The 118,347-nt window shown below is 39.4% G+C and overlaps 2 protein-coding genes, 1 long non-coding RNA gene and 1 pseudogene across 13 annotated transcripts; 2 read left to right on the top strand and 2 right to left on the bottom strand.

The window, feature by feature from the left end:
* Positions 1-4,628: 4,628 nt before the first annotated feature.
* Positions 4,629-9,467, bottom strand: LOC122911591 (annotated as a pseudogene).
* Positions 9,468-9,767: 300 nt separating this feature from the next.
* LOC122911592 lies at positions 9,768-29,949 on the top strand. Of its 2 annotated transcripts, none has more exons than XR_006385491.1 (3): positions 9,768-10,071; positions 10,926-10,986; positions 28,846-29,949. It is a non-coding gene; the product is annotated as an uncharacterized LOC122911592 (long non-coding RNA). The 2 variants fall into 2 exon arrangements; XR_006385492.1 differs by lacking the exon at positions 28,846-29,949 and adding an exon at positions 13,101-13,135.
* Positions 29,950-41,010: 11,061 nt separating this feature from the next.
* ZNF567 (zinc finger protein 567) lies at positions 41,011-63,292 on the bottom strand. 9 transcript variants are annotated; one of them, XM_044256412.1, is made up of 7 exons: positions 63,228-63,273; positions 62,640-62,697; positions 61,550-61,880; positions 59,312-59,385; positions 46,964-47,090; positions 46,620-46,706; positions 41,011-42,930 (listed from the first exon to the last, which is right to left on the bottom strand). In XM_044256412.1, exons 4-7 carry the CDS (start codon positions 59,318-59,320, stop codon positions 41,210-41,212), a joined length of 1,944 nt encoding a protein of 647 aa, XP_044112347.1. In that variant the 5' UTR covers positions 59,321-59,385; positions 61,550-61,880; positions 62,640-62,697; positions 63,228-63,273; the 3' UTR covers positions 41,011-41,209. The 9 variants fall into 9 exon arrangements, with proteins under 9 accessions (XP_044112347.1, XP_044112348.1, XP_044112354.1 ...); XM_044256413.1 differs by lacking the exon at positions 63,228-63,273 and adding an exon at positions 62,903-63,176; XM_044256419.1 differs by lacking the exons at positions 61,550-61,880; positions 63,228-63,273 and adding an exon at positions 63,195-63,215.
* A 152-nt stretch (positions 63,293-63,444) lies between these two features.
* On the top strand, positions 63,445-104,476 carry ZNF461 (zinc finger protein 461). Of its 2 annotated transcripts, none has more exons than XM_044256507.1 (6): positions 63,445-63,491; positions 78,091-78,261; positions 79,274-79,359; positions 87,034-87,160; positions 88,019-88,114; positions 102,409-104,476. In XM_044256507.1, exons 3-6 carry the CDS (start codon positions 79,351-79,353, stop codon positions 103,797-103,799), a joined length of 1,623 nt encoding a protein of 540 aa, XP_044112442.1. In that variant the 5' UTR covers positions 63,445-63,491; positions 78,091-78,261; positions 79,274-79,350; the 3' UTR covers positions 103,800-104,476. The 2 variants fall into 2 exon arrangements, with proteins under 2 accessions (XP_044112442.1, XP_044112441.1); XM_044256506.1 differs by having other exon boundaries at positions 63,454-63,491; positions 78,055-78,261.
* The last annotated feature ends 13,871 nt before the right edge of the window (positions 104,477-118,347 follow it).

A 118,347-nucleotide genomic window follows, 5' to 3' on the forward strand; every position in this document is an offset into this window, starting at 1 on the left:
ATAATTTTAGCAGGCAATATATCCAGTTAGGTTCAGACTGAATATTTTGCTTAACTTTCTGTGGGTCATGGATTCGATATCAGTTCAATTTTCGAAGGCTTTACTATGCTGCTTTGGGCATTGCCCATACATATGCCACCCTGAGGTTAGTCAAGGGCTTGGTGTCATGGTTTATATTACAGCTCACTTCTCAGAGCCTTTATTATGCTTCTCTGAGTCTGTTCCATTCATGTACAGCTTGAGGGTGAGTATGGGTCTTGGGCCAGTTCATTCACAGGGTCAGGGGATCCCCTTCTCTAGGTCTCTCATCCAGGATTTTCCCCTGACCTATGGCTGCCAGGGGCCACTTTTTGCCAGTCCTCAGGTTAGAAAGAGTGGGTTTCTGTGGTTGTCCCCTCTCCCCCAAGCTGTCACACAACTCACCCTGTGGTGAGATGTCACAAGTAGAGAAGGAAAAAAAAAAAAATAACATATCCCCTTTGGACCCCATGGGCCTCTTTTCTTGGTTCTGCTGATGGCCACTGTAGTGACCCTCTAGCCTCAGGACTGGTCTTGGTGCAAAGTCAGTAGGAAAGAAAGAAGAAAAGAGAAAAAAGGGGAAATTTTACCCCACTCCCATTCAGAAGCCTCTTTTTCTAGTCTTCTAAACGAAAGGATTTCGTTTGTAGCTTTTGGTATGTTCTGGGACGTGCCCTCCTTCCAGGCAAAGCCAGGAGATGAGGAAGAAAAATACTCCAGGTTGGGGCGCCTGGGTGGCTCAGTGGGTTAAGCCGCTGCCTTCCGCTCAGGTCATGATCTCAGGGTCCTGGGATCGAGTCCCATATCAGGCTCTCTGCTCGGTGGGGAGCCTGCTTCCTCCTCTCTCTCTCTGCCTGCCTCTCTGCCTACTTGTAATCTCTCTCTGTTGAATAAATAAATAAAAAATCTTTAAAAAAAAAAAAAAAGAAAAATACTCCAGGTAGCATACCTCAGTACTGTTCATTCTTCCAGTTTTTATCTCCCCCCACCCCCGTCCCAAGATTGTTTACATTTCTGAGTCCTTGGATGGTTGCCTTTTGTATCTGGTCCAGTGTTAAATAGTTATTAATGTAGTTATTAGATACTCTAACGGTTTTATCTCATGTTGGTTAGTAGTGGAAGTCAGCCATCACTGATGCTTTGATATTGTCTAATTACATGCCTTAGAATGGATCTTTTTCATTCACTGGTGCTTGGTACTCCATGGACTTTCCTCTTATTGACTCATCATGTCTGTCAATTTTAGGATATTTTCTAGTATTGATCATTTTCACTATTTTATTTCCCATTTCCTCTTCTCAAATTCCTGTTATCCTGTTCAGTGGCTAGAAAACTTGTGAAATTCTAATTCTCTTATTTGACTTTTGTTTTCTTTCCTTTTCCTTTCTTTCTTCCTTCCATTTTCCTTCCTTCCTTTCTTTTTCTTTCTTTCTTTTTTTTTTTTTTAAGATTTTATTTTTAAGTTATCTCTACACCCAGCTTGGGGCTCAAACTCAGTCCTGAGATCCAGTCCCATGCTCCACCTGCTGAGCCAGCCAGGTGCCTGTTTTATTTCTTCGGATTTTCTGACCCACACTTTGAAAAGGAGCCTTCCTCATTGCCCCCTACAGCTGTAATGTATCAATATTTATGAAGAGTCATAGGGTCTGTTGCTAAGCGTCCCATACTCTGAATCCCTTCGGCGTGTGCCTCCCTTCACTTCCCATGATCACAGCCTCCCTTTAGAGCTGCACGGTTTTTCCCCTCCCTGGGACTACCTCACGTCTTCGCAGCGCACTGATTCGCTACTAGGAGGCGTGAAATGATCCCAGCCGAGGGAATAGGCTCGGTTCTGGGGTGGAGGGGCCGGTTCTGCGCAGGGACAACCACAGCGAGCTGGCAGGTGCCACAGAGAGGCGCTCTGGCCAGTCGGGCGAGGCTGGCTCCACTCACGATTACATTTCATAGGGTCCACCGCGCCTCTAGGTGACATCTAGCTCTGGCCTACATTTCCTGGAACCTTCTCCTCCTGGAGGCTACCACCTGCCCCAGTTCGTGCTTTGACTACATCTCTGGTGCCCAGAGTGAGTGAACTCAGGATCTCCTGAGGCCCCGCAGTTTAGGGCAACTCCAGTCACCGGGCCAGAATCTACCAACCAGCTTGGCGCGGTCCGCGGCTTTCCGGGGTCTGAGCAGCACGACCGCTGTGCCCGAGGCTACTCTCTGTCCCAGTACCCTCGTCTAGGACCCAGGCTGCGGTGGTCGCATGTCAGTCAGTAGTTTCGTTCCTTCTGTTTGAAGTAGGTGAAATGAACGCATGCACGAGAGACGGTCGGTTGGTGAGGGAGCGGGGAGCCCCGGGGGTGACGTGCGCGCGCTCACGCAGTGGTGGTGGGGGGCACTGGCGGGCTGTGTGACTCTTGCATGATTGTGACTGCAGGATTATGCGTGTAACCGTTTGTAACAACGCGGACTGTGAGTCTCTTCTCTATATTATTGACTGTGTATTGGGGGGGTTGTCTTTGTATTGTCCAGCTAGTGAGAGAGTAGTGGGTATGTGATTGTGATCGAATGTGACTACGTGTGACCATTTGTGTCATTTATTCTGGTAAGGATTTGGAGGTGAAGGGCGGTGGAGATGGTATGAACATATTTCCATACTTGGGGCTTTTTTTTTTTTTTTTTAAGATTTTGAAGTAATCTTTCTACACGTACGCCACGAATGTGGGATTTGAACTTACAACCCCAAGTCCAAGAGTGGCATGCTGCACTGACCCAGCCAGGTGCCCCATTTTTAGAAAAAGATTTTATTTTTATAGGGACGCATGGGTGAGTGTCTGCCTTAAGCCTCTGCCTTATGCTCAAGTTGTGATCCCAGAGTCCTGGGAACCAGCCTGGCAAAGAGCTTTCTGCTCAGCGGGAAGCCTGCTTCTTCCTCTCCCACTCCCCTGCTTGTATTCCCTCTCTCATTTACTCTCTCTGTCAAATAAACAAAGTCTTAAAAAAAAAAAGATTTCATTTTTATAAATTTCCATAATTGTGTCTCTGAGATATGTATTGGTTGGATTATGACAGTGCATAGTGCTTCTGTGGATCTTTGACAATGTGTGCCCTGTTTATGTGGCTGTATGTCGCCATTTGTGTTACTGAATGGGTTGAGATTTGGCTGGGAATGGACTGGGATATTTCTAATGATGGGTTTGTGACTGTGTGGTGGTGCTTTTGGGTTTCTGTGAGGGTGACTGAGTGTGGTTATCCTGTGTCACAATGTAAGAATTTGGCTGGGAGGCAAGTGGGTGTGGGAAGTTTGTCTTTGTTTCAGTGTTTCTGGGATATCTGTTGGCTGTGCAATGGTGTTTTGGGGGTATTTTGAAGACCATGAAGGAAGTTTTCAGCATTTGACCATGGGAATGTAACTGGCAGGGGATGGGTGCAGTTTCTTATTTCTGTGTTTCTGGGATTGGTATTAGTGCCAATCTCCTGTTTTTCTACCAGACTTGTCCCCTTGCTTCTCAACAGTGCCTCTGTACCCTCTTGTGAGCAGGACCCATATAATATTCTCTTGGCATCTCCAGTCTCTATCATATTAGGAGCTGACACAGATTGGGCATTATGTGAGTGATGTGCATCCTGAGGCTAACTGTGAATATTAGAGTTTCTAGAAGCTTCTGTGGGGTCTGTACTGCCCCTCTGCCCTCCCACCTTATTGTGACAGGAGAGCTTCATAGAAATCACCCCCAAGGAAGAACATGAGCCCAGAGTAGTTTTCAGGTGAAGCGTCTCTAAGCTCCAAACAAGGTCATGGAATGAAACTTACAGTTGGAGGTTTCCACCAGTTTAATTCTGGAATAGGAGGAGGAGATCCCCTACATCCTCTGAATTGTCCTACCTTGGACCACCTTGTAGAGGAATTTGGCTCTTCTCTAATCCTGGGAGGGCCTGCTTGCCCAGACTGCCTCTGTGGGTCTGTGACAAGTGGGGAAGGATTGAAGCTGTGATTTTTCTGGGTCAGTCTGGGTTATAAGCAGGGATCCATATTTCATGATTCCTTCACCTATTTCTGCCCATTTCCAGGAAAGGTCCCCAGAGGACAAGGAAAGAAATGGTGATCTATAAACTATGAGGTTAGTGGCTGTTTTCTTTCCTGAAAGTGCCGTCTTATTTTTCAGAGCATGAGAGTGTTCTCCTTTTCTTGAGAGTTTTTTTTTTTAAGATTTAATTTATTTGAGAGAGAGAGAAAGAGAGAGAGAGAATGAATGAGCAGGGAGGAGGGGCAGAGGGAGAGAGAAAAGGAAGCAGACTCCCTGCTGAGTGGGGAACCTGACACGGGGCTTGATCCCAGGACCTGGAGATCATGACCTCAGGTGAAAGCAGATGCTTAACTGACTGAGCCACCTGCGTGACCCCTCCTGAGAATTTTTTATTTATTTATTTATTTATTTATTTATTTATTTGACAGAGAGAGAGAGATCACAAGTAGGCAGAGAGGCAGGCAGAGATGAGGGGGGAAGCAGGCTCCCTGCTGAGCAGAAAGCCCAATGCGGGGCTCAATCCCAGGACCCTGAGATCATGACCTGAGCCGAAGGCAGAGGCTTAACCCACTGAGCCACCCAGGCGCCCTGAGAGGAGGATTTTCCACATTTATTACATTCAAAGGGTTTGTTTGTCTCCTGTATGAATGTTGTGATGTTTAATGAGATATTGCTTCTGGCTAAAGGCTGTTCCACATTCATTACATTTAAAAGGTTTTTCTCCAGTATGAATTTTCTCATGCTTTGTGAGATTTGATTTGCTGCTGTAGGTTTTCCCACGTTCTTTACATGTATAGGATTTTCTCCAGTATGCATTTTCTGGTGTTTAATGAGGCTTGACTTCTGAATAAAAGCTTTCTCACAGTAATTACATCCAAATGGCTTCTCACTAGTATGAATTTTCTGATGGGTAATGAGATTTTCTTTCTGATTGAAGGATTTTCCACATTCATTACATTTGTAGGATTTCGCTCCAGAGTGAGCAGTGTGGTGAGGCATTCCTTCTGACTGAGGTCTTTTTCACATTCATTACATTCAAAGGGTTTCTCTTCCATATGGATTTTCTCATGGTCAGTGATATTTGGTTTGTGGCTAAAGGCTTCCCCACATTTCTCTCCACAGTGTATTCTCAAGTATTTGATAAGCTTTGTGAATCCCTGTTAATACAGATTTCAGTTAGTAGGGGTTACTGCAAAATAAGATGAGTTATAATTCACTTATAATATTCATATCATTTCTTTATTACATGGATTCCTTTATAATATGTTAAGTCTAAATTAAGCTTTCAACTCTAAAATAAATAGATAAAAAATTTTAAGAGAAAAAAAGAAAGAAAAGCAGATTGCAAGGAAAGGCACCAAACTGAAATCAGGGGGATTAATTTTTTTTTTTTTTGAGAGAGAATGCATGTGAGTGGTGGGAGGGGTAGGCAGAGGAAGAGAGGCAGAGAAAGAGAATCTTTTTTTTTTTTTAAGATTTTATTTATTTGAGAGAGAAGTTGAGAGAGAGAACACAAGCAGGGGTCAGGATAGAGGGAGAGGGAGATGCAGACTCTCCACTGAGCAGGAAGCCCAAGCAGGACTCGATCCCAGAACCCTGAGATCATGACCTCAGCCATCCAGATGCTGGGAAGAGAGAGAATCTTAAGCAGGCTCCACACTGAGCCAACTGTGGAGCTCTACCTCATGACCCTCAGATCGTGACCTGAGCCGAAATCAAGAGTTGGACCTTTAACTGACTGAGCCACCCTGGCACCCCAAATCAGGGGGATTAAATAAATGGTGGGTCCTCATTATTGTTGGACTTCCAAAATTCTGGTATTTAAGAGATGAGAAGACTCTTCTTTGGAGAAATGGAATTGCCCAGGAGAAAATCTGTAATACTAACATTTTGAGACTGACAAAGAAATATCTGAATTCTTGACCAATAGTTCTATAATGAAGATGAAAGGACAGCTATTAATCTGTAAATAAGGGAAAATCTAATATGTTAATGTAAGCCTAGTGATAGGAAAGACAAATGAAAACAATGGAAAAAAGAATTTCCAAGGAAATGGATACATTAAGGAACAGCAAAAAGACATAAAAACAAAAACAACCCACCAAAACCCCCAATACCAAAGAGAGATAAGATATTATATTAGGGAAACAAATAACAGGTACTATAAAAACTGCTCTTTTTAAAAAAGTTTATTCTTTTTTTATTTTATTTTTAAAAAATATTTTATTTATTTATTTGACAGAGATCACAAGTAGGCAGAGAAGCAGGCAGAGAGAGGAAGGGAAGCAGGCTCCCTGCTGAGCAGAGAGCCCAAAGCAGGGCTTGATCTCAGGACGGCAGGGTCATGACCTGAGCCTAAGGCAGAGGCCCCAACCCACTGAGCCACCCAGGCGCCCCGACACCTATTCTTTAAAAAAAAAAAAATATTTATTTGACAGAGAGAGCACAAGCAGGGGGAGCAGTAGAGGGAGAGGGAGAAGCAGGCTCTCTGCTGAGTAGGGAGCCTGATGCAGGGCTTGATTCCAGGACCCTGGAAGCATGATGTGAGCTAATGGCAGATGCTTAACTGAATAAGCCACCAAGGTGCCCCTAAAAACTGCTCTTGAAATAAAAAGATAACTATTATTAAAAATTGTTTTTAAAAATTTTATTTATCCATTTGACAGAGATCACAAGTAGGCAGAGAGGCAGGCAGAGAGAGAGGAGGAAGCAGACTCCCCGCTGAGCAGAGAGCCCAATGTGGGGCTCGATCCCAGGACCCTGGGATCATGATCTGAGCTGAAGGCAGAGGCTTTAACCCACTGAGCCACCCAGGCGCCCTTATTATTAAAATTTTAATAGTAGATATGGGAAATAGTGTTGTGGAAATCACTCAGTTGTAGGAAAAAGAAATTTTAAAAGGGTAATAAAAGATGAAAAAGATAACATAAAATTAGGGATTTCAATATCCAGATAAAAGGAGTTAAAGAGAGAGAGGAGCAAACTGAATGGAGGAAACTTTCAGAGAACAAATATAAACTGTTTATATGATTCTTCAAAATAAAGAGGTCCCTGTACAATTCACAAAGAGACCCATGCCAAAGTACACCTTTGTGAAATTTCAGAAAACTAGGTACGTAGAGATCTTAAGTGCTTCCAAAGAGAAAGAAAAACAGAACACAAACTGTCAGCATACTTTAAGATAAAAAACCATAAACTTTGTATAATTCTCTCAGAATTCTAAGGGCAAACAATGCCTAATCTAAAATGTCAAGTCTATTTGGGCTATCATCCAAAAGTGGTAGAATAAAGACCTTTTAGACTTATAAGGACTCAAAATTTTTACTCCATATTAACCTTTTTCAAGGTGGTAAGGGAAAGATTAAACCAAGAATAAAAGAAGACACCGCTCCAGAAACCAGTAATCCAGCATAAAAAAGAGGTAAAGGTCTGCCAACTACAGGTGGGCCTCTCAGTTGGCAACCCCAGGGTAAGCTCTGCCCACCAGTGCACCCACAGTAGTTAATCCAGGTTTTAGGGTGGCTGATGGCCAGCCCCATCCACTAGCATGGTGGCAGTTGCTAGGGGCAGCCACAACAGAGGGGCACAGGCAGCCCACATAGGGCACACCTCTGGACACCTGGTTCTGGTAACCAGGGGGGGACTGTACTACTGGAAAAGAAAAATAAATAAATAAAAAAGAGGTGAAGGAAATTTGTAGGATGACCACGTGTTGGTTATTAACCTATTGTTTTTCAGCTCCACATTGAACCTTTTATAGGCTTCTCTAATGCTGGGACTGGGAGTCTGAAAACCGCATTTCTCAAACTCCTTTGCCAGTCGGTTTCCTTTTTTTTTTTTCTTAATTCACTGATAAATGCTACAAATTCAATAACTCTGCAGTGGAGAAAGTCATGGACCCTATTTAAACTAAGTAATAAAAATTAAGATTGGGGCACCTGGGTGGCTCAGTGGGTTAAGCCTCTGTCTTCAGCTTGGGTCACGATCCTGGGATCCTGGGGTCGAGCCCCGTATCAGGCTCTCTGGTTGGCAGGCAGCCTGCTTTCCCGTCTCTCTCTCTGCCTGCCTCTCTGCCTACTTGTGATCTCTGTCTGTCAAATAAATAAAATCTTTAAAAAAATTAGCATTGCAGGTAATGGAATATATTGACGTTGTGTGTCTCCGGATAGGATAAACTGGTAATAGCATAGCATCACTTGTATGGGTTATTTCCCAGAATGTATAAACGATGAGGAGCACCTGGGTGGCTCAGTCGGCTGTGTGGGGGACTCGATTTCAGATGAGGTCATGATGTCATGGGTCCTGAGACTGAGACCTGTGGTGCTCAGTGGGGAGTTCTGCTTGAGATTCTCTCTCTCCCTCTCCCTCTGCCCCTCCCTCCACACACTTGCAGGCTCTTTGTCTCCCTCAAAAAATAAACAAATCTTTTAAAAATATATATAAATGATGAGAAAACATCAGGTAAACCCAAATTGAAGAACATTATACAAAATAACTAACCTGTACTCTGAAAAGGTTAGGATTGTCAACAGGTGGAATAAACAGAAAACAAATAGGTGGTAGATTTAAACCTAAATATTTTAGCAGTTTCATTAAACGTACATAAGTAAGTATGTTTCTAAACTTGAGAATCTTGACTGATAAAATCAAACATCTCTTAACAATTATTTGGCAACCTTCTTTCTTGCTTTAAAAGCATGTTAAATTAGTATTTTATTTTATTTTATTATTTTTTTAGTATTTTTTTTCCAATTTATTTATTTTCAAAAAAACAGTATTCATTATTTTTTCACCACACCTAGTGCTCCATGCAATCCGTGCCCTCTATAATACCCACCACCTGGTACCCCAACCTCCCACCCCCCTAAATTAGTATTTTAATCCATACTAAACATTTTATTTTATTTTTAATATTTTATTTATAGATGGGAGAGAATGAGAGAGAAAGAGAGAGAGCATGAGAGGGGAGAAGGTCAGAGGGAAAAGCAGACTCCTTGCTGAGCAGGGAGCCCAATGTGGGACTCTATCCTGGGAAGTCCAGGATTATGACCTGAGCTAGAGGCAGTCGCTTAACCAACTGAGCCACCCAGGCGCAATAAAAACATGTCTATTTTAACCTAAAAACTCATTTTATGTTTCTCCTGTCAACCTTCAAAGAAAACTGATGCTCCAAAAAGATGCCTTCTTACCATTTTACGGATGAGGCTTAGTGGTTGTTAATTGGTGATACGCAGATACAATCCTGCTCTCCCAGATAGGTGTCCTGTGCTCACATGTACACAACACCCAGTCACCTCTGCCGTCACAACGCAGCATCTCCGGACTCGCCTTTGCCCGGCCGCCTTCTGCACCTGAGCGCGTCCCTCGGGCGCGTCCCCACGTCTCCCTGCTAGCCCGTGATTCCTTTCCCTGTCGTCGCCTCCAAATGGTCTAGAAAGAGAGCACCAAGTCCCACCTTCACTCACCCTCAGCGCTAAGCGACCGAGGTTTGCGGTCACCGACAAAGATGAGATGTCAGCCCTTTGCGTGCAGAGGGCGTACCAGCTCCTCCAGATACCGATCCCGCGCGGCAGCCGCTCGGACTCCGGTGGCCGGGACCAGGTGTCCGTTCTCATACTAGTCTGAGCGTCTGCTTTTCCGGCCAGGACTACATTTCCCACAGACGCTGCGGCTCGAGGCGGCGTCGCTTCTAAACCGGCGTCTTGTCCCGTGCCTACGGCGGCGCTGGAGCCGCCAGGGTCCAGGCGCCTGGAGGCTTGGCGGTTGCATCCAGCCGACCGGATCCGCGTACCAGCCGCTCCGCGTCGGGTCTGGCGGTTCTGTTTGGCGCGGAGAAGCTGTACGAGCCCAGTGTGCACGCTGAGAGGAGTCCCGAGGCCTGCTGCCCGCTTGACGCTACCTTCCTCAGGATTTCGGCCGCTTTGCGGGATGGCGGAACCGTTGGCTTCCCCAAGTTAGTAGCTGCGGGGCGTTTGGAGTTCGGGGCAACTTAACCTGTTCGGGCCAGAACGGAACTAGGGAAGGACTAGGGTGAGGAGTTCAGGTAGGAGCATTTCGTGTCCGGAGCGGACTGAAGAGAGAGAGAGAGAGAGAGAGAGAGAGAGTGTGTGTGTGTGTGTCAGAGAGAGAGAGAAAGAGAGGGGAAGGAGGGAAAATGGAGGGGGAGAGAGGTTATTTTGTGATTGTTACTGAGTGTCGTCGTGGTGTGTGATTGTGATTGTATGTGGTGATAACTCTGGGTGATGGAGTAGGGTGCTTGGGACTGTGCATCTTCCCAGAATGGGTATGTGATTGTTATTGCATGACTGCACCGTCGTGCACAGGGACGTAGAGGACCGGTGATTGTGCATTTGGGACTGTGTCCGGCGGTAGGGGTGTGTGTGGGATTTTGGGAGCATGTGCGGCGCCGTGTGTGTGTGGAGGGGTCTGTGACTATGTGGTGTTAGGTGTCTGTGGCTGTGCAGGTGTGAGTAGTGTGACCCCCTTGGGGGGTGTTTGTGTGTGTGTGAGAGAGAGAGAGATTGTGATTGTCTGGCTTTGGGGAAGGGGTTTGTGGGTGTGGAAAGGCTGTGTGATTCTGACTTTGTGTGTCCCCTAGGTGTGTATGTGGGATTATATGTAAGTGAGTGACCTGGTACAGAACCATGTTTGCACATGAGGTGGAGGGTTTTGTAAATGTGCAGGTGTGACTCACCACTCTATCCAGGAGACATCTGTGAGTTCATGATAGATTCTGATCCTTTCCTGTAACTACCTTAGGCTGGACTCTAGTCTTCCCTGACTTTTCTTTGTATGTCTGTGGTGACAGTGAGGGACTGGAGGAAGTGTGTGTTCCAACCTGGTACTGGAATTCCGAGAAAACCCAGTGTCTCATCAATTTCTTCTTTCTTTCTACAGTTTCTGTTGCTAAGAGGAAGACTAAAGAATGATTATTGAACAGCCAGAGGCCACGATCAAGGTGCTTTGAGGTTTTTTTCTTTCTTCCCTGAAATAGTTCTCGTTTCTCAGAGCATAATTTTTTCCCTCTTCTGAGAGTTCCTGACTACCAAAAGCCCATTCAACAAACCAATTGTATATGGGGCCTTGGAGTTAGAGCCAAATACTCAGTTTTTAAATCTATCTCCTCCCTCTTAGTATTAATTTGGCAGTTTCTTCTATGTGCCAGATCTCTACTAAGATCTCTGCTGGTCTAGTCAGGTAAATACAAGAGCCTTTTCATAAAAGAATTGTTGGAAACAAGATTGCCTTGTATGTAACATCACATACCACAGTCCTGGTATTGAAAGCCATGCAATTTATGGGATGGTATTGGCTAGTCTCAGTCCAAGTACGTTATAAGATCTTTCACTTTGGCAGTATTTTTGAGGTATAAATGAGATTGGGGGCTTTATCAATGACTTCTGTACCAATAAGACCAGGATTTACCAGGTAATCTGTGAGTAAACACTTGGACCAGTTTCCAGGTCTGTTTTGAATTAAAGGCTCAAATGGTTCTATTTGGCGGTACTCAACCTGGAATCCATGTCCATCCTTGACTTCTAAAGGGAGAGATACTATGACACTAAGGATTACAAAAAAGATAGATCCAGAACCACCACCTTAGGGCAATCTTTAAGATAATAATAACCAAAATGAGTTTAATAAATAAGGAAATTTTAAGTAATTCCCACTATAAGGGGAGTTTTATGCAGTTAATGGAAACTGTGAGATGGAGCATACGTATTTTCAACATTGTGAACTAACACCTATGCCCAGGTGAGAGGGCAGTTCAGATGTTGGAAGCCTTTGCATATAAAAGTTCAGCTGATCCACATCTACGCCACAGTTTTCTCATTTGATTTGTAGAGTAACCTATTAACTGGTCTCTACTTCCTCTTTTGCCTTTTTTTTTTTCAATTTATTTATTTTCAGAAAAACATTATTCATTATTTTTTCACCACACCCAGTGCTCCATGCAAGCCGTGCCCTCTATAATACCCACCACCTGGTACCCCAACCTCCCACCCCCCCACCACTTCAAACCCCTCAGATTGTTTTTCAGAGTCCATAGTCTCTCATGGTTCACCTCCCCTTCCAATTTACCCAAATTCCCTTCTCCTCTCTAATGCCCCTTGTCCTCCATGCTATTTGTTATGCTCCACAAATAAGTGAAACCATATGATAATTGACTCTCTCTGCTTGACTTTTTTCACTCAGCATAATCTCTTCCAGTCCCGTCCATGTTGCTACAAAAGTTGGGTATTCATCCTTTCTGATGGAGGCATAATACTCCATAGTGTATATGGACCACATCTTCCTTATCCATTCATCCGTTGAAGGGCATCTTGGTTCTTTCCATAGTTTGGCGACCGTGGCCATTGCTGCTATAAACATTGGGGTACAGATGGCCCTTCTTTTCACGACATCTGTGTCTTTGGGGTAAATATCCAGGAGTGCAATTGCAGGGTCATAGAGAAGTTCTATTTTTAATTTCTTTTTTTTTTTTAAAGATTTTATTTATTTATGTGACAGAGAGAGATCACAAGTAGGCAGAGAGGCAGGCAGAGAGAGAGAGGAGGAAGCAGGCTCCCTGCTGAGCAGAGAGCCTGATGCGGGACTCGATCCCAAGACCCTGAGATCATGACCTGAGCCGAAAGCAGCGGCTTAACCCACTGAGCCACCCAGATGCCCCTATTTTTAATTTCTTGAGGAATCTCCACACTGTTCTCCAAAGAGGCTGCACCAACTTGCATTCCCACCAACAGTGTAAGAGGGTTCCCCTTTCTCCACATCCTCTCCAACACATGTTGTTTCCTGTTTTGTTAATTTTGGCCATTCTAACTGGTGTAAGGTGAAATCTCAATGTGGTTTTAATTTGAATCTCCCTGAGGGCTAATGATGATGAACATTTTTTCTTGTGTCTGATAGCCATTTGTATGTCTTGATTGGAGAAGTGTCTGTTCATATCTTCTGCCCATTTTTTGATGTGTTTGCCTGTTTTGTGTGTGTTGAGTTTGAGGAGTTCATTATAGATCCTGGATATCAACCTTTTGTCTGTAATGTCATTTGCAAATATCTTCTCCCATTCCGTAGGTTGCCTCTTTGTTTTTTTTGACTGTTTCCTTTGCTGTGCAGAAGCTTTTGATTTTGATGAAGGGATTCATCCCTGGACTACAAGGATGGTTCAACATTCGCAAATCAATCAATGTGATACAACAAATTAATATGAGAAGAGAGAAGAACCACATGGTCCTCTCAATTGATGCAGAAAAAGCATTTGACAAAATCCAACATCCGTTCCTGATTAAAACGCTTCAAAGTATAGGGATAGAGGGAACATTCCTGAACCTCATCAAATCTATCTATGAAAGACCCACAGCAAATATCATCCTCAATGGGAAAAAGCTTGCAGCCTTCCCATTGAGATCAGGAACAAGACAAGGATGCCCACTCTCACCACTCTTGTTCAACATAGTATTAGAAGTCCTAGCAACAGCAATCAGACAACAGAGAGAAATAAAAGGTATCCAAATTGGTAATGAAGAAGTCAAACTCTCTTTCTTCACAGATGACATGATTCTTTATATGGAAAACCCAAAAGACTCCACCCCCAAACTACTAGAACTCATACAGCAATTCAGCAACGTGGCAGGATACAAAGTCAATGTGCAGAAATCAGTGGCTTTCTTATACACTAACAATGAAAATACAGAAAGGGAAATTAGAGAATCGATTCCATTTACTATAGCACCAAGAACCATAAGATACCTGGGAATAAACCTAACCAAAGAGGTAAAGGATCTTTACTCGAGGAACTACAGAACACTCATGAAAGAAATTGAAGAAGACACAAATAGATGGAAGACCACACCATGCTCTTGGATCGGAAGAATAAACATTGTTAAAATGTCTATATTGCCTAGAGCAATCTATACTTTTAATGCCATTCCGATCAAAATTCCACTGGCATTCTTCAAAGAGCTGGAGCAAATAATCCTAAAATTTGTATGGAATCAGAAGAGACCCCGAATCGCTAAAGGAATGTTGAAAAACAAAAATAAAGCTGGGGGCATCACGTTACCTGATTTCAAGCTTTATTACAAAGCTGTGATCACCAAGACAGCATGGTACTGGCATAAAAACAGACACATAGACCAGTGGAACAGAGTAGAGAGCCCAGATATGGACCCTCAACTCTATGGTCAATTAATCTTCGACAAAACAGGAAAAAATATACAGTGGAAAAAAGACAGTCTCTTCAATAAATAGTGCTGGGAAAACTGGACAGCTATATGTAGAAGAATGAAACTCGACCATTCTCTTACACCGTACACAAAGATAAACTCAAAATGGATAAAAGACCTCAAAGTGAGATAGGAATCCATCAGAATCCTAGAGGAGAACATAGGCAGTAATCTCTTTGATACCAGCCACAGCAACTTCTTTCAAGATATGTCTCCAAAGGCAAAGGAAACAAAAGCAAAAATAAACTTTTGGGACTTCATCAAAATCAAAAGCCTCTTTTGCCTTTCTAAAATTACTTCTTAACACAATAGCCAGGGTCATTCTTCCAAAATGTACGTCAGATTATGTCACTTCTTAACTTAAAGCTTTCTGTGGTTTCCCATTTCAGAATAAAAACCAAAGTCTCTATGGTTGTTTTTATAGCCCTGTGTGATCTGGCTCTCTGTTAACCTGACTTTATCTTCTCTAAATATTTTTAATAACTTAATTCTGACCCATCTGTGTATGAGTTTGCTGATACCCCTGCTTGGAATTTTCTTACTCCTGGCATTACTTACTCCTTCACTTTCTTCAAGACTTAACTCAGATGTTACCAAATTGGAAAAGTTGTCCTTGACCACCTTGTATAGAATAGCACCTCATCCAATGCACTTCTTATCACCCTTCTCCTAATCAGTTTTTCTCCATAGCTCTTATCATTTTTTTTTTAAGATTTTTATTTATTTATTTATTTGACAGAGAGAGATTACAAGTAGGCAGAGAGGCAGGCAGAGAGAGAGGAGGAAGCAGGCTCCCTGCCGAGCAGAGAGCCCGATGCGGGACTCGATCCCAGGACCCTGAGATCATGACCTGAGCCGAAGGCAGCGGCTTAACCCACTGAGCCACCCAGGCGCCCCGCTCTTATCATTTTTTACTGAGACATAATTGACCTATAACATTAGTTTCGGGTGTACAACATAATTCAATATATGTATATTTTGTGAAATGATCTCATAAGTCTAGTTAACATTCATCACCACACAGTTTTTTTGTTTTTTTGTTTGTTTGTTTGTTTGTTTGTTTGTTAGATTTTATTTGGGGCACCTGGGTGGCTCAGTGGGTTAAGCCTCTGCCTTCAGGCTAGGGTCATGATCTCAGGGTCCTCAGATCAAGCTCTGCATTGGGCTCTCTGCTCAGCGGGGAGCCTGCTTCCCCCGCCCCACTCTCTGCTTGCCTCTCTGCCTACCTGTGGTCTCTCTCTCTCTGTCAAATAAATAAATCTTTTTTTAAAAAAGATTTTATTTATTTATTTGACAGAGACCACAAGTAGGCAGAGTGACAGGCAGAGAGAGAGGGGATGCAGGCTCCCTGCTGAGGAGAGATCCCGATGCGGAACTCAATCCCAGGACCCTGGGATCATGACCCGAGAAGAAGGCAGAGGCTTTAACCCACTGAGCCACCCAGGTGTCCCAATAAATAAAATCTTAAAAAAAAAAAAAGATTTGGGGCACCTGGGTGGCTCAGTGGGTTGAGCCTCTGCCTTCAGCTCGGGTCATGATCTCAGGGTCCTGGGATCGAGCCCCGCATTGGGCTCTCTGCTCAGCCGGGAGCCTCTTCCCCCTCTCTCTCTGCCTGCCTCTTTGCCTGCTTGTGATCTCTCTCTCTCTCTCTCTGTCAAATAAATAAATAAAATATTTTTAAAAAAGATTTTATTTATTTGCTGGAGAGAGAGAGTGAGAGAGAGAGCACAAGCAGGGGAGTGGCAGGCAGAGGGAGAAGTAGGCTCCCAACTGAGCAGGGAACCTGATGTAGGACTTGATCCCAGGAGCCTGGGATCATGACCTGAGGTGAAGGCAGAGGCTTAACTGACTGAGCCACCCAGGCATCCCCATCACCACACACAGCTAATAAATTTTTTTCTCGTGATGAGAATTTTTAAGATCTACTCTTAGCAACTTTCAAATACTGTGTACAATGAAATTATTAACTATATTCAACATGCTATACATTACTTCCCTAGGAGTTATTAATTTTATAACTGGAAGTTTGTACCTTTTGAGCACTCTCACCCATTTTGCCTTCCCAGCTTCCCACATCTGGAAAATACCAATCTATTCTCATATCTCGAGTTCAGTTTTTTAATTTTTTTAAGATTTCCACATATAAGTGAGATTATGCAGTCTCTTTTTATGTCTCACTTATTCCATTTAGCCCTCAGTGTCCATCCATGTTGTTGCAAATGTCAGGGTGTCCTTCATGTCTTAAAAAAAAAATAATTCCATGGGGCACCTGGGTGTCTCAGTGGTTAAAGCCTCTGCCTTTGGCTCAGGTCATGATTCCAGGGTCCTGGGATCAAGCTCTGCATTGGGCTCTCTGCTCCCCAGGGAGCCTGCTTCCTCCTCTCTCTCTCTGCCTGCCTCTCTGCCTACTTGTGATCTCAAGTCTGTCAAATAAATAAAAAAAGTCTTAAAAAAATAATTCCAGTATAATTAACATTTGGTGTTATTTAGTTTCAGGTGTACAATATAGTGATTCATCAATTCTCTACATTATTCGTGATCATCAAGATAAGTGTGTTCTTGGGATGCCTGGGTGGCTCAGTTGCTTAAGCTCAGGTCATGATCCCAGAGTCCTGTGATAGGTACCATATCAGGCTCCTTGCTGAGCAGGGAGCCTGCTTCTCCCTCTGCCTTCCTCTCCCCACTGCTTTTGCACACGCTTTCTCTCTCTAATAAATAAATAAAATCCTAAAAAAAAAAAAAAGATAAGTATGTTCTTAATCCCTTTCAACTATTTCACCCAACCCTTCACCCACCTCCCCTGTGGTAACCATCTGTTCTTTGTAGTTAAGAATCTGTTTTTTGGGTTGTCCCTTTTGTTTGTTTGTTTTGTTTCTTAAATTTCACATATGAGTGAAATCATAATGGTATTTGTCATTCTCTGACTGACCTTTTCACTTAGCTTTATACCCTCTAGATCTTTCCATGTTGTTGGAAATGGCAAAATTTCATTCTTTTTTTATGGCTGAGTAATATTTCAGTGTGTGTGTGTGTCTTCTTTATCAGTGGACATTTCCATAATTTGGCTATTGTAAATAATGCTGCAGTAAACATAGGGGTGCATATATCTTTTTGAATTAGTGTTCTTTGAGTAAATACCCAGTAGTGGAATTACTAAGTCATATGGTAATTCTATTTCTGATTTTTCTTTTTAAAGATTTTATTCATTTATTTGACAGAGAGAGACAGCAAGAGAGGGAACATAAGGAGGGGGAGTGAGAGAGGGAGAAGCAGGCTTCCTGCCAAACAGGGAGCCCGATGTGGGTGTTGATCCCAGGACCCTGAGATCATGACCTGAGCTGAAGGCAGATGCTTAACAACTGAGCCATGCAGGCGCCCTTCTATTTCTTTTTTTTTTTTTCATTCCATATATGAAGTGCCATATATCTAATTTTTTAAAAAGATTTATTTATTTATGAGAGAGAGAGAACATGAGCAGAGGGAGGAATAGAGGGAGAGACTCTCCAGGAGACTCCCCGCTGAGGGTTAGAGTCCCACGCAGGGCTCAATCTCATGACCCTGAGATCATGACCTGAGCCAAAAATCAAGAGTTGGATGCCCACCCAACTGAATGACCCAGGAGCCTCTCTATTTCTAATTTTTTGAGGAACCTTCATACCGTTTTCCACCGTGACTGCACCCAGTGTGCCTTCCAACCAGTAGTGCATGAGTTCCTTTGTCTCCACATCCTCACCAAAACTTGCTATTTCTTGTGTTTTTCATTTTAGCCATTCTGATAGGTGTGAGATGATATCTCATTGTGGTTTTGAGCATCTTCATGTTCTTTTGGCCATCTATATGTGTCTTCTTTGGAGAAATGTGTGTTCATGTCTTCCGCCTTTTTAAAAATTGGATTATTTGTTTTCTGGGTGTGAGTTTTATCAGTTCTTTATATATTTTGAATACTAACCCTTTATCAGATATGTCATTTGCAAATATCTTCTTCCATTTGTTGGGTTGTCTTTTAGTTTCATTGTTTCCTTTGCTGTGTAGAAGTTTTTACTTTGTTATAATAAATTACTATTTTTAAGATTTTATTTTATCTTTTTAAAAAGGTCTTATTTATTTATTTGAGAGAGAGACAGAAAGACAGAGTGAGAGAGCATGAGAGGGGAGGTCAGAAGAAGAAGCAGACTCCCCATGGAGCTAGGAGCCTAATGTGGGATTCCAGCCCAGGACTCCAGGATCATGACCTGAGCTGAAGGCAGTCGCTTAACCAACTGAGCCACCCAGACACCCCAAGACTTTATTTTTAAGCGATTTCTACACCCAGTTTGGAGCCCAGACTCACAACCCTGAGATCAAGAGCCACATTTTCCACTGACTGAGCCAGCCAGGTGCCCAGTCACAATACATTATTCTTGCCTCTGTTTCCCTTGCCTCAGGAGACCTATCTAGAAAAATGTTGCTATGGGCAATGTCAGAGAAATTATGACCTGTGTTCTCTTTTAGGATTTTTGTGGTTTCAGGCTCACATTTAGGTCTTCAATCTATTTTGAATTTATTTTTGTGTGTGGTATAAGAAAGTGGCCCAATTTCATTCTGTTGCATATAGCTGTGCAGTTTTCCCAATACCATTTGTTGAGGAAACTTTTTCCTGTTATATATTCTTGCCTCCTTTATCAAAGATTAATTGGCCATATAATTGTGGGTTTGTTTCTGGGTTCTCTGTTCTGTTCTATTGATCTGTCCGTGTTTCTGTTCTTAGGTCAGTGCCATATTCTTTTGATTACTACGACTTTGTAGGATATCTTGAAATCTGAGATTGTAATTCCTGCAATTTTGTTCTTTTTCAAGATTGCTTTGGCTATTTGGTGGTTTTGTTTGTTTGTTTGTTTGTGGTTCCATACACGTGGATTTTAGGATTATTCTAGTTCTGTGAGGAATGCTCTTGGTATTTTGATCACAATTGTGTTAAATCTGTAGATTGCTTTGGGTAGTATAGACATATTAATCATATTTGTACTTCCAATCCATGAACATGGATTCCAGTTTTCCATTTCTATCCTTCCATTTCCATTTTTCTATTTGTTTGTGTCATCTTCAGTTTCTTTTATCAGTGTTTTATAGTTTTCACAGTATACATCTTTTACCTCCTTGGTTAAGCTTATTCCTAAGTATTTATTATTTTTGGTACAATTATAAATGGGACCATTTTAAAAATTTCTCTTTCTGCTGCTTCACTATTACTGTATGGAAATACAATAGATTTCTGTACTTTGATTTTGTGTCCTGTCACTTTACTGAATTCCTGGATTAGTTCCAGCAGTTTTTTGGTGGAGTCTTCCAGGTTTTCTATGTATATATATATATTATCACATCATCTGCAAATAGTGAAAGATTTACTTCTTACCAATTTTTTAAATTTCTTTTTTGTTGTCTGATTGCTGTGGCTAGGACTTCCAGTACTATGTTTAAGAAAAATGTTGAGAGTGGACATCCTTATCTTGTTCCTGATCTTAGGGAAAAAGTTTTCAGTTTTTTCACTGTTGAGTATGACGTTAGTTGTGGGTTACTCATATTTGGCCTTTATTATGTTGAGGTATATTCCCCCTAAACCTACTTTGTTGAGGGTTTGTATCATGAATGAATGTTGTACTTTGTCAAATGCTTTTTTTTTTTTAAGATTTTATTTATTTATTTGACAGACAGAGATCACAAGTAGGCAGAGAGGCAGGCAGAGAGAGATGAAGGGAAGCAAGCTTCCTGCTGAGCAGAGAGCCTGATGTGGGGCTCGATCCCAGGACCCTGGGATCATGACCTGAGCTGAAGGCAGGGACTTTAACCCACTGAGCCACCCAGGCGCCCCTGTCAAATGCTTTTTATCTGTTGAAATGATCATAGGGTTTTTTTTTTTTTTAAAGATTTTATTTATTTATTTCACAGAGAGAGATCACAAGTAGATGGAGAGGCAGGCAGAGAGAGAGAGGGGAAGCAGGCTCCCTGCTGAGCAGAGAGCCCGATGCGGGACTCGATCCCAGGACCCTGAGATCACGACCTGAGCCGAAGGCAGCGGCTTAACCCACTGAGCCACCCAGGCGCCCCTGATCATAGGGTTTTTATCCTTCTCTTGTTGAATATAAATATTGAACCACCCTTGCATCCCAGGATTAGATCCCACTTGATAGTGGTAAATGATTCTTTTTAATGTATTGTTGGATTCAGTTTGCTAACATTTTTTTTTTTAGATTTTATTTATTTATTTGTCAGAGAGAGAGAGAGAGCAAGCACAGGCAGGCAGAGTGGCAACAGAGGCAGAGGGAGAAGCAGGCTCCCTGCTTAGCAAGGAGCCCAATGTGGGACTCGATCCCAGGACCCTGGGATGGATCATGACCCGAGCCGAAGGCAGCCGCTTAACCGACTGAGCCACCCAGGCGTCCTGGGTTTGCTAACATTTTATTAAGGGTTTTTGCCACTATGTTCATCAGAGATATTGGCCTATAGTTCCTTTATTTTGTAGTGTCTTTTTATTTATTTATTTATTTATTTATTTGACAGAGAGAGATCACAAGTAGGCAGAGAGGCAGACAGAGAGAGAGAAGGAAGCAGGCCTCCCGCTGAGCGGAGAGCCCGATGCGGGACTCTATCCCAGGACCCTGAGATCACGACCTGAGCCGAAGGCAGCAGCTTAACCCACTGAGCCACCCAGGTGCCCCTATTTTGTAGTGTCTTTATCTGGTTTTGGTATCAGGGTAATACTGGCTTCAAGAATGAATTTGGAAGCTTTACTTCCTGTTCTATTTTTTAGAATAGTTTGAGAATAGGTATTAATTCTTCTTTAAATGTTTGGTAGAATTTACCCGTGAAACTGTCTGGTCCCGCACTTTTGTTTGTTGGGAGTTCTTTTATAACTGATTTCAATTTCATTGTAGTAATTGATCTAGCCAAATTTTTTATTTCTTCCTGATTCAATTTTGGGAGGTTATGTATTTTTAAGAATGTGTCCATTTTCCAATTTGCTGACATATAATTTTTCATAATATTCTCTTTTAATCTTTCATTTATGTAGTATCAGTTATTTCTCCTCTTTCAATTCTAATTTTATTTGAATCCTCTTTTTTTAAAAAAATTCATGACTCAGGCTAAAGGTTTATCAATTTTGTTGGTATTTTTAGTGAACCAGGGTGATCTGTTGCTTTTTAAATTTTCTGTTTTGTTTATTTCTGGTCTAATCTGAGTAATATTCCTGTGTGTGTGTGTGTGTACACTACATCTTTCTTTTTGGTGTTTTTTTAAAAAAAGATTTATTTATTTATTTGTCAGAGAGAGAGAGAGTGAGAGTGTGTGTGTTGGGGGGCACACAAGAGGGAGCAGACTCCCCACTGAACCCAATGTGGGATTCCATCCCAGGACTCTGGGATCATGATCTGAGCTGAAGGCAGATGCCTAACCAACTGAGCCACCCAGGAGTCTCACACTACATCTTTCCAAGAAGACATCCAGGTGGGTTGTAGACACATTTAAAAGATGCTCAACATCATTATTAGGGAAATACAGGGCAGACAACATAATACTCATCTTCTTTATCCATCAGTCTATGGACATTTGGGCTGTCTCCATAGTTTGTTGATGATAATGCTGCTGTGAACATTAGTTTGACTTCCTCTTTGCTAATTTGTATACTTTTTATTTTTATTGTCTGATTGCTGGCTAAGACTTCCAGTACTGTGTTAAATAACAATAATGAGAGTAGACATCCTTGTCTTGTTCCCAACCATAGGGGAAAGGCTTTCATTTTTTTTCCCCCATTGAGGATGATATTAACTGTGTGTCTTTCATTTATGGCCTTTATGATGTTGAGGTATGTTACACCTATCCCTACTTGAGGGTTTTCATCAAGAATGGATGCTATAGGGGGATCTGGGTGACTCAGTGAGTTAAAGCCTCTGTCTTCAGCCCAGGTCATGATCCCAGGGTCCTGGGATCAAGCCCTGCATTGGGCTCCCTGCTCTGTGGGGAGCCTGCTTCCTCCTCTCTCTCTGCCTGCCTCTCTGCCTATTTGTGATCTCTGTCTGTCAAATAAATAAATTTTAAAAAAAAGAATGGATGCTACATTTTGTCAAATGCTTTTTTTGCATCTATTGACAGGATTGTATGGTTCTTATCTTTTTATTAATGTGGTATGTCACATTGATTGATTTGCAAATATTGAACCACCCCTGTAGCCCCAGAATAAATCCCACTTGATTGTGGTGAATAATTGTTTTAATGTTCTGTTGGATTCAGCTTCCTAGTATTTTATTGAGAATTTTTGCATCAAATTCATTAGGGATACTGGCCTGTAATTCTCCTTTTTAGAGGGGTCTTTGTCTGGTTTTGGGATCAAGATAATGGTGGCTTCATAGAATGAGTTTGGAAGTCTTCTTTCCATTTCTATCTTTTGGAACAGTTTGAGAAGAATAGATATTAACTCTTCTTTAAATGTTTGGTAGAATTCTCCAGGGAAACCATTAGGCGCTGGGCTTTTGTTTCTTGGGAGTTTTTTTTTTTTTAAGATTTTATTTATTTATTTGACAGAGAGAGATCACAAGTAGGCAGAGAGGCAGGCAGAGGGGGAGGGGGAAGCAGGCCCCCTGCTAAACAGAGAGCCCAATGTGGGGCTTGATCCCATGACCCTGAAATCATGACCGGAGGTGAAGGCAGAGGCTTAACCCACTAAGCCACCCAGGTGCCCCTTGGGAGATTTTTGATTACTGTTTGAATTTCTTTCCTGGTTTGGGGTCTGTTGAAATTTCATGTCGCCCTATGGTTCTGAATTTTTTCTAAGAACTTTCTTATTTATTTTTGCATTTTTATTTAATACACCTGATTAAATTGGGGCACCTGAGTGGCTCAGTTGGTTAAGTGTCTGCCTTCAGCTTAGATCATGATCTCAGAGTACTGGGATCCATCCCCGAAGCAGGGAGTCTGCTTATCCCTCTCCTTCTGCCCCTCCCCCAGCTCGTGCTCTATCTCTCAAATAAATAAAATCTTAAAAAATAAATAAAGGGGGCGTCTAGCTGGCTCAGATGTTTGAAAGTCTGCCTTTGGCTCAGGTCATGATCTCAGGGTCCTGGGATTAAGTCCCACACTGGGCTCCATGCTCAGCAGTGAGTCTGTTTCTTCCTAACCCTCTGCCCCCCCCACCTGCTTGTTGTGCTCCCTCTCAAATAAATAAAATCTTAAAAAAATAATATAAAGAACATGTGAGACAACTTCATTCCTGCGTTGCATCAGGAAATTAATGCTGCAATACTCTAGAATTAATAGCTGTAAATATGGGGCACCTGGGTGACTCAGTGGGTTCGAGCCCCACATCGGGCTTTCTGCTCAGCAGGGAGCCTGCTTCCTCTCCTCTCTCTCTCTGCCTGCCTCTCTGCCTACTTGTGATCTGCTGTCAAATAAATAAAAATAAAATCTTTAAAATAAATAAATAAAATCTTGGGAAAAAATAAAATAAAATAGCTGTAAATATATAATGAGAATATAGCTTATTGCTGAGAAAGTAGAAAAAGGTATGATGCAGTTTGCATTTAAGTCCAAATAACAGGTATTCTGTAATCTACACTTCTTCTTTATTAGAAATTATCAAAAGGGTAACAGGAGGAAAACTGCCCATTAAACTTCCCCATCTTGTCATTATGAAAACTTATAAACACAGAAAAGTTGAAAAGGATAATGAACATGCATTTACCATCCAACCCCCACCCAGTTTAAAAGCTAACAGTTTGTAATATTTGCTTTATCTTCCTATAATTTTCTACATAATCATAATCACACCTTCTAAAATATGTCAAATGATGCCTGTTCAAATTTTTCCAGTTGTCCCAAGACTGACTTTATTTATTTATTTTTAAAGATTTTGTTTATTTATTTCACAGAGAGAGATCACAAGCAGACAGAGAGGCAGGCAGAGAGAGAGAGAGAGGGAAGCAGGCTCCCTGCCGAGCAGAGAGCCCGATGCGGGACTCGATCCCAGGACCCTGAGATCATGACCTGAGCCGAAGGCAGCAGCTTAACCCACTGAGCCACCCAGGCACCCCAAGACTGACTTTAATAGCTATTTTTCTTTTTATCTAGAATCAAGTCTAAGTTTATAAATTACATTTAGTTGATATGTCTCTTTTAGTCTAATTTGGTTCTCTGCCTTTATTCCTTTTTTCCATGATGCTGGGTTTTTCTTCTTAGAGTCCATGTTTAGAGTTGTCTTGTAGAGTGTTCCATATTTTGGATTGTTGCGCTTGTTTCCTAATGTTGTCATTTAACTTATTCTGCCATCTATATTAGAAATTAAGTGTAGAGGGGCGCCTGGATGGCTCAGTGGGTTAAAGCCCCTGCCTTTAGCTCAGGTCATGGTCCTGGGGTCCTGGGATCAAGCCCCGCATTGGGCTCTCTGCTCTGTGGGGAGCCTGCTTTCTCCTTCTCTCTCTGCCTGACTCTGCCTGCTTGTGATCTCTGTCTTTCAAATTAAAAAATATATATATGAAAATTTTAAAAAAATTAATTGTAGAGAAAAGATTGAGTTTGGGCTAAATAATTTTGCAAGACTATTTCATAAATATGTTAAATATTTTGTATTGTCATATATTAAGAGGCACATATTGATACCATGAGGCTAAATTTGATCATATGGTTAAGGTGATGACTGTCAAATTGTGTGTGTAGTTTTTTTTTTTTTTTGTTTTGTTTTTTAAATTTTTTTAAAATAGATTTTATTTATTTATTTGACAGAGAGATCACAAGTAGGCAGAGAGAGAGAGAGGAAGCAGGCTCCCCACGGAGCGGAGAGCCCGATATGGGGCTCGATCCCAGGACCCTGAGATCATGACCTGAGCCGAAGGCAGAGGCTTAACCCACTGAGCCACCCAGGCGCCCCTGTAGTTTTTTTTTTTAAAGATTTTATTTACTGGCGCACCTGGCTGGCTAAGTTGTTAAGCATCTGCCTTCGGCTCAGGTCATGATCCCAGATCCTGGGATCGAGCATCTGCATCTTTTTTTTTTTTTTTAAAAGATTTTATTTATTTATTTGACAGATTTTTTTTAAAAAAGATTTTTATATGGACTCTGAAAAACAATCTGAGGGGTTTGAAGTGGCGGGGGAGTGGAAGGTTGGGGTACCAGGTGATGGGTATTATAGAGGGCACGGCTTGCATGGGGCACTGGGTGTGGTGAAAAAATAATGAATACTGTTTTTCTGAAAATAAATAAATTGGAAAAAAAATTTTTTTAAATTTATTTGACAGAGAGAGACACAGTGAGAGAGGAAACACAAGTAGTGGGAGTGGAAGAGAGAGAAGCAGGCTTCCTGCTGAGCAGGGAGCCTGATGGGAACTCAGGCTAATTTTTAATCCTTACAATTAGAAAGTAATCTGTGAAGTAATTCTAACCCCCTCTTGGAAATTTACATTTTGTTTGATTCAAAGGGAATACCAGAGTTGAAATAGGATAGCATTCAGATGTGAGTGATAGTGTTGCTATATATCGAAACCTGCAGGAGGTGATCAAAGTCGTTTTCGGAAAGTCATCTTGTGGGAAGTTAGTACTCTTTAATAAATGCAGGAAATGAGAATTTAGGGCCAGAATTTTGATTTGCTTAACAGTCACTCCCTAGCAATTGATTATTGCCCCACATGATTACTCTTATAATCCTAGTTTTTTTTTTTAAAGATTTTATTTTTTTATTGGATAGACAGAGATCACAAGTAGGCAGAGAGGCAGGCAGAAAGAGAGGAAGGGAAGCAGGCTTCCTGCTGAGCAGATAGCCCGATGCGGGGCTCGATCCCAGTACCCTGGGATCATGACCTGAGCCGAAGGCAGAGGCTTTAACCCACTGAACCACCCAGGCGCCCCTAATCCTAGTTTTAATACAGTGTCTTTCACAGAGTGGAGAGTTCATAAGTTGTCAAAGCAGTCCAAGCTTAAGAATCTAGGAAAGGAACAGATTACACTAAATCCAGCAGAAGGAAACCTTTCATACAGTTAGAAGTTAATGGAGAAAGAATGAAACATCTATTTTCTGTGGAAAAAACACTGATCTAAACTAGACTTACAGATTTGATCAATGTAAAGATGAGAAATACAACAGCTTTAATAAGGTGGGATACATATATTTATGGAGAGTTTTAAAATAGCATGGTAATACTATGTATATAAAATATTTTTTTCAAATTGACAAAGTAGAAATTGGCCTGGTGGGAAAATGAAAATTTGGCTCAAAATCTCTCTTTAAAAAAAAACTTAAATAGGAGCTCTTGGGTGGCTCAGTGGATTAAAGCTTATGCTTTAATAATGCGATGGGTCTTGGGCTCAGGGTCCTGAGATCCACAGTAAAGTATGTCACAATAAAGAGAATCAAATGAATTTTTTAGCTTCCCAGTGCATATAAAAGTTATATTTACAGTACACTGTAGTATGTTAAATGTGTGATAGCATTGTGTAAGCAAATATACATACCTTAATGAACACCTTATTACTAAAAAATGCTAATCATCATCTGAGCTTTCAGTGAGTCATAATCACTAATGACAGATCACTACAACAAATATAATAATAATGAAAATTTTGATATATTGTAAGAATTACCAAAGTATAACACAGAGACACAAAGTGAGCAAATACTGTTGGAAAAATTTTTGCCACAAACTTTTGATTTGTAAAGAATGCCTGATCTGGGGCACCTGGGTGGCTCGGTCAGTTAAGCGGCTGCCTTCAGCTCAGGTCATAATCCCAGCGTTATGGGATCTAGTCCCACATAGGACTCCCTGCTCAGCAGAGAGCCTGCTTCTCCTTCTCCCTCTGCCTGCTGCTCTGCCTACTTGTGCTCTCTATCTCTGTCAAATAAATAAATAAAATCTTAAAAAAAAAAAAGAATGCCTGATCAGCAAAGCTCAATAAAATGAGGTATGCCTGTAATCCCACAAAAAGGATAAACTTCTGAAACCTTTGCTGAGGCAGACCGTTGAAAACCGTTGAATAAAACCGTTGAAAATCAAAGGAAAAAAAAGTCTCGAGAGCTTTTAATGGAATACTGATACATTACATATAGGAGAACAATAACTTTAATAACACAGTTTATCATCAGAAAAACAGCATGCTATTGGTAGGTGGAACAACATTTTTAAAGTACTTTAAGGAAACCCCTGTCGATCTCATATTCTTTTTAGTGAAAATATTCAGGGTCATGAGATAGAGCCCTGCACTCTTGGGCTCCACCTTGGCTATGCAGCTTGTTCAAAATTTTCTCTCCCTCTCCTTCTGTGCCTCCCATACCTGCCCCCCAACCTCCTCACTCCCCATTTTTCTTTTCTCTCTTAAATAAATAAAATCTTAAAAATAAATAAATAAAAGTTTCCACACAGAAAAATAAATAAAATGAGAAGTTGACCAATAGACTTGAGAAAACATTTGTAAACCATCTACATGGATAAGGAATTAATATCTAAAATATAAGGAACTCATACAACTCAATAGCAGATAACCTCAAACAGCAAAAATCTCAATAGTAAAAAATAGGCAAAGGACTTGACTAAATACCTTTCCAAAGAAGACATACAAATAGCCAGCATGTACATGAAAAGGTGCTCAACATCACTAATCATCAGGAAAATGCAAATTAAAATCAGTATTAGATATCACCACATACCTGTTAGAAAAGTATTATCAGAGAGGCAAGACTTAACAGTGTTGGTGATGACATGGAACAGAGGGATCCCTTGTACATCATTGGTGGGAATGTAAATTGGTATAGCTACTATGGAAAACAATATAGAAATGCATCAGAAAAGTAAAAATAGTATTATATGATCCAGCAATTCCATTTCTGGGTATATATCCAAAGGAAATAATATAAAGATCTCAAAGAGATCTGCACTGCCACGTTCACTGCGGCAGTAGTAACAATAGCCAAGATACAGAAAAAATCTAAGTAGACATCTGTAGATGAATATATTAAGAAGATGTGGTATATGTATACACTTGTAAATACAATGGAGTGGTATTCAGCCATGAGAAAAGAATTTCTGCCATTTTTGGCAACATGGATGGACCCTGAGTGCATTATGCAAGTGAAATAAGTCAGAGAAAGAAAAATACTGTATGATCTCACTTATATGTAGAATTGAAAAATGCCAAACTCAGAGTGAGAATGGTGGTTGCCAGGGGTTTAGGGATGGGAAAAGTGGGGAGATATTCATCAAAAGGTACAAATTTCTAGATATAAGATGAATAAGTTTTGGGAAGCTAATGTAAGCATGACTACAGTTAATACTGAATTATATTATTGATATTTGCTAAGGAAGTAGATTGTTTTCACCACACCCCTAAAAATGTAATTATATGGAATGATGGAGGTGTCAATTAACCCTCTGTGGTAATCATTTCATATATATATATATCAAATAATCGCATTGTATACCTTATCCAATGTTATATGTCAGTTATACCTTGGTAAAGGTGGATATATATATATATATATATGTAAAATAAATGCACAAAGCAAAAATTGATAAACTGAAAGAAGTAAATAAATCTACAGTTAATGTGGAGGATTTTAACATTTATCTCTTACCTATTGATAGATCAACAGACAAGAGATCAAGGTACAGAAGTCTTCAATGCCATCTAAACAACATCTGTAGATTGACAGCAGAGTATGTATTCTTTACAGTTGCATGTGGAATATTCACCATGATAAACAATATTCTGGATAAACTAAATCTTCATAAATGTAAAAGAACTAAAATGCCAAGAATTTTCCTTACCAGAATTGAATTAAATTAGAAAAAAGTAACAAAGATATTTAGCAAGTCCACAAATACTTAAAAATTAAACAACTGACATGTAATCAAACTGACATGAGTCAAACAGGAAGTCTCAAATGAAATTGGAGGATATTTTCAACTGAACAAAAGTGGAAATACAGGATACTTATTAATTTATAAGATATAGCCACAGCAGTACCAAGAGGGAAATTCTTTTTTTTTTTTTTTTTTAAGATTGTATTAATTTGTTAGAGAGAGCCAGAGAGGCACAAACGGGGAGTGGTAGGCAGAGGGAGAAGCCAGTTCCTGGCTGAGCGAGGTGCCTGACACGGGACTTGATCCCGGGGTCCTGGGATCATAACCTAAGTGAAGGCAGACACTTAATGGACTGGGCTGCCCAGGCATCTCCCAAGAGGGAAATTTTTAGCAACCAAATGGGTTGGTATCAGAGTAAGTGTAATATGGTCAAGATCTTCACCACCACCCAGGCTAACCAGGCCACACTCTTTTCTATGGTGAATATAGAGGGCAAATGAGCAGTAAAGAGATATTCCTACCTCTCCCAGCCAGTTAGGTATAAAAAGGAGGCTGGTAGGGTGCCAGAACTACCACTCACACATAATAGGAGGACTCCTTCATCCCCCTGTCAGTGGAGACTGAATCTCTCACCTGCACAAGATGGCACACCCCCTTCCCATGTGAGTGGAGTCAGAGAATGCCAGCTTAAACAAGGTTTAAATATGATTTAAATCTTAACACAAAATGTTCACACTTTAACTAAAAATCCATCATGATACCAAAAACCAGGAAAATCTCAAAATGAGTGAAAAAAAGATATTCAAAAGAGTATCAAGATGACAGAGATGTTAGAATTGTCTCATAAATACCTCAAACTTCATAAAAATGCCTGAAACAAATATACCTGAAACAAAAGAAAAAACAAATCTCAGAAAAGAAATGTGAAGTCCAGAAAAGAAAACAGAAGATGTAAAAAAGAAACAAAGGAAAATTAACTGAAAAGTATGATAATGGAAATAAACTTAATAGATGTGCTAACAGAATAAATGGAGAAGACATAGAAAGGAATCAGAACAACAGAAATTACCCAATATGAACAACAGAAAATAGACTGAAAAAAGAGTCAAAGAAAACTCAGGAACTTGTGAGACTAATACAAGATCTAACATTCCTAACATTGAAGTCCTGGAAGGAAAAAATATGGATTGAAAAAGTACTCAAAGAAATAATGACTGAAAATTCCCCCAATTTTGCAAAGACTATAAATAGATTCAAGATACTGAGTAACAAGATTCCTCTCCAACCCCCACCCCCAGTCAATATCATGTTATATCACAGTCAAACTTCTGAAAACTAAGGACTAAATAAAAATCTTGAAAGAAAGAGAAACACCACCTTACATTTGGAGGGGGAAATCCAAACAAAACAGATTTCTCATAAGAAACGATAGAGGCCAGAAGAAGTGGTACATTTTAAAGCAGTGAAGGAATGAATTCCAAATTCCAAATTCCAAATCCTCTATCCAGCAAAAACAAAATCAAATACAAAAAACCCCAAACAGAAAAATATATACCTATATCTATGTATCTATTTATCTCATTCAAGCATAAAGGGAACCAGTATCATCAGTCATTAGGAAAACACAAATCAAAACCACAATGAGATAACCACTTTATAACCACTGAAATGGCTATAATTAAAAAAAAAAAGAAAATAATAATCAATGGCAAGGATGTGGAGAAACCCTTAAATGGTGAAGCTGTAGAAAACATGGCAGTTCCTCCAAAAAATTAAATATATAATTATCATACAGTACAACAATTACAAATGAATTTAAAGTAGGGATTAGAACAGATAGGTTGTTTTTTAAGATTTTATTTATTTATTTGACAGAGATCACAAGTAAGCAGAGAGGCAGGCAGAGAGAGAGGAGGAAGCAGGCTCCCTGTGGAGCAGAGAGCCTGACCCAGGGCTTGATCCCAGGACCCTGGGATCATGACCTGAGTCGAAGGCAGAGGCTTTAATCCACTGAGCCACCCAGGCGCCCCTAGAACAGATTCTTTTATGTCAATGTTCATGGCAGCAGCATTCATAATAGCTAAAAGGTAGAAGCAACCCAGTGTCAATTATTGGATGAATGGAAAAATAAAATGTGGTATATACATACAATGGATGTGTTATTTGACCTTTAGTAGGAATTAAGTTCTGACACATGCAACATGGATGAAGGTCGGAAATACTGTGCTAGGTGAAAGAAGCCAGACACAAATGGACAAATATATGATTCCATGATATGAGGTACCTGGAACAGTTAAGTTCATAGAGAAAGAAGGTAGAATAGTAGTTACCACTGGCTGGGAGGAAATGGTAATAGGGAGTTAACGTTTGATGGATACCAAGTTTCAGTTAGGGATGCTGAAATATTGGAGATGAATAGCGGTGATGGTGGCAAAACATATGAATATATTTAATGCCACTGAATTGTACACTTAAAAATTGTTAAAGTGGTAAATCTTACATTAAGTATATTTTGCCACAATTTAAAAAATATGCTGTCACCAAGAAACACACTTCAGATATAAAGATACAGGAAAGTTGAAAGTAATAGAACAGAAAGGGTATATCATGCAAACATTAATCAAAGAAAACCAGGAGTGGCCTATCTTAAAAATATACTTCTAAATAATCCATGGGTCAAAGAGGAAGTCTCAAAAACATGTTGAACTGATTATGGTTTGGGAACCTAATTTTGGAAATAAATGCTACATATATAAATGGTATTTGGTTAAAACCAAGATTTATTTTAGTGAATGATAACCAAAGATACTTACTTGAATTTTAAAAATGAGATGTTAGTGAAAATGGTATTTTCATCAGAAAGAATACTCTCTATTGATAAATAAGTGAACCATATGCAATTGTAAAATACTGCTTTGGTATTTAATTTTTCTAAGTAAGAAAATTTGAAATTATTCATAGAAAAAAGACATTGAAATGAATGAAAATAAAACTGAATGAAAATTAAGAAAACAATGTATCAAAATTTGTAGGAGGCAGATGAAGCAGGATGAAAGGGAAATTCATAGCACTAAGTGCATATATTAGTAAAGAGGAAAATTCTCAAATTGTTAATTTAACTTCCCAAAACAGGACCTAGAATAGAAAATAATGGAAAATAAACAGAAGAAAGAACAAATCAGGGTAAGAACAGAAATCAATGAAATTGAAAACACAGAGGCACTTGGGTACCTCAGTGGGTTTAAGCCTCTGCCTTCACCTCAGGTCATGATTTCAGGGTCATGCGAACAAGCCCTGCATCGGGCTCTCTGATCAGCAGAGAGCCTGCTTCCCTCTCTCTTTCTCTGCCTGCCTCTCTGCCTACTTGTGATCACCCTCTCTGTCAAATAAATAAATAAATAATCTTAAAAAAAAAAAGAAGAAGAAAGAAAACTCACTTAAAAAAAAAGGGGGGGGCGGGCACCTGTGTGGCTCAGTCATTAAGTGTCTGCCTTCGGCTCACGTCATGATCCCAGGGTCCTGGGATCAAGCCCCGCACTGGGCTCCCAGCTCTGCAGGAAGCCTGTTTCTCCCTCTCACCTCCACCTGCTTGTGTTCTCTCTGTCAAATAAATAAATAAAATCATATATATATATATATATATAAGGTGTCTTCAAAAAAAAATAGGAAAAATCACTGAGTTAAGAGCTGGTTCTTTGGGAAGATCAATAAAATTGACAAACTTCTAGAAAAAACACCACCACCAAAAAACCAAAAAGACACAGATTACCAATACCCATGTGAAAAAGCAGATATCACTACATTGCAGACATCGAAAGGATAAGAGAATACTGATTAACAATTCTACACATAAATATGACAACTTAGATGAAATGAACTTGAATCACAAAACTACCACAATGTACCCAATATGAAATAATGTGAATGGCCAAAATACTTTCAAGGAAATTTAATCTGTAATCTATAACACATTCACCAAAAAGAAACCTCCAGGGTCAGATAATTTCATTTGAGAATTTTGCCAAATGTTTTGCCAAATGTTTAAAGAGCACAATCTCTTCGGTATTACCTTGATGCTGAAGGCACAGACAGTATAAAAGAAAAAATACAGGGACGCCTGGGTGGCGCAGTTGGTTGGATGACTGCCTTCGGCTCAGGGCGTGATCCTGGAGTCCCGGGATCGAGTCCCACATCGGGCTCCCAGCTCCATGGGGAGTCTGCTTCGCTCTCTGACCTTCTCCCCTCTCATGCTCTCTCTCACTGTCTCTCTCTCTCAAATAAATAAATAAAATCTTTAAAAAAAAAAAAGAAAAAATACACAGTCCGCTATACATTATGAATATAGACACAAAAAATCCTTAAACATTAACAAAGAGAATTCAATATTATGTAAGAAGAATTTTACATGACCAAATGGTGTTTACTCCAGGGATTCAATGCTGGTTCAATAATTTGAAAATCAGTTAAGGTAATCTACCATTTCAAAAAACTAAAGAAGGAAAAAAAAATCACAAACATTTGACCAAATTCAACTCTGGTTCATGGTAAAAACTCAGAAAAACAGGAATAGAGGGAAACGTCTTCAAACTGATAAAAAGTATCTACAGAAAAAATTACAGCTAGTATTATACTTAAAGGTGTAATAGTAAATCCTTTTGCTTGAAGATCAGGAAGCAAGAATTTCTCCTTTCACTATTCTTGACATAATCCTTAAATTCTTGTGTATGCAATAGGGGAAAGAAAGGCAATAAAAGGCCTATATAAGAAATAAAACTGTCCTGGGACGCCTGGGTGGCTCAGTTGGTTGGACGACTGCCTCCGGCTCAGGGCGTGATCCTGGAGTCCTGGGATCGAGTCCCACATCAGGCTCCCAGCTCCATGGGGAGTCTGCTTCGCTCTCTGACCTTCTCCTCGCTCATGCTCTCTCTCACTGTCTCTCTCTCTCAAATAAATAAATAAAAAATCTTTAAAAAAAAAAAAAAGAAATAAAACTGTCCTGTTTACGGATAACATAATTATCCATGTAGAAAAATTCAATTAGTCTTTAATTTCTAGAACTAAAAACTGAGTTCAGAAAGTCATAAAGTAGAAGACAAACATAGAAAAATCAGTTGTATTTCTATATGTTGGCAATGGACACTAAAATTAAAAAAATACATAGTACTCATTGTCACTCAAAAATACATAGTAATGTAACACAAAACATATATAGGACTTTTATTGCTGAAAACTATACAACGATGATGAAAGAAATAGAAGATCAAAATATATATACACAATGTGTTCATGGGTTGAAAGATAGTAAAGATGTTAATTTACTCCAAACTGATATAGAGGTTTAAATGCAATTCCTATCCAAATCCAGCAAGATTTTTTTTGTAAATGTATTATTGCTGGTGTAACAAATGGCTTAAAACACAAATTTATTATTTTATAGTTTTATATGTTTTTATATGTTAGAAGTCCAGCATGGGTCTCACTGGGCTAAAAGCAAGGTGTGGGCAGGCTGCACTCATTTATGGCCTTTTAGAAGCTCACGTAGGACCCTCTATCTTCTCTATTCTCCTCCTCTTTTTTCTGGTTCTTCTTATTCTTGTTATTTCCAGCTTTTTCTAGAGGCTGCCTGCCTGCATTCTTTGGTGCATTGCCCTCTTGGTCTCCATCGTCCAAGCGGGCAACAACAGATAGAGTCCTTCTCAAAATGCAGCACTCTGACTTCCTCTTCTGTCTTTTCCATCTTTAAAAAGACCTTTGTGATTATATCATGCCCATGTGAATAATCCAGAATAATTTACTTAAAGACAGGTGGTTAGCAACCTGATTCCATCTGCAATCCCTTGCTATATAACCTAGAAATTCATAAGTTCCAGGGATTAAGAAAGATGTGGGTATATTCGTGAGGCCATTACTTTGTCCATTTGGTAAATATAAACCAGATTATTCTTTTTTTTTTAAAGATCAGATTATTCTAAAATTTAAATGAAAAGACATATGAGCTGGAATATATAGAGTCATTTTGATAAAGAATAACAAAGTGGGAGGAATCACTGAACCCAATATCAAGATTTATAGTATACAATAATAAAAGCAGTGTGGTATTAGCAGAAACTGGCCCTTGGATCAATGAGACAAAGAGCCAGAATTAGATTCACATAAACATGCGCAACTGATTTCTGAGGTATAAAACAAATTCAGTGAAGGAAAGACCGCTTTTTCTTTTTTTTTTTCTTTTTTTTTTGAAAGACCGCTTTTTCAACAAACAGTGCTAGAGCAATTGGACACTACAGGCAAACAAAAACAAACAAAAAATCCTCTACCTCAGTATTATACATTATAACTCAATAGAAATATCTCAATCATATCATATTTGATACAATCATATAACAACTCAAAATGTGTAACATAAAACTATAAAACCTGTGGGAAAAAAACAAAGGAAAAATTGGGGGGATTTAGAGCTAGGTAAAGCGGTCTTAGAGTTGATACCAAAAGCATGATTCATAAAAGAGAAATCTGATAAATTATTAGATCTAATCAAAATTAAAATCTTGGTCTGCAAAAGGCTTTGTTAAGAGGATGGAAAGACAACCTACCGACTAGAGGAAAATCTCTCCAAATCACATATCTTGCTAAGGACTGATATCTAATATATATAAAGAACGCTCAGTATTTAACAGCAACCCTCCCCAACACACACATAACCCAATTAGAAAACAGACAAAAGATATAAACAGACATTCCACCAAAGTAATTATATGGATGGTCAATAAACACATAAGAAAATCAATGGTTCCAAGAAAGTTCAAAACCCAGCAGAGCAAATTCCGTTAGTTTTTAAGGCCTGACAGTAATCCCTTGTGTTCTGAGACTCTACCCTCCAGGGTGGTCTCTGCCCTCAAAGTCCATGGCTCCAAGGTCATTCTTCCTTTTTTACGGTAAGGGTAATGCATGTTTATAGTTGAGTGTCTCTATCAGCCCATTTCCTGCCTGTAGAATTTTGAAAACCTGACAGCCTTGTTATTTCATCCTGTCTCTGTTTTTGTCAGTCTAAGCTAGCAGTGTTTCTGCTGATAAAAAATTTGGAAAGACCTTGTGGGTTGTGGGTCTTCTTTATTTATCAAAGGAATCCGCACAATTAGGAGGCAGGACAAACTGCCCACGCTCAAGAAAACCAACTAACCAACCAACCAAACAAAAAAACCTCCAAAACATCACTGTTGGGAAACCATCTCTATTCATTTCTGAGATGGTTGATTGGATCCATGAGTCACATACCTAATCTCTTCAGCTAAAGTTGTTCAGGGGTGCCTGGGTGGCTCAGTCAGTTAAGCAGCTGCCTTCAGCTCAGGTCATGATCCCAGGGTTCTGGGATTGAGCCCCCACATCAGGCTCCTTTTCAGCAGGGAGCCTGCTTCGGCTTCTCCCGTGCCTGCCACCCCCCCGCTTGTGCTTGCTGTCTCGCTTGCTTGCTTCCTCTGTCAAATAAATAAATAAATAAATAAATAGATAGATAGATAGATAGATAAATAGATAAATAAATAAATAAAATCTTTAAAAAAGTTGTTCAGGCACACCGTCTCTCCAGAGCTTTCTCCAGTTAATCCCCTAATTTCGGCATCCTTTGCAGTTTGGATAGGCTGAGAATTCCCCTAAATAATCAGACTTCGTTTCCTTTCTGCATACTAGTTCCTTTCTCTATTTCTCTTTTTTCTTTCACATTCTACTATAAGCAGCAAGAATACATCAGGCCTAACCTTCAACATTTTCCTTGGAAATTTTCTCAGCCAAGTATTCAAATTTATCACTTCCAAATTTGCCTTTCACAAAACTATAAAACACAATTCAGCCAAGTTTTTTTTTTTAAAGATTTTATTTATTTTACAGAGAGAGAGAGAGAGAGATCATAAGTAGGCAGAGAGGCAGGCAGAGAGGCAGGCAGATAGAGAAGGGGAAGCAGGCTCCCTGCTGAGCAGGGAGTTCGATGCAGGGGCTCGATCCCAGGACCCTGAGATCATGACCTGAGCCAAAGGCAGCAGCTTAACCCACTGAGCCACCTAGGCACCCCGTCAGCCAAAATTTTTTACTATATAATATGAATCATCTTTCCACCAGTTTCCAGTAATAGTTTTCTCATTTTCTTTTGAGCCATTTTAGTGTTTCTATTGAGGAATAGAAACACTTACATGTTAATATTTGTAGTAACAGTCTACTCATGAAGATATATGTATCCGTTAAGAAAATAGCTTTCTCAATCTTGCTCTTTTCTTTCTGAGCCTATACCTTACCATCCCTAAGCCTAACAGTCTGTTTAAGGCAATAGAGGTTTTTTTAATCATGTGGCTTAAAATTCTCCCAGCCTTTACCCATTGCCGAAATTCACTTTCACATTTTTAGGTGTTTGTTTTAGCAGAGCCCCATTTCCTGGTACCAAAATATGTTAATGTCCTGGAGCTACTATAAAAATCACAAATTTGGTTAAAACACCAAGAAATTGTATATTTATAAAGTGGCATACTTATAAAATTAAATTGAATGGACTTGATTTTTTTTTTAGATTTTATTTATTTATTTGACAGACAGAAATCACAAGTAGGCGGAGAAGCAGGCAGAGAGAGAGGAGGAAGCAGACTTCCTGCTGAGCAAAGAGCCTGATGCGGGGCTCGATCCCAGGACCCTGGGATCATGACCTGAGCGGAAGGCAGAGGCTTTAACCCACTGAGCCACCCAGGCGCCCCGAATGGACTTGATTTTAAATGGAAAAGTTAAAAATTATAAATTTAAAAAGAGAAAAATCATACAGAAAACTTGGCATCTGCCACTTCATTAAATTTTTGCAAAGACATTTTAAGTAGGGTAACTTTTTATGACCAAACATTTGCATAGTATCTTTTTTGCTCCTTCTCTCCTTAGCCAACACAAGATATTTACATCCTAGGGATTTGCATGAAGAGGGCTTACTATAGGATTAGGAGTAAGGGAAATGCAAAATGTGAAATATAGTTTTAGGATATTTGCTGTTTGTCCTAGGATGCCAAAGGAGTCTGGGACTGGCCTACCTGTTTTTAAAGTTTCCATGACAATGAATACAGTAGTAATGTGTCTCTCTCTTCTAATAACACTCCATTCCATCCCCTTCTATAAGTGATACATATTTTGATGGGTATAGTAACTATGATAGGAGAGTAGAAATTGGGGAAGATCTTGGGAAATAGCTAAAAGCGTAAATATGTAGAGATTCCCAATGATTACTATACAAATACTTTTGACTTGTTTGTGTAACTTCCTATACTGGAAATTCTCTTAGGTAGGAAAGCAGCGTCGTCATCTGTTCAAACAGAGTTCAAAACACTGTCCATTAGTACACAAGATTTTCTAGTACTGCATACACAAGACCTATTAAAACAGGAATATTATGTACCATGTATAGCAAGAAAATAAGTATATGCATATAATGCTCTACTGCAAACAAAACATGGCTATTTCAGGACATAATTAGTAAACCAAGAGGCAGAATAGTACATGTAGGAATGCTAGATAATTTTTTTTTTAAAAGATTTTATTTATTTATTTGAGAAAGAGAGAGACAGTGAGAGAGAGCATGAGCGAGGAGAAGGTCAGAGAGCGAAGCAGACTCCCCATGGAGCTGGGAGCCCGATGTGGGACTCGATCCCGGGACTCCAGGATCACGCCCTGAGCCGAAGGCAGTCGTCCAACCAACTGCGCCACCCAGGCGTCCCAGGAATGCTAGATAATTTTTATTTTTTATGACAGCCACAGAAATGCATAGCAGAAAAGAAACAAATGAGAGTAGAATATCCAAGAGAAAGTGACTCACACATTCCCAACATCTTTGGTCGGTTGAGGGTAGACCAGATTCAGTTATACCGTACCTCCCCAATCACTACATACCCAAGAAAAAGGATAGGCTTATATCCTTAATTGTTAGCATATAACAGTATTTATTCACATACAAATATAGATTTATTCAAATGAAACATTAGATTCTTGTATTTATGAATATAGATCCTATTACTTACCTTTTTATTCTAGTATGTTCAAACTGCCCACCCTAAAAAAAAAAAAACCAAAAAAACCCCCACCCAAAACCTTAAAAAAATCCCAAATCCCTCCAAGTATAAATAGCTACTAGTAAAGGCTAAATTCCACAGTGTTCTGTCTGGCCAGACAAGGCATTATATTTTTTATGATCCTTTCAAGTCTGAATTTGTATCATGTCTGATTTCCCTTATTACCCACTTTTTTTTTCTCTCAAATTATCTTGTTCAGCATGTTTCCATTTATTATCCACTGGCAACTGGTGCTCAACTGGGGGACAGGGGAAGCTTATTTAGATCTCCACTGCATTTTATTATACACAGTAACAATGTATACAGTAAGTATGTTATAACCAGGGGCCTTCAGTAACACTGTTCAAGGTGCTGTTGAACTTACTATTTTCACAGACAGGATGCTCTAGATGTTACTGTTTTAGCAGACTTCCAATTCTCAAACATCACAATCTCTCCAGTGATTTTTTTAAAAAAAGATTTTATTTATTTGAGAGAGAGAGTGCGAGAGCAACAGAGACCACAAGTGGGGAGGAGAGGGAGAAGCAGGCTCCCTGCTGAGCAGGGAACCCAATTGGGGCCTCCATCCTAAGACCTTGGGATCATGAGCTGAGCCAAAGGCAGAGGCTTAACCAACTGAGCCACTCAGGTGCCCCTCCAGGGATTTTGAGGATTTCAGATACCCACATTTCCTGAGATCAAGGTATAAAGGCTTACTTATATATCTATTTCATAGTTCTGTCTAAGTGACTCACTCTCCCAAATTTTACTCATCTATGTCACTTCTTAACTTCCCTTTCTCTGGTATGAATTCTTTGATGTTGAATAAGGTGTAAGTTATGGCTAAAAATTATCCCTATAATAATGACAACTATAGGATTCTCTCCAATACGAATTCTCTGGTTTTGTGTAAGGTTTAAGCCACAGCTAAATAGTCTTTTTAAATTTATTACACTCATATATTCATGATTAACAGTCTTAAAATTAAAACATATGGATTTTTAAAAATAATTCTCTAGTTGGATGACTGCTAAAGACCTTTTCCACATTGCTTACAATCAGAGCTGTTACTCTCCAAGTGAATCATCTCATAGTAAGAAAGGTCTGAGATATTTGGCAGTTATCTACCATAGCTGAAAAAACTTGCATACACCCTTGGTCTGAGTAATTCATCTTAATATAAGATTAACAGAAATATACACACAAATGAATATTTATAGCACTTAAGCAACATTTTTATTACAACACAAAATTATAAAAAATACAAATATCCATCAAAAGGATAAATAGTGGTATATTGTAAGGTGGAAGAGTAAACAGAATGAAAATGAACACACTACTGCCACATGCAATAATGTATGAATCTAAAAAATGTTGAGTGAAACAAGACACAAAAAAATTCATGATACATGATTAAAAAAATACATAAAGTTTAAAGACATGCAAAGACTACTTTATGATATTTTAAGCCAGGTACATGGTGATCTTTGGGGAAGTAACAACTGTTTTTTATTCCAGAGCATAAGGAGAAATATATTTCATATTTTCCTTCTTTTATAGAAACTGACATTATGACCATTTTGTATCTTGGTCTTCATGTATTATGTAAGTACTTTTTAATTTTTATTTATTTATTTTTTAAAGATTTTATTTGTTTATTTGGCAGACAGAGATCACAAATAGGCAGAGAGGCAGGCAGAGAGAGAGGAGGAAGCAGGCCTCCGGCTGAGCAGAGAGCCCAATGCGGGGCTCGATCCCAGGACCTGGGATCATGACCTGAGCCGAAGGCAGAGGCTTCAACACACCGAGCCACTCAGGCGCCCCTGTAAGTACTTTTTTAAAAAAATAAACTGAGTCAACAGAACTTGAAAACTTAAAATTCAGCTTCATTTCTGATAGAATTTAATAACAAATGATCATACCCATTATATATGCTAGAAACAGTAGTTATGTAGTTGGTACTTAAACTATTATTACATTTGTGATTAAAATTACCTTTTTAAAATGTTTTAACATGCTGTTTTTTAAACTAAAGTTTTACAATAACTTGGGAAGGCTTTACAAAGAAGTCACATCATTTATTGCATTTCTATGTTGTCTCCCTTGTGAGTTCTCTGATGCACAATGAGGTTTCTCTTGTAACTGAAGGACTTACCACACTCATTACAAATATAGGGTTTTTCCCCTGTGTGAGTTCTCTGATGTACAATGAGATTTGTCTTCTGGCGGAAGCACTTCCCACATTCATTACATTTATATGGTTTCTCTCCTGTATGAGTTCTTTGATGGTGAATGAGATATGACTTCCTGCTAAAGGCTTTCCCACACTGAGGGCATTCATAAGATTTCTGTCCTGTATGTATTTTCTGATGTACAGTCAGAGTTGCTTTCTGGCGAAAGGACTTCCCACATTCATTACAAATATAGGGTTTCTCCCCTGTATGAATTCTCTGATGTAGATTCAGATTTGTCTTCTGACTGAAGGACTTCCCACATTCATTACATTCATATGGTTTCTCTCCAGTGTGAGTTCTGTGATGATCAATGAGGTATGACTTCATTCTAAAGGCCTTCCCACAGTGAGGACATTCATAGGATTTTTCCCCTGTATGTGTTCTCTGATGTGCCACAAGGGTTGTCTTCTGGCGGAAGGACTTCCCACACTCATTACAAATATAGGGTTTCTCCTCATTATGAGTCTTCTCATGAAGAGCGAGGGTTGTCTTCTGGGAGAAAGATTTTCCACATTCATTACATATATAGGGCTTTTCCCCTGTGTGAGTCCTCTGATGTACAGTAAGGTTTGCCTTCTGATGAAAGGATTTCCCACATTCTTTACAAATATAGGGTTTCTCTCCTGTATGGATTCTCTGATGTAAAGAGAGTGTTGTCTTCTGGCGGAAGGACTTCCCACAGTCATTACACTCATACGGTTTCTCTCCTGTATGAGTTCTCTGATGACGAATGAGGTGGGACTTCAATCTGAAGGCATTCCTACACTGTGGACATTCATATGATTTCTCCCCTGTATGTGTTCTCTGATGATCAGTGAGGGCTGTCTTTAGGCGAAAAGACTTTCCGCATTCGTTACAAACAAAGGGTTTTTCTCCTGTGTGAGTTCTCTGATGGTCAATGAGATAAGACTTCCTTCTAAATGAATTTCCACATTGATGACACTGATAGGGTTTTTCCTCTGTGTGAATTCCCTGATGCAGAATCAATACTGACTTCCTGCAGAAGGACTTCCCACATTCAGTGCATGTATGTTTTTTTTCAATATTGGTTGCTCTTCTCCTTTTATTATATTCAGATGGGTTTTCCCTTCTGTAAGTTCTATTATGCATAATTAATCCTCCCTTTTTAAGGAAGGCTTTCTCACAGTCATTATATCCAAATGACTGTGCTGGAGTTTCCACCTTATGGTACTGCATAAGTACTTCATTATGATTAACAGCCCTGCCACATTGATTATGGGATCTGACTCCAGGTTGAGCTGTCTCTGCTTTAGTATTAAGGAGTGATTTCCCATATCCATGATACTCACTAAGTCTTTTTCTTGCAGGACTTAGATTACTGATGATTAATTCTGAAACATTTTTAAAAATTTTTCCATGAGTGTCATATTCAGGAGGTAGATTTTTTGAATTAATAGGGTTTTTGCTTAAAGTAAATGTCTTTTCATATGCGTTACTGTTTTCCTTAATCAGTTTTTTGTGGTTGATGAATACAACTGATCTAGAAAACTTATCTTGGTGTTCCTTGAATTTCACTAAAAAGTCTTCCTCTTTCCAATTTTCTTCTACAAAAGAAAATAGTTAATAACAATTTGCAAATCTTCACATTTTTGCTATGGAAAGATCTAGCATATGAGATCAAGAAAGACCCCACAACAAAGTACTTTTGGAAAAAGACACAAAACCTAAATAAAAACTCTGCCTCAGTGTGGAAAAAAAATTAAAAATTAAACAATGTACATTAGTAACTTTTGCACTCTCAGTGAGTACAAAGTCCAATGCAGGGTTTGATCTCAGGACCTTGAGATCATAACCTGAGCCAAAATCAAGAGTCAGACTCTCAACCAACTGAGCCACCCAGGTGACCCTAGAAAGACAATCTTACAGCCTAGGCTCTTATCCTCTATATAGCTGGGAATCATTTTCTCTTAGAAGAGCTGAGAAAATAATTCCAATAGGAACTATAAAACTGATTAGGGGTATATTTACTGGCATATTCATATTGCTATTATCCTTTTAGGATGGTTTAATAACAAAAATCTCATGATCATCAATTATAACTATTCCTCTTTGCAGACTAATTTTTTCAGGTTTAAAGAAAGACTGCTGCAAGTCTTTCCCTGATACAGTAAATTACCTAAACTCCAGTTTTCCATATGGTAGACAAGATTAGATTGTTCATTCTCATTCTAAATCATTAACTTTAACCTTCATTTCTTTTATAATTTTGTAGCTATATTTGACTTCTGTTACTTTGCAATCACTCACATTCAGTAGAACAATGTTAAACCTTGGTTTTTTTCTTCAGTCCATTACCCTCAACACCAACATACAAGAAACCTCTGTAAACAAGACTTTAAATCACCTAGATTCACTTTTTATATCCAAACACATTTTCAGAATTGTCCACATATCTGCCAAATCTCACACATAACAGTAAGGTCTTGTATTTATTGCATTATAAGTATCTCACTTACTCCTTTTTTTTTTTAGGATTTTATTATTTATTTGACAGAGATCACAAGTAGGCAGAGAGGCAGGCAGAGAGAGAGAGGAGGAAGCAGGCTCCCTGCTGAGCAGAGAGCCCAACATGGATCATGACCTGAGCCGAAGGCAGAGGCTTTAACCCACTGAGCCACCCAGGCGCCCCTCTCACTTACTCTTATCACATGCTTTGCTCATGTTCTTTTAATCAGGTGGCTTGCCTTCCAGTCTTATTTCTACTCATATTTAGATAATCTTCAAGAAAATGCTACCATTCAATTATATCAAAATTCCTTCATTTATTTCCCACCACCACTTTAAGCACTATTTCTTTATAACCTGAAAATGGTCATGGTCTAGGAAAGTCAATTTTAACAAATATTTTTACAAGCTTACTCAAGTCATAAATGTTTTGTGAAAAATGCAGATTTTGATAGTAATCCTTTTTCATAGAAAAGAATACTTTATTGGTTATCTCCTTTAACTCTTCTGAGTGTATATTAACACTGTGTATCCTACTTATATAGGTAGTGCTTGGTAGAATTCAACCGTTTCAAACAGAATCTATACTGTGATGGCCTGAGCAGGTATATCTGAAAGGAACTCACCAGTGTAAGCTTTCTGAATGGAGGAGAACATACCTCCTCTGTATAGCTCCACAGTTAATGAAGCATCTACTGAATACTTAACATGTTATATACTAGAGTAAGAAAGATTCGAAGAGAGGATCTTATCCTCTTAAGGAAAGAATCCTTAAACATAAACCATTGTATAATCAGTTATCAAATTACATAATCATATCCAAGAGTTGTGGTTTAGTTAGTTGGTAGCATGGGAATTCAAAAGAGGATGTGGTGTAATTAAGAAATAGCGTAAGGAGAAAAAAAAATCTCAGGCCTTAACTTAAAAGATAGATAGTATATGAAAGGTAAAACAAAACACAATGAAAAGGACATCTTGAGAAATCATAGATGTGTAGAGAATACTGAGGAGACTAGATCAAGTGGAAATTATCCAGTTTTCCACAAGGGAGAAAAATAAAGTTGAAAAGACAAAATGAAGGCTTATTTTAGTAGTCTTTAAATGATAATTTCAATTTCATATAGTAACAGGGAATAATAAATTAAAAGGGTTAAGACAAAATTATAGCAAAGCCAAGATGTAATTATTGTAGTCAAGACATGAAATAAGGTAACATCATTTTGTATGATATCAGTCAAAAATGAAAATATGGGAAGATGTCTATCTATCTCACAGGCTGATAAACATAATACAAATTGTGAAGAGACTCACAAGAGATGATGATAGAGACAGAAAAAGCTGATATCAATTGTAGAAATAAAATAATTTAGAAACAGATAATGAGAAAGAATTTAAAAGCTAGGAAAGTTCATGATTTTTATTTCAACATATTGTCACAAAACAGGTGAAACATCAGAGTGCCGAATCCTAGAGTACTACAGTGAGGGTGGGAGAATGTGCTGAGTATCTCAGTATTCAAGGCATCTACATAAAGAGCTTTAGTCCTCACAATGGATGAGATTACTATAATTTAAAGGCAGATCCCTTGAGGTCAAATTGGAGAAATAAGACTGAGAGTACTGTGAAAAAATATACATTTAAAAATATATGTATCAGTGACAATTATATGCCAGGTATTGTTCCAGGCAATATGGCTAGTAATGAAGAAAAGAGGCCAAATTGGAAATAATCACTAAGGGAATCAGGATAAGAATAAGTTAATGTTTTACCCATACTAAGGGCTGACTTCGGGAATGATGATCAGCCATATAAAATGAACCACAGAAGTTTACTGGAAAAAATGATAACTATGGAGTTATCAATCTGGGCCAAGGCAAATAAGTTTTAAAACCAACAGCTAGATTTGTGGTGAGAAGGGGAGCTTATTAGACTTAGCACAGAAAACCAATCTGATTTAATAAAAAGAAAAAGAAAAAAATGGAAAGCAATGAGAAGAAAAACATTAGCCAGGAACATTCTGTTCTTTTTTTTTTTTTATTTTTTTTATTTTTTATTTTTTTTAAAGATTTTATTATTTATTTGACAGAGAGAGATCACAAGCAGGCAGAGAGGCAGGCAGAGAGAGAGGAGGAAGCAGGCTCCCTGCTGAGCAGAGAGCCCGATGCGGGCCTCGATCCCAGAACCCTGAGATCATGACCTGAGCCGAAGGCAGCGGCTTAACCCACTGAGCCACCCAGGCGCCCGAACATTCTGTTCTTTAAAAATAGATTTAAGGGACACCTGGGTGGTTCAACTGTTAAGTATCTGCCTTTGGCTCAAGTCATGATCCCAGAGTCTTGGGATCGAGCTCCCTGCTCAGAGGGAAGCCTGCTTCTCCCTCTCCCACTTCCCCTGCTTGTGTTCCCTTTCTCGTTATCTCTGTCAAATAAATAAAACCTTAAAAAAAAAACAAACCAGATTTAAGAATGTCTAAAAGAAATATATACAATGGCAAGAAGATAAAGAACTGAGAAGGCTAGAAAAAGACACAAATCTCAAAAAAAGATCTACAGGAAGGCTTATAGTACATTTTGACTGAGTGGCAACTTGATAACATCAAGCAAACTAGAAAAGAATATTATATTGGGAAAGTGATATTTGAAAGTTTAAGTTTTGCAGGCATGATAATCATTTAAAAGGTTAGAAGCCTTTAAAAAGACAAAATATTTCAAAGGTGCCACCCACCATGTGACCATTTTAAAATTTATTTTCCACTAGATTTCATCTACCTGAAGAGTGAGAAACTCACCTAAGCAGGTATGACCTGTAAATGATGTCCACGGCTCTTCTCCTCGTTCCAACTTGAGGATCACATCAGGTTTGGTCATGTGACACCCTGATAAAGAAAAATTTGGATTAAGTTGCTTAGGCTTTAATGCACTTGAAAAATTATTACAGTACATTTTCAGGACTGCAAATTAAGATACTTCTTCATGTAAGAGAAAACTTAACATCTTGCTCTGGGTAAGTACACAGTTATCCTTTCTGTTAACAAATAATTCATCACCTCTTAAGCCTGAAATTCAACGCATAATTCAGGCCCTTTGAAAGGAAATGTATGCTACTGAAAGTTTCAAAGAGAGTTCTTCTTACCCACAGAGATGAGATGGCAATAGTTTTCCAACATCACATCCATATACAGAGTCTTCTGAGCAGGATCTAGGTGCTGCCACTCCTCCCGAGTAAAGTCCACAGTCACATCTTTGAATGACACTGATGCCTGCAATGAATTGGAACTATGATCAGAGTAAGCTGACCAGATATTGTGGACTACTTTTGATCCTGCTCCTTTGGGGCATTCATATGACTATAAAGAAAAGTCAATCATTTTTATTTTGTGATTTACATAGTAAGGTAAACAAAAGTGAAGGCAGACGTACCTGTCACTGAATTTATTTAATAATTAATTCTCAAAATAGAAGTCACTTTGTACCCTAAAACTTCATTAGTTTACTGGAATGCCAAGACATATAAGGCATAGTCCCTACATAGCCTCAAAGCAAGGAACACACATCTTTTTTTTTTTTTTTTAAAGATTTTATTTATTTATTTGAGAGAGAGAGAGACAGTGAGAGAGAGCGTGAACGAGGAGAAGGTCAGAGGGAGAAGCAGACTCCCCATAGAGCTGGGAGCCCGATGCAGGACTCAATCCCGGGACTCCAGGATCATGACCTGAGCTGAAGGCAGTCGTCCAACCAACTGAGCCACCCAGGCGCCCAAGGAACACATATCTTTAAGAAAGTATGTATAAACATAAATGCTAGAAAGTGTTACAGGTACTACAATAAAAGAATATACAAGATGCTGTATATTACAAGGGGAGTGCAACTCTCAAGGTAAAATTTTTCCCTGTCAAGATTATGTTATGTGGGAAGAATACTATTTTAAAATGCATGGGAACAACTTCTGGCATCCAAAACTAATAGAATAAATTGGTCAAGAAAACGATCCCTCAGATAAGAATTATTTATAATTAAGACAACATGTATATCTGACAGAATTTGGAGCTGGCAGATAAGTGGGAGATTTAGAAATAAATTCATTCTTTCTTCCTTCCTTTTTCACCCTCCCTCCCTTCCTTTCTTTCTTTTTTAAAGTAGGCTCCACACCTAGTGTTGAGCCCAACACAGGGCTTGAACTTATGACTGTGAGATAAACACCTGAGCTGAGATCAAAGGATGCTTGACCAATTGAGTCACACTGGAAATAACTTCTTTTTTTTTTTCTTTTAAGATTTTATTTATTTATTTGACAGAGAGAGAGATCACAAGTAAGCAGAGAGGCAGGCAGAGAGAGGGGGGAAGCAGGCTCCCTGCTGAGCAGAGAGCCCAATGCGGGGCTCAATCTCAGGACCCTGAGATCATGACCTGAGCAGAAGGTGGAGGCTTAACCCACTGAGCCACCCAAGCGCCCATGGAAATAAATTCTTGAAGTGAGAGAACTACAGAAATGATGAGAACCAAAATGAGAGTATAAACACTACCAGAACTCCAGGTTGGTAGTTAAACTAAGCAATTGTTGGGGAAGTCACAGAGGACTTAGCAAAAAGATGCCAGAAAAGAGTTATGAAAAACTTGCACCTAGTGAGATTCTTAGATTTCTGCATTTTTGATTAACAGCATTATATAACCTGCTTATAGCTCAAGCAAAAGAAAACTGAAGTCTTACAAGATGGAGGTGTTTGAAGTTGCAGCTCACAAAGCAGCAGGAAATGAGGGGCAAAAAACACTGGAAGAAAGAGACCTACAGAAAGTAAAACCTAAAATATAAGTATAAATACCAATTCCTTAATAAGAGTTAAGGTACATGAACATGAAGAGAACCTACCTCCCCTCCCCTTAGGGGCCTAGGGTCCAAAGCAGTAGGCAGAAGCTTAAAGAACTGAGCTGATCTATCAGCTGCTTTACACTTGGGGGTAGGGGCAGAGTTTAAAGTTCGATTTCAACCAAATCAGCTGTCTGCTACAACAAAAACAATTTTTGTTCTAAAAAATTTTGTTCTAAAAAACCCCAATAATCCTTAGGAAAAAAAAAGAAATAACAGAATCATATTACTGTATTATTCATGATATCCAGGTTTCTAGAAAAATTACTAAGCATTCAAACAAACAAACAAAAAAAACAAAATAAGAGGAAGGGGAGTATGACCCATATTCAGAAAAAGTCAGTCAGAGAAACTAAAATCCCCAATGGGCCCCTACGTTGGATTTTGCAAAAAAATAAAACAAAACAAAAAAACACTTCAAGGCAGCTATTCTTTTTTTTTTTTTTTTAAGATTTTTATTTATTTATTTGACAGATCACAAGTAGTCAGAGAGGCAGGCAGAGAGAGAGAGAGGAGGATGCAGGCTCCCTGATGAACAGACAGCCTGATGCAGGGCTCGATCCCAGGACCCTGAAACCATGACCTGAGCCGAAGGCAAAGGCTTTAATCCACTGAGCCACCCAGGTGCCCCAAGGCAGCTATTCTTAAAGTATTCAACATAATGAAAACCTGGGCATGGATATAGATATAACTAAAAAGTCAATACATGAATGAAAATAAACTATTAAAATGTATTTGAATGACACAAAGTATAACATATATATAAACAGATGAATAAAAAACAAGTTGGGGTACCTGAGTGCTCAGTCAGTTAAGTATGTGACTCGATTTCAGCTCAGGTCATGATCTCGGGGTCATGGGATTAAGCCCTATGTCAAGTTCCATGCTCAGTGGAGATTCAGCTTGAGATTCTCTCTCTCCCTCTTCCCCTTCCCTTGCCTCCCATCAATTAAAAGAATAAATAAGTAAATCTTAAAAAACAACACACAAAACAAAAAACCTCATCCCCAAATAGGAAGAACCTGAAATGCACATTAGTGAGTGTAAGAAGCCAATCAGAAAAGGCTGTATGAGGGGCACCTGAGTGGCTCAGTGCATTAAGCTTGGTCATGATCTCAGGGTCCTGGGATCAAGCCCTGAACCAGGCTCTCTGCTCAGCAGGGAGCCTGTTCCCCGCCCCCCACAATGCCTGCCTACTTGTGATCTTTCTTTCTTTGTCAAATAAATAAATAAAATCTTTTAAAAAAATTATTAAAAAAAAAAAAGAAAAGGCTGTATGATTCCAACTATGATAGTCTGGAAATGCAAAACTATGGAGACAATTAAAAAAAAATAGAGGAAGGGATAAGTGAGTGTAGCACAGAGAATTTTAGACAGTGAAACTATTCTATAGTACTATAATGGTGGATATATCATTGTATATTTGTTTAAATCCACTGGATATGGATATGTAAGACCAAGAGTGAATCTTAATGTAAACTGTAGACCTAGGGAAATAATGATGTGTTAATGTAGATTAAATTTTAATTAATTTAATTTTAATTCTTAAAAAATTCACTGTAATGAGTGTATCGCTGTGTAGAGCAAAATGTTGATAATGGGGTAATTATTCATGTGTGGGGACAGGGGATAAATGGAAATTCTGTACTTTTTGGAAAAAAAAAAAGATTTTAAGTAATCTTATACCCAATCTGAGACTTGAACCCACAATCCCAGATTAAGAGTCACATGCTCCATGGACTGAGCCAGCTAGACACCCTGAAACTCTGTACTTTCTATACAATTTTGCCATGAACCTAAAACTGCCTTAAAATATAGAATATATTTAAATGGATTAAAAAGGGGCGCCTGGGTGGCTCAGTGGGTTAAGCCACTGCCTTCGGCTCGGGTCATGATCTCAGGGTCCTGGGATCGAGTCCCGCATCGGGCTCCCTGCTTGGCAGGGGTCCTGCTTCCCTTCCTCTCTCTGCCTGCCTCTCTGCCTACTTGTGATCTCTCTCTGTCAAGTAAATAAATAAAATCTTAAAAAAAAAAAAGTAAAATAAATGGATTAAAAAAACAGGTTAGTAAAGACACTTGCAGATTGAAAGTGAGGGGATAGAGAACCCTTTATCATGCTAATGGACATCAAGAGAAAGCTGGAGTAGCCATACTTTTTTCAGGCAAACCAGATTTTTAAAAAAATCTTTAAGATTTTATTTATTTAATAGGAAGACAGAGATCACAAGTAGTCAGAGTGGCAGGCAGAGGGAGAGGGAGAAGCAGGCTCCCCTCTGATCAGAGAGTGGGTTTGGGGTCATGATCCAAGCTAAAGGCAGATGCTCAACTGACTGAGCCACCCAGGAACCCACAAGCTAGATTTTAAACCAAGACTGTAATAAGATATGAAGAAGGGCATTATATCATAATAAAGGGGTCTATTCAACAAGAAAATCTAACAAGTGTAAAATATTTATGCTCCCAACTTGAGACTACCCAAATATACAAATCAATAAATAACAAACATAAAAAAGTTTATTGATAAAAATACAATAACTTACAGCAATGGAGAGATCATCTAAGCAGAAAATCAACAAGGAAACAATGGCTTTGAATGACACACTGGACCAGATGAACTTAACACATATATTCAGAACACCTCATCCTAACGCAGCAGAATACACATTTTTTTCCAGTGCACATGGAACATTCTCCAGAAAAGATCACATACTGGGTCACAAAACAGGCCTCAACAAGTATAAAACAACTGTGATCATACCATACATATTTTCTGACCACAACACTATGAAACTTGAAGTCAACTACAAGAAAAAACTTGGAAAGACCATAAATACATGGAGGTTAAAGAGTATCCTACTAAAGAATGAGTGGGTTAACCAGAAAATTAAAGAAGAAATTAAAAAAAAATACATGAAAGCAAATGAAAGTGAAAACACAATAGTCCAAAATCTTTGGGATGAAGCAAAAATGGTCTTAAGAGGAAAGTACAAAACAATACAGGCCTACCTCAAGAAACAAAACTCTCAAATACACAACCTAACCTTATACCGGAAGGAGCTAGAAAAGTAACAGGAAAGAAAGCCTAAAGTCAGCAGAAGAAGGGAAATAATGAAGATTAGAGCAGAAGGAAATGATAGACAACCCCCCCCAGGAGATCAGATGAATCAGACTAAGCACTGGTTCTTTGAAAGAATTAGTAAAATTAATAACCCCCTAGTCAGACTTACCAAAAAGAAGAGAAAGGACCCAAATCAATAAAATCACAAATGAAAAAGGAGAGATCACAACCAACACAACCAAGAGAAATACAAATAATTATAAGAGAACATTACTAAAAATCATATGCCAACAAACAAGACAATCTGGAAGAAATGCATAAATTCCTAGAAATAGACAAATTACCAAAACAGAAACAGGAATAGAAAACTTGAAGAGATCCATAACCAGCAAAGAAACAAAATCAGTAATCAAAAATCTCTTAACAAACAAAAGTCCAGGGCCTGATGCTTTCCCAGGAGAATTCTACCAAATAGTTAAAAGAGTTAATACCTATTTTTCTCAAGCTGTTCCAAAAAATAGAAATGGAAGGAAAACTCCCCAACACATTCTACTAGGCCAGTATTACCCTGATTCAGAAGCCAAAGCTCATACCAGAAAGGATAATTATAGGCTAATATCACAGATGAACATGAATGTAAAAATTTTCAACAAGATACTAACAAACGGAATCTAACAGTACACTAAACAAGTGGGATTTATTCCCGGGCTGCAAGAGTGGTTCAGTATTGCATTATCAATCAACATGGATCCACATTAATAAAAGAAATGATAAAAAACATATAATCTTGGGGCACCTGGGTGGCTCAGAGGGTTAAGCCTCTGCCCTCAGTTCAGGTCATGATCTCAGGGTCCTGGGATGGAGCCAGGCATTGGGCTCTCTACTCAGCAGGGAGCCTGCTTCCCCACCCCTCTCTGCCTACTTGTGATCTCTCTGTCAAGTAAATAAAATCTTAAAAACAAACAAACACACACACAATCCTGTCAATAGATGCAGAAAAAGCATTTGACAAAATACAGTATCCATTCTTGATAAAAACCCTCAACAAAGTAGGGCTAGATGGAACATACCTCAACATCATAAAGGCCATATACGAAATAACATCCTCAACGGGGAAAAAACAAGAGCCTTTTTCCCTGATGGTCAGGAACAAGACAATGATGTCCACTCTCACAACTGTTAATTTAACCTAGTACTGGAAATTTTAACCTCAGCAATCAGGCAACAAAAAGAAATAAAAGGCACCCAAATTAACAAGGAAGAAGTCAAACTTTCACTATTTTTTAAAAAAGATTTATTTATTTGTCAGAGAGAGGAGCCAGAGCGAGCACAGGCAGAAAGAGTGGCAGGCAGAGGCAGACGGAGAAGCAAGCTCCCTGCCAAGCAAGGAGCCCAATGTGGGACTTGATCCCAGGACGCTGGGATCATGACCTGAGCCGAAGGTAGCTGCTTAACCAACTGAGCTACCCAGGCGTCCCAAACTTTCACTATTCACAAACATGATATTCTATGTAGAAAACTTGAAAGACTCCACCAAAAAATTGCTAGAATACAGGATTTCAGCAAAGTTGCAGTTTACAAAATCAACCTAAAGATATCTGTTGCATTTCTACACAGCAATAATGAAGCAGCAGAAGAGAAATCAAGGAATCAAATCCCATTTACAGTTGCACCAGGAATCATAACTTACCTAGGAATGAACCTAACCAGAGTAAAAGATCTGTACTCTGAAAACTACGGGACACTTATGTCTTGGGGCACCTGGGTGGCTCAGTTGGTTAAGCATCTGCCTTTGGCTCAGGTCATGATTTCTGGGTCCAGGGATTGAGTCCCATGTTGGGCTCCCTGCTCAGAAGCTCCCTGCTTCTCCCTCTCCTGCTCCTTCCCCACACTTGTGCATGTTCTCTCTCTCTTAAATAAATAAATAAAATCTTAAAAAAAAAGACTATCAAAACATAATTAGTGTAAACAAATTGTGGTTTATTCATATACTTGAGCACTACTTAGGCCTAGGTCGGACTCTCTACTCAGCACTGAGTCAGCCTTTTGCTCTCCCTCTGCTCCTCCCCTGCTCGTGCACATTCTCTAAGAAATAAAATCTTTAAAAAAAAAAAGTGCACTATAAATATGAAAACATAGGAAGGTTAAAGTAAAAAGGATGGAGGGATACCTGGGGGGCTCAGTTGGTTGAGGGTTCAACTCTTGGTTTTGGCTCAGATCATAATCTCAAGGTTCTCGAATTGAGCCCCCCATTAGGCTCCATGCTCAGTGGAGAGTCTGCTTGAGGATTCTCTCCCTCTCCCTCTGCCCTTCTCCCTGCTCACACTCTCTAAAATAAATAAATCTTTTTTTTTTTTTTAAAAGGATGGAAAACATGTACACTGTGTAACTACTAATCGTAAGAAAGCCAAATGGATATAGTATCAATATATATTTCAGAACAAAGACTATTAGTAAGGATTAAATAAGGCATTTCATAATAACAGTGTGGGTCAGTTCATGAGAGAATATAACTATTGTAAATGTGAATGCACCTAAAAACAGAACTTCAAAATATGTTAAGTAAAAACTAGTGGAATAGAAAAAAGGAAAAGTAGACAAAACCAAAATTATAACTGAAGATTTCAACTTTCCTCTCAGTCATTGCTATAACAGACTGGAAATCAATAAAGATACAGAAGTCTTTACCATCACAATCAACCAATTTGACCTGATTATTTAGAGAATACTTTACCTAATAACACCAGAATAAATACTCTATATACATGCACACAGCACAGTCATCTACTTAAAACTATAATCTGTGCCACAATAAAAGTCTCTATAAATTTAAGATTGAAATCAAACAGAATATGTTCCCTAACTGAAAAGAATAAAAGTAGAAACCAATAATAGAGAGCTATATGGAAAATCCCCAAGATTTGGAAATTAAGTACATTTCTTCTAAACAACCAATAGCTTGAAAAAGAAATCACAGGGGAAATTAGAAAATATTTTCAACTGAATCAAAATAAAAATATAATATGTTCAAATTTTTTTGTGCTTAGAGGGAAATTTATAGCAGTAAATCCTTCTGTTAGAAAAAAAATAAGGTCTCATAAGCTTCCATCTGCAAAACTGAACATGATTTAATTAAACCTGAAGTAGGGATGCCTGGGTGGCTCAGTTGGTTAATTAAACCTGAAGTATTGGGGGGAAAAAAGGAAACAAAAAAGATAAGAACTAGGGGGTGCCTGGGTGGCTCAGTGGGTTAAAGCCTCTGCCTTCGGCTTGGGTCATGATCCCAGGGTCCTGGGATCGAGCCCCACATCGGGCTCTCTGTTCAGTGGCGAGCCTGCTTCCCCTTCTCTCTCTGCCTGCCTCTCTGCCTACTTGTGATTTCTGTCAAATAAATAAATAAAATCTTTAAAAAAAGAAAAAAAAAATAAGAACTAAGAAAGAAGAAACAGAAAAACAATGGAATAAATCAATGAAACCAAAAGCTGGTGCTTTGAAACAATTGATGAAATTGATAAACCTCGGCCAACTGACCAAGAGAAAGAATTAAGACACAAATTACCAGTAACATAAATGAAAGAGGGCCATTGCTATAGACTGCACAGACATCAAAAGGATAAAAAGTATATTTTGGACAACTTTGTGTCAATAAATTTGATAAATTCCTTGAAAGATACAAACTAAAGAAGCTCATGGAAGGGAAAAAACCCAATAACCTGAATATCCCTAATTCTACTAAGGAAATTGAGCTGCTAGTTAAACAACTTCCCACAAAAAAATCTCCAGGCTAAATGGCTTTACTGGTGAATTCTAACAAACATTTTAAGAAGAAATAATACCAATTTACACAAATTCTTTCAGAAAGTAAGAGGAGAGAATACTTCCCAACTTAAAAGAATTACCCTGATATTGGGGTGCCTGAGTGGCTGAGTCGTTTGAGCGGCTGACTCTTGGTTTTGGCTCAGGTCATGATATAGGGTCTGAGATTGAGCCCTGTGTCCAGCTCAGTGGGGAGTTTACTTGAGATTCTCTCTTTGCCTTGTCCTCTGCCCCTCCCCCACTTGCATACATGCACACTTCTCTCTCTTTCTCAATAAATAAATCTTTTAAAAAAAGAATTACCCAGGGGTGCCTGGGTGGCTCAGTGGGTTAAAGCCTCTGCCTTCGGCTCAGGTCATGATCCCAGGGTTCTGGGATCGGAGCCTGCTTCCCTTCCTCTCTCTCTGCCTGCTTGTGATCTCTATCAAATAAATAAATAAAATATTAAAAAAAAAAAAAAAAGAATTACCCTGATACCAAAACTAAACAAAGGTATTACAAGAAAAATTAGACCAAATTCTTCTGACTCATAAACAAGACTTCTTAACAATGTGTTAGCAAATTCATTAGGCAGTATATAAAAAAAAATATCGTGACAAAATGGCATTTATCCTAGGGCTACTAATTCACTGTGTTAATAGAAAAAAATAGAAAAGTCATATAAGGGGGACTAAACCATAGATTCAGAAAAACTTCTGAAAAAAATTAAACACCCTCTCATTATAAAAACTATCAGCAAACTAAGTAATGGAACTTAGTAATGGAACACTGAATACAGGTAAAAATGTCTGTTCTCACCACTTTTATTCTACATTGTACTGAAGGGTCTAGGCAATGTAGTAAATGAATAGATTGAAAAGCAAGACAAAAAACAGTTGTTATTCACATATGACATGACTTTCTATGTAGAAAATCCTAAAGAATATACAAAAAAATTACTAGAATAAGTGACTTTAGAAAGATTGTAGATCATTATACAAAAATGAATTGCGGAGTGCCTGGGTGGCTCAGTGGGTTGAGGCCTCTGCCTTCGGCTCGGGTCATGATCCCAGGGTCCTGGGATTAAGCCCCGATTTGGGCTCTCTGCTCAGCGGGGAGCCTGTTTCCCCCTCTCTCTCCCTACCTGTCTCTCTGCCTACTTGTGATCTCTGTCTGTCAAAGAAATAAAAATTTTAAAATCTTAAAAAAAAAAAAAAAAGAATTGCATTTTCACATATTAGTGGTGAACAGTGAAAATTTGAAATAAAAATGAATAACATTGGGGCACCTGGGTGCCTCAGTGGGTTAAAGCCTCTGCCTTCAGCTCAGGTCATGGTCCTAGGATCCTGGGATCGAGTCCCACATTGGGCTCTCTGCTCAGTGGGGAGCGTGCTTCTTCCTCTTTCTCTGCCTACTTGTGATCTCTGTCTGTCAAATAAATAAATACAATTTTTTTTTAAAGATTTTTTATTTATTTATCAGAGAGAGAGAGGTAGAGATCGAGCACAGGCAGACAGAATGGCAGGCAGAGGCAGAGGCAGAGGCAGAGGGAGGAGCAGGCTCCCCGCCGAGCAAGGAGCCTGATGTGGGACTCGATCCCAGGACGCTGGGATCATGACCTGAGCCGAAGGCAGCTGCTTAACCAACTGAGCCACCCAGGCGTCCCAATAAATACAATTTTTAAAAACATGAGTAACATTTACAGTAATATTAAAAAAAAAAAATACCAAGGGATCGATATATCAAAACATGAGAAAAAAGGTAAACACAAAACAACAAAGCATTACTGAAAGAATTTAAAGATCTAAACAAAAAGAGATGTACATCATATTCATGAATTGGAAAATTATATTATCTTATTAAGATTTTATTTATTTATTTGACAGACAGAGATCACAAGTAGGCAGAGAGAGGAAGGGAAGCAGGTTCCCCACTGAGCAGAGCCCGATGTGGGGTTTGATCCCAGGACCCTGGGATCATGAATTGAGCAGAAAGCAGAGTCTTTAACCCACTGAGCCACACAGGCACCCTGGAAAATTATATTATTATTAATGATGACTGTTTTTGAATTTAAACTGTGAATAAGCATTTTAACATTTTTCACCCTAATGGGATGTCTTTACACATTCTTCTACTGTGCTTTAGGTCTGAGGCTATAAAAAGTATAAGAGAACAGTTGTTGATTAATGCTGTAAGTACAGAGTTTCTGTTTAGGATGATGAAAACCTTCTGTAAATACATAGTGCTGCTGGTTACGTAACACTGTCAATGTCCTTAATGGGACTAAACTATAAACTTAACAATGGCTAAAATGGTGAAATTTTATATTAAGCCCATTTTAACACACATACACAAACAGGAAAGCACAGAAACACAAAGATTCATTGTGAGTACTGGGTGAGCAAAGGTGTTAAATGGAAAAGGAATAAAGGTGTTGAATGGGTGAACAAGTGTCCACGGTACGCAAGAGGCACTCAAAATAAAGGTATTAGCGGAGATAAAGGAACTGGGTTATAAGGAGGAAGATTCACCACTACATTGTGCAGTGGAAGAGAGACATTTACTTAACTCAAGCTAACTATATTAGTGGTAGGTATGGGACCAGGGCCAAAAGCAGATTGAAAACAAAACAAGAAGGAACAGGATGGGCAGGAGATGAGATAAACCTTGGCCAGATGCCTGAAGTATCTGTGGAACATGCAGGTGGTGGTATTTAGTTGGAGACTGGATATGCTTTTGACAGAGTTTTAGGTTTAAAATTATGTGAGCATCATTAGAATAGTGGTTGACTGTGAATAGAAACAGGAGGCTGTAAAGAGAAGAGAACCGATAAAGCATCTGGAGAACACTAGTATTTAAGAGGTCCAGACACACAGATGAATTTTCACTCTTTTTTAAAGATTTTATTTATTTATTTATTTAGAGAGCATGTGCACGTAAGCGGAGGGTCGGGAGGGTGAGCACAAAAGGAGAGGGGGGGAGAGAGAATCCCAAGTGGACTGGGACAAGGGGTTCAATCCCATAACCCCAAAACCAAAAGTCAGACACTTAATCAACTGAGCTACCCAAGTGCCCCTAAAGATGAATTTTCTGAAAGAACCAAGAGAGTAACATCTTTGAAACCAAGAACAGAATATTTCAAGAATTATACTTGTAATTCAATATGGTGATCTAAACATATACATTTATTTCTCCTGCATCCAAATATAAAATTTAAGAAATTTAAACATAGCAACACCATTAGCATAATGGGGGAGTGTTACTAGCAGGCCAGGTTTTTAGAAATTGTTAGCAGTTATAAGCAAAACTGAAGAATCAAACAGGAGAAAAGCAAGACTCTGTTTTGTATAACTTGCCCAGCACCGCTTGATTCTCAAAGCCTCAAAACAAGACTCCTTGCCACTTTCTAATAGGAATCTATCAATTCTATCTCCATCTTGACTGTTTTTATCTAAATAAGACAAGTTCATGCAGTAATATGTTCTCATTTGAGGAAAAGGATTTTTGTCCCAGCTCTGCTTCTGGGAGAAGACTGAAAAAGATGTTCAAGGATATACCCGCTTGATGTGTGAACACTGATTAAAATTAGAAGGAGCATGTATGGAAGGAAAAGGCTTATCTGGCCAATACAGGAAGTAATGGGGACCGCTTCTCTGTAGAAGATAGGCAGGAGGATCTAGTGCAGAAAGGCAAATGCTCAAATATCCATTTAAAAAAAAAAAAAAAAGACGATTTTGGAAAGGAGAGAGAAACCATCACCTCACCTGAGCCATGGTTTTGAGATCTGCAAGATGTGACCAGTCTTCCTTTGGGTTCCTCTTTGGAAAAGAGGCAGTTCCTATGAAGGCAAAGCCAGGATGAAAAGAAGCCACATGACACTATACAGGCCTTACAGCTCTCATATGCCTTAGGACTCAAATGAATTTGCCTCCATTTCCCTTGCTTCAGCCCTTGACTGCTGTGCACATTCCATAAAATTAATGGCGGGGGGAGAATGAGATAGACAGATCTTATTTTATCCCCAAATCCAGAGATACAGGCCTTTGGGCAACAGATAGATTTCAGGCAAGTTCCCCTCCTTTTTAGCATCATCTTTTCTCTCTTAGCAGCCTACCTCCAAGCTGCTTTCTGTAAGGCTCTACCATTTATACTATCACCAGCAATACATGAGAATACCTGTCACTCCACACCGTGACAGATGCTGATACAAACTTGTTGATGCTTGCCTATCTAATAGAAGGAAATTGTGGTTCTAGGTTTTATTTTTATTATGACAAAATAAGCTTTTCATAAGTATAAAACCTTAGTTTCTCATGTGAATGGTCTCTTATAATACTTTCATTTCTCTATCATACTTTTATTTTCTAGATTGGTTATTAATCTTTTTAAGATGAAGGAAATATTGTGTTTTTTAAAAATATTTTTATTTATTTATTTGATAGAGCACAAGGAAGGGGAGCAGTAGGGGCGCCTGGGTGGCTCAGTGGGTTAAAGCCTCTGCCCTGGGCTCAGGTCACGATCCCAGGGTCCTGGGATCAAGCCCGCATTGGGCTCTCTGTTCAGCAGGGAGCCTGCTTCCACCTCTTTCTCTCTGCCTGCCTCTCTGCCTACTTGTGATCTCTGCCTGTCAAATAAATAAATAAAAAATTTTTTTAAAAAAAGGAGGGGGAACACCAGGCAGAGAGAAGGGGAGAAGTAGGCTCCCTGAGGGAGCCCGGTGTGCGGCTTGATCCCAGGATACTGGGATCATGATGTGAGCTGAAGGCAGATGCTTAAGCAACTGAACAACCCAAGCGCCCCAGAAATACTGTATTCACTTGAAGTACTTTTTAATAGTTTCTCAACTGACTTTGTGTTTTTCCTATGCAAAAATAACTTAGATTACTGACCATCTGGTTTAGTGCTGTCAGGTGTTCAATAACATATTTCCTCCCTTCATCGAAACTGCCATCAAATACTTTATTTCCTTTATATATTTGAGTAGATCTGCATTTTATATTTAATTTCACTGACTTGTTCACTTAATTATCTGGATGACTCTGCAGTTACTACATTTTTAAAACATATTTTAGTATCAGGTTAGGGCTATTTCCCCCTTTATCATTTTCTTTCAGAATTTTTGGCTTTTTATATTCTCCCAAGAATTTTATTTTATTTATTTATTTTTTAAAAGATTTTATTTATTTATTTGTCAGAGAGCAAGAGCACAAATAGGCAGAAGCAGAAAGAGAAGCAGCCTCCCTGTTGAGCAAGGAGTCCAATGCGGGATCCTGGGATCATGACCGGAGCCAAAGGCAGTCGCTTAACGGCCTGAGCCACCCAGGCATCCCTTTTGTAAGAATTTTAGAAAGTGCAAAAATTTTACTGACATTTTAATGGAACTGCATGATGTTAAGGGAGTTTTAACACTTTATCACTTTTAGTCTTCCTATTCTTTTATTCAAGTCTGACTTTTTGAGTCCCTTCGGAACATTAATTCTTTTTTCACAGATTACAAAATCCTTTGTATCTCATATTTTTGATGGCCACTGATCATTTTCCATACTTTTCTGATACATACATATACATATATATATAAGCACATATATAAAGCCTATTGATTTGTATTTTTTCCAACAAACCTCCGAGTTTTCTAATTGTTGTCATTGTTTTTAACAGCATGGTAACTTAGGAATTTTTCTCTCAGTCTCAGCAGATGTCCCAAAGATGGTGAGTAAAACAAGCTTCTAAGTGTCCCTCATTCTAAAATAAAATCTTGTAAAAAACATAAGGTTTTGCTACAGTTAATTTAACCCCGACTTCAAGAGGCTGGAGAGGCTGAAAGAAGGAAATGTCTAGGAGGATAAAAATTATTTTTAGGGCATAGTTTTCCAGGGGAAGAAAACAAGAGGCTCCTCAGAAACTGATGCCACTGGAAACCAAAGTGGTGAGGGAATTTGGGAGGAAATGTACATATTTCCAGGATCTGAGACGGCAAAGTGACTGAGAGAGTTAATTCTCACCTGAGCTCTAGATGGGCAACCCATGGATGGAGACTGCCTGAGTTGGCTTGGATCCTCTTGTCCAAGAGGATTCACCGGAGAGACAAGACCCACCAGAGCAGGTGGACTACTGCATGCCCAGAGGAAACACTGAGGAGACAGCTGGAGAAGTGGCTGTACCCATGAGAAGGGAAGTGTATCTGGAAGTCCCCAGCAGTGGGTTCTCTCAGGTTAAGAGCTGACTTACACTAAATTATAATGGTACCAATCATGTTAGCCTCTTCTTGTCCCTGACTTCTGACTTGTTTCCTGTTTTCCAGCTCCCAATCCATTCCAGCTAGAGACTACCCACCTAGAGGGGGTAAAGAAGAGACAAAATAGAGGTTGAGGAATTAAAGAAGAAACTAACTGATCATGTACTCTTTTCCCTGGCAGGCTTCCAGCAGGAGGGAGAGTTTTTACTTTTAAAACATGTTCAAGTATTGATTTCTATAGTAAACATCTTATTTAACGAAACAGCTATCAAAAGATGAGACTAATCTTACATTTTAATGTTCAACAGATTCAGTCTTCAGAATGACTGAAATTATTGAATCTGTCTAGGAATGCATCCAGCAGTAGGGGAATAACAAGATTCATCCAAATAGCAACTTTGAGTGGCAATTATGAGAGAAATTTTTTATGTGTGTACTCCCAAACGGTATACTCATTTGAACATACAAGTTATTAGTCAGTATGCGGTTTCCCAGTATACAATCCTACCATCTGAAAATTATTTTTATTTCTTTTTCTCCATTAAAAAAAAATCTCTATTTCAATTGTCTAATTGCCACAGGGTAAAATTTTACAAGCGTATAAAAAGGCCAATATTCAGATAATCTAAACATATTTAACTGGTCATGCATCCAGTTTCTCAAGCGCTCCATCTCAGTCACACAATAGACAATATTCATGAATTGCCACGGACTGTGCACACAAAACACTTTAAAAATTAGACAAAGACACAATTATATCACCCACGAACAATCACGATCCCATAGACACACGTCACGCATAATCTCAGAGCTCATAACAGACTTCTACACAAAGTAACGAAATTTTACTCACATACCCCTTACTGTCGTCTCTCCAAAGTCGCATGCAGTCTCAAACACAAATCGACTCGTAACCTATTTGAAAAATTAGACACACACCGAGACCTTATCACTTTCACAACCGGTTCCACAACGTCACAAGGAACACATGCTCAAACCACACAAGGAAAGCCACAAAAAGCTACATGAACTGAACGCCCTTGTGTGCCAGGCCGCACTGCGAGACTTGGGGTTTCCTCACGGGGGAAAAAAACAAAATTCCTGCCCTCCCCAAACTCACACTAGCCCCGGGCTTCTAGTTTCCACTTCGGCGCTGTCCATCCTGGACTACCGCTTGCCTCTAGGGCGCCCCGGCCCAGGCTCCCTATCCCCTCCCTCCTCCGTGTTCCTCGGCCTTGGATTCTGGTTCCTTCTGCTTAGTTCTCGCTTCCTTCCTCGCTCTATGCAGGGTCCAGACTCTCGCCTTCCTCCCCGGCCTTCTTGGCCCAGGTTCCCTCTTCCTTCCTCGCTTTTCCCAGCCCAGGTTCCCGCCTCCCTCCTCGGCATTCCCCCCGGGTCCCGCCATCACCCGCCTTCTCCGCCTCCGTAAGACCCACCAGCCTCACCTTCGACTACTGGTCAGCTGTCCGCGCTTGCGTACTCCTGCGCGGGCTGTACCTCCCAAGTGTCTCCGCGGCTTGGTCTTTGAGGCGAAGTCCGGGAGCGCGCGCGTGCGCGCGCCTTCTCGACATACGGGTTTTTCCGACCTTGAACTACATTTCCCACAGCCCCTTTGCAGCTTTTGAAAAGAACTTTGATCAAGGGTCTTATTTCATTATCGCCCGACTACCTGAAAGTCGTCGCGCTCCGAGTGGCAACCGTCGCTCACGGTGAGGAAGCCCATTGCCCCCACAGTGCTGACGGGGCGTGTGGAGCCCGGGTCTCAAGCCTCTGTACGCGCGTTTGTGGTCGTGTCGAAGCCGAGTGCGAGTATGTGCAGTGATGTGGCCGTGACAGGTGTAGACATGCGTGTGTGTCCCTAATCGGATGCAGGACATTGTGGGTGACCAGTCGACTGTGATGTGAGGCATGTGACACTGTGGGGTTTGAGACCGACCATCATAAGTTGTTTCCTAGTGTGACAGGAGAGGCTTTTAATTCTCTGACCGGTACGAGTTTGGTTGTGTGATGACAGAGCTTCATGTCTTCAGTTCTGGGTTTAAAATCGGGACTGAGGGGTCTGTTGAAGACTTCACAGAGAGTGTGTGTATGCTTGTGAAGACTGCAATGCCTGTTTGACTAGAGTCGCGCTGCACCGAAGCATGGCCTGAGCTGCCTTGTCAGGGCACAACCACCTCCAGTGCCTAGCTTCGCGCTTAACACAGTGGGGTTATCAGTGAAGATGATGTTGCCCATCTAGGGGTCAGTTTTAGGTTCTATCCTTTCTTTCTTATGCCTGCGTTCCCTTTTTTCCTCCTGCTTTAGAGCCACGCACCCCAGCTGCAGAGAAAAGGTCACCAAAAGGGAGTCAGATATTTGACTGTATAAATGTCACATACAAGCAAAAAAGCACAAACCTGTTTTTGGAATGAATTTTAGAATTCGAAGAGTCCCTTAGGCAAAGTCCTAGGAAGACATCTGGAGAACCTAGGAGTAAGATTCCTTCCTCAAAGGATCACCCTTGGGAGTTGAGGTCAAGGTCCATGGTTTCAGAACCACATCTTCCCAAAGCTCTCTCCCCAGGAAACTTGATGTGAACTTAGAGAAAGTTTCAGCCCTGGATGTCAGTGACCCTGGCTTTTTCCTTTGATACTAAAAAGGATTAGCAGTACTCCCCATGTCCCCTTTACTTCTGTGTGTGATAGATGGCAAGAGACTGTGTGGTTTGAAGAATATCTTCCAATTACCCTAGTCTGTACTCCAAGGTCTGGTGTTTGATGATTTTTGTCCCCTTCCCCTTCAGTGCTCTTCTCTAAATGAAGAGTTCTGAATAAAAGAAAACATTGCTGGGCATATCTGAAACCAATCTCAAGGCTGGGGGTTTTGTGGCCCTTGTTCTCTTTTGTTTTTCAGAAAAGGGAATAATTGTTCTTCTCCTGAAATGGTAGGTTACTGTTAGGCAGGACCCTGTGATATACTTTGACTAACAGCACGTGGTAGAAGTGACGTTTTAAGACTTTCAAGACAAAGCCTTAGGAAGTCTTGCAGCTTTTGCTCTTTTGCTGCCCTCAGACCACTTCAAACAGAAGGTTATGACTAGCTTGATTAAAGACAAAAGATCACCTGGAGACAGAAGCCCAGGTGACATTCAGCAGCAATTGCCAGATATTTCACTGAGACCATATTAGACCATCCAGCCCCCACCAAGCCACTGGCTGCTGTCAAGATGAGTGGAATTAGTAGAACTGCTCAGCCAATCCAAGCCCAATTTGCCAACCCCAGAATAATGAGCTTAATGAATGCTTTTTGTTTTAAGCCACAAACTTTGGGGATGGTTACATAGCAACAGATAAGTGAAACAGATGTTTAACTTTTAAAAAATCTATCACTCCATATTGATAAAATTGTATTGGTCAACCTGTTTTGTAAAGTGATTTCTCTACTGGTATTGTATCTTGAAAATTTTCTATATCCTTAGTTATTCTACAGCTTTGCGTTTGTTTATCTTGGTATTATTTTACATGGATATTTTATAATTTATTTAACTACTACCTTTGCTGAGCAACTCCTTCTTACTGTCCAGCTTCCATGTCTTCACCAACTTTACATTCCCTTCCAGAACCTTAACAGGACATGGGTTCCTATCATTTCATGGGTCCATTGACTTAGGAATGGGGTATTGACTTCTGCTGAGTGGAGTATATATGACTCAATCCACTCAGAGTAATTTGTTCAAGGGTGTGATATAGGATCTATATACATTTATTTAACTAATTAACTGGTCTCCACGATTACAAAATCTCTTTTCCCCTTTCCAATTCAAAATCTGCATTCTGGATCCATCTTACTTCCTTCACTGTGATTTGTTAGGGTACTTAGCTAATTTTCTGAAGGACTGATTTAAGATTCCTGGAGGTAGAAATGGCTAACTCTGCTGTGTTTTCTAAAGTGTCATCATCCCAGTCCTTCAGATTACTTCCTCTTCTGCCTGCTCATCAAAGGAATGGTTTGAATTTCTGCAGCCACATCAGACCTAAGTCGCATTTCTTCTCCTACGTGCAGGGCTTAGTATTAATCAATTTCCAAGGCAGGTGTGATTTCCTTACTGGAGCAATGGCTGGTGGAGAGATTGGCAATTTGAGATCTGAGCTGAGGTAATTGAGAGGCAAGCAGCAAGAGGAATCCATTGTGTATTAAAATCCTAGATTTCGTATTATACCTTGGCTAACTGAATTTAAATAAAAAAGATCTTAGGTTTCAAAATTTAAGACTACCTTTAAGGTAGCAGAATTCTGAAAGGCTTCATAACTATGAAGAAAGTTCAGACCACTTAAAGCTAGAATTCATCCCACTACAGAATTCTACTCTGTGTTCCATACACATACCTCCTTCTATTATTTCTTCTGCTTTCAAAGAGGGAGAGATTAGCTCTATTATTTTTTCTGGCTGTAAAGTTAGTGCATTCTTAATTCAGAAATTTAGAAAATACAGAAAAGCTTAAAATAAAGCTCATTTAGAAAGAGCTTCTTTGAACATTTTATTCCAAGTCATTTCATCTGTTTCTCTATGAATTAACACATGGATATAGGCATATAGGATTTATTATTTTAAAAAAGAATCACACCACAATACTGTTTTGTAATCTACCTTCATCTAGCAAAATACAGTGAACAGCTTTATCATGTCATCAAATTACAAACTGTTAACAATGTTTTGCCTACATTGTCTGGATATACGATCCAGACATTTCCCTATTGAAGGATATTTAACTTCTTGCTAGCTTTTCCCCATATAGCATTTCATGGCACACTCCTTTTTGTGAACATGTGTATCTTAAAGTCTTAAACATTGTTGAGAATGAGGCTTTCAAAGTTAAAATCGACTTATATACCTTCATCAAATGCCCTGCTTAAATTTTCACCAACATACCATGAAAGGTGTCTATTCTACTAATATAGAGTATTATCAGTCCTTCAAATCTACCTTTAGTGGAAATTGTCTTTGTTTAATTACCTATGCTGAGGTTTCATTTAATGTAATAAAATCTGGGAGTCTGGGATAAAAACCAGAATTCAATGAACTGATTTTGTAGTTAGAGAAATGTGGATCAAAACATAGACCCACCATTTACTAAGCGTGTATAATATCTTTTCCTCCATTTTAAGTAAGAGTTTTGAACAAAGTAGAACACAGATCTTAAAACCACATCTTAATGATTTATTTTATAAACCTTACACTCACCATTTAATAAACTCCAACATCCCAGAAGCCTCCCTCATGACTCTTCCCAATTACCTCTAAGTTAACCATTATTTTTTTAAAAAATTTACTCATTTGACAGAGAGAGATAGATCACAAGTAGTCAGAGAGGCAGGCAGAGAGAGAGAGAAGGGGAAGAGGTTCCCCGCGGAGCAGAGAGCCCAATGCGGGGTTTGATACCAGGACCCTGAGATGACCTGAGCCAAAGACAGAGACTTAACCCACTGAGCCACCCTGGCACCCCCCCCACCTTTATTTTGGGCTCCGTCACAATAATTGAACCTTCCAGAACTACAATCATGCAATATGTACTTTTGTGTCTGGCCTCTTTCGTCCAACATTGTATCCGTAACAGCACCCATGCTGTATGCAGCAGTAGCTTGTAACTTAACATAGTATTGTATAGTATTATATTGTCTGAATGTATCATAATTTATTTATCCATTCTCTTGTTGATGGAGTATTTGAGTTTCCAGCTTTGGGATATTATGAGTAAAGTTACTAAGAACATTCTTGTGTCAGTCTTTGTCATGCATGTGAAATCAGCTGTCTGTGTTATGTACCCAAGAATAGAATTGCTAGGTTAGAAAGTAAATGTTTATATTTAACAAATACTGCAAAATAGTGTTTGAAAGTGAATGTTTCATTTTATGCTCCCGTGTGCTGTGTATGAGAATTCCAGTTGCCTTATCTGATTAGCATTATTATTGTCAGTCTTTTGAATTTTAGCCATTCTAATGGGTATGTAGTGGTACATTGATATTTAATTTGCATTCCCCTTATGACCAATGATGCTGCAAACATAAATTCCTATAGATAATGTGGATTATCCTGTGGATAATGTTATCCAAAGAGCTGGGAATGAACAAAACTGAAATAAGTGAAGTTTCACAGTAAAAGTTAGTGCATAGCTTACCATATGACCCAGCCAACTGTCATCTTGGCCATTTTCCCCAGAGAAATGAAAACATAGGTTTACACAAACACCTATATGTGAATGTTCATAGTTGATTTGTAATAACCCCAAACTGGAAATAACCCAAATGTCTTTTAACAGGTAAATGGTTAAACAAACTGGGGTTTATCTTTACCATGGAAAAACACTGGCAATAAAAAGGAACGAACCACTGAAACAATTTGGGTGATCTCAAGGGAATTATGCTAACTGAAAACCAATCTCATAAAAGTTACAATTTGTAAATTATATAAATGTTGTATAAATGAATCCATTTATATAACATTCTTAAAATGTAAAACTATAGAGATGGAGAGCAGGTTAGAGGATGCTAGGAACTGGGTGGAGAGGAGGTGGCTCTGACTATACAAGCATAGCAAAAGAGATCCTTGGGATAGAGCTGTTCTGAATCATGGTGGTAGTGGTTTTCACATGACTCTGCACAAATAAAAAAATGCATAGAACTAAATATACACATAGATACACAAATGAGTGCATGTGAAACTGGCAAAAGATACAAGTTTTGTGTACTGTTTCAACATCAATATCTTGGTCATGATATTGTATTACAATTTTACAAGAAATAACCATTGAGGGAAACCTGATGAAGGTTATGTGGGATCTCTGTATTATTTCTTACAACTGCATGTAAATCTACAGTGATATAAAAAATTAAAATATAAGCACATAGCTGGGACAGGTTTCCTGGTTTGCCATTTGGACAAAAATAGAATTATATCTTTACATTATCATACAACAAGAATAAACTCCAAATAGATTAGGAATGTAAACATAAGAAATGAAATCATATAGGTCTTAGAAGAAAGCATTGGTGAATCCCTCTTTAACCTCAATGTAAGAAAGAACTTTTTTTTTAAGATTTTATTTATTTATTTGACAGAGATCAAAAGTAGGCAGAGAGGTGGGTGGAGGGCACAGGGAAGCAGAGAGCCCACCTTGACCTATCCCAGGACCCTGGGATCATGACCTGAGCTGAAGGCAGAGGCTTTAACCCATTGAGGCACCCAGGCACCCCAAGAAAGAACTTTCCTACTGTGATTCAGAAAACGGATGCAATAAGAGAAAATATCCAAAGATCATGACTACAAAAATCAAAAGACAACTTACAAGTTGGGAAAAAATATTTGCAGGATGTATCACAAACAAAGGGCTAATATTCCTAGATTAGTTTGCTAAGGCTATCATAACAAAATACCACCAATTGGATGGTTTAAACAACAAAACTTAATTTTCTCACAGTTCTGGAAGCTGAAGTCCAAGATGAAGGTGTTGGCAAGTTTACTTTCTCCTGAGGTCTCTTCTGCTTGGGGATGATGGTGATGTATCTTTGAATATTCAGGCTAAAGAAAGCTGCTCAAACATCTTTAAGTTCTAGCTCTTCACATCATCTGGGCTTTTAACTGCAATGGCTTCCCTCTTCCTGGAGTCTGTTTACTCATTGGTTTCTCTACCATTCAGGGCTGTCTCCTTCCCTCTAATAAGGAAATCACATCTGGCTTAGAGATACAAAACTACTATATATAAGAAATGAAATGGGACTTGAGTCTGCCGAGGTGCTGCCAATCAGAGAAGAAAATAGAAGGGCCAGAGGAAGATCAAATCACCTTAGATATCAAGAAAAGGAAGCCTCAGTAAATACAAAATGCAGTTTCCAATCATACAGATGCCAAATCAGTTCTTCAAAGGCTCTCCAGAGATTCATACTGAAGGAGGATATAATGAGCAAAAATATTTTAATCCACAAAATCAGGCTCCAACATCCCATCCTTGTAGTTATATCCTTCTGAACAGGGCTCAGGGATTCACTCTTCACCTTGGAGAACTTGATGGACATCTTTGGAAGTGATAGTACTGCAAATGACAAAAACATTGCAACTCCACAAACCCTAGCCCCATATGACCCTGGAAGAATGGAGAAGGTGGGCCAGATGCAGGAACTAGGCAGGATGTAGAAGGAATTTCTCTGGTATGGTTAAGCTTTCTGAGTCCAGCAAGAATATACAAATTTAATAAATTCCAGAACTTCCTCACAATAAGGTATTAAGTGGTCACTAAAAATTAAACTGAGGAATAACCAACAAAGAGAAAAATTCAAAAATATATGACAGTGGCTTAAGCGGGTTACTATACAACATGTATAACCATTTACCAAAAGGTCATATATATCAGATGGATAGAATGTCAGACATCAGCAATAGAAAGAAAAAAATCTGAATTTATACCTCTAAAAGCTAACATTATTGGTTTCTAGTCTATGACACTGATTTTTTTGTTTAAGTATACTTCCATAAATTTAAGTTTAAGTGTACTTCCTATTTTCTTTACAGGAACCAAGAATGTCTTGATTTTAGATTGTCTTAAGAAATTTTATTAAGGGCGCCTGGGTGGCTCAGTGGGTTAATCCTCTGCCTTCGGCTCAGGTCATGATCTCAGGGTCCTGGGATCGAGCCCCACATCGGGCTCTCTGCTTGGCAGGGGACCTGCTTCCTCCTCTCTGCCTATGTCTCTGCCTATTTGTGATCTCTGTCTGTCAAATAAATAAATAAAATCTTTAAAAAAAAAGAAATTTTATTAAAAGAAAGTTCTTCAAAAATAGGCAAGAAAAGCCCTGTTGTGGGTCTTTAGGTTAGATTTATAGCTCAACATATTCTAAATATAGTTGGCTATGAATGATTTCTCTTATGTCCTTCTAATAGTTTATTTCCAAGCATACGTAGGGGTTTTCTGCCTAGAGAAGAGCTAAGAGGCTCAAATCCTGGTCTAGTTGTTTTATGTCTTTTGATGGAAGAATTTATTTCACTTCTGAAATATTACCCAAAATGCTCTGCCTGCAACTAGTGAGAGAATCACCTTGCTCCATTAGTTTCCCTTTGGATCCAGCATCAAGAGAAATAAAACTCTAGGGCATAAACTTGACTAGGGAAAGTTCACATTCCAGAGTTCCTATGAATTCACAATAATTTGGACATGCTGCTATAGTTAGAATTCTTTATTGTGAACTCCTGTGGTTTTATCATTGTACTTCTCCAGAGGTCTTTGTCATGTTCTACCTTTGACCTACTTTTATTTCCCCTGCTGGATTATGAACAACATAAAGGTAGCAATTATATCTTACTCATCTGTGCTTCATCCAAGCACATAGGCACAGCTTCTTGTATACTGTAGGCATGTCTAATGTCTTATATAGAAATCCTACATCTAGGATACTTAGGAAGAATTAAAAATAAATAAGTATTACAAGGATGTTCACTGAAGAGTTCCTGACGATGGGGGCACCTGGGTGCCTCAGTTGGTTAAATGTCCACCTTTGGCTCAGGTCATTAGCCCAGTGTCCTAGGATCAAGCCCTGAGTTGGGCTTTCTCTTCAGCGGGGAGTCTGCTTCTCTCTCTCTCTCTCTCTCTCTCCTCCCTTGCACTCCCCCCCCCCCGCATTGTGTGTGCATACTCTCTCTCTCAAATAAATAATTTTAAAAAGAATTTTTGATAATAATTAGTTAAAAAAAGTTTCAGAATAAACAATGTGTTAACGAAGATATGATAGACCACACCATAATCATCACGATATTGGCCTCAATTTGTCAAAGAGATATACTCATCAGGAATGGCTTAGTGAAATACAGCAGAAGGTTGGAAAAGAGTTGGAAAATAGTAGAATCCAGTGTTAAATAAAGATTGAGGACTCTAGAACTCAAGTTCTAGTTTCATCTCTCAGGAACTCTGTGACATTTCACAACTTATTTCAGCCCTGATGCCTCACTTGCCTAAGCAGTATACTGAGAATGGTAATACTTCCCTCACAGGGTTCTCATGAGAATTAAATTAGACAATACATGTCCTTATAATAGTGTTATCAGTCAGAGTTCTCCAGAGAAACAGAAACAACAGGATATATGTGTGTGTCTCTGTGTGTCTATGTACTGAGTTAAGAAAGAGATTTTAAGGAATTGGCTTGGCTCATGAGATTGTGGAAGCCTGTTAAGTCCAAAATCTGTAGGTCAGGTCAGCAGGTTAAATACTCAGGGAACAGTTGAGGTTTGAGTTCAAAAGCTATCTGCTGGCAGAGTTCCCTTCTGCTCTGGGAGAGGGAAGTCTTTAGTCTATCAAGGCCTTCAACTGATTGGATGAGGCCTACCCACATTCTGGAGAGTAATCTTTAATTTAAATTAAATGTTAATCTCATCTAATAAACACCTTCACAGGAACATCCAGAATGATATTTGACCAAATATTTGGGCATCGTGGCCCAGCCATATTACATAAAATTAGGCTTCATAAGTCCACCCCTTGCCAACTTGGCACCTATATGCATCTCCCTAAACGATACTTAATATCTGAAAAAAAAACAGTAACAAGGACATACTTCCACCTAACATAATACAACTATCTTGCATACAACCAAAAAATAAATGAATCCTTTCCCCAGAAGAGGGTGCAAAGTCTTGCATAGTGTTTACTTTTCTCCCTTATATCCCACAACTTAAGTATTATGATGTAAAGTTAATAATACTTATATACTATAAGGTCAGTACATCTTATATTACATGATAATGATATAAAAAAGGAATAAAGATTTATATACATACATACAAACACACAACTAAATAAACACTCATGACAATTTCTGAAACTGGTCCCATGGTTGTAGTAGGCATTTATAACTACCTTCTACCATCACCCATTCCATATTCCCTTTGCCCACAGCAAGCTCCTCAGTTGGTCATGGTTCTTTACTTGGTGGAGTGACATAAAATTCATTCTTGGGTGTGTGGCCCATGAATAATCCTGCCTTTATAGTTTGTAGTTTGCCATTCACCTTAATCATAGGGCAGGGCAATATTAAGAGAAGCCCCAAAGGATCTCCTGTACTCTAGATACACTCCTCCTTATCACCATTGTGGAGTCCAACCTCCCCTTGGTAGTTAAGATGAATCACCATAGCCAGCACCCTTAATCCCTTCATTGCCTTTTGATTCAGAGGGATGAGAAACCCAAAGTGGTTGGCTAGCAGTTAAATTTACAGTTAAATGGTATCATTGTATCTCCTGGTAGAAGCATTCCTCCCTTTGGAACTAAGACCTCTGTACAGCAGAGCACAGGTTGTGGGGAGGGGAAGCAAAAATTTTGCTGTTGGGTCACCAGGGGTAATAGTGAGTGGTGTCATTCCCATTTCTACCCCATGATTCCTGGCCTTATGAATCCTGACTATGGGAAAAACATCACCAGATACTGGATGGTGATTTCAGAGCATAAAGAGCCTTCTGTAGAACCATCCCCCAGCCCTGCAAGACACTGCCACCTAGCTGGCATTGTGACTGAGTCTTTAAAACATCATTCCATTCCGTCAAGCTAGCTTCTTCAGAAAGGTGGGGAACTTGGGAAGACTAGTGAATTCCATGAAGATGGGCCCACTGATGTACTTCAATTACTGTGATATGAGTTCCTTGATCAGAAGCAATGCTGTTTAGAATACCATGATACCACTATCATAAGGCATTCTGTAAGTCCACTGATGGTAGTTTTGACAGAAGCATTATGTACGGTATAGGCAAATCTGTATCCAGAGTGTCTGTTCTATTTAGAAAGAAAAAAATATTGCCTCTTCCATGATGGAAGCAGTCCAATGTTATCAACCTGCCACCAGAGAATGGTGCCATATCGGGGACTCAGTGTTGGTCTCTGTTGCTGGCAGATTGGGCATTCAACAGTGGCTATAAGCAGGTTAGCCTTAAGGAGTGGACACTTGTGTTCAGTGGACACTGAACCCATGGGTAATGGCCATCACTGCCACCATGGCCTTTTTGTTCAAGAACCCATTGGTGATGATAGGGTGGCTGAGGAAAGAACCAAATGGTGTCCACAGACTAGGTCATCCTGTCCACTTTATTTAAATCCTCTTCTGCTGAGCATTTAACATGGGACACAAAGAGCTTCACTTTTACCCATGCAGAGAGGTCTATACCTCTTTTCCAGACTTACTTCACATGAATTTTCCAATCGTGTTCCTTCCAAGCTCCTGACCACCCAGCCAAACCACTGGCCACAGCCTGTGAATCACACATCTGACCATTTCTTCTTCCAAGCAGGAAAACAAAACAACAAAAACCCAAGTGCACTGCTTAAAACTCTGACCAGGTGCTGTGAAGTATGTAAACCTGGCGATTCACAGACCTGTACCCCTGGGGATAAAAATATATGTTTATAAAAAATTAAAAAATTAAAAAAAAAAAACCTCTAACCAGTAGGATTACTTGTGCCTTCAGGGCATACTTGGCCCAATCATTTAAACATCCCTTCCATTTTATGAGTGCTGCTCTGCACACCCAGCTTAATAGCTGGGTCAGATTACACCCAGTTTATGATGGTAACTTGGTGGCCCATGGTTTAGTGTTTAGTCTCTAAGTCTCAGTAGCAGGCTGAAATGTGTTTCTCAAAAGGAGAGTAGTTAACTGCAGAGAATGACATGGCTTTGGTTCAAAATCCTAAGGGCCTGCACTCTGACCCATCGGTAGGATCCTGCCAAAGGCCCCAGACAACATCATTACCAGCCTCTGATATTTCAAACACCCTTGGATTTAAAAAAAAATTATTAATTTGTTTGACAGAGAGAGAGATCACAAGCAGGCAGAGAGGCAGGCAGAGAGAGGGGAGGCAGCAGGCTCCCTGCTGAGCAGAGCCCGATGCAGGGCTTGATCCCAGGACCCTGAGATCATGACCTGAGCTGAAGGCAGAGACTTAACCCACTGAGCCACCCAGGCGCCCCAACACTCTTGGATTTACTGGGCCTTATTGCCAAAGAAGCAAAGTGCTTGTCTAGCAGTCTGGACCTGTTGCAGAGTCACAGAGCCCTCTTTTGTTCTGGGTCCTACTCAAAACTAGCAGCTTTTCACATCACTTGGTAAGTGGGAAGTAACATACCCGAATGAGGAAGAGGTTGCCTCCAAAATCCAGAGGTCCACTAGGCTTTGTGCCTCTTTTTTAGTTGTAGGAGGAGCCAGATGCAACAACTTAGAAGGGATATCATGACATGCCCCACACCACTGGATCTCTAGAAGTTTCACTGAGGTAATAGAAGGCCTCTTAAGTTTTTGTTAGATTTATTTCCCAACCCTGACATCCAGATGTCTTATCAGTAAATCTATAGAGTAGTTGTCATTTCTTGCTCACAAGGTCCAATGGCATAATGTCATCAATGTAATTGACCAATATGACATCTTGTGGAAGGGAAAGAGAACTGAGATCCCTGTGAACTAAATTATTATACATGGAAACTAAATTATAGGGCCGGGGAGCTGATGTACCCCTGAGGTAGGATACTGAAATTATTTACTTGTTTTTGCCAAGTGAAAACAATTGGTTCTGGTTGTCTTTATTAACAGGGATGGAGGGGGAAAATTAACAGAGCAGTACTCACATGGCAGATACCAAGGAAATGTGTTAGCTTGTTAATTTGTTTAGGTAATGAAAACACATTTGGTAAAACAGCTGCAGCTGGAGTCACCACCAGCTTAACCCATTGTCATTCTCCAAAATTTCTCTTGTCTGCAGAGGCCTTATAGGCAAGTTGAATGGGGATATGCTGGGAATTCATCACCCCTGCATTTATATGTTCTTAGTAGTGGCACTAATCTCTGCAGTCCCTCCAGGAATGCAGTATTTCTTTTGGTCTATTATTTATTTTCAGGTAGAGGTAGTTTTGGTAGTTTCCACTTGTCCTTTCCTCACTCAGCAGCCAGAGAGACAGTGCTGAGTATGTCTGTTTCAATTATCCACTCCAGAACTGGGGGAAAACCACAGGATGGATTCAGGCAAGTGCTGGGTCTGCTGTGAGATGGACCTTAACACTGATCACAGACCTCCTTAAGCCTCTACCCTGACTGGTAGACGAGTGAGGTTTTGGGTCTCCTGGAATTAGTGTCCGCTCAAAGCCAGTGTCCACGGTTTGATTTTTTCCTTTTCCTCAAAGTATGGTCTCCCTGGTAAAAGCTGTGGGTTCCTTTAGGAAGACAGGGGGGGAAATTACCAGCATAAATTTTCAGCAATGTAGCAGGGTTTTTCATTCAAGGTGTTCTGAGTCTGTATACTGGTTCGAGTCTGAGAATTGACTGACAGTCCATGACTTTTGTTAGACAGTTAGACTTTTGTTCACGTGATTAGAACTCTTTCACTTACACAGATCAACTAAGATTTAGACTTCTCATCTATTTCACTTCCACCAAAGTGTACTAACCATACTCTCTGTAACAGATATTTAAAAAAATCTTTGTCATTTTGCATTCATTGCAATGTTATTTCATATTTTTAAAATCCACATTTTAAGTTATACTTAAATTTTTAAAAATTTCCATTGGAGGGGCACCTGGATGGCTCAGTGGGTTAAGCCTCTGCCTTCAGCTCAGGTCACGATCTCAGGGTCCTGGGATCAAGCCCCGCATCAGGCTTTCTGCTCAGCAGGGAGCCTGCTTCCCCCCCCTGCCTACTAGTGATCTCTTTATCAAATAAATAAATGAAATCTTTTAAAAAATTTCCATTGGAAACTTAATTTTTAAGTAAAACCTACGCTTCAGGAAGCTTAACTATCATCGTCTTTTTAGAGGTAAGTGAAGAGGTTGAGAGGACTCAATCTCACACTCATAATATTGCAGTCTCTCATATAGTTACTACATCCAGATCACAACCACACACATTATCTTCCATCCAGATTTTAACTTGCATAAGTTACACTCAAACACACACAAACAAATTTACCAGATCTCTCACATGATCTCCCAGTCATACTCAGTTAAAACTCACATACATCAACCTCAAAGTCACAATGTTTAATCACCTGCCCTTGCACTGTCATACAATTCATGCAGAGACTTGGGTACAGCCACAGACCACTTTCCCATACTTTGGATATCTCACTCAACACCTTGGACAATATCAAGTGCAAACCAACTCATACATGTGATCAAAAATCAGATCCAGGGGCGCCTGGGTGGCTCAGTGGGTTAAAGCCTCTGCCTTTGGCTCAGGTCATGGTCCCAGGGTCCTGGGATCGAGCCCCACGTCTGACTCTCTGTTCTGCAGGGAGCCTCTTCCTCCCCTCTCTCTCTGCCTGCCTCTCTGCCTACTTGTGACCTCTGACTGTCAAATAAATAAATAAAATCTTAAATAAAAAAACCAACCAAACAAACAAACAAACAAAAAAACAGAAACACAACCACTTGTTCTCACAGATAAATTTCTTCACATGGCACTTTGAGATAGGAGATTTGCCTCTTCTGGCAGATAATCTATATTAGTTTCTACCCTTCTCAGTTCTGGTTTCTCCTACACACTTATACCCCACAATGTTGCTTCACTCCTCTTCCACGCATACACGTAAGATTCAGGATCAGCTCCCCCGGCCCAGGGATCGGTTTCGTCCATCAGGGAGACCAGCCTCCTCCCTTCCCAAGACGGGACACTTACCACAGCCAACCGCTCCTGCTAGTCATAGGTAGACCCAACGCCCACAGAACGTTACAAACTCACTGCCCGCATACTCGCGCCACCCACAAGCATGCGTAATCAATCACAGGTTTCAAATGCCCCTCGCGCCTAAGCCACGTTCTAATACATCACTTCACAATCACTGCGCGCGGTCCCATACGGGTATACATCCCGACCACTATTTCAAACGGTCTCAAAAACGTTTCACAAACTAATTTCATCACTCAGGACACAGTCGGTGTAACACACACATCCTCTCCCTGCCTATCAAATTCGTCCTTGGCCACTCGCATCTTCAGACTCAGAAAACACAGTCCACATTGCCACCTTACAGACGAAGGCCGGATCCCTCCGCATCGGATAACAATTCTCAAACTACAGCACGTGCGCGTCCACCTTGAGGGGGTAGGGACAGCTACGGTGCCAGGCTTGAAATCCGCCCTCAGAGAAATCCGAGGTCCCCAAATCAGACCCAAATTTCGGGTGTGAGTCTTGGAAGGGGAGAGGTTGTAGAGTCACTCCAGGCTTGGAGTGAAACTGCGCAGGTGCATCCCGAAATGCAGCGGAGGATTTACCTCTTTCAGCTCACGGGTGCTTTCCTTTTGGACTACGTTTCCCAGAGGACACAGCGGTTCAAAGCTAGTTCCGGTAGAAACGTTGGCAGAGTGGTCGGCTGCTGAGGCTGGTGAGAGCTTTTTACCCAACCAACAGAGCGTGCAAGACTAGGCGTGCGGTCTCCCGTGGAATTCGAATCAGAATTTGGACCAGAGCCCTTCCTGAGGATGCTGAAGGTAAGGACTCCTGGAGCTCCAGGCCTTGGCAAGAGGAGTGTCTGGAGTGTTAGGCCTCTGAAGTGCGGGAGCTGCTCTAGGGAGGGTAAATTGGGTGGTTGTAAGCTCGTGAAGGGAATTTTGTCTCCGGGCTAATGATTTTGTCTCCGGACGAAGTGTATTTGGCGGTTAGTCTTGAGAGCGACTGGATTCGGGAGCGTGCTTTTGTGACAGTGTACTTGTCTGCGTGACCATTTTGTGAATGGAGTTTGTATGTGATTGTGACCATGATTGCGGGTGGCTATTTCTGTAAGCCTCAGATACTTGAGTAAATGAAAAAAAGCACACTTACACAAAGCGTTACTCCCAGGTTCACATAATCAGGCAGTTAGGGAGACATTCCAGTATCCAACTGTAGATTCATACAACACAAAGCCCAAAGACGTAATCCAACCCACGTTTATCATAATCGCACAGCCTAAGACCCAGACGCCTATATAGTAATACAAAACGACCACTCCCCATTCACAACTCCCCTTATGCCCACTTAACCCTCATCCCCAACAGTTATCTGTAGAGCTCAAACACATCACCAAGTATCATAGAATCACAGTTACTACCATGGTCACAGACAATGTCTACTCCACATCACACACAAGGTCACACAAAGTTTGAGCTTTAAGAAGGGCCTGGTTGGGGGCAGCTGACTGGCTCAGTCAGTACAGCATGGGATTCTTGATCTTGGGATTGTGAGTTCAGCTCCACATTGATTTTACAGATTACTTCGGAAAGGCCTGGTGTCTCATAGTTCTTCTGTACCTCACTAATTCTGCCATTCACCTTAGAAACACCTAGAGTAGGAGGAAAGAATAGCACTGTTGCACATCCGGAATCAGTGTCTAAGAAGTCTGTGGGGACTGAACAGAGTAGACATGAAGAGGGGAGAAAAATGTCATTCTATATTAGCACTTTGGGAGCTCTTAAGAAGCAGGATCATCTCATGTCTTTTTTTTTTTAAATCCCTCTCATCCAGCAATATTTTTCTTTGCGCTGAGAGTTTCTTCTAAAGTGGAACTAAGAAGAGGACTAATACATTGAATTCTTAAAAACATGGCCCATGTAAGTTGATTTTTTTTGTTCCTAATTGACGCCTTTTTTTTCCTATAATCATATGAATATTTGCATTCTTAATACTGATATTGTTGCCTGACTATTGTACAGACTTATTAGTAAGTGGTGGTTTCAAAATTTTAAAGTCTTCCCTTTTTGCTCCTCTCCTTTCTAACCCAGTGTTCCTGTAAGCAGTCAACGAAATACATACAGAACTGTAAGATATTAAATTTGTTGTTTTAAGCTACTGTATTTGTTACAGCATCAGTAGAAAGTGAACACACCATTTGAATTTGAAGTTTTCTTCATGGGGAGACTGGTTGCTTAAATTGATACAGGGCTTTTGGGAGTTTTCTTTCTTTCTTTCTTTTTTTTTTTTTTGAAGATTTTATTTATTTATTCAAGAGGGAGGGAGAGAGAGAGAGCAAGTGCACAAGGGGCGGGGAGAGGCAGAGGGGGAAGCAGTCTCCCCACCTAGCCCAGATCCTGAGCCCAACAGGGAGACTGATGCATGGTTCACTCCAAGGACCCCAGGACCATGACCTGAGCCAAAGGCAGAGGCTCAAACGACTGTGCTACCCAGGCACCCCAGTCTTATTTCTTCTTGAATCAGTTTAGTAATTTGTGTCTCTCAAGAAATTCATTTATTTCTATTTAGTTGCCAGATTTGTTAGTATAAAGTTGTTTATGATATTTCCTTATTATCCTTTTAATGCCTGTCAGGTCTATAGTAATACTCCCCTCTTAATTCCTGATCTTAATAATTTATGTTTTTTTTCTTAATCAGTATACTAGCAATTTATCAATTTTATTGATCTTTTCAAAGACTAGCTTTTAGTTTTATTGATTTTTCTCTCCAGTTTGCCCTTACCTTGATTGCTATTTCATTGATTACTGATCTTGTTCTTTCCTTTTTTTCTGTGTACTTTGGGTTTAGTTTTCTTTTCTTTTCTTTTTCTTTCTTTTTTTTTTTGAGCTCAAGATTCCCTTTTTTCTTTTACCCATGGGCTACTTAGAAGAGCATTCTTTAACTTACAGATTTTGAGGAACTTTTTCATATCTTTTTGAGAATTCGTTTTTAATTTATTCAATTCTTTTGTGGTCAGAGAACATACTTTGTAATATCAATCCTTCTAAATTTATTGAGACTTATTTTTGGCCCAAAATGTGGACTATCTTGGCGAATGCTCAATGTGCATTTGGGAAAAAAAAAAAAAAGCTGTGTTATACTACTGACGGATAGTGTTTATCAGTTAGGTCAAGTGTTTTGTAGTAGTACTCAACTCTTCTCTATCTTTTCTGATCATTTGGTCTATCAATTACTGAGAGAGGACTGTTGAAACTTACAAATACAGCTGTTGATTTGTCTGTTACAATTCTGTCCGTTTTGCTTTATGTTTAGAAATTCTGTTAGTAGGTGGATGCATACTTAGGATTGCTATGTCCTTATTTTAAAAGTTTACTTATTTTTAAGTGATCTCTGTACCCAAAGTGGGGCTCAAGCTCACAACCCTGAGATCAAGAGTTGCATGTCCTTCCGACTGAGCCAGCCAGGTACCCCCAAATTCCTATATCCTCTTGATGAATTGACACCTTTATTATGAAATGGTCCTAGTGGTAATATTCTTTTTCTTGCATTATGTTTATTAATATAACTGCTTCAGCTTTCTTTTATTGTTATTTCATGGCATATCTTTTTTTTTAAGATTTTTAAAAATTTATGAAGGCAGACGCTTAACGGAGCCACCCAGGTGGCTATCTTTTTTTTACAGATTTTATTTATTTATTTGACAGACAGAGATCACAAGTAGGCAGGGAGGCAGGCAGAGAGAGAGAGGAGGAAGCAAGCTCCCCGCCAAGCAGAGAGCCCGATGTGGGGCTCAATCCCAGGACCCTGAGATCCTGGCCTGAGCCGAAGGCAGAGACCTTAACCCACTGAGCCACCCAGGTACCCCTCTTTTTCCATCCTTTTAACTTTCTTTAGCCTTTTTTTTTTTTTTTAAAGGTTTTATTTATTTATTTATTTATCTACTTCTTTTGAGATTTTATTTGTCAGAGTGAGAGAGAGCACAAACAGAGGGAGCAGCAGGCAAAGGGATAAGCAGGCTCCGCAATGAGCAAGGAGCCCAATGAGGGACTTGATCCCAGGATCCTGGGATCATGACCTGAGCCAAAGGCAGATGCTTAACCGACTGAACCACTCAAGTGTCCCTATTTTAACTTTCTTTAGGTGTATCTCATATAACAGCATAAAGTTTGGTCTTGCTTTTTTTTTTTTTTAAATTTTATTTATTTATTTGACAGACCGAGGTCCCATAGTAGGCAGAGAAGCAGGCAGAGAGAGAGAGAGAGAGACGGGAAGCAGGCTCCCCGCTGAGCAGAGAGCCTGATGCGGGGCTTGATCTCAGGACCCTGAGATCATGCCCTGAGCTGAAGGTAGAGGCTTAACCCATTGAGCCACCCAGATGTCCCTGGTCTTGCTTTTTTATCCAGTCTTTTGATCTCTGCCTTCGAGAATCTAGAGCAGAGGTTAGCAATCTGTGGCATGCTGACCATCCAGCCCACAGCTGTGTATGGTAATTTAATATTGATAAAAGTGATATCTCAAAACTGCAGGCTAAAGATAGACTTTTTTATTGAGATATAATTGGCATGTAACATTATATTAATTTTGGATGCACAACATAGTGGTTTAGTATATGAATATGTTACAAAATGATCACCGCAGTATAGGTAATATCCATTACCACACATAGTTAGTTTTCTTTCTTGTGATGAATACTTTTCAGATCTAGTCTTTTAGCAACTTTCAAATATACAGTACAGTATTAATATCTGTAGTCACCATGTTGTACATAATATCCCTAGGGATTATTAATTTTATAACTGGAAGTTTATATCTTTTGACCAGCTTCGTCCATTTCACCACCCTCCCCCACCATCTGACAACCACCAGTCTGTTCTTTGTATCTATGAGTTTGATTTTGTTTTCTGTTTTTAAATTTCACAAATAAGTCTTTTTCTGTCTGACTTATTTCACCTATTGAAATGCCATCGGGGTCCATCCAGGTTGTTGGAAATGTAAGATTTCCCTTTTTTTTTCCTTCAAGATTTTATTTTATTTTTTAATTTATTTGAGAGAGAGCATGAACAAGAGGAGGAGCAGAGGGAGAGGGATAGGGACAAGCAGACTCCCCTGTGAGGAGCCCAACGTAGGGCTTGATCCCAGGATCCTGAGATAATGACCTGAGCTGGGATCAAGAATCAGACACTTGGGGCTCCTGGGTGGCTCAGTAGTTAAGCATCTGCCTTTGGCTCAGGTCATGATCCCAGAGTCCTGGGATCAAGCGCCCCATCATGCTCCCTGCTCAGTGGGGAGCCTGCTTCTCCCTCTCCCTCTGCCTGTTGCTCCCTCTACTTGTGCTCACTCTGTGTCTGTCAAATAAATAAATAAAATCTTTTAAAAATTAAAAAAAGAACAGTTGGACATTTAACTGACTGAGCCACCCAAATGCCCCTCCTTTTTTTCTTAATGGTTGAATAATATTCTTGTGTACGTGTATCATATTTTCTGTATCCATTCATCCACTGGAAGACACTTAGATTGTTTCTAGTACCTGTGGGCCATTTTTATGTCTTCTTTGAAGGAAGGTCTACTCAGGTCCTCTGCCCATTTATAATTCAGGGTTTTTTGTTTAGGGTTTTATGCTGTTGAGTTGTATGAGTTCTTTATATTTTGGTTACTAAACCCTTATCAGATACATCATTTACAAAAATTTTCTCCATGTAAGTTGTCTTTTCATTTTGTTGATGGTTTCACAGAATATTTTTGGTTTGATGTAGTCCCATTTGTTTATTTTTGCTTCTGTTGCCTTTGCTTTTTTGGTATCATATCCAAAAAGTCATTGCCAAGTACCTTTACTGCCTATGATTTCCTCGAGAGGTTTTATAATTTCAGGTTTTACATTCAAGTGTTTAATCCATTTTGAGTTGATTTTTATGTATGGTATAAGATAGTGGTACAGTTTAATTCTTTGTCGTGTGGCTGTCCAGTTTTCCCAGCATCATTTATTGAAGAGACTGTCCTTTCCCCATTGTATATTCTTGGCTCCTTTGTCATAAATTAATTAGCATTATGTATGGGCTCCCTATTCTGTTTCACTGATCTATGTGTCTGTTTTATGCCAATACCATAATGTTTCAATTATATAGCTTTGTAATGTGGTTTGAAATGAAGATATGTGATGTCTCAGCTTTGTTCCTTTTTCTCAAGAGTGCTTTGGCTACTTGAGGTCTTTGATGGTTTCATACAAATTTTAGTGTTATTTGTTGTATTTCTGTAAAAAAATTCCATTGGGATTTGAAGGATTATATTGACTGTAGATTGCTTTGAGTTATATGGATGTTTTACCACTGATAATTCTTCCATTCCTTAAGCATGGAAAATCTTTTCATTTATTTGTGTCTTTTTCAGTTTTTTCCATCAGTATCTTACAGTTCTCTGTATAACAATTATTTTGTCTCCCTGGTTAAAGATAGGCTACTGACAAATAGTATTGGGTAACTAGAGCCATTTTCAAAAAACAAAGCCCATTCTTTACTCATCTACTATATAAAATAAACTCTAGTTAAACTGAGTGATTTAACTTTTTTAAAAGATTTTATTTATTTATTTGACAGAGAGAGATCACAAGTAGGCATAGAGGCAGATAGAGAGAGAGAGGAGGAAGCAGGCTCCCTGCCGAGCAGAGAGCCCGATGCGGGACTCGATCCCAGGACCCTGAGATCATGACCTGAGCCGAAGACAGCGGCTTAACCCACTGAGCCACCCAGGTGCCCGGAATGATTTAATTTTTAAAAATGTGATCATATATGAGGAAGTGTTGATGCAACATGGGGGCTTAAGTGGGTAGGAGAAGAATAAATGAAACAAGATGGGATTGGGAGGGAGACAAACCATAAGTGACTCTTATTCTCACAAAACTGAGGGTTGCTGGGGGGAGGGGAGTTGGGAGAAGGGGGGTGGGGTTATGGACATTGGGGAGGGTATGTACTTTGGTGAGTGCTGTGAAGTGTGTAAACCTGGCGATTCACAGACCTGTACCCCTGGGGATAAAAATATATGTTTATAAAAAATAAAAAATTTAAAAAAATGTGATCATAATATTACTAGATTAAAACATGGGAGTACTCCTTCATGACTTTGATGTGAGGAAGGACTTTCTAACTAGGACTCAGAACTCTAGGAACTAAGAAAGAAAGTAGTAACAAAGTTGATTACATAAAAATGAAAAACTTCTGCATGGCAAGCAAAGTAGGAAGAGAAATGACAAAATGGGAAAGGTATTTACAATTCACATACAGACACTGAACTTATCATCTAACTTATACTTAGAAATTTTAAAATGAGACCAATGGCCCAGTAGAAAAAGAGTCAAAAGGGCATGAATAGAGATTTCACAGAAAAAGAAACATAAAAGACCCTAAAAAAAGAAAAATACTCATAACTCAAGAAATACCAATTAAAATTCTATTGACATATAATTTTTTATCACATTAAATTGATAAAAACAAAATGTTTTGACAAAATGCTTTGCTGCCTTGACTGAGGAAACAGGTACTCTCATATATTGCTGGTGTCTGACAAAGTGGTCCAGCTGCTGTAGAGGACGACTTGACAGGATCTACCAAAATTACAAATGCATTTTCCATTTAGACCTAGCAATCTGATTTCTGAGGCTTTCTGGTACAGATATGCCTATATGTATACAAAGTGACATATTTATAGGACTATTCATTATACTACTGTTTGTTAGAGCAGAAGATTGGAAACAACCAAGTGTTCATCTAGAGATGTCTGGTTAAATAAACTATGATAAAAAATGGAGGATATGTACCTATAGAAAAATAAGGAAACCATTAACTTTAGAATTTAAAAATCAAGCATAGAACAGTGTATATATTATAGTATGTTCCCTTCTGTGTGAAGTGTGGAAAGATATATACATATATTTACTTAATATATATAAATATGTAATATGTATAATATATATAAATAATATATATATAGAATATATATATAGTTGCTTAAAAACATTGCAAAGACACACAAAGAAACTTATAAAATTGCTCATCTATAAGGGGTTAGGAGGTGGAGGAAAAAAGGAAAGGACAAGAGTGGGTGTAAGACATCTGAATGTCTATTTTTTTTTCTGAACCATTTAAGAAAGGAAAAATAAAATATAAAAATAAAAACTTGTCATTAAGGTTGGTGGTTTTCTCTACTCATATTCGGCTACATAGATAAAGTGAGAGAATAGGAAGAGAGTTAGATTTATGTAGGATTCAGGCTTTGCTTAGCAAGTATGAAAAGGAAGTCCACATTAGGATTCATTATCAAGTTGGAGGATTAGCTGAATATAGAATTTAAGTTGGGTAAGAAGTGGAGAAGAGGTATGAGTGTGGTGAGTGACAATATAAAGGTGACCAGAGAGAAAGACAGTTGGAGATGTCAAAGTTACTATTAGTGATGAGGTCTTGGATAGTGATACAAAGAGTGAACTAGAGTGGAAGACAAGATCATTGGAGAGGAGGTGAGGGAATTGGGAGGGCAGGTTAATAGATGGAATCCTTATATAGATATTTGAAATCACTGAGAATTAAGATAGGAGTAGTGTTGGAGATGGTGGCCCTGAGCCAGGAGCTAAAATTCCTGAGGGGGGAAAATCTAGATGTTAGCATATCACTGCAGTAGGTAGAGATAATGCATGTCTGATGAAATGATGACATTAGATTTTAGGGGAGGGACAGTTGCTGGCACCAGCAAAGAGAAGAGAGGACAGAATGAGTTTGAGGACAGAGTAAGATTGTAGGAGAAAAACCAGCCACCCACATGAGATGTCCTCACAGGAAATGGTGTTGTAAGGGAGGGTTAATTGAATCAGACATGGGAAATCTTTGAACTTTTCCACAATTTTGACTTTTCCAAATAGACATTGTTAAGAATTGGTATAGGGTGTTCTCACTGGGTGGAGAGATATTTTTATAACCCAGCTTCAGAAGTCACACAGTCATTTCTGTTATACTTTATAAGTTGAGTAAGTCACAGCTGTTTTCCCAGGATCATGTTCAAGGGCCGTGGACATAGACCTTATACCAATGGTGTGGGGGTATGTCAAGGTTACACGGAAGAAGAGCATATGGGATGGGAGTTGTTATTCTGTCTATCCTTGGAATATACAATCTGCACTGGGTATTTACTAAAGAATTTGCTTGAAAAGTAAAAATGGTTATGACATAATAGTCATACTGATGAAGAAAAATCTTCAAGTCCTTTTTCTCAAGTTGGAGGTTTTCATAAGACATTCTGGAAAGATTATAAAATTTCCAACTATTTCACTTAGTTGGAAACCTCTACTTATTTTTTTAACTTTCTAGATGACTGATTAAGTTTTCCATTCTATACAAGGGGATGTGTCTGCAGAAATAGAATTTTTAAGAGCTTCATTTTCACTAAATTCCTTTTTGACCCAGGTCACAAGCTTCCAACCTTTCCCTGTATACTCACTATATACTATATATATATGCTGTTCCTTTTTTGCCTGCTTTCTTTTAGCACCTCTTCTTCCTTTTGAAAAATAGCTCTTATCATTTCAAAAACAGTACTGTGCTCTGTCATTTTAGGGGTTGGTGATGTTCAAAGATGTAGCTATAGATGTCTCTCAGGAGGAATGGGAATGCCTGAACCCCACACAGAGGAATTTGTACAAAGATGTGATGTTGGAGAACTATAGCAACTTGGTTTCACTGGGTAAGTTTATCTGCCTCTTATAATTTAGAATCTGTTTCTTTGAATTTCTGCTTCCTTTACTATGAATTTTAGGGCCACCTTTCAAATGACTAGATGAATTTTTTCTTTGTATAGGAATGAGCACCCTTAGATGGGGGTGTATCTTCATTTTTCCCATCCTCACCCCTTCCTCTGGTCCTTATAATTGATGTTCTTCCTTGATGATTAAAGAACAGAATTGGAATTCTGTGCCATTAAAACTTATGCTTGATTATTTGATTATTTAATATTAATAAATTCATTGTTAACTAATGGTCAAAGAAACCACTTCATCTTTTTTTTTTTTCATTTACACTGTGCTAAACCTGTGGGTGCACTAGAGTAGGTTAAAACTATATATATGGGGTCTGGGTGTGAAGCTCTTTAACTTTCATTGATGAAACTGATGGACTGATGGACTGGGTCAAGAAATACCACTTACTATTTAGTGTTTAAATGAACAACATTCCATTTCCTACAAAAAATGTGCTTTCTTTTAAACAATTTGGCTTTGGTAGTTAGTTATATGCTAAGAACTTTTCATTTAACGTTGAAAAGTATCTGAAATAGGCATACTCAGGAGGTTGTTTTTTCCAAATAGTAAAGTGGAGACAGAAAGCTTACCTAATTTAAATAGCATTTTATCACCTATTTATTTGTTTTGTTTTTTATCTTGAGTTTACCTGAATATGAGTATTTAATTTTTTCTTTCTTTTTTTTGTCTGTAGACTATCAAATAAACATTTTGTGCTTTTATTTATTTGTTAATTAACCAATTATGAATCATAGTATTTGGGTACTTTGATTTCTTCTTCATCTCCATTTTTTTTCTATAATCAGGACTTTCTATATCTAAGCCAGCTGTGATCTCTTCATTAGAGCAAGGGAAGGAACCCTGGATGGTTGTGAGGGAAATGACAGGAAGACGGTGCCCAGGTGAGTAAGCAATGATCTAGAGGCAGGAAGCTATTTCAGTTGGTCAGAATATTGGGCTGATAAGGTTATTTTAGACAAATTAGGGAAAACCTGATTTTTTTTCTTTTCTTTTTTTTTAGATTTTATTTATTTATTTATTTGATAGAGAGAGATCACAAATAGGCAGAGAGCAGGCAGAAAGGAGGAAGCAGGCTCCCTGCTGAGCAGAGAGCCCGATGTGGGGCTCGATCCCAGGACCCTGGGATCATGACCTGAGCCAAAGGCAGAGGCTTAACCCACTGAACCACCTAGGTGCCCCGGAAAACCTGATTTCAAAACTTATTACAACATTGTGTATTCAAACAGTGTGGTAGTGGCATAAAGATAGACGTACAGATCAGTGCAATATAATAGGGGCACCTAAGTGACTTAGTCACTTAAGTGTCTAACTCTCTTGATATTCAGCTGTTGATATTCTAACTCTCTTGATATTCAAGATCTCTGCGTTGTGAGATTGATCCCCACATTGGGCTCTGTACTCAGCATGGCATCTTGAGATTTTCTCTCTCTCCCCTTCTGCCCTTCTCCACACATGTGCACGCTCTCTCTAAATAAATCAATAAATAATTTAAAAAATGGAATGGAATAAAATGTTGGAAATAAACTCCCAGATATATGACCAAATGATTTTATAGAAAGGTGCCAAGATCATCCAATGGGGAAAAGGACTGTATCTTTAACTGGATATCCATAGGCAAAAGAACAAAGTTGGATCCTTACCTTATACCATATACAAAAATTAACTCAAAATAGATCAAAGAACTAAATGTAAGACCCCAAACTAGAAGAAAACATATGGAAAAAATTCCATGACATTGGATTTGGCAGGGATTTCTGGGCTATAACACCAAGCAAGGTATAGGTAACCAAAGCAAAAATAGATAAATGGGATTATACCAAACTTAAAAATGTCTGTTTATCAAAGGACACAATCAACAGTGTTTATTAACTTTTTAAAAAATTACTATGAGTTGCTTTATGAGGTGACAGAAATACCTTTTTTTAACTGTTATAGTAGTGGATCAAGAACATATGTTCTAATGGTATATTAGGAAAAATTAAGATCAATTAGAAATTGGGGAATTTAAAGAAAATTACATGGACGAAGTAGAGATAGCAGAGTGTTGGGTGCCTGGGTGGCTCAGGTTACACATCTGCCTTTGGCTCAGGTCATGATCCCAGGGTCTTAGGGTCAAGTCCCACATTGGGCTCCCTGCACCCTGTGGAGTCTGCTTATCTCTTTCCCTCTGCCCCTTGCTCATACTCTCTCTCTCTCAAATAAATTAAATCTTTTAAAAAAAGATAGCAGAAGGTTGATTGGGATGGAAAGAGGTCCTCTAGGAAAGTACAGGGTCCTGGAGGCCAAGAGTAGGGCCATACTACAGATTAGAGGTCTTTGATGATATCTCTGAATCAGTATTAGTGCTTGTCTGTGTCTACAAAAACGCTTGCTGATACTTTCATAGGAATTATGTAAACCTATAGATGAAGTTAGAGAATTAATATCTTTACTCTGTTTTCTTCCAATCCATGAACACAGCATGTTTCTTCAAGTACTTTTAAAAATTTCTTTTATTAGCATTTTATAATTTTTATCATATAGATCTTGTACATATTGTATTAATTTTTTTACCTCAGTATTCCGTTTTTCAGGAGCATTTATAAATGGTATTGCCTTTTCATTTTGGTTGTTGCTTATTGTCAATGTACAGAAGTTAAATTGATTTTATGTGTTGATCTTATATTCTGTGACCTTATTCAACTCAGTTATTTCCTTGTAGGTTCATTATTATAGTCAGTCATATCATTTGCAAATAGATAGTTTTATTTCCTTTTTTCCCCAACTGTGAGCTTTATTTTCTTGCCTTATTGGAATAACTAGAACGGCAAGGGCCCGTATTAAATAAGGGTGGTAATAATGGGCATCCTTTTTAGCAATTTTAGGGGGAAAACATTCAGGATTTGGTATTTTATCATAAAATATATTAGCTCTAGGTTTTTTGTACATGCCCTTCATGCTCTTTAGGAATTTGAGGAAGTTCCCTTCTCTTCCTAATGCCCTGAGAGTTTTTTAATTCAATTAATTAACATAAAATGTATTATTTGTTTCAGGGGTACAGGTTTGTGATTCATTAATCTTCACAATGCCCAGTGCTCACTGAAATACATACCTTCCCCAGTGTCCATCACCCAGTTACCCCATCCTTCCACCTTCCTCCCCTCCAGCAACTTTCAGTTTGTTTCCTATGAGTAGGAGTCTCTTATGGTTTATCTCCCTTACATTGAGAGTTGTTTTAATCATAAGTGGTTATTAATAGGATCATGGGATTTTTTCTTCCTTAGTTGTTGATATGATGGATTACATTGATTTTTAAGTATGGAATCAGTCTTTCACACCTGGAATAAATCCCACTTAGTCATTGTATATCATTCTTTTTATACATCATTGAATTTGATAAAATTTAATTGTGGATTTTTTTCATCTAAGTTCATGGGGGGTGTTGGTCTGCAGTTATTTTGTGTGTGCTGCCTTTGGTTTTGGTATCAGAGTAATCATGGTCTCAAAGTACTTTGGAAAGTGTTCTTTTCTGTTTTCTGGAAGAAACTGGTTACAAGATTCTGAGAATGTTTGGTAAAATTCTTCAGTGAAGACATGTGGACTTGGAGATTTCTTTTTTGGGATCTTCTAAATTATAAATTTGATTTATTAGTATTTTTTAAAGATTTTATTTGAGAGAGGACAGAGAGAACATGAGCAGGGGAAGGGGCAGAAGGAGAGGGACAGTCAGATTCCCCACTGAGTGTGGAGTCAGATGCAGGGCTCAATCCCAGGACCCTGAGATCATGACCTGAGCCAAGTCAGATGCTTAACTGAGCCACCCAGGCACCCCAAATTTGATTTCTGTAATAGTTACCAAACTACTCAGATGACCTATTCATGGTGGCTAAGTTTTGGTAGTTTCAGATTTTCAGGGAATTGGATCCATGTCTTCCAAGTTTTCAAGGTTGTGAATGTAAGGTTATATTTTTTTTTTTTTTTTAAGATTTTGACAGACAGAGATCACATGTAGGCAGAGAGGCAGGCAGAGAGAGGAAGGGAAGCAGGCTCCCCGCTGAGCAAAGAGCCTGATTCAGGGCTCGATCCCAGGACCCTGGGATCATGACCCAAGCCAAACGCAGAGGCTTTAACCCACTGAGCCACCCAGGTGCCCCAGTTATAGGTTATTAACCTTATAATTGTGTGTATATATGTATATAATCCATATATATGTGTCCTCATAGTCCTTAATTTTTTTGTTGTTGTTGAGACTTCCTCTTTCACCCATGGAGTATTTAGAAGTGTGTTATTCGGAGATGTCTGGAGTTTTTCCTGTTGCCTTTCTTTTATTGATTTATACTTTAATTCCATTATGGTCTCATGTGAAAGAGGGAACAGGCCACAGTCTTCCCTTATGTTTGACCCCAACAGCAATTTCAGAGGTTCCCAAGACCACCCTGAGATAATTCACTTAAGTCAGAACTCACTGAAAGCTGTCATCCTCACAGTTAACAGTTTTTTACAGCAAAGGGATACAGATTAAAATCAGCCAAGGGAAGAAACACATGGGTAGAATGTTAGGGTCCGTGATCAAAGGAACGAGACTGACACAAAGCAAAAATCAAACAAAGCTTTATTTCACTCCAAGCATCAAAAATCAAACTGACTGGTAGGGGCCATCTCTTAGGAAGAGACGATGACGATGACACCGACAAGGTCACTCCCAAGAAGGCCGCTCGGATGAGGCCGCTCTGGACGAGGCCGCTCCGCAGACGAGGCCACTCCGGAGGAGGCCTCTCCCAGGACGAGGCCCTCCCAGGTCGGAGCCGCTCTCAAGAAGAGGCCACTCTGGACGAGGCCGCTCCCAGGACGAGGCCACTGCTGACCAGGTCACTCCCCGGAAAAGGCCGCTCCCTATAATGATGCCACTCCAGCGAGGCCGCTTGCGTTGGCGCCACGGCCTGGGGGGGGGCGGGGCCGCTTGTGGCTGGGACGGGGCTCAGTGCTGGCGAGGCTGCTCACTGTGGCGAGGCTGCTGGCAGTGAGGCTGTTGGCGGTGAGGCCGTTCACCGTGGCGCCGCTGCCTACAACTACGATAACCAGGATGACCACGACGCTCCGACTCTCCCAAAGACTACCCTGAGGGCTATTCCAACGGCTATTCTAACAGCTGTCCTAACGGCTATTCTAATGATTATCCTAACAGCTATTCTAACTGCTATTCTAACAGCTATTCTAATGGCTATCCTAACAGCTATTATAACGCTATTCTAACTCCTCTTCCTACTCCAACGGCTGTTCTGACTCCCCCTGCTACTCTAAGGGCTATTCTGACTCCTCCTACTATTCTCCACAGTAAACATATGTGCGCCCCACTGATTGGATGTCTCCATCCGGCCTGGCCTGCCCCTATATCTGGGGTTTGCAACTAAGTTCCTCTGGCTAACCAGGCCCTTACAGGTAGAGCCCAGGATATTTCCAGACATGGAGCTTCCAGTTGCGCTAACCCAGTGTAGTCATGGACTATACTAACTTTTCCCATCAACTGTGTGTAACTATACCATGTAGCATTGCCAGATAGGGAAACTAACCTGAATACTGGTGTCCAGAACTTTATTGGGCTCTGGGTTGGCTGCCCAAGTGGTTGACCTTTCTATTTGCAGCCTCTCAAGTGATAGAGCTGATACCTTTAGATACCTTTAGATTCCTGCCTCTCTGCTCGCTGCTCAGTGAGAATTGGTACCACACAGCTCAAAGCCTACATCATAAATCCCATTGTTAGACTGTCTGGTAGCTATGGTCCTAAACAAAGATGTAGAGATTTTCTCCCTGGAGATGAAGACAAAAGACAGATCTCTCTTTGGTGAAGTTTAAATTCTTTACTATACATCATAGAATATACTCTGGGTGATTTTGATTCTTTTAAATTTAAGATTTGCTTTACAACTTAGAATAAGGTCTGTCTTGGGGCGCCTGCTGGCTCAGTCATTAAGTGTCTGCCTTTGCCTCAGGTCATCATCCCAGGGTCCTGGGGTTGGCCCCGCATCAGGCTCCCTGCTCAGTGGGAAGCCTGCTTCTCCTCTCCCACTCCTCTTGCTTGTGTTCCCTCTCTCACTCTGTCTCTCTCTATCAAATAAACTTAAAAAAACTTCAAAATGAGACATTTAAAAAAAAAGAATAAGGTCTGTCTTGGGGAATGTTCATTGTGTGCTTGAAAACATTGTGTATTCTGCTGTTGTTCGGTGACATGTTCCATTCAGTTCCTCTATATCCTTGCTGATTTTCTGTCTGGTAGTTGATGAATTGCTGGGAGCAGAGCATTTGAATCACCAGGTATAATAGTGCTTTGTCTCTTTCTCCTTTCAGCTCTATCAGTTTTTGCTTCATGTATTTTGAAACTCTGTCAGTGGTACTTACTAGTTTTCTTTATTCTGAATCTATTTTATCTGATATTAATATAGCTATTTCTACTTTCTTTTTTAGATTTCTACTTTCTTTTGATTAATGTGTACATGATACACATTTTTCCACTCCTGCTTCCAACCTACCTATGTCATGTTTGAAGTGAGTTTCTTATAGTCACAATGTTGGTAGTCACATTGTCCATTGTGCCAGTGTCTGTCTTTTAATTGTGATTTAGTATTTTAAAGGTATTTTGAAGTATTTTAAAGTTATATAATAAAATAATAAAATACCTGAAGAATTTTAAAATTTACCTTTAAAACAATTATTGAAAAGATTATTGATACATGAAGGCTTATATCTGCCTTTTTCTTTGTTATGTTTTCTTTTAATGATTTTATTTATTTGAGTATTAGAGAGAGTGCAAGTGAAGGGGAGCGGTGTTTGGGTGGGGGGAGGGACAGAGGGAGAAACAGACTCCCTGCTAAGCAGGGAGCCTGATAACAGGACTCGATCCCAGGATCCCAAGATCATGACCTGAGCTGAAGGTAGACAGACGTTTAACTGACTGAGCCACCCAGGCTCCCCAGCCAGTTTGTTGTTTTCTTCCATTTCTTGTTCCTCTGTTTCTTGTTTTTTGCCTATGAGTTACTCAGAGCTTTCTAGAGTACCATTTTGACTTATGCTTTTTAATATGTTGCTTTTGTTTTTTTAAATTTTATTTTATTGTTTGTTCTGAGTATTAGCATATATGTACATACCTTTCACAGCCTGCTGGTTTTGATATTTTACCACTTAAAGTGAAGTATAGAAACCTTACATCCATTTAGATCCCTTTGTCTTCCCCACACTTTTGGTATGATTGTTTTAAGTATTTCTTCTATGTACATTGATCACCGCAAGAGATAGTGTTAAATTTTTTGCTTTACCATAAAGTAGGACTAAAGGAACTCATGGGGTAAAGGGTAACCTGGTATTTTTTTTTATTTTTTCTCATTCTATTATTCTTTCCTTTCTGAAGGTCTGAGCCTTCTTCTGTTATCATTTTCTTTGTTTTGGAAGAGGTTCCTTTAGCCACTCTTTAAGGGCATGTCTGCAACAAAATTATTAGTTTTCCTTTGTCTGAGAATGCCTGTATTTATTTATTCTTTATTCCTTAAGAATAGTTTCTATGGACCACATCTTCTTGGTCCATATACACTATGGAGTTTTATGCCTCCATCAGAAAGGATGAATACCCAACTTTTGTAGCAACATGGACAGGACTGGAAGAGATTATGCTGAGTGAAATAAGTCAAGCAGAGAGAGTCAATTATCATATGGTTTCACTTATTTGTGGAGCATAACAAATAGCATGGAGGACATGGAGAGATAGAGAGGAGAAGGGAGTTGGGGGAAATTGGAAGGGGAGGTGAATCATGAGAGACTATGGACTCTGAAAAACAATCTGAGGGTTTTGAAGGGGCGGGGGGTGGGAGGTCAGGGTACCAGGTGGTGGGTATTATAGAGGGCACGGATTGCATGGAGCAGTGGGTGTGGTGCAAAAATAATGAATACTGTTATGCTGAAAATAAAAAATAAATTTTTAAAAAAAGAATAGTTACAATGAGGGGCGGCTGGGTGGTGCAGTTGGTTGAACGTCTGACTCTTGGTTTTGTTAGGGTCAAGAAGACCTCAACCTAGGGAGGCGCAGAGGAACGACACCAAGGCAGCTCTTTCTGCAACAGCACGGGCTTTATTGTTCCAGCATGCTGGGGCTCTGCAACATACCCGAAGATCAGGCAGAAGCTGAGAGCCCTGATCCAGGGGAGCATATGGTTTTTATACATTTTTTAGACAAAGGCTTGGTACAAAGTCACAATCACAGTTACAGTTCCTGGTATGCTCTGCACAGTTTACATTTTTCAGTTAGCCATATCTTATCGTCCGGGTGTAGCTGGGCGGCTGTGAAACTAGGACAAAACAGTTCTCTTCTTTGTTAACCACAAGCATAATTCAAGGACATCTCTTTTTTTTTTTTTTTTCTGGTGCAGAAAGGTGGTTTATTAGAGCACGGGGACAGGACCCGTGGGCAGGCAGAGATGCGGCTGCCAATTCAAGGACATCTCTTAAGCAGGGAACGTGCTCAGGATGTAGGGCCTCGGGGGAATGGAGGGGAACACAAGGGGAAGGCCATGCTCCTACTTCTCAAGGTTCAACCCGCAAAGCAGCAGAGCAGTTACAGAAAAGCAAGTTAGCAGAAGCTCCACACAATTTAACTCTTTCAGCTCTGGATCTCTTCAGTTTCAGCTCAGATCATGATCTCAGGCGTGAGACTGAGCCCCGCATTGGTTCTACGCTCAGCTTGGGGTCTGCTTGAGTTTCTCTCCCTCTGCCTCTCCCCTTCACATACTCTCTTTTTAAAATAAATAAGTCTTTAAAAAGAGAAGAAAAAGGGCGCCTGGGTGGCTCAGTGGGTTAAGCCACTGCCTTCGGCTCAGGTCATGATCTCAGGATCCTGGGATCGAGTCCCGCATCGGGCTCTCTGCTCAGCAGGGAGCCTGCTTCCTCCTCTCTCTCTCTCTGCCTGCCTCTCTGCCTACTTGCGATCTCTCTCTGTCAAATAAATAAATAAAATCTTTGAAAAAAGAAGAAAAAAAAAAAGAAGAAAAAGAACAGTCTCAATGGGTATAGCATTTGAGGTTAACAGTTACTTTCTTTTACTACTTGAAAATTATTGTGCTGTTTCCTTTTGGTCTCCATAGTTTCAAATGAAAAATCTAGTCTTTTGAAATGGTGTTTATCATCAATATATAATATGCATTTTATTTTAAAGACTTTATCTAGTTTTTAGAAATGGATGTCTTGGTTTTGAGTTCTTCAGATTTTTCTTAATAAGTATTTGCTGAGTTTCTTGACTCTGTGGTTTTTTTTTTCCAATTTATTTATTTTCAGAAAAACAGTATTCATTATTTTTTCACCGACTCTGTGGTTTTATATGAAATTTGGGAAGTTCAGCTGTTAAATCTTTGAATACTTTTTCCGTTCCACAGTCTTTTTCCTGTCCTGCTGGGGCATAGATGATATGAATATTGGCTCTTTTGTTATTGTCCCACAGGAAGTGAGGTCTGTATTTTTTTTTCTTTAAGTCTGTTTATCTTTGTTTTTTAGATGAATTAAATACTGTCTTTAAGTTCACTGTTTTCCTGCTTCTGATATGTCTCCTCTAGAGACCATTAGTTTGTCTTTTATAATACCTATTACATTTTTCATTGCACTTCTTTTTTATAAGTACTGTGTTTTTTGAGCAACATTCTGTTTTTTCATTTGTTTAAAGAGCGCTTGTAATTGATTGTCAATGCGTTTTTATGAAGACCATTTAAAATCCTTGTCAGGGGGTGCCTGAGTGGCTCAGTCAGTTAAGCGTCTGCCTTCAGCTCAGCTTAAGATCTCAGAGTCCTGGGATCAAGCTCCATGTCACTGGACTCCCTGCTGGGAGTCCCTCTCCTCCCTCTGCCTCTCTCTCGTGCTCACTCTCCATCTCTCAAATAAATACATAAAATCTAAAATAAATAAATAAATAAAGTAAAATAGAATAAAATCCTTGTCAGGTAGTTCCAACATCTAATTAATCTTGGTATTGGTTTCATGTGATTATCTTTTCTCCTTCAGATTTTGGTTTCTCTGGCTTTTGCTATGGCAAGTGGTTTATTGTATCCTGGACATTTTTGTTTTTATGTTAAGAGAGTCTTGATTCTATTTAAGTCAGTTTAAATCCATTTTAGCAGGGAGTCATGCTGTTAGGTTTAGTGTATAGATCTAGCCTACTTTTGTAAGCTTTAGTCTAATGGCAGCTTACTTTTCAGAGCCCTTTCAATGTTATTCTGATATGCTTTATATCTCTGGTACTGCTGGGAATCCTGTTCAGTCCCTGTTGGTGGTGTCTGCAAGAACAGAAAGATTTTGTGGATCCCCAGTGTAGGTAGGCCACCTTCTGTGGAATGGGGGAGGCAGAAGCCATTGAGGTACATTTAACTTCACTGAGATACAGAAGGCACTGAGCATGGATTTCCTTATGCCATTGGGCAGAGGACAGGGAATTGCAAAACTCTGCTAATAGTCCCTTTCTAGGTGAATTGATCTGTCGGTTTGTATATCAAGACACTTCCTCTTGCTGTGGCTAATGATACATCAATCATAGAATTCTTCCTGCTACTGCAACTGGCCAGTGAAACTGTTGCTAGGGTGCGGGTTGTGGAGCAGGTGCTAGAACCTCCCATTAAGTCTTTTGGGCTTCCCTGCTTCTAGTCTTTTGGCTGGAGAGAGTAGATTTCTCTTGGTGTGTGTGTTTGCATCTGTTAATAGTTCCGGGTTGTAGGCCTGCTGTCCAATGCCCATTATGGGGACATATAAGAAATAAAAAGAAAACTCAGGGACAAATTTCCTGGGAAGATGGTGAAGTAAGAGGATCTTGAGCTAATCTTATCCCAAAGATACACCTAGATAACACCCACATCAGTTTGAATATGACCCGAAGACTGCCAGAACAGACTGTCCACAGCTAAGTATAGAGAAAACTGAAAAATGTAGGAATGGCAGAGATGTGGGCAGGCAGCAAACTGACCTGCAATGTCTGTGGGAGGGAAGGACCCCTGAGGCACTGACAAGGAAGAGGAGCAGAACCCACCTCAGACATCCCAGGCATCCCAGGCATGGGGTGCCCACACTGAGAAAATGAGTCCCCGTAACGTTTGGTTTTGAAAGCCAGAGGGGTCTAACTTCACAAGCTTTTAAATTAGTTGGACGTAACACCTGGAACTTTAAAAATCAGCTGGTTCAGCTCTGAGAAAGCCAGGAGGGTGATAGGAAACTGAGTCCCTGCTCCAAAAGAGACAGCATAACAAGCAGCCCTGCTGATAGGTAGCATAAAAGTGGCAATTTGACAAATGCCTGAGGTACGTAGGAAGATTAATTTGCTAACCTGAGAATACATGCTGGTGGCCAGGGATCTATGGGAGACTTCTCTAAGAACAAAAGAGCTGGCAGGCACCATTTCCTTCCCCTGCCCCCCAACATAGATACATGGATACCATGGGAAGCAGCAGAGCATGCACACTCTCCACCTAGCTTGCTAACAGCATGCTCTGCCCTCATGCTCTCCTGTGGACCCTCTCTCAGCAGTTCTCCAGAGTGGCTGGCTATAGGTCCTCTCCCACTGCCCGCCAGTAAAAACCTTGCTAACACCACACTTCCCCCATGTTCTCCTTTGGATCTTGCTCCTCCAACATGGCCTGGTAGGTGTTCTCCAAAGTGGTGCCCCAAGTGTGACAGTGTGCAAGCATCTCCAACAAGGGCTAGCACCACTCCCTACTGACTCCTGCTCTGGGCACAAGGGAAGATAACCATATCAGTTCGACTATGGCTTCAGCAGTGAGCTGGGAGCAGACATCAGATCTGACTGCAGGCCCTGCTCACCAATGACAGCTTCTCAGGAAACAACACAGGGAGAGCACCCTGAATTTCAGTGCTACTGTGTCTCTGGCAAACACCTACTCTGACCCAGTTTAAGTCCAAAGCAGCCCCAGACTGGCCCACTACCAACACGGGAACTAAACTCAGTTCACAGCAGGCAAAGAGAACCTCTGCAGATGACTAGACTGAAGGCAAATCCAGCTCAGCCACAATAGTAGAGCACATGCAACACACATAGGAGGCACCCCTGAAGTGCCAGGTTGTAGTGAATGGGGGACGCTGCATGGCAGGACACTACAGGACCTCTTCTTCATACGGCCACCACTTTCATGAACTGGAGACATAGCTAACTTTCCTAACACATAGGAACAGACACAGAGAGTTAGACAAAATAAGGAGGCAGAGGAATATGTCCCAGGTAAAGGACAGACTCAAAATAAGAGACCTGAGTGAAATGGAAATAGGTAATATGACTGATAGAGAATTTGAAATAATGGTCATAAAGATACTAACTGGAATTGTGAAAAGAATAATGATACTCCGTGAAACCCTCAACAAAGAGATAGAAAACAAAAATGAACCAATCCAAGATGAAGAACTCAAGTGAAACTAAAAATACACTACATGGAATAAGTAGTAGACTAGAGGAAGCAGAATGGATCAGCAACATGGAGGACAGAATAATGGACGGCAATTAAGCCAAACAGGAGAAAGAAAAAAGAATAATAAAAAATGAAAATAGATTAAGGGAACTCAGTGACAACATCAAGCATAATAATATTCACATTATAGGGATCCCAGAAAAGAGAAAAAAGGATAGAAAATTTACCTGAAGAAAAAAGTTGGTTTCAAGATATACTACAAAGTTGTAGTAACTAGAACAGTATGAAATTAGACACATAGTTCAATGGAAGTGAGTAGAAAACCCAGAAATCAACCCAAAATTATATGGTCAATTAATCTTTGACAAAGGTAGCAAGAATATCCAATGGGGAAAAGACAGTCTTTCCAACAAATGATGTTGGGGAAACTGCAGAGCTACATGTAAAAGAATGAAACTGGACCACTTTCTTAAACCGTACACAAAAATAAAGTCAAAATGGATTAAAGACTTTTAAGTGAGACATGTAGACATTTTCTAGTCATGAAAATGCTAGAAGAAAGCACAGGAGTAATTTCTCTGAACTTGGCCATACCAACATTTTTCTTTATATGTCTCCTGAGAAAAGGGAAATAAAAGCAAAAATAAACTGTTGGAACTACATCAAAGTAAAAAGCTTCTACACAGCAAAGGCAACTTTCAATTAACGAAACTAAGACAATCTACCAAATGGGGAAGATATTTGCAAATGACATTCCTGATAAAGGGCTAGTATCAAAATTGTAAAGAACTGATAGAACTCAACACCCCAAATACAAATACATTAAAAGTCACTGAATTGTACACTTCCAAATCGTGAAACTGGTAGATTTTGTGTCATATGAGTTACCACATACACAAAATCAGTAAAAATGGACAAAAGACCTGAGTTCCCAATCTTCTTTATTAAAGAAGATATGTAGGGATACCTGGGTGGCTCAGTGGGTTAAGTCTCTGCCTTCAGCTCAGGGCATGATCTCAGGATCCTTGGATTGAACCCTGCATCAGGCTCTCTGCTCATCAGGGAGCCTGCTTCTCCCTCTCTCTCTCTGCCTACTTGTGATCTCTCTCTCTGTCAAATAAATAAATAAAATCTTAAAAAAAATAAAGAAGATATGCAGTTGGCCAATAAACATATAAAAAAATGTTCAGCCTCACTTGTCATCAAGGAAATTGCAAATCAAACCATAGTGCAGTATCATGACATATCTGCCAGGATGCCTGAATGAATGTAAGATTGACAATAACAAGTGTTGGTGAGGATGTGAAGAACTGGAACTCTTTTATAGTTTGATGAGAAAATGAGGAAACTATTGGATAGTGTCAACGAACTCTGAACAAATGTATATCCCATGATGCAACAATTTCATTTACGAGAATGTTCATAGCAGTACTAATAATAGTAGCTAACAATTGAAAACAGCCCAAAAGTCCATCAGTAGGAAAACAGAAAACTAATAGAAAAATAAATTATTTTAGAACAGAATGCTTTATACAGCTGTCAATCTTAAGCTTTTTCTTCTGAAACAGCCTCATAAAAGCTCTAAGAACGACTTTGGCAAAAAAAAAAAAAAAAAGAAAGAAAGAAAGAAAGAAAGAAAAAGTAAAAAGAAAAAAGAATGGCTTTGGCATGTCCTAATTGTTGAAAGGAGGTTAGTATTGTAGCACACCAATAAAAGAGAAATGGACTCAAAATGAGGCCTTATAAGTACCAGAGGGCCTTATGTTCTCATGACAAAGAATTGGATTTTTAAATTTCAGTTCCATAGGAAGATATTTGGGTTTGGTTATAATTTTGGCTGCATGTGACAGAGACAAAAAAAATAATAATGGCTAAACTATATAGAAGATTAATTTTCTCTTGCATTAAAGTCCAGGCTAAAGTGTAAGCTCTGCTCTACAAAACCATGACACCACATCCACATTGTAGTCTGAGGAAATGGGAGAATAAAGAACATAGGTCATGGGCCACCTGGCTTACAACCTTTCAGAAGCTACTGTATAATACAGTATTATTATAATACAGTATTATATATAATACAGTATTCTGTCTTTTTAAGACAGAATTTAGTTACATCGCATATTCTGTAAAAGAGTCTGGGAAATGCAGTGTTTATATTGAGCAGCCTCGTTCTCAACTAAAAAACTGGGTTCAGTCAATATACAATATACATTTGTGGGCAATTAGCAGTCTCCATATCATAATTCTTTGGCCTGGTGGAAATTGTTAAAACACACTCTTGTACATGATTATTAAATTGATCTCATTCTACACTGACTGTGGTAGATACTGATTGATTTGATCCAGAATATTTCTTAAACATCCATAATTGCAACAAACTCTGAGATAGATCACATTTTCAGAACCATTGGGGCGCCTGTCTGGCTTAGTCGGTTGAATGTTGGGCTCTTGGTCTCAGGGTTGTGGGTTCAAGCCCCATCTTGGGTGTAGAGATTGTTTAAAAATCTTCAAAAAAAATTCACACCCACTGACTTGACTTGTTATTTAACTCTCACTTTCTCCTATGAGCTCTCCTTTCTCTGTGTTCTGTGTTCTCCTTACCCTTTTTTTTTTCATTCAGTTGCACAATGGTATTGAAGAGCTCTCCAAGCCTTTCATTTCTTATGTGAATTATTTTTCAGTTATCTCTCTTTTCTACCATAGATATGATATTTATTTTCTAACACAAAGCCAGCAATTAAAATGTGTTTCTTATCTTTCAGAGTTGGTGTCCAGGTGTGAGACCAAGAAGTTATCTCCAAAAAGAGACATTTATGAGACAGAGCCATCCCAGTGGGCTGTCATGGAACAATTTAAAAGTCATATCCCTGAGAAGTCCATTTTCAGAGATATTTGGGAATGCAGTAGTCACTTTGAGACACAACAGGAACAGGAGGGCTATTTCAGGCAATTCATTACCAACCGTGAACCCATGCCTATATTTAACCAACATACTTTACTCACTCAGGAATTTTATAATAGAGAGAAAATTTTTGAATGTAAAGAATGTAGAAAAAACTTCAGTTACCATTTATTTTTTAGTCATCACAAAAGAACTCATTCTGAAGAAAAACTTTCTGAATGTAAGGAATGTGCAGAAACTATTAATACATCGTATCTTACTAAACAGAGAGTTCAAAATAGTAGCAAGTGCAATGAATGTAAGGAATGTTGGAGGGCTTTTCTTCATTGTTCACAACTTAAACAACACCTGAGAATCCATAATGGTGAAAAACACTATGAATGTAAAGATTGTGGAAAGGCCTTTAATTATGGCTCAGAACTTATTCTGCATCAGAGAATTCACACTGGTGAAAAACCCTATGAATGTAAGGAATGTGGGAAGGCCTTTAGGCAGCGATCACAGCTTACTCAACATCAGAGACTTCATACTGGTGAAAAACCTTATGAATGTAAACAATGTGGAAAGGCTTTTATTCGTGGCTTTCAACTTACTGAACATCTTCGACTCCATACTGGTGAGAAACCCTATGAATGTAAAGAATGTGGGAAGACTTTTAGGCATCGCTCACACCTTACCATACATCAGAGAATTCATACTGGTGAGAAACCCTACGAATGTAGAGAATGTGGAAAGGCCTTTAGCTATCACTCAAGCTTCTCTCACCATCAGAAAATTCATTCTGGCAAAAAACCTTATGAATGTAGTGAATGTGGGAAGGCCTTTTGTGATGGCTTACAACTTAGTCTACATCAGAGGATTCATACTGGTGAGAAACCCTATGAGTGCAAGGAATGTGGGAAGTCTTTTAGACAGTGCTCACACCTCAAAAGACATCAGAGAATTCATACTGGTGAGAAACCTCATGAATGTATGATATGTGGTAAGGCCTTTAGACTTCATTCACACCTTAGTCAACATCAGAGAATACATACTGGTGAGAAGCCCTATGAATGTAAGGAATGTGGGAAGGCCTTTAGCTATCATTCAAGCTTCTCACACCATCAGAGAATTCATTCTGGGAAGAAACCTTATGAGTGTGGAAAGGCCTTCAATCATGGCTTGCAATTTAATCTACATCAGGGACTTCATACTGTTGAGATGCCAGTAAGGTTTCCTCTCCTTTCTCCCCATCCTAGTCTAGCATCATGATATCATTTTTAGAAATATTGGTTTTCCTTTAATGTAAAAGTTGGTAAAATAACTGAATTTTCATTAGTATTGATTTGTTTCAGTAATCCTTGGAAAAAAACTTCAAGTGGAAAAATGAAAAAGTAATTAACAGGTAAAATTTTTTAATTGCTCTGGCTCAATTGCTGTTTCTGGGTTGTTATAACACCCAGTATTGGAGATAATTTTATAAAGTAGTGTTTTTACTGAAACTAGTGAGATGTGGCAGAAATAAAATAAAAACAATTTCTTCTCATTTCACAAATCCCTGAGATAGCCAGTATGGGTGTGTAGCTCTTTCCTGCTCAAGCATACCTGCAAGGATGAAGGGTTTATTGGATATGAATGGAAGTTTATACCACCTAGAATGTTATATTTCATGGCACTTTCTTTTTGCACAAATAATTGCAAACATTTTCTCAGGTGAATACATAATAGATCTAACTCACTGTTTTTAAAGCTTCAGAATATTTCTAGTATGGGATATATATCTGTATTTTAAGCCATTTCCTGCTCTAGACATTCAGTTGTTTCTATTTTTTATCTTAAATGACTAAAAAAGAAACATTCTTACATCATTCTTTCATTTCCGTTGGGTAGATTACCACCCGTGTACAGTGTAAGTATGTTTTGATGTTACATTGATTTTTTTAATTAAAAAATTTAGGGGGCGCCTGGGTGGCTCAGTGGGTTAAAGCCTCTGCCTTCAGCTCAGGTCATGATCCCGGGGTCCTGGGATCGAGCCCCACATCTGGCTCTCTGCTCAGCGGGGAGCCTGCTTCTCCCTCTTTCTGCCTGCCTCTCTGCCTACTTGTGATCTCTCTCTCTCTCTCTCTCTCTGTCAAATAAAAAAAATTTTAGGTAATAAAAGCACATGCTACAAAATTCAAAAGTAATCAAACAAGTAAAGTAAAAATTGAAGCTTCCTTAATATCTGGTTCTATAGCCACCTGGTTTACTTACCCAAGGTCAACCATAGCTGTCAATTCTTTTGTATTCTAGGGATTAACTTTTATACTCGATTTTAGCCAAAAGGCCGAGAAGCAATCTAGGGATTAACTTTTAAAATTCTTTGGATGAAAGTGGTTTAATCATAATCTTTTACTCATGAAATTCTCATTGTTGTTCCAAATTTAGCCCCCTTTCACTTACTTTCAATATTATTCAGGGATTTACAAACATTGTGCCAACTACAAACTTACTTCCTTTCTGCTCCAAATCCTTCATATTCAGCTCTGCAATAGTTGAACTCTCTTCTTTAATGATATTATTTATTTGAGTTCTCTATTTTTTGGTTAAGTCAGACAAGCAAAAGGTTTTTCAACTTTGTCTTTTAAAAAGAACTACTCTTAAGTTTTATTGATCCTTTCTATTGTCTTTTTAAAAATTTATTTATTTTTTAAATTTCTTTTCAGTGTTCCAGAATTCATTGTTTATGCACTACGCCCAGTGCTCCATGCAATACGTCCCCTCCATAATACCCACCACCAGGCTCACCCATCCCCCCACCCCCCTCCTCTCCAGAACCCTCAGATTGTTTTTTAAGAGTCCACAGTCTCTCATGGTTTGTCTCTCCTTCCAGTTACCCCCAACTCCCTTCTCCTCTCTAACTCCCCATGTCCTCCGTGCTATTTGTTATGCTCCACAAATAAGCGAAATCATATGATAATTCTCTCTGCTTGACTTCTTTCACTCAGCATAATCTCTTCAGTCCTGTCCATGTCGATACAAAAGTTGGGTATTCATCCTTTCTGATGGAGGTATAATATTCCATGGTATATATGGACCACATCTTCCTATTATCTTTTTTTTTTTTTTTTTAAGATTTTGTTTATTTATTTGACAGACGTCACAAGTAGGCCGAGAGGCAGGCAGAGAGGAAGGGAAGCAGGCTCTCTGCTGAGCAGAAAGCCCAATTTGGGGCTCAATCCCAGGACCCTGGGATCATGACCTGAGCCAAAGGCAGAGACTTTAACCCACTGAGCCACCCAGGTGCCCCCTTTTTGTCTTTTAAGTCTCCTTCATTTATGTCTGCTCCTAGGTTTATCATTTCCTTCCTTATGCAAACTTTGGGATTAGTTCTTTTTTTTCTAGTTCCTTGAGGTCTGATGTTAGGTACTTAGGTCTGTTTGTTTGTTTTTTCCTTAATATAGGCTTTTATCCCTGTAAACTCCTCTCTTAGACCTCTGTTTGTTTTATACCATACATTTGTTTCCATTTTCATTTTTCTTGATGTACTCTTTGGTTTCTGTTTTTGTTTTTTTTTTTAAGATTTTTATTTATTTATTTGACAGACAGAGATCACAAGTAGGCAGAGAAGCAGACAGAGAGGGAGGAGGAAGCAGGCTCCCTGCTGAGCAGAGAGCCCAATGTGGGGCTTGGGATCATGGCCTGAGCTGAAGGCAGAGGCTTTAACCCACTGCGCCATTGGGTGCCCCTGGTTTCTGTTTTGATCCATTGGTTGTTCAAGAGTGTGTACTCCTGAAAATTTATTATTTTCACATATTTGTGAATTTTCCAGTTTTCCTCCTGTTTGTAGTTTCAAACTATTGTGCTCAAAAAAGTAACTTGATATGATTTCAGTCTTAAACATGCTAAGACTTGTCTTATAGCCTAACATACGATGTATCCTGAAGAATGTGTATTCTGCTGCTGTTGAATAGAATGTTCTGTGTATGTATGCTAGTTCCATTTGGTCTAAAGTGTTATTCAGGTCCACTTTTTCCTTACTGATTTTCTGTCTGAAATAGCTGTCCATTGTTTAAAGTTGGATATTGAAATTCTCCACTGTCCTTTTATTGCTTTCTATTCCTCTCTTCAGGTCTGTCAGTATTTGCTTTATATATTTAAATGCTCTGTTGAATGCATACATATTTATAATTTTTATGTCCTCTTTATGAATTGACTATGTAGCGAAACTTGAATGTAGCGAACTGTGAGTTACTATGTAGCGAACCTTGTCTCCTGACAGATTTTAACTAAAACTCTGTTTTTATTGATTTAAGCATAACCACTTCTGCTCTCTTGATTACCATTTGCACAAATGTCTTCTTTTTTTTTTTTAAGATTTTTTTATTTATTTGAGAGACAAATCAAGCAGTGGGGAGGGGTATGGGGAGAGAGAGAGAAGCAGACTCCCTGCTGAGCAGGAAGCCTAATGTGGGGCTCCATCCCAGGACCCCATGATCATGACCTGAGCCGAAGGCAGACGCTTAACTGACTGAGCCACCCAGGTGCCCCAGAATATCTTTTCTATCCTTTCATTTTCAGCCTATGTGTGTTCTAAAGCTAAAGTGATTTTCTTGTAGGCAGCATATTTTGGGATGTTTTTTCTTCTTCTCCCCCCCACCTTTTTTTTTTTTTTTTTTTGTTCAGTCAGCTACTGCATGGCCTTAATTGAAAAATTTAATTCTTTACAGTTAAAGTAATTATTGATAGATAAGATCATGAAAATGTGCCATTGTCATTCATGGTTTTCTTTTCTTTTTTTTTTTTTAAGATTTTTAAAATTTATTTGACAGATAGAGATCACAAATAGGCAGAGAGGCAGGCAGAGAGAGAGAGGAGGAAGCAGGCTCCCTGCTGAGCAGAGAGCCTGATGCGGGGCTTGACCCTAGGACCCTGAGATCATGACTTGAGCCGAAGGCAGAGGCTTTAACCCACTGAGCCACCCAAGCGCCCTCATTCATGGTTTTCTTACTGTATTGTAGTTCCTTTGTTACTTTCTTCCTCTCTTGCTATTTTCCTTTGCAATTTGATTATTTTTCCCCAAAATTTTTATTTTTATTTATTTTTTTTTTAAAAGACTTTGTTTGGAGGGCCTCCGTGGCTCAAAAGCCTCTGCCTTTGGCTCAGGTTGTGATCCCAGGGCCTGGGATTGAGCCCCACATCGAGCTCTCTGCTCAGCAGGGAGCCTTGCATCCTTCTCTCTCTCAGCCTGCTTCTCTGCCTACTTGTTATCTCCGTCTGTCAAATAAATTTAAAAAAAAATCTTTAAAAGACTTTGTTTTGAGGGGCACCAAAGTGGCTCAGTTGGTTAAGCATCTGCTTTCAGCTCCGGTCATGGTCCCAGGGTCCTGGGATCGAATCTTGCATATGGGAGTCTGCTTCTCCCTCTGCTTCTCCCCCCACTCATTCTCTCAATCTCTCTTGCTCTCTCAAATAAATAAAATCTTTAAAAAATTTAAAAAAAAAAGATTTTATTTGGGGTGCCTGACTGGCTCATGGGTTAAGCATCTGCCTTCAGCTCTCAGGTCATGACCTCAGGGTGCTAAAATTGAGTCCCGTATTGGGCTCTCTGCTTAGTGGAGAGTCTGCTTCTCTCTCTGTGTCTCCCTCTCTGTCTCAAATAAATAATTAAAAAAGACTATTTATTTACCTGAGACACAGGGAGAGAGATAACGAGAGAGTACGAGCAGGGGAAAGAGGGAGAAGCAGGCTCCCTGCTGATCAGGGAGCCCAACATGGGGCTCGATCCTAGGACCCAGGGATCATGACCTGAGCCAAAGGCAGATGCTTAACCAACTGAGCCATCCAGGCACCCATTTTATTTTTATTTTAAGTAGGCACTACTCACAATGTGGGGATGGAACTCATGACTCCGAGACTAAAAGTCTCATGCCTACCAAAAGAGCCGGCGAAGCACCTCTGATGTTTTTTTAAAATAGATTCCTTCTCTCTAATTTGTGTATCTACTATAGGTTTTTTCTTTGTGGTTACTATGAAGTTTACATAAAACATAACCGGTCTATTTTAAGCTAATCACAACTTAAGTTACATAGAAATGCCCTGGTTTTACCCTCCCCCCATTTTATATTTGATACTGATACATTTTACATCTTTTTATATTGTATATCAAGAAATTAGCTAGTTATTCTTAATATTTTTGTTTTTTAACTTTCATACTCAAATATGACTTCTGCACCACCTTTGCAATTTTAAAGTATTCTTAAATTGACCATTTACCTTTACCAGTAAGTTTTATACTTTCCTAAGAATTTGTGTTGTTACTTAGTGTCCTTTCATTTCAACTTGAATTCCCTCTAGCATTACTTTTAAGGCAGTTCTCAAGTGGTGATGAAATCCCATAGTTTTTGTCTGTCTGGAAATGTCCTAATCTTGCATGTATACCTTACCATATCCATTTTAAGTTAACAAAATCTACTTTACCTGTGTATTAACTTAGTTCCCATGAGATGCAGAAATGTTACCCCTTGGGAGCTTTATTGTTTTATATGGAGAATTGCTTTTTAGATCAGTTAAGAGAAGAAATATGCATTTGTGCTGTATTTTTTATAACCACGTCATTACCTTTACTGGTACTTTTTTGGGTACCATCTAAAGTCACTTTCATTCTGGAGAACTTTCCCTAGTGTATTTTGTAAGGTGGAAATTCCCTCATTGTTGGTTTGACTGGCAATGTCTTTATTTCACCATTTTTAATTATTATTCATTCATTCATTAAAGATGTAATTAATTAATTAATTTAGATAGAGTGTGAGCACTTCTTGAAGAGGGAGAGGGAGAGAATCTCAGGCAGACTGCGCACTGAGCCAGAGCCAGATGGCAGATTTGATCCCGTGACCCCAAGATCATGACTTGAGCTAAAACCAAAAGTCATACACTTAACTGACTCAGTCCCTCTGGCATCCATATTTCACCATTTAAAAAAAAAAGACTTTATTTGACAGAGCACAAGTAGGCAGAGGGAGAAGGAGAAGCAGGCTCTCCACCGAGCTGGGAGCCCAATGTGGGGCTCTATCCCAGGACCCTGGGATCATGACCTGAGCCAAAGGCAGCTGCTTAACCAACTGAGCCAGCTAGGCATCCCATTTCACCATTTTTTAAAGACAGCTTTACTTACATATAAAATTCTTTTGTACAGATTTACCCCCTTCTCCCAGAACTTTGAATATTTCATCCCATTGTTTTCTAGTCTCCATTGTTTCTCATAAGAGACCCACTATTGACGTTATTGGGGCTCCCTTTAAGTGATAAATCTTTTTCTGTTGCTTTCAAGGGTTTCTTCTTGACTAGATTTTATTAATTTTACTATGAGGTCTTTGTGAATCTTTGCGTAGAGTTTCTTGAGCTTCTTGGATGTGTACATTAAAGTTTTTCAGTAAATTGGGAAATTTTCAGCCATTATTTTTTAAGTGGTTTTTTTTCTGCTTCTCTCCTTTACATGTATGTTGGCATTCTTAATGATGTCTTACATTTCTCTGAGGCTCTGTTCATTCTTCATTCATTTTTCTTTCTATTCTTGGAATTACTAATCTTCACAATATTTACATCCATTCTTTTGGCAGCTCAAATCTGTTGAGTTCCTCAAGTCAGTTTTCATTTTGGTTATTGCAGTTTTAAACTCAATTTCTACTTGGTCCTCTATAATTTTAATTTCTTTTTCTTTTTTAAAAGAAAAGTTTTTTTTTAAAGTTTTATTTATTTAAGTAATTTTTACATCCCATGTGGAGTTCAAACTCATGACTTCAAGATCAAGAGTCACATGTTCCTTTTTTTTTTAAGATTTTATTTATTTATTTGACAGCGAGAGATCACAAGCAGGCAGAGAGGCAGGCAGAGAGAGAGGAAGGGAAGCAGGCTCCCTGCCGAGCAGGGAGCCCGACGCAGGACTCGATCCCAGGACCCTGAGACCACGACCCGAGCCGAAGGCAGCGGCTTAACCCACTGAGCCACCCGTCAGCCAGGCACCCCTCAATTTCGTTATTATTGTTTGCTCTTCTTCTTTTTTTTTTAAAGATCTTATTTATTTATTTGACAGAGAGAGAGAGAGAGAGAGAGAAACATTGAGAGACGGAACACAAGTGGGAGTGGGAGAGGGAGAAGCAGGCTGAAGGTAGACACTTGACGATTGAGCCAGCCAGGTGCCCCTAATATTTGCTCTTTGAAGAGCAAACATTGATGGAACATTTGATGAAGCATTGTCATATTTTCTTTTGCTTCTTTAGTCATGCTTTTTCCTTCAGTTCTTCAAAATAATTTTAATGGCTGTTTTGTTGTCCTTTTCTGTTAGGAGTGACATCTGGGCCCTCTCAGACAATTTTAGTTGCTTGCTTTTATTGTCCCTATGTCTGGGTCATATTTTTCTGTTCTTTGTATGTCTCATAATTTTTTGCTTATAATTAACACATTAAGGGTACCTGGGTGGCTCAGTTGTTAAGTGTCTGCCTTTGGGTCAGGTCAGATCCCAGGGTCCTGGGATCAAGCCCCACTTTGGGATCCCTGCTTAGTGGAGAGCCCGCTTCTCCCTCTCCCTCTGCTGCTCCCCCTGCTTGTGCGTGCTCTCTCTTGCTCTGTCAAATAAATAAATTCTTTTAAAGAGTAAATCAATAAAACTAACACATTAGGTAATATATCATGTTATATATTTTAGCAACCCTAGGTACTGATTTTCCCACTCTGCTTTCTGGACATTGATAATCTGTAGCCCTCCCTCAATCCCAGAGTCTTTATTGTTTTATTTTACAGTTGGCTAATACAGTGCTATTGTCTTATACCCTTTAAAAGGGATGAGCATAAAGTATTCAGGGCCACTTTTCTTAAGGGACCATGCCATAGGGTTCCATGAATGTTTTTCTTCTGTAACTGAGGATCAGAATCTGTTTTGCAGAGGCATAGGCAGCACTGGAAAAGGTATTTTGTATGATCTTGACCATTTGGTTTTAAAAGGGGTATAGATTTGTAGCATGCTACATTGTGACTGCTTTTCTTTCACAGAAGCAATCACCCAGCGGTCCTGAATATTACGCAGGGTATCAATCTTTGTCCTGCGTGCACTGTAGAATGAGTGTCAATGCCCTAGTGCAACACACAAGTAATTGTTCCAGGGTGAGAGTTATTTCCCTGAGCCTAGTATCAGTAATGACTTTGCTGGAATTGAGACATATTATTCAATCTGAGACAGAGTTTTGGGCAAAGACACATGACCCAGAGCTACTTTAAGGAAGTCCTCAATATTATGCCTGTAAATACCAATTATCAAAACTTCTGATTTAAGTCAGTAAAATCTATAATAGAGATTTGATAAGACTTGGAAAATACAGCACAAAGTTCTATACAGCAAAGCTCAAAGCACAAACTCTCCAGACAGCAGCACAGATCAAATAGCGTGCTTTCTAGTGGACAACAACTCAAAATGCATAGTTGCTAAAAGGCAACAGAGCTTGTTAGGAAACCAAAGCACGAGAACACATACCCCTGATAGTGGTAGCTATTGCTTAGACACTCTACTCACTGCTGTAGTTTTTGAAGTCACCCTAAAGATGTGGGATCGATCCCCAACTCAAAATTTGGTTTGTATGTCAAGACTCATAGTACCATACATGCACCAACAGGGTATGGAGAGGTTTATTGCATAGTGAGATTTTCTGGGGAGAAGAAGGGAGAATTCCAAGCAGGTCTCAGAATGGATTGAGAGGTAAAGCAGGGGAGAGTGACTTGGGTTTTTTATTGTGCTTACTGGCGGGGCTCTGTAAGGGTTCCCATGAAGAGACTGGGGTTTGTGTAGCTTGAACTTCCCCACCTGCCCTAAAGGGATACACAGCAGTCAAACATCGAAAGAGGGATCATACCCTTTATTATATTGTATTGTCCATTACTTTGCAGCAAGCAACCACAAACTTAGCAGCTTAGAGCAACACACAGTCATCGTTTCAGTTTCTGAGGGTTATGAGTCCGAACACAACCTATGTCCTCTACTTCAAGGTCTACCTGGCTGGCTCAGTTGGAAGAACATGTGACTCTTTTTTTTTTTTTTTTAGAACATGTGACTCTTGATTTCAAGCCCCGTGTTGGGAGTAGAGATTACTTGAATAAATAAAACTTTTTTTTTAAGTCTACAGTCAAGGTATGGGCCAGGTTTTACCTGAAGGCACATCTGGGGAAGGATGACTTCCAAGCTCACATGGTTATTTGCAGGATTTAGTTCCTTACAGGTTGTTAGACTAAGGACATCAGTCTAATGCTGGTTGTTGGCCAGAATCCAGTTTCAGTTCCAGTTTCTGTATGGGCTTCTTCAGTATGGCATCTTACTTCATCAAAGCCAGCAAGACAGTAAAGGTCTTCTAGCGAGAAAGAAGTTCTCTTTTTTATAACTTTAATTACTTAAGTGACTTCCTATGATCTTTGCCTTATTCTGTTTATTAGAAATAACTTGGCAAGTCAGCCCACTCTCAAGGGAAGGGGATTACACAAAGGCATGCATATCAGGAGTCAGAGATCATTGAGGGACATCTTAATCTTTCTGCCACAGGGACCTATGGCCTTTTACTTGAGCTACTACACGTTGGAAAAAGGAAAGTACCTAGACATCTTGAAATCTCCCATATGGGGGTCTTACACAGTTTTTGAAAATAAGCTCCTGGTATGCCACTGGGCTCTTTGAAGACAGAACGCTTGACCGGGTGAAACCAAGTCACCAGGCATCCTGAACTGCTCATTGTGAGAGCTATGTTCCGCCAGAATCACAAAGTGATAAAGTTGGATGAGCCCAGTGCAATCTTTAAGAAAATGGAACTGGCACATTCAGAGTTGTGCACAGGAAGTACTAAGGGCATACAGTCTACATGGATATGTCACCCATCACTTCCACCAATGTCTCAGATCACTCATAGTGGACATATGGGAGTCCCATATAACCAGCTGAGGATGAAAGAAAAGGGCTGAACTTGACTTGCAGTTTTTTGGCTCTATATGCAAATGTAAACCAAAATGAAAAGCAGCAGCATTATACAGAAGCTTCACATGGGAAGCTCTGAAAGGGACTTTTTTCTCAGTTGGTGAAACATTAGGTATTGCATTTGGTCATCCACTTCGTGTAGAAGAAGTGGCCCAAGAGAAGAACAATCATACTCCTAGGTTAAAATGGCCTAGTCAGGGGCCTGGAAGAAGAAACGTTGAAAGATGTTATATCAGTATTTAACCAGAAAACAGAATATATATATTTATTGCAGTGAATCTGCTTATGTGATTGTGGGGGTTAAGCAGGTCTAAAATCAGGAAAGGCAAGCTAGAATTCTTAGACATGAGATGAGCCTGCTATCCGTAGGCAAAATTTTTCTTTTTCAGGAATTCCTCAGCTCTACTCTTAATGTCTTTCAACTGATTAAATCAGGCCCTCCTTAGATTACTAGGATGATCTCCCTTAAAGCTAACTGATTATGGACTTTAATCACATCTACAAAATACCTTCACAGCAACACTTAGATTAGTGTTTGAATAACTGTAGTCTAGCCAAGTTGACACATAAAAATGACCTTAACAGTCCACTGCTTATCAACATTTCCTTAAATCACACTCTTCAAATGAAAACAATAAGTTATACTTTCTACTGACATGAAACACTATCTTGTGTACAGTAGAAAACACATTAATGCTTTCCCCAAGAGAGGATGCAAAAACCCTTGGGTGAGGCTCACTCCTATCCTGTAACTGTGATATAAAGTTAACTATAACCAATAAATCTTATGTTTGACAGGGGTAGGAGAGGGAAGGAAACAAAAATATTCCGTTAATATGTATACAAACATAACAAAACAGAGAATCATGCATGCTATTTCTGTTCTCATTTTTACAACTGGCCATGTTGTTATAGCTAGTATTTATAACTATCTTCTACTATACATGCCATATCTACTTTGTCCTCAGCAAGTGCCTCAGCTGATTTTTATTCTTTCAGGATAAACCAAATATTCCTAAAGTGTCTCAGCCATTAGCAGTCCTGCCTGAACCCAGTTGTAGTTTTCCATGAACATTAGTCACAGGACGTGGCAGTACTGAGACACGCTAAGGGAGCTTCTATATTTCAGACATAAGATTCTTTACATTCATTATATATTAGCAGCCCAAATTCCTCCTGGTAATCAGGACCAATCACTCATTCAGTATAGTAACCTCCTCCTCTGTTGATTCAGAAGCATGAGGAGCCCAAAGCAGCCTCAACCCAAGGTGGCAGCTTCAACTTTAATGGAAGAATTATTGTCTCCTGGTGGAAGCATTCCTCTCCTTAAAACTAAGGCTTCAGTCCAGCAGAGCCCAAGGCTGCAGGGATGGAAAGCAAAACTTTTGCTAGTGGATCATGATAGGCAATAATGAGTGGAACCACTCCCATTTGCACTCCTCAATTCCTGGACATGTTTACACCATATACTGGATGTCACCATATACTGGATGTTGATTTAAAGCGTATATAGCATCTTCAAAGACACTTCCCCAGTCCCACAAGATACAACTATCTCAATGGCACTGAAATCAAGGCTTCAAAAGGCCATTCTAACATTCTATCAAGACAGATTTTTCAGGGGAAAAAAAAAAAAGCTTCTTCAGAATGATGGAAAACATGGTAAGACCATGTGAGTAGTATGAGTATGGGCTCACAGCCACAATTCATTTGCTATGAAATGAGCTCTTTGATCAGAAGCAAATGTTATTTGAAATACCGCAGTGATGCATAAGGTGCTCTATAAGTACCATCTGTAAGATGGTAGTGTGCTGGAAGCACTGAATGCAGGGAAAGAAAAGCTGTATCACCCAGGGAATGAGGTCATTTTGGTGACTCAGTGTTGGTCTTTCCCACTGGCAGACTGGGCCGTCAGCAGTAGCTATAAACAGGACATTTTAGGTGAGTGAAAGTCCATGTTGCTGAGCCTACACATAACCTTCATTTTTGGGGCCATGGTCACTTTGTTTTATGAGCCCACGGGTAATAACACGAGTTGCTGAGAAAAAAAGCTGACTGATACCCTCAGAATTGGTCATCTATATGTGTATTAAGATCCTCCTCTCATTCATTCACATGGGACCCAAATATCTTCACATCATTTCCCAGTCAGAGAAATCTGTTCATATACCACTTCCCCAGACTTCCTTCTAAGTCCCTGACCATCTCACCAAACTATTGGCCATAGCCTATGACTATAGACTGTTGCTTCTGGCCATATTTTCTTCTAGGCTAAATAAACAACCAGATGCCCTTCTCACATTTTTTTCCCATTGGGAAGATTTCATCATTGTCCCTTCAAGGAGGTCCCAGAATGGGCTGTAGTGCTGCAGCTGTCCTTATTTGGGTGGTACTTGCATGTCATACAGAACCATCTAAGCTGTGTTCACATGTTTCTCTTAGCCAGCTGGTTGTAGGGCCCTCCCCATGAGACCATAGGATGGTCTTGGAGTGGTAATATCTTAGGAGTAGGGGTCATGTGTTTTTATTTAGTCCATTTAATCTTTTTTTTTAAAAGAAAGTATGGTGTGGAGGAGCAAAGGGGAGGCAGAGAGAGAAAACCTTAAGCAGGTTCCATGCCCTACCCAGAGCCTGACATAGGGCTCAATCTCATGACCCTGAGCTCATGACCTGAGCTGAAATCAAGAGTTGTGTGCTCAATTGACCCTGGTGCCCCTTTAGTTCACTTCTTCATGCAACTTTGCCTTCAGGGCCTGCTTGAGCCAAATCTCCAGAATACCAATCTCATTTGAGATAGTATGAACATCCTGGACCTGCTGAAGAGCTTTCTCTCATTCTGGGCCCTCCTCAAACTAGCAGTTTCCAGTTTATTACATAAATGGGCCATAATGGTATATCCAAATTACTTTTTTAAACATGTGTCTAAAATCCAGAGAGTTCACTATGTGTCATGCTCTGTTTGAGGGAAGGGATTCTTCACCTTAATAGATCTCAGTATGCACCACATTGACGCTATAGAAATTCCACTGAGATGGAAGGGCCATGAATTTTTGCCAAAGTTATTTCCCACTCTCTGACATTCAAATATCTTGCCAATATGTGTAGGGTCTTTATTAATTTAATGGCCTAGCATGATTACTTGTGCAAGGGAAATTGATAGAGGTGTGGGTGGACTAAATTATGACTTAACGTGCTGGAGAGTTGATATACTGTTGTGATGGTTAATTTTAATGTGTCAATTTGGCTAGGCCACAGTACCTACATATCTGGTCAAATATTATTTTAGATATTTCTTTGAAGGTATTTGTTAGATAAGATTAACATTTCATTCAGTAGACTGAGTAAAGAAGATTTCCCTCCATAATGTGTACGGGCCTCATCCAATCAGTTGAAGGCTTTAATAGAAAAAAAACTACTCTTGAAGAAGAGAAAATTTTTATGTCAGCAGACTTCCACTAGGCTTGAACTCCAGCATTAATTCTTATCTGGTTTTCCAACCTGCATGTCTGTCCTGCAGATTTTTGACTTGCCAGCTTCCACAATTGCATGATCCGATTCTTTTCTTCTTTGAAAAGATTTTATTTGAGAGAGAGAGAGAGAAAATGAGTGGGGAGAGAGACAGAGGGAGAAGGAGAAGTAGGTAGGGAGCCCAGTGTGGGTCTTGATCCCAGGACTCTGGGATCATGAACTGAGCTGAAGGCAGACACTTAACTGACTAAGCCACCCAGGTGCCCCAACATCCAGTTCTTTAAATCTTTTTCTCTTTGTCTGCCTTCTGTTTCTTTGTGTGTGTGTACATATATGTTACACACATATATGCATGTATGTACAATATACATGTATGCATACATGTGTTTCTGTGTGTACCACTTAGGGGTTTGTGCATGTACACACACACAGAGACACACAGATATGTATATGTGTGTATAAATCCCTAAGTGGTTCTGTTTCTCTGGAGAGCCCAGATGAACACAGCTCCTGAGTTAGAACAGTGAAGGTGTATTGCTGGCCTGAAAACACAGTATTTCTGGTGGTCTTTACTAAAAGATATCTAGAAAAAATTTTTTTCCAGGTCAGTAGTTTTTATGGCACATACCAGAGGATGTGTTAATTTTCTCAAGCAACAAAATCACATCTGGAATGCAATTAGGATTACCACCTGATTAAATTTATGATAATCATTTAAGATCCATCTGTTTCCTGCATAAGCCAAATAAGTGACTGGAATGAGATATGTTGGAAACCACCACTCATCGTTCAAGTCCCTGTGTCATAAATATCTGCAATATGTACAGGATTGTGGCATTATTTTAATACGGGTAGAGGCAGTTCTCCTACAAAGGCTTCCAGTTGGCCTTCCCCACCATAATAATCCTCACCCCAGATGTCAGAGAACTAATATGGGGTTCTGTTAGTTGCCAAGTATATCTATTCCAATTATGCATTTGGAACTGGGGAAATAAGATGGGCTGGGAAACCAGTAGGCTCACTGTGAAGGAGCCCTGAGCTAAAATTCCATTGATCACCTGACCTCTATAAGCCCTGACTACAACTGATGGACCACAGTGACAGTAATTCCTAAAAAGTATGATTATTTCTTTTTCCTGGATGCAGCTACCTTGGTAAATGGCCAGTTTCATTTGGAGGATAGGAGAAAAGTTAACAGTATTTAGTTGGAAAAGCTCTAACATTATGTTCATGATGCTTGGATGTCTGGCATGGACTCTGGATTGAGATAAGGGCAGAGAGATGTGTGGCACTATTTATTTTTTTTAAAGATTTTATTTATTTGACAGATCACAAGTAGGCAGAGAGGCAGGCAGAGAGAGAGAG

This window comes from Neovison vison, chromosome 7, assembly GCF_020171115.1.
Source record: "Neovison vison isolate M4711 chromosome 7, ASM_NN_V1, whole genome shotgun sequence".
Lineage (NCBI taxonomy): Eukaryota > Metazoa > Chordata > Mammalia > Carnivora > Mustelidae > Neogale > Neogale vison.

Excerpts from the sequence above, each read along its gene's own strand:
- ZNF567 (XM_044256412.1), bottom strand. Across the intron at positions 46,707-46,963 it reads TTGCCATCTCATCTCTGTGG|GGTGTCACATGACCAAACCT; the intron begins GTAAGAAGAACT and ends TTTCTTTATCAG. Across the intron at positions 42,931-46,619 it reads TACAGGTCATACCTGCTTAG|AAGAAAATTGGAAAGAGGAA; the intron begins GTGAGTTTCTCA and ends TTTCTTTTGTAG.
- ZNF461 (XM_044256507.1), top strand. Across the intron at positions 87,161-88,018 it reads TAGCAACTTGGTTTCACTGG|GACTTTCTATATCTAAGCCA; the intron begins GTAAGTTTATCT and ends TTCTATAATCAG. Across the intron at positions 88,115-102,408 it reads GACAGGAAGACGGTGCCCAG|AGTTGGTGTCCAGGTGTGAG; the intron begins GTGAGTAAGCAA and ends CTTATCTTTCAG.